Source organism: Chaetodon auriga, chromosome 22 (assembly GCF_051107435.1).
Source record: "Chaetodon auriga isolate fChaAug3 chromosome 22, fChaAug3.hap1, whole genome shotgun sequence".
In the NCBI taxonomy this organism is placed as follows: domain Eukaryota; kingdom Metazoa; phylum Chordata; class Actinopteri; order Chaetodontiformes; family Chaetodontidae; genus Chaetodon; species Chaetodon auriga.
The window spans coordinates 15,755,684-15,878,636 of record NC_135095.1 but is presented as its reverse complement, the minus strand read 5'-3'; the positions used below and the strand labels follow the sequence as shown (position 1 = coordinate 15,878,636).

At 44.8% G+C, this 122,953-nt stretch overlaps 2 protein-coding genes across 6 annotated transcripts; both read right to left on the bottom strand.

Annotated features, from left to right (window-relative positions):
- Positions 1-7,044: 7,044 nt before the first annotated feature.
- Positions 7,045-65,819, bottom strand: pawr (PRKC, apoptosis, WT1, regulator). Of its 3 annotated transcripts, none has more exons than XM_076721675.1 (7): positions 65,726-65,819; positions 64,790-65,461; positions 26,849-26,974; positions 19,242-19,276; positions 14,756-14,882; positions 10,882-10,986; positions 7,045-8,492 (listed from the first exon to the last, which is right to left on the bottom strand). In XM_076721675.1, exons 2-7 carry the CDS (start codon positions 65,339-65,341, stop codon positions 8,406-8,408), a joined length of 1,032 nt encoding a protein of 343 aa, XP_076577790.1. In that variant the 5' UTR covers positions 65,342-65,461; positions 65,726-65,819; the 3' UTR covers positions 7,045-8,405. The 3 variants fall into 3 exon arrangements, with proteins under 3 accessions (XP_076577790.1, XP_076577791.1, XP_076577789.1); XM_076721676.1 differs by having other exon boundaries at positions 64,790-65,458; positions 65,726-65,803; XM_076721674.1 differs by having other exon boundaries at positions 7,050-8,492; positions 26,837-26,974; positions 64,790-65,458; positions 65,726-65,803.
- A 7,062-nt stretch (positions 65,820-72,881) lies between these two features.
- ppp1r12a (protein phosphatase 1, regulatory subunit 12A) lies at positions 72,882-121,364 on the bottom strand. Of its 3 annotated transcripts, none has more exons than XM_076721946.1 (26): positions 120,953-121,364; positions 100,498-100,628; positions 96,540-96,658; positions 92,775-92,934; positions 91,990-92,134; positions 91,834-91,908; positions 91,517-91,608; positions 91,162-91,319; positions 90,840-90,931; positions 88,384-88,608; positions 88,096-88,187; positions 87,677-87,790; positions 86,690-86,842; positions 85,636-85,800; positions 84,848-85,021; positions 83,497-83,587; positions 82,855-83,034; positions 82,594-82,768; positions 81,574-81,695; positions 81,379-81,444; positions 79,896-79,912; positions 79,687-79,804; positions 79,229-79,333; positions 79,088-79,135; positions 78,008-78,058; positions 72,882-74,703 (listed from the first exon to the last, which is right to left on the bottom strand). In XM_076721946.1, the coding sequence occupies exons 1-26, from the start codon at positions 121,187-121,189 to the stop codon at positions 74,617-74,619; spliced, it is 3,192 nt and encodes a 1,063-aa protein (XP_076578061.1). In that variant the 5' UTR covers positions 121,190-121,364; the 3' UTR covers positions 72,882-74,616. The 3 variants fall into 3 exon arrangements, with proteins under 3 accessions (XP_076578061.1, XP_076578060.1, XP_076578062.1); XM_076721945.1 differs by having other exon boundaries at positions 90,810-90,931; positions 120,953-121,306; XM_076721947.1 differs by lacking the exon at positions 86,690-86,842 and having other exon boundaries at positions 90,810-90,931; positions 120,953-121,306.
- Positions 121,365-122,953: the final 1,589 nt, after the last annotated feature.

Genomic DNA, 122,953 nt, shown 5'->3' with positions numbered 1-122,953 from the left:
TGTCGTTTCACTGGTAAAAACACAAATGCATTACATGTGTATATTGTTTAAAAAGTATGTAAAAAATATGGAGACTCTTGTATGAAGATCATGATGCAACAGGTGCAGCAGCTTCTGACAATAGTTAAGAACTCTGATTCATCCCTTTATGTCTGCATCTCATCAAAAATTATTTAGGTATAGGTGAGCAAAATAGAAATAAATAATAATAACAATAATATTCTAAGGCGAAAAAAAAAAATCACATGCAGCCATGTTTAATGGCTGTTTGACGCCTTAGACCTTCATCAGGTAAGATTAATGAACATTAATGAATGAAATACACTCCAGTCAATTAATTATGACATTAATGAATCTACTTGATGCTGTTTTGGGGAGTGAAAGATCTGAAATAAAGGTAGTTTTTGATCCGATGCACCTGTTCTGGAGAGTTTCTGGTGTGCAGGAACTCTTAGTTATTAGTAACAGGTGAGTGTAAAAGCTTGGATCAGGAAGCACCAAACATGAATTTTCAAGGCAGGTGTGCTCCTAAAAACTGATTTCCCCTGAAATGAACAGAAGCCAGTGACTGACTGACAAGTAGAAAACCAATATTAAAACTCTGGAAAATGTTAGACTATATTCTAAATATATGCAATTTACAGTTAATGGGCTAAAATACCATTACCCATTAAACGAGAACATTAGTCTCCAGCAATAAGGCTCGAGAGGCATTCAAGGTCCAAACCTTCAGGAAACCTTCTGCTGGAGTCAAATGACACCTAACAGGGATAATTGCCTTGTTAGGACTTCCCGTGAAGTCAGCTCCCCGGTGAGCTGCCATGGGAAAGATCATGCATATATGGATGAACCCTGCACTCCTCCTACTCAGCTCGCACCCAGTTGTGAGCCGTCTGACGATGCATGTATTCCATAGAAAGGGCGGGTAGCTGTGGGCGGTGATGGCTGATGGATGAATGGAAGGACAAAGAGGACGGGGACGGACGCGTTTAAGTGGTTGACAGCCATTTTTCAGAGTAAGTGTAGATGACAGATGGATGATTAGTGCATGTGTGTGTGTCTGATCCATCTGTACTCACACTCTGTTTACATATTGCAGGATGGCAGGGAGGTGAAACTCCGGCCACTTTGGCTTCTACACTCCCAGGATTCACCAGAAAGATTATTTTTGACTCAGCGTGATGATGCTTGTGTGCGTTTGTGTGTCCTTCCCAGGGGGAAGCTCAGAATGAGCCTCTGCTCAGGGCTGAACATGCACCTCTGCCTCTCCCCTGCTGACTCGGTAGTGTTGATGAGGAGGAGGAGGAGGTGGAGGAGGAGGAGGAGAAGGGAGGGAGGGAGGGGACACTCATGTTTGTGTGTGCGTACCTGCCGAGCAGGAGTAGCTGCTTTCACGCACGTCCCGAGGCACGTCCTCTCTTAAATCACACCGCGCAACAACACGAAACAAAACGGCGACAACTTCTCCAAGGGAGGCCGGCGCTGTCATGGTAACAGCGTTGAGTGACCTTCAGAGGCTGTTGATGCTCCCCAGAGCCGCCTCCTATTCTGCTTGGCGTGGACTTTGTGAGTCATCAACAACATTCAAATTCACATGCTCCCTCTCTCTAGAGGTTTGGGGCCCATTAAAATGGATGAGCAAATGGGAAAAAATGAAGGAAACAGCAACAACTGAACTGAACTAACAGCATTTTCAGCCCCCTGATTACCAGAGTCAATAACAAATCCATCATAAACAAGAGGCGTCATGCATGAGATTATGATAATAGCACATGGAGGATCAAAGGGGGTTGTGTTCCAACATTTATCCATCAGTATTTACATACAGCAGCATGCAGGTTGTTGCGTAATTCATTGTGTCGTACAGGAAGTGCATCAGCGCCGGCTGAGAAGAAGCTCCACTGAAATTACTCCCAACAAACCACAGGTGGAAGATGAAATGTGCATCAGGAGGATTTGGCAGTGGGTAGCCATACTTACAGTGGGTTCCACCAGGAGAGCCGGTCACCAAGGACCACACAAGAGCCATGAGAGGCTTCTGGGTATCTCACCTATGGACTCCAGGCTGGGAACACTGCCCCCCACTGGAGGAGAGCAGGAAGTGAGGGATCGGTGGGAGGGAGGCTCTCTGTCTTCTTCAGGAGTTGGTTTCTGGAGCACAAACACTTGTTTATCTCCATGTGGTTCAAGTAAATGATGCATTCAGAAGATAAAGCATCGATTATGTTTCCAGCAGCCATTAAAGGTCTGTGGGTGCTGATGCAGAGCAGCACTTTGTCACCACACCTACAGTAAGTGATCTTCATCTGTCCTGCCGGTCAATGCTTTGGCATTTTGTGCAGTGTGGTGGTTTCATGTGTGTGTGTGTGTGTGTGTGTGTGTGTGTGTGTGTGTGTGTGTGTGTGTGTGTGTGTGTGCGTGCTGGGGGGTCCTCACCAGACACAATTGTTGAAAAGATTGATTGGGATACACGCATCGTATCCCGTTGCCATGGCAACCCCGGGGGGCCAGGAAGAGATCTTGGGAACAGATGACTTAATTCCCAACAGAGAAACAAGCCACTCAAGTCTGTCATCCTCTGCCTCGGCTGCGAGGGGGCTTACCGCTTTCAGCATGGTGTGTGTGTGTGTGTGTGTGTGTGCGCTCGCGCGTGCAACACACTTAACAGGTCTGCTGTGCTGCTGCCGTTGTTTTACCACACTTAAACCCATGGAAACGTCCATGTGAAGCCCCTGCTGTGCATCCTGTGCATGTAGATGTTTGTTGTTTGCCTCCACAGGACAGAGTCTCAAGGTGACGATGGCATTTAAGCAGCATTTGAGTTCCACATTTGTGCAAAGGTCAAATAAAATACAAGTATATTATTCTCTTAGAGTGGTATTCTGCCCTTTAGAGGACACAAAAACTCTCCCCTGAAACCCAGAATAATTCAGTTCATGAGTCATAAAACTCCTTTCGCTCTGTCAGGGGTTCTGATTCGAAGCCAAGTAATACCGGGCCCAGTTATACCAATCAATATAGACATTTTTTATCATTAAAAATGGCTGATGTGCTATCACGTAAGAGGGAGCTTCATGTCATGATTAATGAGGTAAAGAGATCCTTAATGGTCTCTTCAGGTTACATCTTCCTTGCCACCTAAAGGTTTGTCAAACATCAATCATTCCTCTTCTTTTTCTACATTAATTACCTAAACGTGTGCATGTTAATGATAAATGACAGATGATTATTGGCTGTAGGTATTGAATCGCCTATTTTTGGATACATTATTAAAGAAAAATAGTACCGAAAGGATTATGGAAATAAGTACAAAAAAATGTAATTGTAAATGCAACTGCCCGAGGGCTCTTTAACCTTCAGGGCCCTGAAAGCCTCACATTCTTTGTCTCAGCTGGTGTGGGATTAATCACAGATATGAGTGTGAATATGACTACAAACAGGCCTTAAGGCTGCTCCGCGGTGCATTCTCCAGGATAACATTAAATTTGTCAAACCAAAAATTAATTGGGGCCCACGACCCAACTTTACCCCGGGGGCTCCGCAGCAACTTAATCCTGCCATGACTATGAGCTGTGGTCCGACGCGCTGCTCATGGATAACACACACCACCTGCTATCAGACATTCAATACAAAGCTAGCGTTACGCCCAGCACTGAGGCAAACCAGAGTGTTATTATTGTATGAAGTAAGAGGCACTCAGGTGGAAGTCTGAGGAGAAAATGTTTGTCCTTTGTTAATTCCAAATGCAGAGACGTGTCAAGGCTCTGTGCAAACTCTGTCAGCTGGAGGGGCTTTGTGCTTATTCTCCAGCCTGCGGAGCCTCCTCATGAATATTGAAGCTCAAATCAAAGTGAGTTTAATTACATTCAAGATATGTTTGGCTGTGGGAGACTCAATTTCTGGACATGAGAAAATTGATTCTTTATTCTACTCTACAACTATTTTTTATAAATACCATAAAAATATGCACAGTGCTGCTGTCTAAAAAAAAAAAAAAAAACAACCAAAAACCCAAATATAACCACCAAGAAATACATAATTCAAAGATCCACCAGTCAAACTGGACAGAGCCGGATCCAAAGCCCCAGAACGGAAGATGAAATAAAGTCAGAGAAGCCAGACCAACGCAAACAGCATCCAACAGGCCAAAGGACAGAGCAGAATATGGGTTTTCACAGCCATCTCAAATAGATGCCTTTTTTTAGGATAATGGCTTATGAGGGGTGGAGGGCGTAGGCAGAAGTCATTTTGGTGAGAGAGTGATTTAGGTGACAGCTGCACTGATAAAATGGGCCAGATGGAAAGGGTAGAAAGTGTTCGGATGTGCTCTATAGCGGCTGATAATGTAATAGCTGCTGGATAAAGTAATAATCACTTATCAAAATGTAATAAAATGTCTTCTTGTAAATGGAACGCACAATGGCGTCTCAATCATTCCGGGCTAATAATGCAGCATTATCAGCATAACGTTAACATTTTACATTCATTTGCATTATTATTAGCATTTATTTCCATTTTTAGCGCTTTTTAGAAGTATTTTATCACATTCTGTTTCATTATCCAGCAGCTTCTTGGTTGTGGTGACTCCTTCGTAGTACAAAAAATAATCCCATTTGTCTTCCTCTGCTTCAGTATTTTCTCTGGCAGCCCAACCCAAACTTTTCCATTACTCACAGTTAAATTATGCCGTTCGGTAAATGTCATGCCTTTACACTGCCATTAGTTGATTTCTCTCAGTTTGTGAACTGTATCAGAATCCCATTGACTTTTACAGGGCATTTCAACAAAGGGCAGCCCCGCATGTGGTCCAGGTGTTGAGGGAAGTGCATGCGAGGCGGCTGGAGTCTTGCTTTTTTTTGCAGTTCTAGCTGCAACATGGCGCTGCCTGTCTTCAGGGAACGGCTGGCCGAGCGGCTTCAAAAAGCACTTTCATGGTGACGCGACAGAGAATTCTCGCCAACTTGAGAGAGACGCTGAGAGACTGTTGCTTCTGCTGGAAGTGCAGCGTGACATTAGGCTGCGAGAGAAGCCCTGAACGCAATCATCTCCCATCACCAAGGACACTTTCATTTGAATACTGGCTTTAAAGTACCACCTCAGATATCACGCAGTTTTGAGATAATGAGGTTTAAAAGGTGCACGGGAAGGCACGAGTCATTTTCAGGCCAGCGGTTGAGAAAATGGGCTGCTGTGATAAAGTAGAGCTGAAGGAACAGGCAGAGGAAATTGCACAGATATGTCCAGAATCGTTGCATCCGTCCGTTCTCGCTCTTTCTGGCATCCTGACCCCTGACATCCTCTGTGTGGATGAGTGCCTCCCTGCACCAGGGACCCTGGAGATTGAGGAGATTGGCCGGAGAACCGAGAGCATGAAACCAACTGATAATGAAATATGGCTGGTTTCTACAAGGACAAGATAAGGCCTGCTTCTCATCTCTGTCCCGGCTATCAGCCTCTCAGGATCTGATGCACTTTGCAGAGGCAGATACATACAAACAAACCAGACTGGACACATGATGTTTCAAGCTATGCTGCAGAAGACAGTGATACTAAATGAAATACCATCAGGTTTAAGCCTTCTCAGCTATCACACAGGCCGATCACACTTTCTAAACCTGAATCATTCTCCTCTAAAAGCAGGAATCTGAATGATTTCCAGCAGGGAGAGTGCAGGTGATGTTTCCTGAACAGGAAACACACAATTCTTTAACATTTGGTTGGCGCATTGGCATGGAAATAGTACAGTGAAGAGCTGTAATTCAATCAACAGCACATATATATTCAGAAAGAACAGACATACGTGTGCAGAGCCAGACGCCGAAGACAGAATAAGCAAATATTTCACTGCAGTTTGGCACAACAAGCGGATCTTTCTGCCATTTCCTTTCAGGTATGTTACACTTGGCAGTAAAATCTCGACTCCATCTTGATCATCTTTCTGCTGTTTCCTGCGTTTGTTAAGTGTGCTTCCCTGGTCTCAAAAAGGGTTTAGAAATGCATAAATAAAAGTTTTTAATTATTTGTATCTTTATCAATGTTTTGTTGTATTTAAACAGAGCAAGGAAATTATGCTGGATGTCAAAAAACTGCTTACAAACTACTAAAACATTCTCCCTTTGAAGATTAATAGTTGATGACGGCCCTGGAGCATAAAGTGTTACTTATTTCCCAACATGAAGGTATAAATGCTCTTTGAAAGTTAGTAATTATACATTTCTACTGACCTCAAAGTCAATGTTAAATATGCTAAAAATGCAAATCCTCCCATTACCTGAAAAGTACCGGTCTTGACCTCTTCGTCATCTGCGGTTGTTTCTTCCCTGCTGACGTTTGGTCAGTCCTGCACACGGAGCAGAAGCTCCTGTTGGCGCGTTAACCTGCAGCATCTGTTTGAATGTTACACTTCCTGCTTTACAAGATGACAACACGGACTGTCACTTATCTCTAAAAGGTTGCCGCCATGATGACATGTTCTCGCAAAGCCACTTTTTTTGCAGACAAACACATTCACGTGGGACAAAACCTGTAATTCATCCTCGGTCTGATGCTGTCAGCAGAGGTCTGACGCTGCCGGTGAGAGCGAACGAGCAGCCTTTTGTGACAAACCAGAGGCAGATGAATTGTCTTTGCCCCCTGTGACTACTCCAACTGACAGACCCTACAACTTTCATAAAAATGCTAATAGGGATTATGGAGAGCACTCCAGCACTGTCGATCGGCTGAGAGGCCATTTTCTGGATATTTAGTTGACATTAGTGCTGATATCCTTCCTGTATAGATGCGTCCCTCCCCACTCTGTCGCCCAATGAGGGAATTAATGTGTTTCAGCAGCCTAATAGAGGTTCTGTGGGGCGGGTGGAGGAGTCACGTCCCAGGATGGAGGCCTTTCTGCAGTCAGGCTGCTGATTGGCACGTTGAAGCATCGGCGTATGTGTGCAGAGAGCTCACCAGAGGAACTGAACCCCCCGCCACCGTCACATTGCATTACTGACTCCGTGGCGTGGTATCATCACATCAAATTAGTCTTAATGAACACAAGCGAGTCGACTGAGGAGAGAGATAATCAAACTTTTATTAAATGTCTTAATCTTCTGTACATGCATAATGTAATGGGAAGAGAGACGGGTCTGTGATGTCTGTCTGCAACGGGCTGATCCTGACCCCAAAATGTGCCAGTGTGTGTGGAAGCAGAGTTATCTACCGACGGACTAAAACCTACAGATTAACTGCAACGCTCGCCGAGCAGCTCCTCGTGGAGCAAAATCATCTACATACACAAAGTAAAACGCCGCTACCAGCCAAGCCTGTTCCCTTGAGTAAACGAAAGAGATGCATGTCAAATAGTATGTTCCTTCAGTTCATTTGGTTATCATATAAAAACAAAACGCACTGTAGCTCACTCCACACCTCTTCCACGCCAGAGACAGAGCGGCTAGACGGCCGTCAAAGATCTTAACTTAGAGTAACTTGTAAACGAATTACAGAGAGCAAAATGCTTCTTAAAAAGAATCCACATATATACGAGGCACGGGTTTCCCCCTAAGACATTTCATCAAGGACAGCTATAATACTCAGGTGTGAACGTTGAAATGCATGAAGCACATATCTGGTACAAAGTCCTGCTTGTGTTCACTTTCTCGTTAAAATTGGACACACTTTGAATCTTCATTGAGGCTTGCAGATGCCCTGCTGCTTTTCAAAGAACTTAACGGAACAAAGTCAACCTGGCACTAATGTTCATTAATGAAGCACCAGGCTTTAACTGTTTTTTTTAAGGATTGACAAAAAAAATACAAATAAAAATCTCACACGCATTGCAAGGCACTACGCCCACTTTGGCTGCTGGTGCTGTCGCAGTAATTGTGTTGAATTTGGTCCAAGAGTTCCTGACAGAAGCTCCGTCGTTACAAGTTCGCTGGTGAAACTGAGACACAATTCAAACACTTCAACACTGGAGATCTTGTTAAATTTACCTGGGTGGCTGCTGTGTGCACACACTCCTTGTCAACCTCTAAAAGGCTTCGAGTGTGTGTGTTTGTGCAGCACATACATTCATTTTACTTTTGCTTTTTAAGACCTTATCAAAAAAAAAAAAAAACCCAAAACATGAACAATCTAAATGGCCTATGTACAATAAATTTACATTAAATATGTATACGATGACAGACGAGCCTCGTGAGACCGTCAGGACAGGAGGACGCTCGCTCAGCTTTCACGACAGATGGGATAAATCCTCCTCGGGGGGTGTTTAAGGCTGCGAGGCTGAGGATGACTACTTTACAGGTTCAGACAGAATCACACAGATAAAAGGCCATGCTGCTGGACTTGACCCAGGGCAGGAGGGCAGGAGGGAGGACAGAACGGGGACGCTCCGTCCGTCGGGCGGGAGGCCGTCGAGGGCGCTTCTACCTCGTCAGCTGACCCACCACCTTCAGCAGAGTCTTGTTCTCCTGTTTGAGCTGCTCGTTCTCGTCCTCGATGTCGTCCAGGTCCTGAGAAAAGGGCGAAACAGAGAGCTCTGGGGTGAGCGCTTCCTGGACACATGAATATTCACAGCCCTGCCTCTCCGCGCCGCTGAGCGCCCGGGCGGGTCGGGGTGTTAGTCTGCGAGTTTAAGTGAGCCTTACTCGCTGCCAGGTTTCCCCCTCCAGCCAAGCTGGCTTGATAGCAACAAATTAGACATTAGCAGCTTCAATTAGTTGCAAATGAGAGAGACTCTCAGATGCCGCAGCGCTGTCTCATCAAAGTGACACTCCTCATTCTGGGTTTCCTCCATCATGATTGCAAAACGAGCCCAACTGCACTTCGAGGAAGTTGAAAAGTCAAACTAAGCAGCTCGCGAGTGAATCTATAAAAAGACTAGTTTCAGAGCAGACTGGCAGAGTGGACTCTACAAGCGCTATGATCAATATTTTTATCATAACAATGTGAAAACAAAGCCACTAACAGTGATGAACCCGCAGAGCGCCACGCAGCTTTGTGGCCAGTTTCAGGCTAAGATCTACAGCGTCATCGTTAGCTGGCAGATGTCATCAGCTCCCATCAGACGGATTCATGTGCTCACATGGATCTGAACTCTCGACAGGACAGGATTTCTCTTCAAAGCGTATCAAGAGGTAGATATAGGACCAGCAGTCGAGCTTTATCTTTTCTCTCTCTGCTAAATAAACTTCTACAGTGACTGAGGATTCAATCTTCCTCTGCGGAGACGCCAGACTGGATCAGCCGTTATCTCCTGCTTTCCCATCAGGCCTTGCGGCGGCCTCTCTCAGGGACATTTCTGATGGCTATCACCGCGTCGGCCGTCCTTACATAAAGCCCTTCTCTTATGACCGGCTTCCTGTCCATGTGATGCTATCGACCTGATGCCTCCTGCAATATTGCACCCTTATTGTTTGCAGATGGGCGGTGCAGTGTGTATCGTAATGACTCGAGTGTCGAGATAATAACCAAGCAACATCCAATCGACCGGTCGCCGAACATGTTCACATCGCTAACTGCTGTATTTGTCGGTGGAGCTCGATCTCTTGTTTAGATTTGATTGGCTCGGCGGGGGAGAGCTAAGATCTCTTTTCTCTGAATATCTGAGACGTGAAAGTCTGTCAGATCTGTTCCCTCCCGCTACGTCTCCCTTCACAGATGCCAAAAAACAGAGACGCATTTCACCGCCAGCCTCCTGACCCAGAAAACACGGGCAAAGGCTGCGAGCTGAGGAGGGAAGGCTGACAGTCCAGGGTGAAAGGGGCTCAGAGGGTTCGGGGAGCTTTCACTCCGGCTGCTGAATATAAAGAACACTCAGCTTACACGCGTCTCTCCTGACCTCTGAACCCTGACCACAGTGTGAGGAGGAAACAGGACCCCGACCACTGAGGCCAAACCAATCTCAAAAACACACACGACCCCTGCGAGTGGGTCCACGTCAGTGTGAAACACTCCCGAGTGTGACGGCTCTAAGATCTGACAATAATCAGAAAGTAAGGCGGCTTATCATCACTCGTGTCAGCGTTTTCACATCTTAACCAGACGCCAACCTCCAGGGCTGGAAACCAACGAGGAAGCAGAAGCTCCAAAAGACAGTCAGTCCCCATAGACCCCCATATTAAAATGGCCAACTTTACAGCAGAAATAAACACATTCACAGCCTGGTCTATAGCTAATATCCCCGTTCATGACAGCAGCACGAGGGCTGAATTGTTATACAGCTCACTTGTTTAAATCAGATGAATTCAATGATGAAGATCAAACTGTAATCAACGCGCTGAGTCCTGCAGAGGACGCTGAACACGGAAAATGTTTTCATTTCTTTCCAGCTGTGAAATGAAACCTTCTTCTTCTAAACGGTGGCTCATCTTTTTCTGGGGTGTTTGTGGTGTTTTCAGCTGCCGCTGCACAATTCCTTACTTATCGATCTCTTTCTTTTTCGCTTTCTTCAACAAAACGAACTGCCCAAACTTTCTGAGATGACAGTGTTTGTCCAATATGACTGAAAATCCACACAAAGTCTTTCTCAGTTCGTTTGAGACACACAATCACGTCTGAAGTCATTACCCACCAGGCAGCAAATGTGTTTCAGGTGGATAAATGTCAGCTGCCGCACTGACCAGCCATCAAACCTCTGGTGAGGTCTTGCATGGTGTTTAAATTCCTCTGAAACACTTTCTTGAAACAAATGTGTAAATCCAAACATAAAGGTTCGTTAGTGTCCAAATCCTGCTAAAATGCAGGAAAATCGCTGCAGAAAAACACACAGCTATTATACACAACTCCACTCAAACGGCAGATGATGATTTCCAACCCCCACGAGCCGCCCACACACGAGGACACAAAGGAACGCTCGGAATATCAGACACCGGAGCAGAAAACCACGTGGGCTGGACTCACTCTGTTCAGCAAGTCAATCTCCTCCTTCAGCTTCCCGATGAGGTCGTCTTTGTCCTGGTGGGCCTTCAGCAACCTGACGTTCTCCTGACGCTCTCTGGCCAGCTCCTGCAGACACACACACACACACACACACAAATTAGCACCATGATTACATGAATGATGAGTCTTTCCAGCAGATGAAAATGGGGCATTGCTTCATACGAGTCGCTACGGGACTAAAAAGTACTCTGTAATTACTTCAGTTTTATGAGAAATGGTAATTGTCAGATCCAAAACACTTTGGCACACAAAGCACCGGAGCCCTGCTGCCTGAAAGGGAAAATAAAAAATAAAAAGGTTAAACACACTCGGGGGATGGTGTTTGGGGTGGGCTGGCATTGTGTTTGGACCATAGACGGGTGTAAACACAATCTGTGGAGCACGCTGGCGTCTGTACACAACAGAACATTGGTGCAGATATTTGTTATTAGCTAACATTAAATATATTTTGTTGGAATTTAGAGAGCGAGTAAGCGAGACGGCTGAAAGAGACAGGCCTCTAATTACTGATTACACGTCTGTTCTGCGCCATGAAAGCACCAAAAGATGCGTCATTCAACACAAGTACGTGAAAAATGAAAGCCATCGTGGAGGGAAATGAATGATATACAGTAAGAAATGACAGTGTGTGTGATGCATCTGTGCATCTGATCTGCTGTTAACAAGACATATAATTTATCTAGTCACATAGTCGCTTACACGCCAGTACCACAACACCGTGAAACAGTGACAAAACATTTTTTATACAAAGAAATGAATGCTGAATTTTAAAGAGGGGACAAATAATGAAGGATCTGTGGTGGACGGCGTTTCACAAGGTTTCTAAAGTTTCCTCTGACTCAACAACTCAAAAAACTCTGGTTTTTTAAAGGGAGTCTGGGGCTGATTTACCATCACCTCCAATTACTCATTTCCAGGATTTGCTCTGGAGGACAGAGATCTGATCTCAGTGAGGATAACAAAGACGTGTTAAACATACCAGGTGTGAACAAAAAGACAAGATGGGATCGTTTATTATCCGGATAACGGATCCAGATACAGATCCTGTTTTAATAACAGTGAAAATGGGGTGAAAGAGTCGCTTAAAAAGCTCAAATTCAAACAGCTGAATTGGGCATTTGAGTAGATTCAGGCCTGTGTATTAATCACGCAAAGCTGCAGCTTACACGAGAGCACTTTATTGAAAGCACATTTCACTCACAGCACATCTGGTTTTAAAAGGCATTCGTCAATAAAAAGCTAATTCGTCAAAATACCCAATCTGTAATAATCAACACAGCAGACTGTCTGTGAACAATGCCTTAATGCTTCCTTTTTCACAGAGCTTTTGTGTGTCTGTCAAATTGTTCTTGATTAAAAGCCAGCGCGTTCCTGTCCGCCTCCTCCAGCAGCCACAGGGGAATAAATGGCTGCTTACTGGGAGAGACTGCACGCCATTAACACGCAACTATTCCACATGAACAAACACATGTTGTTCGTGAGGGAAACGAGGATCAGACCAGGACTTCTACTTTCCTTCTGTGGCAGGTAAGCATGTTTGTTTCCATAGAAACCAGGTGAGCAGGTACAGGAGAAAAGACAAAGAGAGCACAACGCGGCCGACGCGAGTGTGTGCTCGTCCTGGTTTTTAACAAACGTCACTGGTTTCACACCAGCACAGTAACGCAGGCTAAACGTCCAGCAGTGGTTTCATCCTGAACCACACGTGTCATCTCACCTGCCTCTGTGACTCTCCTCCAAACCTGCGTTAAGGTTATATTTGTCTTCTTTCCTTCAATAACGGCTATTTTAACATCGATAAAAACAGTCTCATTCAGACCATGTGAGAATGTGTCACTAGCATCTGAACTAGTTTTGGCTTAAAAGAAGAATAACAACAGCACTAAAACACATTTAGTCGATGTTCCCGCAGTGTTGTATGCAGTCATTGTGTGTGTGTGTGTGTGTGTGTGTGTGTGTGTGTGTGTGTGTGGACTGCTGGCGTTGCCTTGAGACAGTGATGCCTTCAGTGATATCTGACTCCTGCTTCTCTGCTGTCCAGCTAAGTATCGATAACACACTCAGTATTTTACAACTTAAAGTCCTTTATTTGATGATCTAGAGCGCTGATTAGTGTTTTATTCCTTTTAAAAAAGACAGCACATGAGGGTGGGGGTGATGGTAAACTCTGTGCAACACCCACCTCCACAACAAGCCTCATCCACAGTGTGATCAGCTGATGTCAAGTCCAATAATGCTAACTTGAGGCTAACCTTCTATTAGCTTTTTAGTTTTGTCTCCAGCTTGTTACAGACGCTTGGCGCTAAAACAGGAACCTGCTCCTGTTTAAATCTGCACAGATTTTGATGCTAAGCTTCCAGTTTCTTTTCCCAATGGCTGGTGATTTCTTACATTGATATTTCACTGGAGTCTTTGTCTCTTTCTGCCTCTTCACTTGTCAGTCTGGTTGAACCGTTTTGTCCCTCGTGCACAAAAAAAAAACACGACTGTTTTTGCAAACCTTTCATAGAAAATAACATCTATTTGCAAAGTGGACTTTCTCTCAGCTGCCTCACTGCACCGACTCGACCTTGTGACGGTCGTGGGCATGTTTATGACACTCACACGTACTGTACATCTCTGTACCTGTGCAGTTTCTTCAATAACGTCTACAGTTGCAGCCTGGAGTCTCAGAGATTTACCTGCCAGTAATCTCATAAGAGCTGACCTTTGTCTTCCTGTGAAACAACGAGCACAAAAGTAAGCGCGTGAAATGTGATTTTTAAAGTGCTTCTAGTCATTTGACTCGGAGACACATCTCACACGGAAAGTCAGTGAGGTCACAACAGTACTTACTTTAAAAACCTTTCTTTGAAAGCCACCCGGGCGACATTTGATTCCCAGCTGACTGCAGTGAGGGGTTGAGTGTCTGATAGGAGCCGTGTAGGAGGGAAAAGACATATCTGCACTATAAAAGGTCATCTCTTCAACAACGCTGAGGAGGAATTTCTGCCAGTCCTGAGCCGCAGTTTCCAGCCAGAAAATCAGAACTTGGACGTCGGAAATTCATCTAAACAAAGTGCCGCTGATTTCGGAGGGACCCTCACAAAACTCACGCAGCATTGAGAAGTTGATAGGATTTGGTAGTGACAGCAGATGTGATCACAAAGCCGATGCTTCCCCTGTGATTTTACATTTCCATGGTGTCCGGGGTTGATTTAGCTTTGGTTACACCCAAGGAAGCAGAGGAAGGAAAAGCCACTGAGACTCATTTTAGGATTTGCTGATACTCCCCCAGAATTCATGACCTATTTCCAGCGCGGAGCTGATACTGTGACGGTCAAACAGTGGGCACACTGGAGGATGACATTTGGGGAAATACAGAGATTTGCTGTCTCGCCAGGGGTTACATGAGAAGATTGACGCTATTCTAGTGTCTGCGCATCAGCTATGGAGCTACAGCCAGCAGCTCATTAGCATAACTTAGCATAAAGGATAGCAGCATGGAGGAAACCGTTAGCCTAGCTCAAAATAAAAACATATGCCCTAAAGCACTTCTAAAGTTCACCCACTGACAAGGTCTACTATTTAGTCTTAAATAACAAAAGATAAAGCATGATGATGTCGTGAAGGAGCGCGGGATCATGGGAGTTGTTGTCTTCACTGATAAATAACCACCACTGCCGATGAAAAACTGAGGCAGGCAAGGCAGAAGCCGTGTTCATAGACGTGAAAAGGAGCTATGATGCCAGTTTTAGTCGACATTTATGATGCACTGAACGCCAGATTTTTAATAATGGATTGGCTGAGTATTAATTAGTGTCTGTAAATGTCTGTAAATGAGCAGTAACGATACCTTCTCAAGCTCCTCCATCCTTTTCTCCAAACTTCCTGGTGCCGCAGCTCCTCCATCTCTGCCGTGACGGTTGTGCCGCTGTCTGCTGTTTCCGCCCGCCTCCTCCTCAGATCCCGGCCCTGTGGAGCTGTCCCAAACGCACAAAACGACATTAACACAAAACCAAGGGGAACGCTCATGTTTCTTTAACTTCAAACTCTTCACATGCAGACGAAAGTAGGAAAAACAGTGAATTTTGTGTCCATTTCCGCTGCTCAAAGTGTCCAATACTGTACTCACACGAGGCTGTTTGAAGGTATGAATCACAGCCACATCATTAAACTTCAATGGGATGACACATCTTTCTGCGTGTTTGCCCTTTCAATTAGGCATTCATTATTAACACCCCTCTGCTTTTTATTCCATTAATGCAGAAAAGGCCGTCAAGGGTTTGCAACTTTGGTGCAAAAAGGATTCTGATTAAGAAACAATTTACATATTATAACTTCAAATGGGCTCAAAGGCGGCGCTCGCAACTTGTGCGTCACTGTTCTTGAGCTGGTGAGGAACCAAAAAAAAGAAGTTTTTACAGGTTTTTGTATGCAGCTCGAGCAGAACATTAACCTTATCTCCTCTGCACCTCTGCGCTGCTTGGTTTCTGGGGCAGCTGGGAAGGAATATTCATGTGCAGATTATTTTCTTACTGACCTTATTTCAACAATTATTGACGTGGAAACCTGGAACGACTATAAGGACTCCCACTCCCTGGTAGGAACAGATTGTGCCCGGTTTATAAAATCTCCCTGGGAATCAAATTATCGGGGAGCCTGTCGGCCTCGCTGGATTGTCGGAAGGGGTTTGTCTGAATATGTCTACAGCTGAAACAGACAGGAGAGCTGCTGGACAAAGGGCAAATATAACTCCTCTGTGCCATCTGCACTCCTTTCAGGATCCGCCACACGCCATGTTCCCATTATTAGACTACTTCACAAAGTATTTTTAACTCTGAGATCGGACAGACTGTCACAACATATTTCTTCTGTGGTATTTGCAGCTTTCACTGGATCGATGACAGCGGCAGGAAGGAGTCTGACTCCAGCGGCTGTGGTTACACGGTATTCGTCCACTCCACCAGTCGAACATTACAATGCTAAATACCCAGACAGGTGTGAAGGAACTTTCCTTAAACATGCACACTGTTTCCCCTGGTTGCCTTTGGGGTCACTGGCAAACAAAGGGCAGAATGACCGGGCCCTCTCACAGCGATATCTCACACTCACCGCGCAACTCGGATCCCAAGGCCAAGGATTACGCTGCATTTTGCCTCAGATTTAACAGACAGACAGACTGTCTGCTCTGAACATGTGACCTGAGTGGATTCAAACCAACACAACGAGAGACAAACTGCTTGTGTATTATTTCAACATAAACAGGTCTTTTGAAAGTTCTACATACCTGCACATCACAAAATAAGTAAAATGATGTCCTATGCCGTCTTACTGAATTATTCGCTCGTTTAAGCTTGATCTACATTTAATAAACCGAAGAGACGTGGTGTTTACGGCCCTCTTGACCTGGAAGACTTCATATTTCGATCAAATATTATCTGATTATGGACCTTATTTTCCCATGTTTCGGAGTCAAAGTGACTAATGGAGGCAATTATTTTGCAACTGGTCCACTATTTATCGAGAGCGCTGCAGCCTGCAGCCGCAAAACTGACTGTTTCAGCTTCGATTGTTGCTTTTTTCAGAGGCTTTAAAGGAAAACAAAACGATTTAGATCCTAATTCAGTTACAAAGGTAAAGAGCAGTTATCGAAACACATATTATGGATATGGAGAGAGGTTGCTGATGGCATTCTGGGTTAAAGTTATGGATGTGTGGGTGCTTTGGTTCAGCAGTCACTCTGATTTCTGCTTACTGGAGGACACAAAATACATCAAAATGTGCATTTTCATATCAGCCAGCACGACTTTACGCAGGATAAATGAACTACAGAGCTCCATCATGTAAAGCACAGGCTTAAAGTTCGGACTCCTCTGAGTATTTTTATCTATTTCACTCCACTCAGCCATTCTTCTTTCCTCTATTCAGGCAGTTGAGCCATTTGTTATACACAAGCAGAGGCGGTATTTTTCTGTACCTTGACATTTACAGAAGAACAGCTTATTTTCGCTCATTCTTACAGAGAGCCAAACATTGCAGCGGCCATCGCTTTTGATCAAGAGGGAGTCCTTGAAACGCTGTCCTTGGCACTCGCCCACGCTGAGATAAAGTGCATTTCATTTGTCTCTCTCACCGACTCTTCCTTTATCAGCGTGAGCGCACACACACACAAGCACGCATGCAAAACGCTTGTGCATGCACGCACGCACGCACACGCACGCATATATGTTACAAAGCGTGACAACGAATGCATCCTCTCACCCTGATGCCTAAAAAGAGGCAAACACAAAACAATGACATGCTTTGTGTGCCTACATCCATGCATGTCATCTCATTTCGAGAGATATCTCCCCGGTCGCACCCACACCCACACACACACACAGACACACACACACACACACACACACACACACTCACACACACACTCACACACACACACACACGGGTACTCTTGGGTGCTCAGCGGGTGTTGAAGCCAAGTCTAAACAAGCATGGCCTTGATACTAAATATCACACCGTGGCCCATTAGCACCCCGCAGGGTGAGGTCTGAGGGAGAGAGAGGCTGAGCCAATCACACACTCTTGGGAGCCTCAGCAGGTGGGGAGGAGAAAGCACAGACAGGAGAGCCTTTAACAGCAGCTGCCACAGGTATAACAACGTCTCTCACAAACTCGAGCGTCAATGTGGAAGAAGTTAAAACCACACTGGAAACCACAGCACACAGTACTCAACCATCTCATTAGCACCTCGCCTCGCCCTGAAGTGTGCCGCTCGTCAAACGGCAAAAACACATCAAGACAAACCGCTTTCAGTCATTTTAAAGACATAATCAGAAATGTTGCCCCGTCCCTCTGCACAAAACGACTACAGTTTATGGGTGGGGGCTTTTTCTCAACGGGAGGTGTGTTTTGGTTCTGAATGCTCCAATCTCCCAGGCCCCCTGAACTATCCAAGACGAGCTGCAGCACATACTGTACGTCACGGCTCGAAAGCGATGTTGTCTCGTCTTCCCGGGGACGATAGAAAATGTCTTTGGGATGAACAGACAGAGGTCTTCTCATGCTGTTACCATAGTTACCATCGGTGATGTTTTTGGTTTGCAGCTAACAGCTAATAGAGCTAACAGCTAACAGTAGCTAAAATTAGTTTCAACGTTACGAACACTTTACGTCAGTGTGCACATTTTACCAAACTTCTGTCAGAGATGAAAGCAAACAGATACATTTACCCCACTTCTGTACTGCAGTTCACTGCTGCAGTACTTGTACTCTGATGCCAAAAAGTATTTGTAGCTGACATTCAATTTTCAATAAACTATGTCGCTAATAACCAGCAGCTACAGATGATAATAACAAGTTTCTGTGAGAGCAGGGACAAACTTTGCAGAGCGATATCTTCAATCAAGACGGAAAAGAGTGACTGAGACAGGTGACGGCTGACGGAGAGGGAGTAAATCAGAGAGAGGCACGAATCTATAAAGTTGCTCTATCAGGCATCTTGTGCTGCCCAGCCCACCTGGCCGGCTATCCGCTGCGGAGCTGCAGAGCGTCCAAGTGTAGCCAGGCCAGCTGATGAGAGCAGCAGCCATAATTACATGGGCAGATTGAATGTCAGCTGGTGAACTTGGATGTTGAGGTTTGGCCGCAACTTCAGTTTGGTTGCAAATAACACAAAAACACACACGTGACGCACACAGAGGTTCTCGGAGGACCTCACCATTTGTAATTTTGATTGTGCGTTACAGGCTGCATTGTGAGGATCAATCTAATGAAGAAGCTGGACAGTTTTCCCTCAACAGTTCAGAGATACACAATAGAAATAATTCTTATTATTGTAACTTGAAAGCAGATGAAAGAACGTTTATTTTGATTTTGCGCTCTCTGCCACCTCTCTGCTGCCTCTCTGAGTTTGAAAGCCCCTCATCAAATGCCAAAGCAATCTTGGCCGAACTGAACCACACGTTTTAGACGCCAAACCTTTCAAAGCAAATGATTTTCTTTCAACACCCCCTGCCAGATACAGCAGCGAAGTGACAGTGTGAACAAAGTGTCCAGGGTCCAGATGGTGTTCTGTCAACTACCTGTTCAAAGCAGTCATCAATAGTCATCTTTCTTGAGCCACAAAAGCTCAGAAAGGGTAGCACTGAAAAAACAAACAACAAATAAAACAGTGACACACCAGGAAAAGGCCCTCGGACCCTGTCAGAGGGAATCTGTTCTCGTAATTAATGACTCAAAGTGCTGCTTCTCGTCCCGGCCTCTGTTCCTTCTCTTGACACATTACCAGTGATGCCGAGGCAGATAAACTCTCAGTGTCAGGATAATAAAATGAGTCTCACCTCTTGTGGCGGCCGCTCCCAGATCTGGGGGTATCCTGCAACGAAAACGAAAGGAGCATCTTCAGTGCGAGAACAATAACTCAAGGCTGTTACCTGCATCGCCAGCGCTGTGAAGATTTAAGCATGTTTTTAAACGTAGTCCTACTCCAGAAAGGATGGGACTCTGCAGAACGTGAATTAAAACAGAGAGCAGTCATTTGCAAACTGAGTACAACTATTTGCAAATTATCACATCTGTATAATTGATGCTTCACTCAGCCTCCCAACTTTTATGGAATCGGGGTTGTAGTACTGCGATTTCACAACAGAAGTATATATCAGAATGAGTTTTTAGGTATCATCTATTGTGCTCGTCTGCCTTGGGTTGTGTTGCTTCACCCGAGAAGAGAAAACACAAAATCCCATCTACAGGATAAGAGAAATTTATCAGGAGCAGCATTTATAGAAAGCCTTCAGGTCGTGTGTGAACGTTTGTGAATTGCAGCTGCTGAGCTGATATATAGATGAGCTTTGTTGCGTTTAATAGTTCAGCGGGAGCTCCGTAGCCTCGAGGTGTGAAAGGCAATCTTGTTTTTTGCAATATGGAGGTGCATGTTTATCTTCTTTTTCCATTATTGTATGATCTAAAGGTTGTTTAGATCTGTACAGCAGTGATGCTCCAATAAAGTCGCCTTCGGTAAAATGGCGCTTCCTTCAAAAAAAAAATGAGGTGTGTGTCGCAGAAGCTGTGAGATGAATACGCATCTCGTCTCTCCTAAGGTCTTGTGCAGTGAAGGGTCCCGGGTTTGATTGAGGGGCCTTGGCTCTGCTGCAATTCATCAGTCAGAACTTGGCTTTAGCGGGTGAGAGGGAACGTTGCGCCTGCCTCTCTCCGTCTCGGTGACATATCATCCATTACCTGTGGATGAAATCCCGGCCTTCGTCTCTTCCCTGGCTCAGGTCTGGATAGATTTAGTAAGATGGAGGACAGTAAGAGGGCAGTGTGCAGCAGCAGCAGCAGCAGCAGCAGCAGCAGCAGCAGCATGTCATATGTTAAATTACACCTCATCTGTGCATAAGACCAAGCTCAAGCTACACCTGGATTTAAGAGCAAATTGATAAATTTTGTTTTATAAACTGACATATTGGAGGATTTGGTGTTGTCCAACAGCTGCCATACCTGCACTGGAACCGCCAGTTCGAGCCTTATCTTATCTGTCATAGTCTTATTAGGAATTTGGTCAAAGGCAGACAGATGGTACTACTCTACAAGTGTGCTGTACTCCAATTTCAGACTGGGCCTGAACCCATTTAGTTCAATACAGCGTGGGACTTCGACCACGGAGACTTCTGGAAAATCAGAGGCAGACAGATCAAAGTGGGGTTACAGACTCTGTAGTTTGAGGATTAAGATGAAGTCGGAAGGTCAGAGTCATACATTCAGGTCACAAGAGAAAGTACTGGTACCACTTTATATTAAGGTACGCATATTCACAATTAACTAGCTGCTTATTAGCATTCATACAGCTCCACCTTTCAGGAAACTCGTGGGAGGTTTGTGAGGTTGTATGAGGTGGGTGTGTGTGTGTGTGCCTGGCCCTGTCCATAAAACAGCACACTCTGCTCTGCCTAGTAACCAAAATGTGGATAAATATATTTACTCAGCGCCTTTTTATCGAGCATCAACCTTGTATTTATGCGTGCACTGTTGAGGAAACAGGCTTGAAGCGTAAATAAACGCTTCAGGTCGCGGTTACACCGGTGAAACACAGGTGAAGTGCAGACAGCTGCATAAATGAAAATGAGTGTATCTGCTGCATGAGACACACAAGTAGGAGAAACAGGTCTGATGAAGCTTGTCAGTAAACTCCTGTCTAAACCAATCATGACGTCAGCTAACCTTGCCATAAGTATGTACCTTCATATAAAGTGTTACCAAAATATGTCATTGTTGAGTAATATGTCAATTATTCTCTAAAGTAGCTGATTGTTTAGTCCATAAAATGTCAGAAAATAGCGAAAAATGTCCAGCACAACTTCCCACAGTTGAATTCAGAAGTCATGATCACACATTTCTAACAAGATTTCCGTCATCTGCTTGCGTTAAGCGGTACCAAATCAGTACAGACGAGACTGAAAAAGAGGTAAGATTTAGTAGAGATATAGTCTTCAAAGCAGTTGTAGAGCCGGGTTCCCTGTAGCAGAGCCACCGTTCAATACAGTTGATGATGTCGAGAGAAAAAATGCTGTCTAAATGTAAATTCCCTCTCTTGCTTCCACAGTCTAGTGTAACTTGAATAAACAAACGGGATTCTTTGAAGATACACTTGACCTGCAAACCCGGTCTGCAGGCTTCCAGCCGGAAACTTGACCACGTAGGGAATAAATGTTTGCTTTCAGGTTTCCCCAGAAATCTTAATACATCTGTTGCGGAAGATCCAGCATGAGCAAGGTTCACACTCAAAGTCCGGTGTCCAGCTGACGAGGCTCTGCGGACTGGACTGATTGCTTTCTGAGGTGAAATATGAGTGGAAACAACAATGTGAGGGAAGGTCACGGCGGTCAGCAGACACGGTGAGGCCGTGCCGATCCTCATCTGCGCACCGTGATGTGTGCAGTCAAAACAAAAGAGCAAGGCAGATTCAAATGTGATGTAACGCGGGGGGTTGGTATAAATGAAATCCTGGTGTTGTGAATAAGCGTTCCTCCGACCGCAGGAAGCGACAAATCAAAACTACAGACAGAGACATGCAAAATCTCTCAGGAGTAACTCACCACATCAGTCAGTGATGAGAGTGTTTGTTGTCAGACAAAAGAAGCAGCAAATCAAAGGATTATCTGTGTTTAAAGCAGCGCTGCGTACGTCTGACAAGCCCAATCCAAAACAACTGGGAGCCTGTGAGCGACATCAATAAGTGTGATCATTCGCTAATCCTTCAGACATTAAATTTAATGTCTGACCCCCTCAACTTCATTGGTTTCTGTAAACATCTGCTTATTCTGAATTTGATGCCCTACAGAACCTCATCGTTCTTTAATGGCCTCTCCTCACTCCACCCTCTCCAGCGTTAAGCTGCATTCACTGTAACTAAACTCTGTGCTATAAATAAAAGCACCACTTCTGATCTGTTAATAATCACTTGCACTCTCATGCAAATTCATTATCTTGTACCGCAGTCTGAGTCCTGCAGACAGTCTCAGCTGGTTGCACTGAGGCAGCAGGTCCGTCCTACTGCAGATGCATAAATAGAAAATGCCATTTATGCGTCCAGCAGGGCACCACCCTCACTAATCTGTACTGTGACTCCATCCACACTGAAAGAAGAAAGGCGTGTTATACAGTAGCCTGCAGGCCGTTATTCCTTCTCTTAGGATAAACTGATCATCCTCATCCCTCTGTGGCTGACACGCAGTCAAAATCTAAATCTGAAATCACACCGTGTTTACAGAAAACAGCCCAGACTTCATTCGCCACGTTACTGCTGCACCTCTCGGCGGTGTTTCACGGTGTGCGACCTCCTGTCTGGGATATGAATCTGCGAGACAAGGTCAGCGTAATTCACGTACGACTTCTTCACTGCACACAATACAAGCCAGCGCAACTTTATTTATCATGCTTGAGCTGCGCTGACAGCTCCCATAAGCCCCGGCGCAGAGCTCAGAGCCACGAAGAATACAGAGAGACAAATATCAACAGTAAAACTTCATCGCTCAGCTCAAGCAGGGTACTACTCCACGGGCATTTCTGCGTGTACCTGTACCTGTAAGGAGGCAGGTGAGGACAGGAGAAGTCCATGAAAATGAGATCTCTGGCTTTCCATCCAGCTGCCCAGAGTATTTCTCTGTGCAAAGCTGATGGAGATCACAGTTTTACTGGAGTCACTCGATAAATTTGACATCACGTAAGTGTGCATCATTGGCATTTAGCGCACCAGCTGAATAAATAAACCAGCACAACTGGGCGACTGGAAAGTCTCTGTGCTGGGAAAGATCACCGGAGAGTCCTCTGTATGTTTTAATGAAGTCATCAGACGTGTTTTTCCATCACTTACTACTGCAATCTATTCAGAACACGCACATTTTGCTCATAATAACTACGGGCTGACGTAGCACTGTGTGTGTGCTGCTCTGTGACTGTGGTACAGATGCTCTGCAGTTCTCTCACACACCATTTCAATTAAGATGCTAACCCAGCTGTCCGAGTCTTTGATTGTGGATGAAGAAGAAGGAGTCAAAATGCCAACCTGCAACATAAATTGAAGGCTGAAGATGAAAACAAGACTGACCTTCAAACTCCGGCGTAAACAGCTGCAGAAAGTCAAGTTAACCTCTTGGCATTTTTGTGACGGGCGCAGCTGTTGCATGTGTGTGTTAGTCAAAAGCATTTTTCCCTTTTTTACTCTTTCTTAAATGATTTTGATTTTTTTCTTTTTCGTGTTTATGTTTCAGTAAAGCTCTGCTGTAGTGTTGCTGGTCTGCTGTGAAAATTTCGCTTTGTTTCTCACCAACTAGCTGAAGTATTTTTACTGGTAGCACTCCTGTCAAAGATAAACACTGGTGTGATTAAGTTGGCTTATATAACAGCAATCCTTAAAATCTTGAACCAACAGGGGTGTGAATGTGACCAAATATTGTTTCAGGCAGCGAGACGATATTCAGTTTGCTGCCGCTCCTGGCTGGAAACGCCATGTGACGGCTAGCGAACGTCTGCATGCTGTTCAGACAAGATGCTCTGCGTCAGCACAGTTTTTTTTTGGACAGGAAGGTGCTAATTAAAAATGCAAATGAGGCTTGTTCAAAAGTGCAGGAGGGGAGTTGTGAGCAATATGCATTTTCCATGTGAAGGAGAGGCAGAAAAGGACCTGAGCTGCTTTGTTGTGAACCTGGCGCCACATTAAATGCAGATGATCCAGAGGAATGTTCCATATGCTCCTGGCTGCTGGATCACTGAAACAGGTTTCCTTGTAGGACTTGCATACCAGAGAGAGGTAAGGCCTGATAACCAGGACCACATGCCTGCAGAGGGCCTCTCTGATCAGCCGTCACTGGGGCTGCACATATCACATACATGTGTCCTGTCACACGGAGAGGAGGCGTGTGTCCGTGCACAAATACACACACACAGAGATCACATCACCTCGATAAGCAGATTTAGATGGAGCGCAGGTCCGCGGACAGAGATGGAAAAAGGACATCTTTGCAGAATTTAAAACATCTGATAAAACATTTCATATCCAAGATCCTCCGTGGAGTTTCCATTAAGCGTTCGGCGGCGAACACTGCAGAGTTACAGCTTGTTTTGGTTGGGAAACGCTCTGAGACCTGCAGGCTTAACAGCCTTACAGCTCCGAACGCAAGCTGAACGGAGCTCCTCTTGAAAAACTTTCTGTCCAGATCACTGAGAGGCCTGGCTGGATGCTGTATATCATAACGGGCCCGACACGGCAATTGCTTGTCTTCCCGGTGATAAATGGGGCCTGCAAGGAACGGCACATTTTTGGGATGCTCTGTCTCTACAGATGTCTAACTGACAGCTCTGCAGTAAATCCACTGACCACACTGGATCTGCTCTTTTTTTTCTCCCAGTCTGCCTCCTTATGAGCCCCCAGCAGAGCATGAATGTCAGTCTTCTATGAGTGACAGTGAGACATCTAATGGTTGGTTTCTGCATAGCCACATCTGGTGTGCATTAGGCCTCACATCGTGACAGTGAGAACAGACTCGGCAGGCATGAGCGGACACATTCTGTTTAAATGACGGACGGATTGGGGGGGGGGGGGGGGGCTGCAGAAGGTCCCGTTTTACTGAATGGCTTGATGTTTGTTTATGTGCAGACTAACTTGTGTAAATAGCTGAACCCTTGGCTTTTCATTTCTTGCCCATGCAACGTCTCAGCAGGTGCTGTCACAGCCTTCCTGTTAGTGCAGCGTTTGTGTACGCGTTTCATACACAAGCCCCGGCTTCTCGTAAACAGCCTCAGCCGGTTCCAGCCCAAAACAAAATAAGCCTGCTGATGCCGAACAGCCGATCCATCTGGAATACACCTCCGAGGTGCATCCACGAGACCTGCCGCACAGTGGCAGAGCCATTAGATTTCTTTTTTTTTAGTTCTTCGAATAATAAGTTTCATGTCGACCATGTTTGACAGAAACACCCAGTGGAGGTTTCGCTCTTCGTTATACAGCTTTTCATATCTTTCACGTGCTCTTAGTGAAAATCACTCCGTGTATTTGAGGAGTTTGAATTTCCTCTGCACTACTGAATATGAACCACTGCTCTCGACAAAATAAAAAGACTCGAGTTACGAGCGTGTGGTTTCTGATTTGGTTTCAGTTTGACTAATTCACTTACGTCCTCACGCTACAGACGCCTCCTGGACTTATTTGGAGGGAGAGCAGGGTGTCTCTGCATGAGTTCACTTCCATCAAATAAACACTAAATTACTTGCCAAGATTAAAAGATTCATTCCGTGGACATCAACGGTCTCTGATTCACTCGCTTAGGATTCAGACACCTTCATACACAAAGCGGATCCAAACGCCGGCTTTCAAATGAAGTTTAATGAATGTGGCTCTGAAGTCTGTGGACCGGAACTGCACTGAGAAACACTGAGCAGTTTGTGACGCTGCTTTGGTCCTGCAAATAATGACTCTCATCATTATCTATAAGTCTAATGATTATTTGCTGCACTGGTTTCTCACTGAGGTTGTAAAACAGTGAAAAAGCCTGAGGTGACGTCTTCAAATTGCTTGTTTTGTCCATCTAACAGATCAAATCCAACAGCTATTCACTTATTTTTTGCTTGATTAAAAGACTTGAATGACTGGGAATATAAAATAAAGCTTAGGAAAACACACCGACACCAGCAGAAACCAGACGAACCCTCTCTCCGAGTAGCTTTAACAGCATTTTCGGGTGCTTCTTTCCGCTTTTAACCAATTTCAGAGTGATGATGAAATGCAGAGACACCTTCGGGTTTTTGCATCACGGCAGCTTTTCACACAAACTCAGCTCCTGAGCTCTCTGGGTGTCTCCTTGGGCAACAGTGCCTCTGTTTGGCAGCAGCGATGCATCAATCTGCACAAAAGTCTGCTCGAGTGAAGTGTGGAGGGAGAGCAGAACGTCATACGAGGCTCTGGCAGGCAATGTAGACCTGAATTCACAGGCACTACTGCAGAGACATCGCGTCTCTTCTTGGTTGTTGGAAGCCTTTTAGGCCACGAATGAACAATCAACTCTATGCTTATACTGAACTTTGAAATCCATTTACATTCATTTTGTAGAAATGTTGAACTAAAAGGCACGAATGAACCGAGATGTTTGTGGAAGGCAAAGGCTCGCCACACGGGGATCTTCTTTCATTTAACCTTTCTCTGTGTAATCTGTGAGGATTCACATGGAATCTTTACAGGTTATCTCACTGAGTCACGCTGCCTCACCCCTAACAGAGACCTGATGAAACCTGGTGGCCACAGGGGGGCCACCTACAGGGGTTACTTGGAGGCCGAAGGGTAACGTTTTGGCCACAGGTCATCAAAAGGACAAAAACAACCCAAACCATCCACACGGCTGGATTCCACCAGCAATATCATGAGAGGAGGAAGGAGGAGACTCACGTCGCTTCTTACCAATAAGTGTCCGGTGGCGGGGTCAGCTGTCATGGCCTCGTTCTGGAAAGTGTTGGCCTGCACCAGCTCCTCCTCCTCCCTCCGCTCCTTCTCCCCTGCGTCGTCATCATCCAGCTCATCCAGGCTCTGAGAGAGGGAGGAGAGAATGATAGATGAAGTACGGCCACAGAGAAAACACTTACATGTGCACAAGAAGTCGGGTTATGGGGAGAAACCAGATCCAGAAAAGAAGAAGTTCATATGCATAGAAATAACCCCAGTCTTGCTCATTCTGACATGTAGGACCTGCACATTTGATAGCAGTCATTCATGAAATGGGACGCAGCCACAACTTCGTGTGCTATAAAATAGCTTTTTGTGAAACAGGCCGAGGTTACTCTGAAACCTGCCTTTACATGCAGCTCGTCGGTAATCGAATTTCTTCACCAGCCAGGCCGTGGTTCTGAACCTCGGCTGGGTCATTGTAAGAGTATATTTAGGATAATTACTGTTATTCTTCGTAGACTGACAGGACAGTTTGACCACGTTCTGCAGTGAGAACAGTTCTTCTTTGCCATGAAAATGCATCTAAAACAACCACTTTTTCGTTTCAGCGTTCTGATTTTATTGTTTTGGATACAGAGATGCACGGCCGCGAGTACTGATGCTCCCTTTAACTCCGCCACAGTTCTGCTTCAGCTCCACTTTCCATGCACATTTGTTCCATGCACTAACATCCTGTTAGAAACTCGTTAGTTACCCTTAAACAAAGCCGAGAAATCAGCCCTCTCCAACAGAAACCTCGCTGTGCTAATCAGGTTGCTCTAATGCCTTCCTCTGATTTTAAGAAATTAATTTTCTCATTTACATGAAGTAAAGAAACGAGGTGCTGGCATGAGGCCCGGTCACTTCAGTGCATGCTGATGCACTTAGAGATGCGTGGTGACAGGCGAGGTCATTCCCACCATAACAGCGATGCTGACCTCTGGCTGAACACGTCCAGGGTCTCCTTCTTAATCCTCTTAAGACGTGATCACATTCACTTCTAGGAATCCCTGAGGAGCTACAGCTCAAACCCAACCAAACACTAGATGGACTTTAGTCCGGCAACAGGAAGACAGCCTGTTTGAGGGCCTTTCACCTCCCGGGGACAGTCAGGGGGGATTTCTGACCAGTGGAATGTCCCTTGAAAACACAATAAAAGACATGTACAAACATACAGAGAGCAAACATCCTCTTCAGAGGAGTCGGGAGTTAGCTTTCATTATTGAGGCAGAGATTCTGCGCGTGGCCTGGCAAGACCTTTATCCCTCGCAATCTTAGCTTTGTCATGATATATGAGCATGACCTCAGCTTCCTATTTGCAGTACTTCGCAGTGATCTGTGCGGTGGAGTCACCGGGTTCACGTGTCGGGAGCGGTGAAGATGCATGGCATAAACACAGCCCAACATTAGGATGGATGGTTGGATCGTGACGAGAGACAGAGATCGCAGCCAAACTCCCAGAGGGTCACAATGCGAACCAGTCTTTCCTGTTTCACGCTGCAGGGCGAACAAAAGGTGCCCGCTCGACAGGCTCTTTAGTGGTAAAAATAGCCTTACAAGGTTAACAAGGAATGCAGTCATTTGCAAGGCCTTTCCTGCCAAACGCTTTATCAGCTGTCCTTGGGGAAAACGCCAGCTCCTTCTCTTTTTGACTCTCCCTCAGTCCAGCACTAGTGCTCTCCTCCTCCTCCTCCTCCTCCTCCCCCTGATGCAACTCCCCAGCCCTCTCTCATCTTTAACATGCATGTGCACAAGGGTGGGCCGGATAACAGGAGCACGGCCTGCAATAAATACCCCTTTATTCATGTCAGGCTTTTGTTTGATTTCCATAGTTTGTGGTGTTCTTGCATCGGATGTACACGCCCACACAAGCCTACACATGAAATGTTTTCCTGCAACAATTTACGGTTGCTAACGTTTCAAGATTAAGGCCGATATGCGGAGAATAAAGGGCAGAGGTTTTGGAGTTGAATGAAATTAAACAGAAGTTTGTCTGTGTCAACACAGGGTGATTTGTGCAGTGACTAACCACTCTGCTATGCACCCAGTTGCCTGAAATGTGGAATTGGGAATCTCAAAGTTTATTTTGGATGGAGATGCAGCCCATTTTGCCCTCTAGTATTCCAAATTGCTGTGCTTTTCTTCTATTCCAAATAAAGGGAAAAGGGGGATCAGCATGCAGCCATATAAGGGATGTTTTTGCTCCTGACATCATCAACATGAGCCTGTGTTTTTTTTTTTTCTACCCAATTTCTTACCTTGGGCCATAGAAACAAGGTGTGGACGGATGAATGAGTGACTGATGTTTTCACTTTGAATGCTTTGAGCTTTGTGTCCATATTACAAAGGGTCCAATACTAACAGTTACTAAAAGCATTAGATCATTTTGTTTCAATGAACATAAGTTAAAAGACATGCAAAAGATCATGGTAACAGTCATGCTCATACCAATACAAGCAGGTCATCACAGTGCCCCACCAATGCTGATTAACTGATTGTGCATGATGGGAAAGCATTTCATACAACACCAGCACTTTCAGATTAATTGATATCGTGCAAAATGCTACAATACTGTTGAAATGCATGATTATTAATGCTGGTCAGTAAGAGTAAGTGCCCCATAACGAGCCATAACTCGGGTAAATAATGTAAAATGCAGCCAAAATGCGCCACTGCTCCCTATGATGATGATTTTAAGTACATGCCAAGTCAGAGATAAGAAACATGAGTGTGAGCTGAGATGAAGCAGCCAGATTTCCAGAATCCTCTCTGCTTCCTGTTTACAGCGGGGCCAAGTGTCACGGGCTCACAAGAGTGTTTACTTTAGTAAAACAAGTCTAACTCGTACGCCGATCTGCTCCAGCCTCAGCAGTAAACTGGCGGAGGAAGAGGAGCTACGTCTGGAGCGGAGCTTCACGGTCTATTGGAATGCCTGTTGTGGCTGGAAACTCTCTCTTTGTGGAGGAAAATGATTGGTCATCTCTTCTAAACCTCTGCAAACATCTAAATTCATACGATTCCTTGTCTGCACAACAGCAGGCAGCGTGCTTCAGCTCCCTACTCTGCCTTTTGCCTTTTCAGTGACTGTCAAAGTGATGCTGCCTCATGAGTGAGCTGAGCACATTGTGTGGCAGCAGACCTGCAGCAGCACACAGAGGATATAAAGAAAAAAAAAAAAAAAAAAAAGGCAAGAAATGACAGGCTGCCAAAGGCTGATGTCACCCAAACGTTCAGCAGCAAGCACACTCAGACGGGGCGGGCTACACTGAAGAATATTACAGATGGTATACATGCAGTCATTTATGTGAAAAGGGGCACAGACATATGAAGATCTAAAAGAAGTTTTAATTAAGAGCTGATATTTCATGTTTCTTCACTATGAAATAAGCTGTGACACGGTGTTCAGAGCAGGAGGACACGAAGTTCTTGATAATGAGGAGGCTCATTTTGCAAGCAGAGGTGAATTCTGAAGAAGACATCAGGGTCTTGAATAATCTACCTACATCTTAAACACATTTGTTAAGCTGATAAGCCAGTGAAGACTAAGCCCCTCTCAGGTTTCCCTTATCCCTGCACATCATTCCTCGAGCCTTTCTTTCATTTGAACTTGTGCATATAAATACTCAAAGTGAAGCCTGCTCCCCTCGCTACGTGCCATGACTTCGAGTCTGCACAAACAACTGTTGAGCAGCACGACTGTGGCATCCGAGGCGACCACGGCCGCAGCAAAGCAAACACATACAGGAAGATTACCATTAGGCCTCTACCCAGCACTCGAAACACTGACTGTCTGATCTGTGTCTGATATATTTAATGTACCCTTCCTAAAAACATATTATCATTGTTTGTTGCACATCTGATCTACTGTATCTACATCAAACTCCGTCTTTTGTAATTACATGCTGTGCTTTTAATCATATGGAATTCAATCATTATTAATTGTACTCTGCGATAAGCGTACATTTAACGCTGGTGAGAGATGTCGGTAATGTGTTAAAATTGGTTGTCTGGCCCTCTTCTTCTAAGACAACCTACTTAAGATCCAATTTGAACATGCATGCTGCCTTGTCACCCTGCCAGTGCCCTGTCCACTTAGTCCTCAGATTTATCTCCAAACAAGCAAAGGGCACCTCTGCCAGAGGCACACTCTTATACAACAGGCTTAATGACCTGTGTGTATTAATCACCTGCCGCCCGCCGCAGCGCAGTGACTTCATTACGATGATCTATTAGAGAAGAGGGGCGCTGGCACGCCGATGCCCGGTGTCTTTTAATCACGAGTGCCAGTCAGCTCGGACGACGGTGGAGACGGGCACAGCGCTGCGCTCAGGTATGGCAGAGATCAAAGTGAGGACATCCACCCTGGAGCTGCTGGCTGATTAATGTAACACTACACACTGCCAAGGTCAGTGTTAGGTCCAGGAGAGGTACGTCCACTCTGAGCTGGAGTGAGACATCGTTTGACGGCCTCAAAAAGGCGTGACTGGACCTTCCCTATCTGTGCCAGAAACGTCACATTTAATCCTGCGGAGAAAGCTGTCACCTGCTGTGACCTTTATCCAAAATATGAAGCACTCTTTATCAAAATATCATCAGGAGTTTCTGGTAAGTCTGAAGCGGAAGGCACTCGACGCCCGCCCTCGTTTTATTTTAGCGTGCAGAAAGGAAGAATGTGCTCTGCTTTTCCCCAACAAACTTAGAATTCTGCTTGATTTGAGGCCAAAATGGGAGCATGCAGTAATTATGGTACACAGACCAACACAGAACCGAGGAAGAGGAGTAACGAGAGCATAAAAGGCATTAAAGCACTTAGAAATAAATAAATTCCCAGCAAAAACTGGAGCTGGACATTCTCAAGATGTACCATCACTCCCTTTGAGATTTATCACCACTGTCGATCCTGCCTGGTTTCATTCACACTGCAAAATCTGATGCCGTTTCATTTGATTTAAGTCCCCAAACTTGCACAACAGGGTCTTATTTTTTTTGTGAGAGGGTTGTTTGGGGACAGAGTCGAGTCAAACAGCGTACAAGACATTCTCAAGAATCAAAGCTTGTATTGGCCACAAAGCCCCCGGGCTGCTTTCTTTAAAATCGTGTGTTTATCAAGTGAAAGCCTTGCACTTTTTGGCTTTGAACTCCAAGTCTGCTTGACCCTTATTTTGACTCCAAGTGAGACTGTAATATTTTAATCAGCACTCCGCCAGACCTCAAAATGAGTTCGCTTTACACAGGGGGTGCAGTAAGAAAAAAAAAAGAAAAAAGAAGAAGAAACGTCGACAAACAAACAACAGGGGGTCCGGCTGTGATTGTTGACCCAGAGATAGCAGCATCAGCATTCCTCTGGACGTGGCAGACGGAGCTGAGGCCTGAGGGCAGAGCCGTTCGGACTCAGCAGGGCCGGGCAGAGATGTCTGAAAAAGCTTTAGTACATCTGTGGGAAACAGCCCTCGGTGCACTGTAAGTTTACCAAACTTGTTCTCTGGTCTATAACCTCCACAGTAGGTTGGAACGAAGCAGCAGTTTGGACCGGGCTTGTAAAGCGTCTGGCTGCGGGTGTGTGCGTGCGGGGTTGAGAGGACAGAGGAGTATTTACAGCTTTTTTTTTTTTTTTTTTGGGGGGGGGGGGGGGGGGTTCACTCTGTCTAAATGGGACTTTACACTCCAACACCGCAGACCTCCACAGAAAACCACACGGCCCCTGCTCGGAGATGTTGGGCCTGGCACGGAGTCTGAAACTGGAGCTGACCGATACATCGGCAGGCCGATTTCACAGAGAGATCGGTGTCTGGATGTATGTCGCAACACGCAGTTTCAAAGCAGAAAACTGCAGCAATAAACCTTTTATTGGCAACATTTGTATGTATATTTTACTTGTTCTCATTTCAAGTATAAAATAACAGGGCTTCCCACAGCAGAGTGTCGGAGAGTCTGGCTCCAATTTTTATCCAGTTCAGCATCAGTTAGACGCTGACAGGCGCGAGCTTTGATTTAGAATTTGCAGTTGGGTATCATCCATCAATAGGACCCCCAGAACGATCATATGCATCGCACATGATCAGGTCATACTGTGCTTTAACAATACTCCCCACGGCTCTGCGCGGTCTCGTTTGCTTTGTGATATACAGCAGCAGTGGGCTGACCCATCACAGCTCTGTGTCTAACTGCATTTTCGAGGAAGCGTACATCCACAGTGGCGTAGCTATGGTCGCTGCAACATATTTCTATGCGCATTTTGATGTTTCTCATCAGAAATTTTGCAGTTAATGCTCTTAATTGGAGATGGAAACACCTTTTCAAAATAAGATCTGACACAAAAAACTATGAACTTGTATGACTGATCAACTGTTTCTGCTGTGAGCGTGAAACATGGCCAATACTGGCTGACATGAAACTCAATTTTTCTTCCTCTTATTGGCGGTTGACAAATAACTGCACTCATTTGCAGTTTGCGACCTCTACTTCTTCTACTTTGTTTACTGTCATGTGTAATTTAGCCCATACCGCTAACTCCTGATGAAACTGTTTGTGTGGGCGAGTTTATTCCTTCAACAGAAGTTGATGGAAACGCAGCTAATTCGTATTCGTTTGACAATTAGGTAGCAACACGGCTATTCTTGCAAAGCCTTGAAACAGCTTGCTGCGTGGCTAAGAGAGCTTAAACATGGATTACAGCACAGTGAAGTGTATAAAGGCCAGTGGGAGACCTTAAATGATCCTCTTCCCCGCTTTAAACAGACTCAGTGCAGCCCCACGCTGCGCCTCTGATCCTCCATAGTCTTGTGACTGTGACCCCTCAACATGCACAAACTGACAGGCTTCAAGAGCAACGCTACTTTACCGAGCTTTCCTGAACACCACTCGCACTGCGCCTAGCCCAACATCAATCCAATGAATCACCACATCAATCTGAAAACAGTAGTTTGCCTGTCAACCTCAAGGTGCAAAACAATCATTAGGGATTCAAACCAGGATCCAGCCGTGAATGAGTTCTGAAGGGCTTACCGGAGACGTTAAAATCAAGAGGCAGATAAAATGAAGACATGCAGGTGAGCAACACGGAAACACCAAGCGTTACATGACAGGCAGACATCGCTAATGGATGACATTAACTGAATTTGTTTAATGCCATGGAATTATTCAAGATCATGGAAAATTGTGTAATTACACGGCTTTGCTTTGGATCCCTGATAAATATTTAGCCGCTGGTTGAATTTATGCAAACACGTTGGTTCTGCATAACTGCAGAGAAAATGCCAAACCTGCTGTGCTTTTCAAGCGACTTCAGATGGAATTCCTGCCTTTCAAGATAAAAACCCATCACCTCCATTCACGCCAGATTTGAAAAAACACGCCGCCAAGCGCCGCACGTACCCAAATCTTAGTTATGTGTCCATGGCGACTGAGGGAGAAACATACAAAAAGTGCACGTCAGTCAAACTTGTGGTTCATACAAACTGACCAATGCCTGCTTTTGTGTTCTGCATTCCATTTCCTGCAGGCACTGCCATCCCAGGAAATAGACTGCAGTCCTGTTGTGCTGCTTTATCTTTTTGTGTATTTGCTCAAGCCTCCTGCTCACAAACACTGCTGACTGGCCTCTCAATGGAAAACATGCGGCTCCTAGCTACAGCCCCGTTAGCAAGTCAGCCGTTTCTTCGCTCTCGTCTTCGACTGGGCAGAAGACAAACTGACACTGATGCTGCACTCGTCCCTGAATACGATATTTATATGCTGTATATCATACTGTCTTACTCTTAAAGGATGCATGCTTAGCACATTAGCTAAATACACTTTAAATTGGGCTAACAAGTTTGATATCTACTGCATTGTGTTGTGAAAATCTAACAGTTGAAACTTGAGTTGTGTAATCCAGCACAGTGAACATCAGGTCTGCATTCAGTTTCTCAAAGCAACATGGTCATTAAGAGGTAACACTTCACCATTACCATGCAACAATAATGTAACCCTGCCAAAAACTAATAGACTGGCTGTTCACTGTGATGCATCACCCAGTCCGCCAAATGAATTTCATATTGTACAGTCATTAATGTAAATCAGTAGCTGCCTGGAAAATCACAAATATTGACAATCTGTCACCAGAAATGTAGAAATTGAGCCAAAAGCGATGTTAATTCTTATAAATTAAGAGGACATTTAAGAGGAAAATCAATAGTTTAAATGGTTTATAGAAGAAGTATAATACAGTACATTTATATGGGAAATTTGATGGATTTGGTCCGCAGAGTAACACAAATGTCAACCATCCCGACGTGCCCATACTGACACTCATCCTCTTAATACATGACACAGAGTAATAACTGCTTTCTCCCTCAGTTAGCAGAAGAGCTTTGGGCCGCCTTGAGAGAGGTCCGATAGCTTTAACATCTGTATGTACCGACCACAGACCAGAATGGTTGTAACTCGAGACAGATAGACGGCGGGGGCAGGCTGCTGGTGACGGCTGCTGGAGCGTTTATCCCGCCAGCCTCTCCCGAGTCCCGCGTCCCGGTAATGAATCCTGTTCCTGCAAACCAGCGGTAATAACGGGGTGCGCGCTGTGTGCCGTGCACAGGCCGCAGGGGGAAGTGGTCCTGTGTTTTGTCTAACCCCTAATCTTGTTTTCGCCCCGGTGCTGGCATGCGCACTTCTTCTTCCTTCCTGTCCTGATGTTTTTCGCACAGCACGGCACAAAGCATAAACCCACCAGTCCTACCAAAGCCACTGCACTGCGGCGGCGCTCCAGCACTTTCACTACACGTGTTTGCAGCAGCACTTGCGGCAGAACAAAAGCGATGACTAACACCGGTGTTTTCCATCTTACGAAGAAAGAACCATGACGAGCAGAGGCAGCGTCCAACATCCTAAACTGACCTGCTCATGGCGTTCTTTGGGACTGTGTGCATGTTCACACTGGTCACAGAGATGGGTAGGAGGGAGCTCTTGTACCTCAAAGCTAGCTTATCTCATGGGTGTTGTATCATCGGACTCCAAAGTGACCCCTGGCCCTGAGCTGTGCCTGGCAGCCTCAAATTCTCCGTAAACTTCCTCCTTGGAATGTCTGCTATCTCCCCATGCGTACACCCCGGCCCTCAGCGCCACGCCAAATGGCTTGTTTAACATCTGCTATCCCAGACCACTCTTCTGCTTTACCCCCAGAGCCTCTTGAGCGCGTTGGCCCTTTCCTACCTTGCAACCTGGCACGGACTGAACTCGTCCATGTGGCAAAGGAGAAACAAGAGCAGAGCTCAGACAGAGAGGTATTGTGTCAGCAGACCCTTCTCACGATGCACACCCCACAAAGAGAGGAGATATCTTGGAGCTCTGCCGCTTGAGGAGCAGAAATCTGTCCCGCCTCTCTGCTGATTGGGTTTATCTAATGAGAACGAGACGGTCAGAGAGCCAAGTGCCATTCAGTGCTCGCTGCCCTTCTGCTGGGCCATCGTGTTTTTTGGCTGCTGACGCCGGGTTTTCTTGGCCGAGGGCTCGCGCTCATTCAGCACTCCAACAACTCTGGGACTATTCAGGTTTCATAGACCTATCAAAAGAACCACAGACATGCTGGGCAGGAGTAAAGCCAGGTCCACAGCATCCAGGAAGCTAGGAAAGTGGCAGCAGTAACCACAGTGCAAATGGCTTTCACACATTGTCGGAGTGCTCGATGATACCGCCGCCCGACATCCGCGAAAATGTGTGGATTTTTACAAGCAAACTAACCTACCTATCCTATAGACCAGAACACAGACAATCCACGGTTATGTTCAGGACCGGTATGATACCTGGAGCAGTAATTGTCCTGTGTAACTACGCTGCATATTCCAGCTCTGAAAACATCTGAATGAAGAATGGCTCAAACATCGGAGTTTAGGCTTTTTCACCATAACTCAGCGTCTCACACTTCCAGCCTGTGAAATTTAAGTTATGCACGTTAATATCTTAACAGGGTGAATTACAACATGCACAGTAATTGCTCCCTGATTCGCTGCACTTGTATTCCAAAGTGTTTCTGCTGATTACTCTGCTGATTACTCTGAATCCTTTTAATTCGGGTTTGGCTGCGTCAGTGTTGGTGGGGTTATTCTGTGATGTTTATGTCTAGGTCATGGTTGCAGTTTTTCATTTTAATTACAGTTAACTGGTTTACCAAATCAGCATGGCAGCACCACTCTCGTTTTAAGGCTGTACGGACAGTCAATGTATTGTTTGGCCACATACAGAGTATATTTTTCTTAGTTTTTGCCAAAGAGAAAAGAAAAACATACCTCTTTATTTACAACAACTGCATTTTTGTGGCAACTCAAACAAGCTGTATGGAGGGTTTTTTGGGGGGTTTAACGTATTTATTCTTCTCTCAGACCCAAATAACGACAATAATCTGAACCAGGGTTAGACAGGAAGCAGAATTAATAATCAAGCTACTGAAACACTGACGCCACACACGCCCACGACACGCCTTTGTGGAATAATAGACTCTTGTACAAAACACTATAAATGACACGAGCTGTACCTGCTGAGTGACTGATGAAGACAGCTGTTTAGAGAACAAGACGTGGTGAGTCAGCCTCGCCCTGAGTGTGTGCGTGTGTGCGTGCATGTGTGTGTGTGTGTTTGTGTGTGCTGAGTGACTGCTGGGCAGCTGGAGAGCAGTAGCAGCCTGAGGGCACCTGATGGCAGTGCTTAACCATCCTGTTTCCCGACCTGCACCTGAACAACACACCTGGCAATAAAAGATGTGCGGTGGTGTCACGTCTCCTGGCAAACACAGGTGCTGCCATCATGGAGTCTCACAGGCGAAAGATCAAAAACACTCCTGGAAACAAGTGTGGTCAGAGGACATGCTCCTATGATGTCGTGTGTTTTTGTGCCAAAACGATGTGATAAACATCTTATTTTGGATTTATTTTGATGCTTTTTGAAGTACTTTCATGGTTACTGTCTCCTCCCAAATGGTACGATCGTGTAAACTGCTATTTTTCTGTAGTAAACGAGACACAAACAGCTTGATTTTCTCTATTTTAATGAGCTAATTGTCTAACAGTCCAATTTAGCAACAGGAATGTGACAATCAGACACTACAGGTAGCTCAAAATCAGTCAGACTTACAGGTGAAATTACCTGTTACTCGTATCCATTTGTATACGATGATGTGGACGAAGAGATCAGCTGGGATTAGTACCTGATCATTTCCATGCCTGTTTGTGTTATTTTTGAGTTCTTTGTCACGTCCAAGTTTGGTATTAAGGCAGTCTTTGAGATCCAGGAAACGTCTGGCACCTGTTTAAAACACATTTAACAGTAAAAGAAGTCCTGTAGGAGGCACAAACTCGAGCCACAAGGGAAGGTTGTCTCTTTCAAAACTGAGGCCGGTCAAATTTAGCATTCAATCAAACACCAAACAAAACAGACTGCGGTCTCCTCAAGATGCCGGAGCTCTTGGGTATTGTAGTTTGCTCAGAGCCTCGATCCAGTCATTAGTAGAGAATGGCTCGGAAAGCAAAGATTTTCTCCTGAGATTATTTCCTTTTCGTCGTTTTAAAGAGTCTGGCCATCTAGAGAGGAATTTCTAAGCCTAAATCGCAGCCTAATTAAGGAGATAGTGTCTTGCAGAAGCAAAACAAATACCTCTGGCAAGCAGCACAGCCTGTAGCTGCAGAGCAGGTCACAATTCAATTATTTCAGGCGAAGCATCTCACCGGGCAACGACTGTCTTCTAAGAATCAAATTCAGCGGAGGGATTAGGCTGCTTTAAAGGAAATAAATCAACTTTGTCTTGTTAGCTCTGGCTCCTTTTGCATTTTAATGGAAAAATGGCACAAACATGAGGAAACTTCACCAGGTCTCACATCAGTCTACGCATAAGGAGACACACTGTGAAAACTAGTCTGTGAATTCCCAATTTCTTTGTAACTGACACCATCTGAAACACAACGGCTGGACCCCGAGTGAGGTCCCCTCCAGTACAAAAAACTGAATTCAGCTGTTCTAATTCCTATAGCACCCTCTGTTATTTGTTTATAGCCTTGGATTATTGGACGTATTTGCTGCTACAGTGATTCAGTAAGAGTGAGTACGACCACATCTAACAGCTTCATATTGTCTTTTCTGGGCATTCAGAATAAATTTGAATATGTTTTAGGTTTTGGTGGTTTTGGTGTGTTGCTGGCGGTACAGCTGACACAAGGCTTATCAGATGGCGAAAAATGCCAACAACCAGTTCATCTTTTGTCTCGACAACAGTGAGGTAAACAACAGAATCACACAGATTACATTACACAGTACTCTGTGTGCTTACACGTACCTGTCTGGCCTCAGCACTGCAATGCCACATGACACATTCAGGGTACGAGTTGAACTTCTCTGTTGGGTAACATTGTTTGGCTGGAGCCTTCTGCAGCCAGACCCCCACTGCGCCGACACGGGGGTCTCACTGAAATGAACCCAGGTGCTGGGTTTTTTGCAGCGGTGCTAACCTCGGACTGAACGTGGCCTCAGCTCATCACTTGCAAATGTATTTCTGGTAGAATATGTGCAATTAGACGGACTAACTCGCATGCCCTGAACCCCCATTTGTGCCTCATATTACACAACAACCTGCGTGGCTGAGCCCATATGTGGAATTCACAGTTGAGCCCAGTCACAGCCCTTAGGAGCAGCTCCTCCAAACAAACAGCAGACTGAGTACCATCTACCTACCGCACAGCCCGGCAGGAGAGCGGCCTCTGGGACTACTGTAGCTGTGACTGACGTGGCTTAGAAAGAAAAACAATGAGTGGAAAACATCTATTTAAAGCCCACTTCTGCCAGCCTGTTCTCCACGCCACACCGTTCCCCCCTTTTCATTTCTATTCACGATGACTCCCGTTGAGAGAGGAAGAAAGACAAACTGGATGACGGATACATAAAAAAAAAAAAAAAAGATTTACAATCAAAATAAAAGGGAGGTGACACCCACAGAGTTTCCTATTCATGAACAGCAATTAGTGGTGAAATAAGATGTTGAAGAGGAGACGTTTCCTTCAGCGTCCATAGCTGCACACATGTTGTGAGACCACAAGACAGGCAATAACGTCACTTCCACAACACATTCCCCAACCATTTGGTAGCACTTAAGTGCTGAAGTATGCATTGTTTACAACTGTGAGTGCACGCATTCCTCTTGTAAACCAAAACAATTAAAGAGTCCTCACGAAGACTTGATTAATTTACCTTAAAAAGTGTTAAAGTGAGGTGTCTGCGTAAGCTAGAGGCAGGTGCCTCGTGGATGAAGTCTGACTTGAGCAATCAGGAAAACGGCACAACAGCTCGACCTACTTCAACAGATGTGATGCAAAGGGACGAGGCGTTAATGACCTCGACATGGAGACTGCTGCAGCTACAAAAACAACAACAAACGACCACGATGTAAACAGTGAAATAAAGGACAATGAAGCCTTTAATGGAGGCCCACATAGGGAGTATAATCCAGTTTAAAGTTACGCCGCATGGTGCGCAGAACTGCCTGGAAGCAAATACGCATCTTAACGGCGTCCACGCTCAAACTAAAGAAACTGTGACCACGTAAAAGAAGAAGTAATGCAAACACATCAAGTACTTCAGAGTGTACGAGTTAAGTACCACCTCGGTCAACAGCTGCAGTTATTAGTGTGAACACACTGCACAAACGACTGCAGTACAGCTTTTCATTTAACTGCTTTAATTTAAGTGCACACTGCTCTTACATTACTCAATTATTCAAATAAATCTACACATTTGAAGTAGTTGTACTGTATTATTTCCTTTCTATGCTTCTTTACTTCGACTCATACACACTCGAAACAGGAATATTACTGAGGTTTCACACAACTCTGAGGTTTCATATATAAAACTTTATCATCTTAACAGTATTGTTATGCATCAAATGAGCCAACAGCATAAAGCACACAGGCTGCAACGTTAAGGTGCTGATACACTAATGATATATGTAGAATAATATTTCACTGTTAAAAAGGGGTCAGCCTGTGCTTTTACTTGATTAAATGTTCAATACTGAGTTTCTTTCACCACCGCTTTCTACATCTTTGTTATTCTTGTGAGCTCTTATAAAAACCCAGTTATGCGTCTGCAAGGCTCAGAAATCAGGTCTCTTCAGAACAATCTATCTTAACGAGGTTCAGTGCCTTTGCTGATTAAGGATTAAGTTTCTCGTTTACATGACAAAGGTAACTGCAGAAAGCCGACAATAGCCAGGTTATTTCAGCTCCTTCCTAAGTGGAGCAACAGAACAAGGTTTGACAGCTCGGTAACCAGCGCTCACAGCCACAGGACTTTGGCAGCATCTGAGTAGAAAATAATGATTCGCAGGCGAAAAACAACAAATGAAAATGAGGACAGAAGCATACGCATCAACAAGAAAATTAGTGAGAGCCACAGCGGCGAGTCTCAAGTTTTGGAAGAAAGAGTAATCAGTCTGAAAGCGGCGAGCCAGGTTCCAATATCAGAGGAATTTCAATGAACTGCGAGTTGATCCCCAGAGCCGCGGCAGTGGGACACTCATCAAGTTTCTGCGGGTTTGCTTTGGCAGGTTATGCCACATTCTCTCCAGAGTCAGCTCTTCTCGCCAGCAGAGATGAGTAGCAGACACTCAGGAAAATAACCTTTCTTCTGCCCCCCCGGCCCCCCCGCGCAGCTGCCGAACATGAAAATTACATCTGGTGGGATGATTAAACTTGTGTGGCCACTGACCAATCCGGCCAAACCAGACTTGCTATCCCATTGCAGATGTTCGTGTGTGTGTGTGTGTGTGTGTGTGTGTGTGTGTGTGTGTGTGTGTGTGTGTGTGGAGCGTCCGGGCCAAACCTAGAAGATGCTGCGGTGTTGACTCTGCACTGAAGAAGAATGCACGGTGTGAGATTAATATGACAAGACGGGCTTCTGCTCCCCGAACAGAACCAGCGTTCAATAACCGAGGAGATATTATCTGAGGCCTCACGATAATCAGACTTAGACACCAGCCTCATTTCACTGGCAGGTACGGTCTTATCTCACCTCGACAGGCACATACTGTATCAAAACATGAGACGAGTGAGTTGCATTTCTTGTGCGCCGGTGGGCTCGCTCTGTATGCCACACCCTCAGGCGGAGGACAAACAAAGGATGCTTTGCCAGGACTGGCATTTGACCAAGTCCAGATATAAACACAAAACCAACATGTCTGCTCCTCTTCTCCTCTTGTTGCTTTGATGCTCAGCGGTTTGTTCGGGATGAAATGTTATAAATTGGTGGATAAGGAGGCCCCGAGGCAGCGAGCTGTCCTTAGAGATCTGTCTTAATTCCAGACTAATAAAGTATGTACATTAAGGTAATCTCTGTGGTATTCTGCTCTGGCAGTTTGCAGGACCGCGTTCCAAGACGGCTGCTTTCATAACGTGTTTTACATCATGCGTCGTCTGCTTTTATCTGCTTCGTGCTCTCTTAGCCCCCCGTGGGCCCCTCATGTGTATGTGCAGCCTGTCTTCTTTCCAGGTCTCCGTGGTGCAGAAGTGGTTTCGTGGTCCACGTCCTGCCGGCGCTTGGTGGCACCTTCACGTTGCTCTGAGTCTTCTCTAATCCATATCATCCATTATTTTTCTGTCTATTCTGTGTCCATACAACATCTGCTTCATGTCTGTACGACTTCTTGAGGTTCCTTCCTTCTTGTTTTCCATTTAAAGGTTTTTTTCTGCGTTGAGATCAAATCGAGGGTAAACAGGGAGAAGTTCTCAAACGTAAAGTTTTTCTAAGCAAATGAGTGATTTGTAACTTGGGGCAGTTTGAGATTACATCCAGTTTTAAATGGATTAAATCTGATTAATTAAGATCTGAATCTCATCTTTCACCCTCCTTTCTCATTTTGTTATTAGCAGAAAGCAAAATACAAACATCCAACTGGTCATTTACTGAGCAGAGGCGTTATGTTTTCCGGTTGTCTGCCCGTCCGTCCCGTTTTTTGCGAATGTTGTATCTCAGGGACGCTTTCAAGAAACTTCAAATTCAGCACAAATGTTCACTTGGACTGAAGGATGAACCGATTAGATTTTAGCAGTCTAACGTCACTGTGAGCTCAACCGGTGACTTGACTGTGCGAGGCGCTAATTCTAGTTATTATTTAGCTTAGACTCAAACCCAAAATAAAGATTTTGGGGGGAAGAAACTGCTCAGTGTGACAAAATCCATGTATTTTACGGTTTTGTACAAACATGCCACATGCACAAACATCATTCAATGGTTGGAAAGCCACAGCCAATTAAATCTAAAAGAGAGACGGCTAAACGTAAGATTTTGTACTGTACCTCCTGTTGCATACAAATATAGCGACTTTAGTATTCACACTGACACCTTGGAGTAAATTTAATTTTGTCCACTCAAAACCTGCTTAGACTTCCTGTCTGGAACTGGGACACAGCATAAACCTCCTGTCCAAAATAAACATGTGGCACAGCATTTCTGGAGGCTCTTCAACAGTGAGTGGGGGGATTTGACAGAGGCAGAAGACCATGGATGGGGAAGCCTACAGCACATGTGTGTGGCTGCAGCCTGTGATTATGTTACGTAATTTCCACTGGAGGTAACAATGGTTTGCCTCTCACTGCTGCATGCCTGCGGTCTCTCTCTCTCTCCACGCGATTACATCCTTCCCGGCATTAATGGGGTCAAAACTGGCCCTTATCTTTTTGGGGCAGGGGTCTGTTTTTCCATGCAGGGTGGCTCTGCACATGCCCTCCTTCCTCATCCTTTCAGGGCAAGAACACACCGAGGAAACTACAAGCTACCATCTGCTCTCCTCAAGGCAAACTCTGTGAAGCAATCGACACTGCAATTTCAACCATAAAACAGTGGTTAAATGGATTTCCCTGCGGACAAAATGGAATTTGGACTGTAGAAACTGAAACAGTCCCAGAGTCCCGCTTTAAGTCGACTACATATCCCAGCATGCTTGAAAGAAAAACAAGCAAATGAATCAGTAAATGTGGGAAGAACAACTCAATTTCTAATGAAGACCAACAACCGAACCAGTTACACAAGCTCCCGATAGAGCGATCTGATAGTGTGTGTTCACATGCAGCTGAGCACGTCATCAAAGTAAACACACAGATGACTTTCCCAGAATCACTTTGACGTCACTGACCGCGCTCTGAACAGACGAACACGTGCAGAAATTGACGTTGTTAACACACATCCTGTTAGTGATTAACAGTCACTTAAGTGCAGGCTTCTTAATGCAGGATTCTCCTAAAAAAAAAACGCAGACTCATACGAAAGTACGTCCCCTCAACCATCACTGATGATGAGCAGAAGTGTGTGGCGGTGGATCTGTCCCTGCCCTCTGCCTGTATTTTTTTATTCTCCTCTTATTGTGCAGCCTAAACCTCATTATTCCCACCTTTAAAGGCTTCGTCGTCAGATCTTTGACATTTTATGACATTCAGCCACTGACCGTCATGATTAATGACTTCGACTGACGACAACAAACTTTGAGATGACAATAGGGTAAAAATAGAAGCTGTTATTAAAGAAGTCATGCAAATGCAAGCGCTGGCGTTACGTAAAAGCCTTGTATGGCGTTTCTCTTTGTATCGTATGTTCATTGTCCTTTTAGCTGTTCTACTGCGAACCCAGCGGGGAGACTCCACACAGACTTGGCCTGCTTGAGCTTTTTACCATTCTCTGTCAAATGAGGTTGTCTTTGGAGCCGTCTGTGTGTGTGTTGAGGGTCTTACATTTGCGGTGCTGAAACAGACTCGGAAAAGTTTGGCAGGTTAGGGTTTCACCGACATGCTATTGTGTGCCTTGTACCGCGCTCGCCTGCATTTTATGTGGTTGCATTCTGCATTACATAATTATACTCTGTGATTGGGTTCATGTATTTATAGAGGCTGTAGAATAACAGATTAAATTGGCCCTGTAAAACGCTGCAGGGAAGAGGAAAGACAAACATTTGTACTAACATATGAGCGTTACAGAACTCCTCTTAAAAACCTGTTAACCCTCCGCTGTCCACCTCTGGAAGCTGCAAACCAGCTGCTTACTCCCTGGATAACTCTAACTAGTTAACGCTTAAATAACAAAAGAAATTGACTGTTTTGTAATTTGAACAATCTTCCAAAGGCTCTCATGTGGTGGTATGTAGCCCTGCAACCAGGAGGTGGTTAAATCCAGTGATACAGCAACCTGATAGTGAGACACAGGCATCGTAAATCCTCTGTGCGCTTTCCAACAACGACTACTTAAATTGACCTCAGTATTATCAGAAGTTATTTGATACTTTTACGGCTTTCACCTCACGTAGCAGCAGGCCTTTGTTTTAGACTTTAGACGGCGCTGGATCGTTTAAGGCGTACACCTGCAAACACACACACGTCCTGTCAGGACACGCTGCGCTGTATCAGACCAACACCCTCTTGAACACAGCGCTGGAAGTTTAATGTTGGTTCAGATGATGCAGCATCAACAGATATTTATAGTACATTTTTGGTCAAGCCTGAAGCTCAAGATCAGCTTGTGGTGGACTACAAGGCTTCAAACATGGATGCTGCTGCAAAGAAGCACAGGAGATCTACACAATCAGCACAGTTTCAGGGTGGACGCCCAAGATTAGTGTCACCAGTTCAGTATCTGATCAAATGTGAAACATGGTCACGGTCATGGTGGTGGTGGTGTTGAATATGATGTCACAGTGAAGCCGACCTTTGACCTTTTGGATATAAAATGTCATCACTTCATCATTTCATCCTTTGCTCGCTTGAGTTACGGTCAAAACTGTGTTCAAAGTCTTGATCCTTGACCACCAAAATATAATCCGTTCATCCAAATTTGAACAGATTCCCTTTGGGCAAACCTGAGGAACAGGATGGACCCACAACCCAGAAACTTAATGCCTCCAAGGCAAACTGTTCCGGTTCTGGGTCAGGACTCACAGAGCTTTTAATCACCTCAATGCATCAATTAAGACTAAGCCAGAAGTGAATTCTCAGCTACCTGACCCTGCTCCGACTGTAATCTAATATATCTTGGCATCAATCTGCTGAAAGGAGGACAGGGAACTGGACCCGGTGCAGCATGTGACACACGGAGCTTTGATCAGCATGTGAACGGCTCAGACGCCGGCGCTTTGTTTTGACATTTGGAACAATCCGGGGTCCTTCGTATTACCACCGGTGTTTTCTCCAAGCCTGCCATCTCCTCATCCAGTCAACACACTGACTGAGTCATTTCAGAGGCGAGGGTGGTTACGAGCCATGAAAGGCACAAACTAAGAGAGAGAAAAAGAAGAGCTGGTACTTTGATGATGGCAATAATTGGTTGTTTGACCAATATGAGTCACTGAGTTGTTGGCTTGTATAGAATAGCTGTTATGGAACCACTTCAATTATGAATCTTGGCTTCAGAGAGCGGGAGGCGCCGCTCTGCAAATGTGCAACCCTCAGAGTTTAAGCTGCAGTGTTTCAGATGCAGCATTAACTAAAAAGGGACAATCTGTAACATTTTTAGCCTGAACAGCGTTGATACGATGAAATGCGGCAGGATTCGGTTCAGCGGGCGACTGATTGATTGATCACGCTGTATATTAGCTTCAGGGTGGCTAATCAGAGAAGCACGCTCCGCTGTTGAGTTCTTACAAGTTGGGAAAAGTCGAGCCAAACAGCCCAATCAGTCACAATCACGCCCTGATGAGTCTGGAAACACTGTCCAATTAAACGCTGGTGTTATCACACAACCTTCAACAGCATCACAAATCCTGAGTCAGTTCTTAGATTCGTTGTCACTTACTGTTAGTGAACGTATTAATCTCAGCAGTCAATCAGCCAGGAGGTGAATGTTGGCAGCAGGGCAGCACTTCTCTTCGCAGATGGAAAACAAATTACGCCTTTAATGTTTAATTTTACAGTGCGACCAAACTCAGATGCTTTCACAGCACGTTGGAAAGATTAGAAAAGCAGGGAAACACACAGGCATTTCTCATAATGGTAATTTTTCAAATGATAAGATTAACATGTAGAGCTCAGTGGTTGACTCGCTTCTTCATTAGAAAAATATGCAAAACAAAGCAAATAAAATTATCTTTCTGCAGAAAGGCGATGAGTCAACGTGATGACTGTCCCTGAACAAGAAATACAGAAACTTCACGGGGCCTCAGAGCTTTTCTGTCTGCTTCCTGCTGTCAATCATTCATCTCCAAATGGAAAATAATCTGAAAATACACTGGAGGGAAATAGCACAAGCCTAATGAGAAACGCACCGTGCTTCGGGCCAAACCACCAAACCATATGCAGTCCAAGATTTATTTTTGTAAAAATGCAACTGGTTACAACATTACATCAGAACACCAGAGCGGCAATATAGTTTTACTGCAGGAGAGCAGAGCACAGCATGTTCTAGGAAACAATAAGTTTTATGCTTCAGCTCAGAGTAAATCTCTCTGCTATGCAAAGCACGCAGCTCCTGTGCAGACAGTTTTTGGCTGTGTTTAACTGTGGACTTTATTGTCTCATAAAATATTTTTTTGAGTAAACACCAGCGACTCATAAGACACCCTGAGTGTGTTTGCGTGCTACATGTCATCATTACCGATGAATGGTGCTGATATCAGAGGGCGTTTTACAAAACTTAGGACAGGTGAGGAGCTGTGAGCAGAGAGGGAAGACACTGTGAGCTATTGTTCACTGCGGCCTAGATTATTGATTGTGTCACAACATTCCTGTTACCACAAAGAGACAAGAGGACAGGGCTGGGAAACTGGGGGCTCTTCCTGCAAGACCAAGACAATGACCATTTCCTCGCTTTCTATCAATACGTCAACGTGAAAGAGAGAAATGCTTGAAACCTTGCAAGTTTCTGTTTTGCTTTCCAAGTGCAGACAAAAGGCAGGGTGGCTGGCAAGGGCAGGGCAGTGCAGTTGCGTGATTAGTGCATTCCTCACCGCTCCACCCCACCCCGTGCACCAGCACAGCCACAGTCAGCGGACGAGCTCAGAGCAACAATAAAAATTTCCCTTCTCAGTTCCCTTCCAGCTCCCGCTGAAGGGCTGATTCAACGCATCGCTGCATCCCTCTATTTACATACAAATAACAGAGAGGATGTGGATAGTTATCGCTCCCTGCCCCCCACCTCTGCGTCCCTGCATGTCTCTGGTCTCTCCACCAAAAAGCTGTGGGGATGTCAGATTAGAAAAGCCACGAGGTTCGCTGACAGCTATTAAGGTCTGGAGCCTCCCTTGACCTGGATAAGGCAACACAAAGAGGATATGAATAAGAAATATGACTGAGGACTACAGACGTCAGCAAGCATCCGTGCTTTGGAACAAACAGGTGTGTGAGGGCGGCAGCAGCAGGGGGATAATAGTCTTTTAAATAAACGTGTGCACGCCACATTGGCTCGTCAACTTCCTCCTGTGAGAGACACAAATCAGGGCTCATCTGCACTGCCCCTACGGGAAAAAAGCCTGCATCGCTGTTATGTTTGTTGCTCTGTTGTAGCAGGTAGATTTACTGCGCGCACATCCCGATCCTTAAGTCTAGCCCGCAGAGAGGATCGCCCCAGAAATTTGCAATAAACTCTGTGGGGCTTTCAGGGGCAGCCCGAAGATCTAAGGTGAGAAAGCAGAGATGGAGAACTCCTGTGAACTCCTTCCCCCGAGCAAAGCCCTGTTTGTTATTCATGAGAACGCTGGCTCTCCTCGTGAGATTCTGGGAAAATTACACTGCGGGTCTGGACAAATGAACTGCTTTTCTCCGCCGCTGGACAGAAATGGCTGCCGTCACTCCACAGTCTTCCACGACCCTGCGCCCTGCTGTGGCTTATCTAGCTCAGCAGAGTAAAGAGAGAGAGAGAGAAAAAAGAGGAGGGTTGGATTTGGTGAGTATGTGAGAGGCGGAGGAGAAGAGGGAAAGCAAGAGATTGAGTGGGGGAATTAGTTCAGTATTTCGATAATGGATATCCTTGGAAGAAGACCAACGGCTCATCGGGGCATGAGGAGGGGGAAATATGTGGGGAGGAAGAGAAAGGGATGAAGACAAAGAGTGCAAAGCAAAAGAATGTGCATTCAGGCATGTCCTGAGGCCAAACCCAAGCTCGTTCAGCCTAAACTTGATTGCAGAAAACAGATTTGAAAGGAATATATTTCCCTTTATCTACACTGAACCCTTGCTTGTGATGTTAAAAAGTTCCTGCATCATTATGCCTTCACACACTGCACGCACAACTTTCACACTCGAGTCTGAAAGGTGAAAAGCGATGCCTCCTCGGTGCCACAACAGAGATATTCAGTTGCAACGCCGGCAACATAATATACAACCACAGACAGCTGATTGCACCCTCTTAATTTTTCAAGACTAAAGCTCTTTATCTGCTCTTTCAAGCGTCACTTGAGGAAAGAGGGGCAGTCCTGAGCTTGAAGAGAGAGAGAGAGAGAGAGAGAGAGAGAGAGAGAGAGAGAGAGAGAGAGAGAGAGAGAGAGGCCGCGGCAGAGCTTTGCATGTAAATGAGGAAGCCAGCTGGAAAACACGGCCAGATTAATTGAAAGCACCTCGCTGCAGAAGAGCTCACAACAGGTCCTGGACCAACACTTAGGCACAGAGACCACGTCCATCAGCGTCCCTGACTCCACTTAAATAGTTACTCGTGAATTAGTTTCATCCACAAAATCAAAAGTCTGGCAGAGGTGCACCAGGATGGCTCCTGTGCGAGGACTCGGTTGCATAACTGCACATGCGCTGTAACATTATGTAAGTGATCCCGAGGGCAAATCGATCCCCATCATAATTCATTCTCCACCGAGGCAGTCGTGATTTACTCAGATTTTCATGGCAGGAGCTCAGACAGCACAGCAGCATCATGCAAACACAACGGGATCGCATACCGCTGCGTAACCACCCTCACAGGCTCATCCTCATCCCTCCTGTGACCAACGACGTGCTGAATCCACACTTAGAGGACTCTTCGGGAGGGAGGAGAAGCATCAAAGCAGAGGGTGGACGCTTTCTCAACAATGACAGGCCTCCCATTAACCCTGAGTGAGTGGGAGGAGGGTGGACTAGCGATGAAGACAGCTAGGAAATTTAGCGACATGTGACACTGCAAGGCGTGTCATTACCTCCCATGGTATTTCAGAAGAGCTCGTTACTCATCGCTGTTACTGTAACACCAATAAATATCTTCTTTTCCTCCAAGGGAGATGGTGAGAACATAAAGTCTGGAGCGCATGAGGATAAACCTAACAGTCGGCATGTGATTGGCTGTTTCTTCAGGCTGTACCGGCACAATAATCGTGCTAATGTTCGTCAGTGCGCCTCGGGTCCTCCAGGCACTGACATCAGAAGCACTGCTGAGAGTTGATCCGTTACAGAAGAAGTCTGAAATGACTCTTCTTCTTTAATTCATCCATTTATCTGTCTGTTCTTGATGCTAATCGCATCGGCCTTTGGCTTTCTGTACTTTTCCCTCACGCTAAATTTACCCAGTCTATTTAATGCCATTTACTTCAAACTTACACAGAAAGCAAATATAAAAACATTCAGAAACTGGCTATAAGGTGAATCAGTGTGTACCAGGAACATGGTGCCACTTTCCAATAAGACACTCTTGACAAAGGGATGACTAGATAATGATAATGATTCATGTTTTATAGATGAGTTACCAGCCGTTAATGGGAACTTTTGAGTTGCCAGGTTGTGAAAAATCTCTGAAAGTTTATAATGAGCAACAGCGGTTCTTCTCACTGAGCAATATGCCAACAGAAAAAGCCCTATGCAATAATAAATGCTAATGAGTTCATACAAAATGTTTTTACAACTATTTATTAATGTTTAAAAAGTTTAACCTTATGAACCTTCCAAAGCCAAACTTTTTAAGGAGGTGTCTTATAAGAAAAATTTCATGACATGAAAATGTGCAAAAGGAAAAACCATTAAAAACAACTTGCCAAGTACTGTGCCAGCATATTTAGCATCACCAAAGGGTCGTGGTGGCGGTCTCTGTGTGTTTGTAGGTTAGGCCATGCACCTTGCCTGCTCGCCGAGTAACACAATATACAGTATCGGAAACCGTTGAAGCATGTTTTGCATTCCAGCAGGAGAGAGGCAGGACTATTGTGTACAGAGTCCATTGTGTTTGTCCGCTGGCAGACACCGAACTAGACCGTGAGTCATGCTAAGCACAGTCTGGACTCCCCCCCCACCCCTGGCCGCTAACAGCATTGGCTGGGAAAGGTTACAGCCTGCTCACCACGCAGACTTTGAATCAGCTCTACATTCAAGTACCCGCCAACCACGAAAGAGACGAGCACAAGATACGACACAAGTACATGAGCTTGGAAATGAAAAACTGGTTTACAGTGTAAAAGCGTGCAGTATGTAAATAGCGTCTCCTGCCAACACAATGGAACTGTGAGAAAAAGAGCACTGCAAATAAGAAATTCAATTTGGCTCGTCACTCTGGAGATATCAGATGGCTGCTCTTTTGTAAGCTGTAGAAATTGATTCATCGAATTTTGAGGTTGGTTATTTCTTTGAGTGAAACTTCAGTCCTGGTGGAGGCACAAGAAAGGATCCAGCAAATTATCTGCATGAAAATAACCAGCAAAGGGGGTTTTACCAAACTGTCTACTTGGCAACGGACGATCAAACAATGGAAACCTCAAATGGAAGTGACCTTCAACCGTCAACAGACAGAAATGCACTCAGCACTCATGATTAACTGTGGTGCTTCAGACCAAAGAGGGACCAGAAGATGCTGCTGCTCAGGAGACAGAATTCACTCAATTACTGCATAAAACGGCAAACTGGAAGAATTTATTTCCACATGAAAATAATCTGATCCAGTACCACTTTTGTTTGAGCCCAAGTCAAACAAAAATCAAGCCTCAATCTCCAAAAACAAACTTCCTTCAGAGGTCAGGGCTTTCCCAAAAACGTTCCCTCTCAGGCAGCCTTTACCCCGAGGCTACATCGCTCCGACCAAACCGCTCAAACTGATGTATTTTTAGGTTACCAAAACTGAACCATTTGTGCTACTTTTCAGCCTCAATCAATGAAAAAAAGGTTAAAGAGAAGTTCAGCTTCTCAGATAGCAGCAAACAACTTTTTTTAAGCCACAAAAATCACCCAAAATACCCTGAAGAGACTCAACAGGCCCGGTTTTGTGCCTCAGCTCTGTGATGCTACATGCTGCAGCTCCGCTTTGGGATTAAGGCAGGTGTGACTGGACGTAAACATCACGCCTAGTGCGACCTGAAAGTCCACTGTGACCGTCATGAGGTTGTTGCACTCCAGAAGCGCCTCGTTTACATTCAGCGACGTCTCAAAAGAATTCCCAGGGGGCCGTGCAACACTCTCTCCGTCCCCTAGACGAAGGTGGGCCGACGACTGTTTGCACTTGATTGTGTGACCTTTCGGGCTGAAGCCAGGACGATAAATCCAGCCCCGTGGACAGATAGAGCTGGTGACACCGGGCCATTCATCCTGGCCTGGACAGCTCCACGTTTGGCTGCTGGACCAACGGCGAAGAGGGGGAGGAAGGAGGAAATACAGAGCTGAGGAGAAAGGGAGAGGAGAGGGCACAGAGGGCACAGACACAACTACACCTCATGTTTACTTATGAGCATGAAGCCTGAAATCGCAAACAAATGACTGTGGATGCATGAGGGCTCGAGGACTGATTTACTAATGAGCTGTCTGAGGACATAGCTGAGGACGGCAGGACTTTTATGAGAATCAAAGGAAAATAAAGCATGTACATCCACAGGCCAAAGAGCGAGAAGAAGCAACAAAGACGACAAAAAGGGACCAGACAAAAATACAAATAAGGACCTGGTGGTGAAAAGGGGGATTCCTGACGTACAGTAGGAATAAAAGCAGACAATCAACCCGGGCGGCTTGTGATGAAAATCCAATCTGTCACGCTGAACTGAGGAGTTTCATTGGCTATGAATCTTTTAGGAGGCCGACGGCGCCACAGGCAAAGGTTAATACCCACAGAGGAGAGAGGGCTACAAGACGCGGCTACGCTAAAAATTACCGCTCCGCTTCTCTTTCTCTGAACACGAAGGCGTGACTGATCCGCCTCTACGTCGGCCTGTTCGACTTTCACTCACGGCTTTGGACGCGGCAACAGGTAAAAACCAAACCAGCTGCAGCATTAATAATGCAAGGTTTCGCTATCAAGCGAGGGAAGATATCGGGGAAGCAGTCAGAGAATAAATGAAAAGGAATGTGGCCCTGAGGTCTGGAAAATCCCACTGCTGTGATCGGCCCAGTAGACAGTGTACAGCTCAAAGCATGGAAGACGCTCAATTAAAGCGGTGAGTGGACGGACCCCTGAGGAAACAAACATCACTGAAAGCCTCGCAATCAGATGCTCAGGCCTGCAAGCTCATGTCTGTGGCATCTCTCCTCAGTTACTGAGAACGTACCAGAAAGCGAAAGCAGATTTGTTTACGTTCTGTGGCGCCGTTTAGACAAAGCACCTTAAAAAGTAAGGGCAGGCATTTTTGTCTTTTCCCAACAGCTGAATATCTACGAGCCTCTAATCATCGCAACTAATAATCAGCATGATAAGAGCAGAAAAGGGTGCTGATTGGGTCGACGTGTGAGGGTCAGAGATCAGAGTAAACACCAATCAAAGCGTAGCTGCAGCTCTGTGCCTTGACCTTCCTTTGTAATCATGAAACGTAGCTTACGTTAATTCATTAATTCAGAGGCCATTAGGTCTAAGGGCAGAGGTGTATGTAACAGACAGCTGTATGATAGTGGGAATGGACATTTTCAGATGCAGTATTATCATTTGGTCTGCCTGCACGTCTAAACCCGACAGGTTGTTTGGACATGGGATGCCTTCAGCGTCGCACACGATCTGAGTCGATAACCAGTGACCTAATTAACAAGGTGAGGTGAACACAGATCAGGCAGGTCATTAAAACAATATCTGCAGCAACACAGAGAGAAACCCACAACAAAGGTTCAAATGAGTCAGACGAGACTTGTTCAAAAACAAAAAACCGTCCGATGATCTGGCATCAGTCAGAGACAGAACAGGATCTTCGCTATGTGTGCCATTGTTCTGGTCACTGTCACTGTTTGTTTGGGTGTCGCTGTGTTGACGCTCTACTGCAGCATACGATGACGACGAGGCTAAGATGCTGGCATTCAGGGTGTTGGCGTTCACATCAGATGAACACGATTAAAAATCTCACGTGACGCCAGCTTTCAGAGCTTTAAAGCTCTGCTGAAACACATGAGCAGCTGGATTGAGGTCAGCTGACTGTCAAGAGGACCAATTGTCATTTAGAGACTAATTTAAGTCTACATATAAAAAGAGTTTCACTGCTGACCCAACATGGATGTGAACACCCTTAAACACCTTTTTCCATCCATCTAATCATTAGTTTTATTTGAAATTCAGCGTCCTGGTGCTGTGCTGTTGTGTATGTGTGGGCACTAACAGGGCGTGCCGATGATGTCAAGACTGACAGCTTGGCTACGGTTGTGTTTATCCTTGTTGCTACTGAACCATGTTTACTCTACATCGTCATATCGCACTGTGACATAAGGTCACCAGATATCAGTCCCATGGCATCATAATGTAACTGTGGCTATAAGTCACGTCCTCACTGCGCTGTAGAGGGCAGTTAATCGAGACTCCAGACACTTAACAACCAATCTGTGTCCACCCTCAACTCTCTAAGTTTCCACTTGTTCAGTTCCTGATGTTTCAGATTTTTGGTGTTTTATCTCTGCAATCCAACCGTCTTGCGCTCAGTTTGGCTGCTGGCTAGATGTCGTGCAAAATCGTGATAAGAACTGGAAGGAGCGAGTACAACAGGTTCTACGTCAGGCGTTTCTCACCACATGCTGGAAACGGAAAAGCTCCGACAGAATATATTACCCTCAGACTTCACGGTACATTTAACGGTTGTCAGGTTTTGTCCATTTAAATGAAGTAATACAATAAAAGGCAGATGAAAACGCAGGTGGTGTCCAGGACGTGCTGCCTTATGTTAGCGTTTAATCCCACGATGTAACATCCGTCTGCTCAACGCTTTCTTGGCTTTTATTTGACTGCTTTTAAATATACAGTCATATAAACACACTGAGGTAATTTTCCTGACATTATGATGTGCTGATTTGATTTATCACCACAAAGCAAAGGTTATGACATGATCAATCAATTACTAATATCGCTAACAGATTATAGATAGTAAACTTCAACACGAAACTTTGCCAGTTGCTCATATTTCATACAGGAAGCAGCCGTTATGGAGCACTCAGCACCTCAAACTACGTGTGTCTGTAAATGCACACATATCAAACAACTAATTATACTTTTACTGACATCCAAATCTGAATCGTCTGCAATAAACTCCGCCTGAGATATCAGATACTGAGAGCGCGCAGTAATATTGATGGTGACGTTTGTGACTTACAGATGTGCAGATCTGGATTATTGGTTCTGGCAGCTGTCTGCTCTGTTTCCGAGCTTATTCTGTCTTGTCCAGCACTGCGAGCTGAAACGTACGTTTGTCCTCGTCGGTACAAAGAAAGCTGGACTGAAAATGACAGAAATGGCACATCTACGCGCTCGTGTATACAAAAGGGCGTCAAAACAAAGTGCCAAACGCAATCGTCCCAAATCCAGCGAGAGAGCTGGAATGAGAAAATGAGGCATTTTGCGGGAGGTACAGTATAAAGTCACTTCCTCCAGGGCTGCGTGTCCAAGTGGCACACGGCCTTGGTAAACACAACACACACATGCACGAGTACGTGGACACGAAGACGCTGAAGCTTCGAGCCATGAGCTTGATGGTAGGTAGCCCTTCCCTCAACTTAAGCAGGTTTCAGGCTCCTTTGTGGGGAAGAAAGGCTTAAAGATCAAGGCTTCGTGCGTTTGGCAGTTTAGAGCCACATATTTATTCGATTTCGAGGGTTCAAGTGCATTCCTGGGCTGTTTCTCTGGGCTGTGTTTTCAATACTGTGTCCTTTTGAAGTGCGACTTTCTGTGGCCTAAGTGCAATTTCTCAAACAGCCATGGGGGGAAAATCCTCCACATCTATCTAATATTAAGTCTGTCTAAAGCAGAAAACTAAATCAATCTGCTGGTGTTGAAAATATTTTCACTTCGGCCTCAATTACCACATAAATCCTCATACGTCTTGTTCTAATAAATCGTATTTGTTTTCGTTCAAGGGCAACACATGCCAAGAGCACCACTGAAGTTCAGGATTGAATTTTTTTTTCTTGCAGCTCCGTTTGTGAAAATTAAGTTTGTCCTCCGCGTCGGTAAGAAATGAGAAGCAAAATCGCCAAACAAAACACCGGCCAGACTCAAAAACATCATCCTGCTCGGCCAACATTCCTCCGTCTGACTCTTTCACTTTCCCTCTCTACCGAAACAGGAGGAAATTATGTTTGCTCCTCTTCCCTCAAGTGCAGGTTGGGTTACGCGTGTTAAAGCAGCTCGTCAGATAAACAGCGATGCTTATCAGGAGAAATCAGTTAGAGCGAGATCCATGGTGACATAACGCACAGAAGCGGTGCGTGAAACCTGCTAGACTGCAGACAAAATCAGTCTGTTGGTGTGCATTCACTCATACAAACACAACTGAGGCTTATTGTCCCTCATGCATAAAACGGCAGAGTGAGCAGAGGACTGTGGCTGCGTCAAACATGAAACCTCAGGCATCGCTGGTCTGATTCTGAGGGGACGGATCGCCCAAATCTTTGAAATGTGACGTGATATTTCAGGCAGATTTTGAATAAAACTACAGCGAGATGCGTTTTGGCATCTGAAAACAGTATCGCAACAGTATTCCTCAAGTGCAAAACAGCATACGACATGAGTTTTCTCATGAGAGACTGGAATCAGTTCCTTTCTGAAGGATGGACTGACTGACCTGCAGCGGCAGGTTGTCTAGCTTTACACTGTAAAGTTTAGCTGGTGGACATTTGAAGACTTGTGTGTGATCTATTTTCCAGTGTGGCTGTGGTTACTGTTATTCATTTTACCTATTTACACACCTTGAGTCCCAGCTGGGAAAATCAACACTGAACTGACGTTAAATATACTGACTGACTTCGTCGTGAAGCTCTAATTCAAAGTCAAATATGAAGATAAAACAATGCCAGTGGTCCAATATGCAATTTAGATGGGTGACAGATCTTGTCGCTGGTTTCCTGCAACAAAGGGAACATTTCACCTGCTCCTATTTTGATATTTAATCGAGAGTTCAAATCAAGTATCACACTGTAGGCCTCTGCAGACAAGGTTAGGTTAGAATTTTTAGCAACTGCAGTAACTTTGCAGAAAAAAGATTTTACAGACAAAAACTATGATGAGCTCAGAAAATACGAGGATCAAGGCACCACCTGGAAAACCTTACGCAGGGTTCAGACTACACGATATCAGCCCGATTACAGCAGCAGATGTCGGGTCTGCAATCGCCTAATCTGACACAGCGATCGTTGAAACAGACAAAAATATGATGTAGTCTGAATCCAGCATTGCATTAAAATACACGCATGAATAATAAGTAACAGTTTAACAGCCTGAATGGGGCCATTTCTCATTTTGATACTTTGTTTTTAACTTGTATTGTTGCTTTTACTTAACTCTTAAAGTATCTTAAAGTATAACTATGTAACTCTTCCCTGAACAGTGGCCACTGTGGCCAGAGGAGGCAGTTACAGGACATGGGAGTGCTGACGCTGCCTTTGTTTCCCAGGCTGAAAACATCTTAAAGGTGCTTAACGGTACTGTAACAGTAACACGAGTGTACACAAGCCCAGCAGTCAGCAAACTTTCTCCTGTCACATGGAAGAGGAAGATTAAGTTGTTTCTGAAGTCTCGCTTGAAAAGATCAGAGTACAAACCTCTGGATCTGCAGAGCTCAGACGACACTGTTTTGAGGAGTGAGAAACGGGAATACCAGAATTTAAAATAGAATAGAATGGGAAACATGAGACTGGGGTCTCCGAGTAATTCTACTTTAATGAACACAAACAGACCGGCTCCCAAATGCCTAATCACGCAGAGTGGCCTGATTAGGGCTGACTCACAAATTCCCCACAGTCGTCAGCAAACACACAGGAATGTCCGGCAAATAGGTTACACATTACAGACACACAGAATCACAACATGCACTCACACACTCCCCTAATCCACGGCTCTCTTGCTTCACGCCCCCCGCAGTGTGTGTTTGCGTGCCGTCAAACGAGCAAGACGCCCGGCAGCTAAGTACAAAGTTCCCCAACAACCACACAACGGGGGGGGGGGGGGGGGGGGGGGGGGGGGGATTTATTTCCCAAAAGCAGAAGCATGAAACTGATTATCGCTTATCTTCGCATGCCTCCATAAACTATTAGGATTAACATCCCAAACAGTAAATTTCTATGAGCTGCGTGTCAGTTAGCACAGCACACATTGATGTTCTCAGCGTGAACGCCGGTAATGAAGACGCAAAGCAGGAGAAATTATGACAGAGGCTCTGAAAAATGTTTAAATGAACTTCTATAAAAGGTGCAAACACGTCTGAGTGAAGATGGTTTGAACTTTCAAACATTGACCTGAATCCGGGGTCAGACGGAGACGAGACTATTCACCCTGACATTGTTTTGCGCCTGCAGAGAGAACAGTCAAAGTGAATTTGGTTAAATATTTACACGGGTTATGTTGCACGGTGGGTTTAACCAGATCACTCAGCACAGCCTTTACAACATCTGACTGATGCAAATTCCACAGGATCAATCATTTCTGCTCTATTTAGGGGCTTATTTTAGAGCTTAGAGCTGACACCAATGCCATACAATGCTTAATTGAAGCCAAACTTGTATGTGTCGGGTATGTACACACTCAGCGGTTAAAGATTAGCCGCAAACACAGCAATCGTGTCACTCAAGCAGCAGCAGGGAGGTGAGAGATGACTCTTCACCAGCAGCTGAGTTTCAGCGCTCGTTCGTGCTGAAGTCGACTTTATTACCTTCGGTAAACAAGAGATCTGGGATGAGACTCACTGAGATCTCCTTCACGAGATGTGTGCATTAGACGTTAGCGCTCGAGGGGTTTAGCATGACTGTGCGCTCTTGTTGTTCTTCAGTAATAATCTACAGTCTGCTCCACCAAAAGTCCCTCAACAGCCATAACTGAAGAGTAGTGACCTGGATAAAAGAGACTTTGAACTCTGTGCAAATAACAAGCAAAACTCCAACAGCAAATATCAAACAGAAAGGATGAAGTGCCACGATCAGATGTTCTGACTTCGGACGTGTCTAATACCAGTCCTGAGTCCTGAGGCTCCATTTCCTGACCTACACGAGGACAGAGTGAGGTGGTGAGCTGTTTCACTGGTGGCAGACTCTAACATTTCCTTCTCACAGCCTCTTCAGCTCTGATCCGGTGATCTGATGCCATCCGACAGCACAATGGTCGCTCACCTAGTCAGGGGGTCACTTTAATGGGAACTCAAGTTTACGTAACATTCCTACAAACTGAACAAAACCACGTGCCGCCGCCCATTACGAGGGCGCTGCGTGTTTTATGAAGTGTTGAATACCCCCGGTCCAGTGCGCAGAAGGGCCGAGCTGGTAACGACTCCATGGCAGAGGCATAAGTCGACCATAACTGGTGCTTCTGACTTGGGAAGTTTCACCTGGAGAAGCACGTGTTTTAATTAAAGAGTTCAGCTCTGCTGTTGTTCAACTAACAAGTGAAATGAAGGAAACAAAGCACCCTGCCTAAATAGCTCCTTGCTTACCTAAGCCCATGATTAAATCCCTGTGGTATTTACTGTGATGATGTGCCCTTGTTTGGAGAAGGTTTTAACAGCGAGTGAAACACGCTCCACGCTATGCAAATTAACATTCTTGCATTCTTTTGCACACCTGTGAATTGTGGGCCTATTTATATTTGATAAACAAACAGCTGTAAGGATTTAGGAGTGTAACTTCATGCAGCTGCACTGTTGCACAAACACACACCCCATCTCACATTTTAACATGTGGACTAATGAGGCAAAAGAGTAAATATGTTGGTAATCTATTCAGAAATTACTGTGGAGGCTTGAGAAGCAGCAGCAGAACACGTTAATTTCTCACAAATTTGTGGTCGCTCTTGTCGAAGAGGCAACAAAAACACACACATTAGCATCTATTTCATTAAGCCAGAGTCAAAGCATGCGTCCTCTGCAGCTGCACTGGGGTAAAACTGGATCTCACGTCGCCCAAACTCGGCTCTCAGCGTGGCCCTCGTCCAAACATACAGTTCAACTTCACCCTTCACTGAACTCCGCCGCAGAATAAAATGGAGCGGAAACTAATTTGGGCACAAACAAAGGCAGGGGTGTTTGAATTTAAGGCATTTGCTGATTAATGTCAGCGCAGGCAGTTTTTAAGAGAGCGGAGGAAAGAGCGGATGCCAAAACTCAGCACAGAGAGCCTCGTTTGATATGAGCCACCTCACCCGGCACGCACATTTACATACGATTCCCTGAGAAACAGCAAAGTGTTTGTTAAATCTCCATGTTAAAACTGAGCTTCAAACAGTCTTATTTGTAAAAGATTTCAAAAATTTCACTTCCTCCTTCTTATTGCACCCTTAAGCAGCTTTAAGGCTGTTAAAAACATTATTGTTCGCGCCTTCCGATGGTGTCACATTGTGTATTGAAGCTGCAGCGTGTTATGTTTACAGTGACTCGAGGCTCAGGGGTTTTTAAGGCTGCGCTCTCCCATCAGCTGGAGATTGTACCTGCTGCCATTGCTGTTGAGGAGGTTAAGATGTGTTTGTCTAAAACACATTAACCAACCTCTGGATTTACAAAGGGCCAGTTTGAACCAGGACCCCTCTTGTCTGCCGCGTCCTCCTCTCACCGGAGTGTTAACAGCCCGAGCGCTCGGCACAGCATCGCATGTTGAACCCGTTGACCTCTTCAGCGACGCTGCAGACAGATAGCTGCGAGGGGCCGTCGGAGCAGCAGCAGCCTCCACCGGGCACATCCAGCCCTCCACATGAAGCAAAACTCACACCCCCTGCCCGGAGAGCCGGATCACAGCCTCATAACTCACCGAGGTCGTAAAAGGCTGCACAATGAGCGACGTGAATCACCCTCAGAGTGCACGCCGTCCGGCGGGAAGCTCGCTCGCTCACGTCACGACCTCTCCAGACGCGAGAACCCAAACCTCGCAGAGACGCTCGACCTCTCTGCTCGCGCCCGCTCGCTCGCTTCCACATTCCTCCGTTGCATAAGCATGTCGTGAGCAGGTCAAAGGTCAGCATCGGTAACAACGCCCTGCAGTGTGAGGCAGCGAGCGGGGTGAGAGAAAGGGGACACCTTCCTGTAGCTCGGGAGGCGATTGACGCCGTGCAGGGACGTCTTTTCTCCAGGAAAGCACGGAGCTTTTATCAGGCCATTATAGCCTCAACAGGCATAAGATTGGGTTCCCCTGATGCTCTCAAATCCCGCTCAACAGCTATTGTGCCGCACAGAACGAGCGGGGAGATAATCCCAGGCATCTCCATTCACACCTGTCCACTCATATTCACATCACAAAGGGAATTTGTGTGAGCGAGTCTTCATTTGCATAGTTTGGTCCTCTTCGTGCAGCAGGAGGAGAAAGGGAAACTTTTGACCAGTTTGAGTATTTTTATGTTTCCCTCTGATTTCCAAAGTTTCCTGAGATCTGAGAGATAAAACTTCCATTACTACCGTGGGATTAGAGAACGTGTTACTGAGCGTCTCGGAGCCGAATGTGTCGTCTGTGAAGATAAAATGTGTCAGAAAAAGGCTGAATTAATTCAATAAACAGCGTCACATTATTTTCTTTATCTTAGAAATGAATTCATTGAACTGTTAAGTCGATTGAACAAAGTCATCTATTTGGCAAAACGCCACATATTTGTGAATATTTTAGGGCTGCGACTCATAATTATTCTAATTATTGATTAGTCTGATGATTATTGTCTTGATTAATCCATTAATCATGTGATCAACACAACGTCCAAACAGTGGAAAATGTCACATAGTCAAAGTGCTTGTTCATCCAGGGGCCCAAGGGGTCAAGGGGTCCCTATTCCTCTGTGAGATACGGCAAATAACATTTCCTGTGTGTGTGTCGGGGGTCTTTAAGACACCTGCGCCCAGGGCCCCTTACCCTCATAATCCATCTAATCCATCCATAATGTTCACGTTTCGGACTGTCAGAGAAAAACAAGCCATTTGAAAACGTCTTTCAAAGTGTCATTTTTCACCATATTCTGACATTTTAAAGGCTAAATCATCACATTCACTGTAAAGACTCATCATCAGATGACGGCGCTCCTCCTCCACATCGACTCTCTTCTGCTCTGATTCAGTTATCTCAGCTGTTGAGGATGAACTCAGTTTAGTTTCGGACTGTCAGGACTCTGCTAACTCTCTTCCTCATTAACAAAGAGCGGTGTGCGAAGCGTTCAGCTAGCAGCTTCTCATTTTTAGCCACCGCTAACTGCTGCTGTGGCCCATTACAGCGAGCCACCAGCTGCAGGTCACTGCTGCTAATTAAGGTTAATTACGTAAGTACGGTGATGAGGGATCAGAATTAAACTTGTTGTCTGGTTGCAGCCTGTATCTGGGATCCGGATCAAACGACCGTCCGCTCACCAGCGTCAGACTTTCACTTTATGTTCAGCAAATATTTTCATCCTACTATTACGCAACTCAAACTGATAAGGCACCTGCTCACATGGCAGCTAGCGATCAGAAGACTCCACCCAGCAATCAGACGATTCCAACAAACACGTTCTGGGTTTTCTCGTCACCGGATTAAGGGCTAATCCAGGTTTCTGAAACGTTTACACGTGCAAAGACACAAACTGGACATACGAACTGTTCTTCATGTGGGATCGGACACTTCCAGTTCTTCCTTCCTGCCTGCCTCACCGAAACCAATCAGCCCACCACTTCATCAGATTACCTCCCAGCTCCCCCAGTAACAGTCTGCTCGCCCTCTTTTACTACATAATCAGCTGCCTATGGGCTCGATCTAACATATCTGGCACGGCCTGGAGTGCTGAAGCCCAGTATTACAGCCTGGCATGTGACCAGCTTTCAAACGGCTTTGCTCGGCACTGCTGAGCACCTAATAACAGGATGTGGAGCGCCAACCGACAAACTGGTCGAACTCCAAGTTGTGCTGGCCCGAGGGCAGCGAGCTCGGGGTGGCTCTCGAGCGAGGGACGAGGGTACGGGAACCAGCACCACCACCTTTATAAAAACAGTTTTTTTTTTTGTACAATCTGAGTGTTTTTTAGACATAATCACAGCGCTGGCCGGCAGAGCTCGTCGGCTGGCAGGGCCTCACATCAGAGTTCCTGCATGTGTCCAAACCACAGGAATCAGGAAGGAGTGCGACATGATTTCAATTCAATAACGATGAACGGCCCAACAGCGCTTTCACACACACACACACACACACACACACACACACCTCCACCCCCAGCAGCCGACACCCCCTCGCTCTCTGAGAGCCGCTTACACTCCTCTCGCTTCAGAGGCTCGATTAAAGCGGACACATGTACGGGAGGAATTTGGAGGCTTTTTGGAAAACAAGTGCTCTTCTAGCTCCATTTGAATTATTTATGGTCGTGTCAAAGCAAGAACATTTCTCCAACCTGGACCCGAGACGAGCCGGCCAAGAAACATAAAATGTATAAGGTTACAAAAAGAGGAAAAAAAAAAAAAGGGCTCAGATCAGATCAAATATAACATTAAAATGTAAGAACAACACACTTCAGGTACCGACCTTTCACTCATAATTCGTCACCTTGCACCAAAGATCGCCCTCTGCATCCCTCCTATATTTATACATTTAATAGAAAGCTGGTTGACTGCTGGGAGACGTGATAGAAGACGCAGCTTCCTGCTGCTTTATGTCATTTATTTGACTCTACATGGACGCACGCTGGCTGTGGAAGCCGTGACTGATAAGTATACGGACCATAATCGCCCGTGGCCACAAGTATTTAAGAGCATGCCCACTTATTTCTCCCAGAATACAGTCTGACCAAAATAACAAGTCATTTTTAGACTTTTCTTGTGTTTCCAATTAAGTTTACTGTTTGTGATTTATGGTCACGTTAGCTAAATTTGACACTTAGTTAGAACTCAAAGCTAATTAGTCCATTAATCTGTTCAGAGATCTGCAGGAAATGAACCAACATCTATTCTGACACTCAGTTTTAGTCGTTTATCAGGTAAAATAAGACAAATATTCACAAGTTTCTGCTTCCTAAATGTGAGGATTTACTGCTTTTCTCTGTTTTATGTTGTTATAAAGTGAAGACATTTGGGTTTTGGACCGTTGGTTAGACAAAACAAGCAACTTGAGGACATCATAATGGGCTCATTTGTCCCCCCTTTGTGACAACACGCAGACTAAACAACTGTAACCGAAAAAGGGCTGACAGATTGACAGACAATGGAAACAACTGCTGGTTGCAGCAACATTATTGATCAACTGCAACACGTTCTCCTGAGCGGATGCTTTGGTTTATAAACTAAATTCAAGGGATTCTGTAAGAAATGTTTTGTGTTATGTTTAATTTTTCACCTTTCAAATATCAGTATCGGCCTCACAGACTCGGTATCAGTCAAGTTTCTATTCTGGATGCAGCTCCTGAGGATTTTTCATGCAGCAAACAGCACTTGTCACCGGGTCGCTGCAGTTTTTTTTTTTTTTTTTTTTTTGACAGCCACCTCCACCACAACACGGGCCCTTGGGCATAAACAACCCCCCGTCCCGCTGAGGTACCTGCTCTGTGTCTTACACGGTCCTCTGACTTCCCTGTGGAGATGACAGCCCAGACAAAATGTACTTTCCCTGCAGGTGATTCGTGCAAAGTCCCACATTAGTGTCACAATAAAGCCGGTGTGGACTGACTCACCTCGTTGGATGGTATGCTGACGACACCTGTGGATCTCCTCTTTTCCCTCAGCTTCCTCTTCTCGATCTGTCCTTTCCCCTTCCTGGCACTGGGACCACTGCTGTTCTTCTCCTTCGCCTTGCTGGGTGATGGACTCTCCTTGTCACTGTCGTTGCACGCCATGGAGCTGGAGTCCGGCGTCGCGCACTGAGCCTTCTCCATCTGAGGCGGGGCTTTCTTCAGGTTGCTCACCGGGGTGGCTGCGGGTGCAGCGGGGTGGTGCGCTTCCTCCTCGGGTCTCTTCAAAGCTGTGCCGGAGGAGGACCGAGCCACGGAGTAGGAGGCGGGGAGGCAGTTGGCGGCGCTTCGGTCCGGGTTGCCGTTGTTGGAGAGCTCGGTGCCCGGCGGAGCGGCGTGGCGGCCGCCGGTGCTGTTTGCGTTGCCGGCACCCAAGGGCGCCCCGGTCGCTGCCGCAATGTCCCCCAGCATTTTGGCTCTCATCTTCTCCCGTTTCGCCTTCCATTCCTCCAAAAAGTCCGTCGTGGCGTTCGACTTAAAGCCGCCCGTGGCCATGATCCCTTTAGATAAGTTCCTCAAGTCGGTGAAAATTAAGTTAAAGTTGAAGTTGAACTTTCAGCTCGCGGCTCTGCTCCTAATGGCACCGCATTCCTCGAGCGATTAACCCGGGTGCTGCTGACAGGTAGGAGGGAAGTAAAGTCAGCACCGAGACAAAATAAACTTTAAATAGTCGTTTCTGGGTCGTTCGTGTCCACGTCGTGGCTGTGTACGTACATAACGTCAAGAATAGCAGGTTCCTAAAGTTTGCTGCTAGCTCAAATGCGTCAAACTTGCAACTCTCCGGTTATCTCTCCTGTTTTTTTCTCCAGTAAAAGTCACTCAAAGTGCGCAAAAGTGGACGAAACAGGCGCAGAAGTGTGATTTCCGGTAGAAACTCACCTGTGTGGAGCTCTTTCGGTCGCTAAACTGCTCTCGTCGGTCTGACCAGGTGTGCCCGCGGTCCGCTCGGATGAATGGCGCTTGTCGCGAGCGCTCTGAGCAGCTGCGCTCGCTCTGCCCTCCGGTTCACCGGGCGAGCCCGACAACACCCGAACACCTCCGATGGAAGCCGAAGCCACTGTGGAGCGCAGCCCGAACGTAAAATCCCTGTAATAGTCCTTTAATATTCCCTCTGGGACTTGTATTTGTCCAAGGCGATTTATGGCACTTTTTAAAGACATTTATGGTACTTTTGTGATACTACAATAAAGACAGCTGTTCATATATTGTCACGTTTTATCCTACTTTTAACTTTTCACAGTGTAGTGATGACCAGAGACAGGGGGAAGTCAAATAAAATACCACTAAATTAATTAACTGTGAGAGTAATTTTAATATTTGTTTTTTTTTATTTTTCCAATTTCAAATAGAAATTACAAAATAACATGTATATTAATTAAAGATTATGATTATTATTCTTATTCATAGATACTGAAGCATAATTTTGATCCTTGAAAAACTGGGATTTTGAATATTTTACTTTACCATAATCATAATAATAATAGTAGATAATAATAATAAGGTAAATTGATGCGTTTTTGGTCCCTGAAAACCTTGAAGAACGTTTTATGGACTGAATGAATAAATGAATGATGAAAACAAAAGAGAGATGAACTGATAATGGATGTAACGTTGAGTTGCTGCTCAGCATCAAACATTTATCAAGGACACTTCCTTCTGAAGTGGAAATACATCATATTATTTCAGAGTGAATCCTTTCAAATGCTCTGAATAACACTGATTTGGACTATTTCCCCTCCAGAAGGACTTTTTTTTGCAGACATTTAAAAGTTGAGGACCTTGAATGCATCATTCAGCAGTAAGTTCAGTGGTAAATTTATTCCCTCAGTGATGTTTCTAAAAGGCTCCACACCTCCTCTACTCTGACTGAGACAGACAGCACAATGTCGCTGATTTCTAGTCTTCAGCAGGCCTTTGATAATTGCACATTTGGAGAGCAACGTTCCCGCAGAGGAGCGTTTGACGACGCTCGAGCTCTCCCACGCAGATCTCACAGGCTGACTCCCTCAGGCGCCGGATGACTCATCCAGGCAGCCCTGATCAGAGGAGATGCCTCCTGGTTCATCTCGTCTGACACGCTGAAGTGAGCCTCCTGCTCACCTCTGCATCGTCACAGGCTGCAGAGACAGTCGTGCACCAGCTTTGTGTCCACATTCAGTTCTTTAAGAAACATCCTCAGTCAGACGTCATTCACACACAATAGAAGTCTACAGTTCAGCTACTTAAGTCATTTTCACAGGAGGTTTTGAAAGTGCTTTGCTTAAGAGAAAATCACAGAGAGAAATAAAATAATGACAAAACTTATAAATCAGAGAAGCTTAAAAACGCTCAAATCACACATTTTCTCTGTAATGTCATTCTTCTCCATAGCACAAACTACACTGCCGGGTAGTTAAAGCTCTAAACATTGCATCATATTTCATACGCCTATTATATATTTTGTGCTTGATGCATGTAGTATGGAGAAATTTAATGTGTAACAACAGCAAGGGGCTTTAAAGTTGCTTTAAAGTAACTGTACTTAATTATATTCCACCACTGGTTGGTTGTCAGAAGACCTTCTCTTATCACTCAAGGGAGCCTGGAGGCGTCAGCAAATGACAAAACTGTATCTCAACTTTTAAATCAACATTGGCGAAAAGTCCCCGAAGCACTAAATCTGAACGATTCAGCGACGACTGAGCAAACACTAGAAATGAGCCACACAGTCAGCATCGCTATTTCAGCCCCGTGTGCAGCTCTCCTGTGTAATGATGCCAGCTTAGAGGAAATATAATCTAACAACCTGCTGCATACTGATGCATGGCTCCATTCCAATAACTCTGCATGGCATTCACGGCCGTATTCAGCCCTTGTGCGTGCTGCCATTACTTCACTGTACGCGGTGATTTAAGCCTGCTATAGGTGCTGTCAGAAACCTAATTTCATGCAAGGATAACAGCACTATAAGTTAACTGAGCTGAAGGGTGTGAGTCTACTGCGCCCAAGGGTGCACTGACTTTCAGGCAAGTTTATTATTGATATGTCACTTTTTCCCCTGTGGATACACGCGTGCTGTTCGCTCTGCAGGTCTAAAAATGCGACATCCACCCTCCACATGGGTGAGGGGAAGACCGGCCATGAGGCCATTGTCTCTGCATGTGCCAACCCTGTCACAGATAATGAGAAAACTTGGGTGGAGCAAGGGAGTGAGGCGCCTCTCCTAAAAATAAACCCTGATCTATGGACTCAGGTCCTGCTGCTGCATATTTAGCATATTTCTGTCTGCTCTTGAGGAGGAAGAAAAGAACGAGGGGGCACGAGGGCTGTCGCTGAGAGTTTCCTTCAGTGCCAACACAAACGCTGCCTTTAACGAAATCCTTTAACATTCCAGTGACGAGTTCCCAAAGTGAGAGAGCTCAGGCTGCATTATGAGTGTTTGATTCAGTGTTTACATGTATTCAAACCATCCTGCACCCGCTCTGAATGCTCCCCTCTTAATGAATACGTTTGTAACTCATAACACGTTGGCGGTGAGAAACTCATTGCCTGCCTACCTGTGAAATGAGCATTGCGAATAACCTGAAATTCATATCAAACGTAACCTACTGGCCACTCTCGCATTCACACGTTTTCCTTTATTTGACAGTAATGTTTCAGTCGAAAGCCATTAGGCGGGTAATTCTGGAGCGCGCCGCCTGCGCTGGGAGCTCACTCCCCCATGAAATTGTTTATCCAAGAGTGAGTAAGTATTCTAGAAATGTCTCTCCCAAGACTCCCAGATGTTGGGTTTGCACACAGATGTCAAGCGGACCAGCGGTTCTGCAGAGGAGACCCTCCACTGCAGGCCGGGTGAGGATATTATGAGCGCTACAACAGAAAGGGGGACACTGGGAAATCAGGTGTTCAGCCATGTTAGTCAGTCCGTTTGATGGCTGTGAAGGTAAAGGAGACAGTGAGGTGTCAGAGCTGGCTGCGTGTCAGCTTCATGCTTAAACTTTCAGCCTTTATGCTGTTGTGATAAAGCACCAGTGAAGGCCGCTTTCAGCACTGAAATGCAGGAGTCCCTTTGCTTTTTGCGCGCATTAAATAAACAAGCCATGCAAGCTGTTTCCCTTTGTTTCCAGTCTTTATGCTAAGCTAAGCTAAGCGAGCCAACTGCTGGCTGTAGCAGAGGACTTCTGGAGTTCTGGTGGACGTCCGGCTGCTGGCATCACGATCCTGGAGCTGCCTGGTGTCACCGTTCTCCTGATGGTGGTGGATTTGAAGTGTTGAGCTTCCTGACACAAGCCTGCGGTGGTTTAACCCTCCTCTGCGTACACGACTGTGAGTGCGTGGTCACGGTCAGCAGCAGGAAGGAAGTGAAGCAGAGGGACAACAGTGAGCTTCGGGTGACACACTTCCTGCAAAACAGCGAAAGTCTGCGCAGGAATATTCTCAGCAGAAATTGTGAGTCACCAAACTTCATCTACGTGAGCTTGATAAATCAGACCCTCTGCAGCTTTAAAGGAGTCACATTCACATTAATTCAGCTGTAAGGGCTAACAGATCACACTGCAGCAGATTGAGCCTGGTGCTTAATTTAAATCATCAGGTAAATTTGAGTTTTGTGCAACTCAGCTTGTCTTGTCTAGGCTTGTTCTACTGATGTAAACAGACCTTTAACAGCACAAAACAACAGATTTTGCTGTTGTCTGGTGCATTAAAACACATGTCGGTTAAACTGGAAGTGGATTTGCATTTAGATGATGCATTTCGCTACACGACTTCTCAAAGTTGATTTTTTTTTAATCAATCGAGCGGATTCACCTCATCATTACCATACTGATGTCGCAGGTTGATGCATGAAGCCTGTAGTCTGTCCTCCTGGTGGCTGCTTCATCGGCTTTAGGAGGGATTTAACAAATATATATATATATAAAAATGCAAGTCAGCACTACACAGAACATTTAATTATGCAGATAAACACACATATTTATGCTGCTTGTTCATATGAATCATTTAGGTTATTCCTTAACTTCCTCTGCCCACCAGCTTCTCCTTATGGCTCCTTATCAATCATTTTAATTCTGCATTTAGGGCTGTCAATGTTCAATTTTCACTCACATAAAACAGAGAAAAGCAGCTGAAATGGGAACCTGGAGCCACTTTCACCTTCAGAAAGGACTTTACTGATCATACTTGTTGATTAATTCTCTGTCAACCGACTATCTGATTGATGAATTTATCATTCAGAGCGACAGTCTCCTTCATAACCCCCTGAGTGTTCCTGTGCTGCGTTTCAGTGACAGTCAAAGAGAGAGTCTCTGTATCCTCTTTTCATTTATCCACACCACCGTTTGTCTTTGTTTCAGCGACAGACTCGAGCCGTCGCGCCATCAGGACGCCTCGATTTGTCATTGTTTGCCATCGGAGAGAAACCCCGCTGCTGTTTGTCCCGGCCGCCGACGGGTTTTGCTCATCCAGTGTGTCTAAGTCTGGCGTGTGCCGGGGGTTTAAAACCTCAACTGGGGAGGAGGTTTGTTTGGCTTGCTGCAGTTTACGGCGGAGAGGAGAGGGAGATTAGGCCACGGCGAAAATAAAATGAGTGGAGAGGATGAGTGTGAGTGTCTCTGTGTGACGGCAGTTGCCAGAATCTAATTCCTTCGTTGTGGATGATTTCCAACCCAGAGAAGCACAACACGTCATCTGATGCTGGAGCTGCTGTCAGGAATCAAAGACACCAGCCAGCAATCAGGAGAATTATTTTTAGGCCTCGAAAGCTCCTGCTGAGATTTATTACTGGTCTCAGTACTGGTGCTTCACTGAAGTACTTGTCTGCTGGTGCTTCTTTTATGTTTTATTCTTCTTCACTACTAATTGTCTCAGATTTTGGGATCTGGCCGCAGGGATTGTTGTTGGGGGTAAGTTCTGGCTCACCGTTCCAGCTCGTCCCAGAGGTGCTGGACGGGGTTCAGGTCAGGTCACTGTCATGTTGAAACAGGACTGAACCAAACACAAGTTGGAATTGTCTAAAAAGCCTTAAACCTTCTTTAGTTGGAGTTAAGAGACCAAATAAGAGCATGAAAAAACTACCTCAGAAAAAAAAAAAAGGTTGAGGCCAAAAGTAAGTGGACACACTGCTCTGCATGCACTAGGAGGTCTGTCCACATACCTTTGGCCACTTTGCTATTGTGTGGTAATGTTTTTCAGATTGACTTGCACTGCAGTGCACATAGCCGCTAGCATGCTAGCAATACTGAGCAGGATTCATTTACAACTGTACAGATGCACGCAAGAAAAGTTGATTATGTTTAGTCTTCAGACTTCACAGATGAGCCAAAACAAAATGAATGAATCTGATCCAAAGCTGAAGTGCCCGCGACTGAACGAGCTCAAGTGTTGATGAGAGCAACATTTATCATCTACAGCAGGTGTGAAGAAAGAGGCAGGTGTAACATCAGAGTGCACACATGCAGGTACAGCTCACTGTTTACCTTTTTGACAGGCAAACAACAGCATTCACTTGTTATTGTAATTTCATGGGGCGACTTTTTAAGGCCAGGAATCTGTCTAAAAGATCTTTTTTTTCTTCTCTCAAAGTCCTGATGAAGACATTCTGCTCGAGACGGTCGAGGCAGCACGTCCATGTCACAGCGCAGACACAAACCAGACTTCTTAACCACGTGCTGAGGCAGTGGAAAACAGAAGAGGCTGAGACGCTTTTTGCATGACTCTGGGCAATTATGGCAGATACGACCGCTTATCCCCAGAGCTTAATCTAAAGAATGGAGCGCTTCATCACGGGTTTAAAGAGCAAGTCGCACCCAATACGTGGAAAACTAGAACTCTCTGGTTCCACAATCACGGTCCTGTGAATCACTGTGAGGAATCTGTCTCATTCTGTTGCTTTACGGTTGTTTTGTGCACTTTATTCCAGATCTGCTGCCATCTGGGATTATAATACAGAGCAGCGAAGCGGTGCAGATTCAGGAGGAAGAATGCCTCTGCAGGGATTCCAGGCTCCGGGAGGACCGTCGGCATTATCTGTTGACGCAAACTTGCTGTCAAGAGACGCTTCCTCCTGCTGCTGGAGAGACAGGATGGTCGAGAAGGTCTGCTGATTCAAGCTCTGGAGGTGTTTCAACGCCGCGGCGTGAAGGCTGAGGAAGTCGAACACGACTCGTGACTCTGACCCCTGCGTGTCTAACTCATGTGGACGTGAGCTGAGCACCATATCTGCTTTTAAATGTGAGGATCAGATCAACAAACAGGCTGAACTGCCCTGATCAGAACTGCATTCTCGCTCCACTGGAGGAAAATGATGCTAAATGCACCTGAGTCTGCAAAGCTGTGCTCCATCTACTGGCATGATGGAGTGCAGCAACAGTGAAAGAACCAGATGAATGCCTTTGAATGCCATTTTCACAGATATACACGACTGCTTACAAGCTTCTAACAACCTGAGAAGAGTGAGTTCACCAACATTAGAAAAAGAAAGTCTTTCATCTCTCGTCTTGTCTGGTCATGCAAGTAGCTCCTCTAAAACGATTCAATGAGGTTTTATCATCCAGACCAACAGAACACTGTTTTTAGGTCAATTATTCAACACTATTTTAAGAGCAAACAATATTTTATTCACCCTCATCGTGTTGGGATGGAGTTAGAAGCCTCCGAGGTTTATTTTATAATCTTTATTTAACATTTATTCAACAAAAAAAGCTTCGCTGAGATTTAAAACCTCTTTTTTTTAAGTGTTCTGGTCAAGAAAGGCAGCAATGACATTGGGTTAATGAAAAAAAATATTAGACAGATATTATGAAATATGTTGCAAAATCAAATCTAAACAGAAACGCGATTATAAAACACTTTTGGCTATAAATGTGTGAACGATTTCATCTAAGAAAGAAGCGAAATGCGCCTCAGAGCAGCCAGAGATCAATCCAAAACAATAAGATAACGAGATTAACTCTTCAAGGAGGTGCAGGAATGAGAGCAGTGCAGGCAGATCCACCTTCAAATGTTTCTAGAACCACGAAAACAATTAAAAAAAATAATGCAAATAATCAGACGTGGGAACTTTACAATGTACAAGTTTATTTTTAATGAACTCTTCAGTGGTTGGTAGTCACAGCACAGCTTGCATGTATTAAGCCACACACCTATTTTACAAGATGACGAAAAAAAAACAAAAGAAAAAAACAAAAAACAAAGTCTAAACCAGAGTAGATGGTCATCAGTCCATCTGCAGTGACTTTTTTTTTTTTTACTTCTTTTACTAAAATATCCTTAAAAGGCCACTGAAATGCATAAAATGTTTTCAGATGCATGAAATATTTGATGGTGGCGATTTGCTTTAACCTGACATCAAGACTCCTCACATGGCATTGACAGTGCATGTAGACATTGTAAAAAGGACTGGGTTAGCGATACCTAAGATACTCTTTTATTTGATTTTTTTTTTTAATTTTAATTTTTTTGCTTTTTAGTGACAACACCTTGGCTATAATACTACAGCTTTAAAAAACTGGAAACAAAATTAACAGCACTCTTCCAAGATACTGAATACAATGAAAGTGAAATGTAGTGAAGCGATTATTTCGTTTTTATCTCACAATTATGTGAACACTTATTTTAAACTGGAAAAAAAAAAAAAGAAAAAAAAAAAAGAAAAAAAGCACTGAACACTGCCGGCCGTCCCGTGTTAGAGAGAGGCTCTACTGTACTGTATCCAATGTCTTTAGACTATAAAAGAAAATAATTAAAACACACCTTTTTGTCCTCTGGAATTTGTATACCTTTAATAGTAACAGACGGGAACCATAAACGCATGCCATGTGCTGGTCTCAAACAAATACATACAGGTATATACAGCATCACTCAGTACCTGCTAAAACAAAGTGAGAAATACAGAGTATAAACCGACTACACTACAAACTTAAAAAAAAAAAAAAAAAAAAAAAAAGAGGAGGAAGGTGAGCGATGGAAGCGGTGGAAGAGTGAAAAAAATCCTACTTGTGATGGACTCATCATTAAAGCATTAAAAAAAAAAAAAAGAAAAAGAAAAGAAATGCATATTGCACATACAGTGAAAGCTTAAATTCCACCAGGTCCGCCTCGTTTCGCTAAAGCGAGAATTCAACATTTTTCCCTCTTGGAGGAAGACACACAGAGGTACAAAAAAAAAAAAAAAAAAGGTGTGTGTGCATTGATGATCTGTGTGTGTGTGTGTGTTTGGGGGGGCGGGGAGGGGGGGCAGGAGGAGCCGAGGGGGCAGAGGTGGCACTTTGAGGGGCGAGACGGGGGGGGGGGGAACTGCACAGCACACAACGCTAACGCAGGGGGAGGAAACAAAAACATGGTGGCACAAATAAAATCAGGTGTTGGATAATATCTGTTCTTCAGTGACAGCCGAGAGAGAGAAGAGAGAAGAGATCGATGCGAGTGTTTCTGTTTCTCTGTATGTACATCTAAGGCTTACTGGTTAAATAGTTTCAGGCTTCCCCGCCCTTCGACATGCTGATCAACCCTTTTTCCTGTTGCTCTGTAAACTCGGTGGTTCTATCGGGATCGAGGTGGCGCAGGGGCTGGGTGGATGGATGGATGCTGTTTGCGGTGGCGGTGAGGAGCGAAAGGGAGATTTTAAAAAAAAAAAAAAAAAAAAAGGAGCTGGGAGGAGAAAAAGAAAGAAGGAGTCTTGTCTCTGATGTCTGTTGCAATTAATATCTAAATGTGCAATTCCATTAGTCACTGCCATGGGGGACTAGGGGGTGCAGAAGACGGGGCGGGCGGGCGGCGGGCGGGGGTCTGTTCTACTTGGAAAGCTTGCTAATGACTCGAATGAGCGCTCCGTTCTCGTCCTTTAGTCTCTGGTTGTCTGCTTTCAAGTCTGGGAGCATCTGAAAGGGAACAAAAAGGAAACGGGGAAGGGAGGAAGAGACAGAGAGAGAAGGCTTAGACAAGTCTCGACGGGTCCGCCGCGGCATTCAAGCAGTCAGGCCGGTTTGACAAATCGTTAATTGCAGCCTGTGTAAGCAGTCTGGGAGTCACACAGCATCTCTGGGGTTTTGTTCTCTCTCGTCAAATTCACATCCTTTGCTTTCCGAGTCGGGGGGGAGGGGAGAGAGGTGAAAGCGGGCACGCCACAGGCCAAAAGATCCTGAGAGGAAAAGCCATGCAGAATCTGACCGGCTGCTCGCCAGCAGCCAGAAAAATACACAGCGGAGGGTAAAAAAAGTGGCTCTGTTTGTCGTCTGTTTGATCTATGACATGTGAAACTTGAACTCATCACTGTGTGGTGTCACACAGAGCCCAGCAGGAGTCAGGAGACGCTCGTCTGAATTTTTATTTTTCTACAAATAAGGCTGAAAATACTGTCAAGCTGCAGCAGCACTTGAAGCTACAGGTTGTTGAGGTTGCTCAGGATGCTAACGGTGAGCTAGCAGCTGTTCTGCACCTCTGTGAGGCCTCATGGTACAGACGAACAGAATCCGGCGGGGATGCACCTGAACGCACCGCCAACACGATTGTTGGTGGTATGTTCTGCTCATTTGTGCACATTTCTAACACCTGCTGGGTTCTGAGTGTCCACAGTGATGCTCCTGAACGCCTCACAGGCAGACAACATACTGCAGAGGGAGGTCATAGATTCTGGTACCATAAGTTTAACATTTGCCGTGTGTCTATAGATGCTACAGATGACGTTGACTCGTCTTTAAAAACATGTACAGAAGCTACAGTTTTCAAAGTTTCTCTGCTGATGCACAACACCGAGACTCCAAAAAGAAATTTCAGTCCCCTTCAAAATAAAATCTCAACATCTGTTCTGTGATGCAGTCGGTTACTTTGAGGCACGATGCTAAAGCTGTGTCCACACAGAGCTGCTGGTGCATGCAGCCGACTTTAACACTGGTTGATGTCATCAGTCAGATTAAGATTTGGGGAGTAAAAGAGAAAAATTTTGGAGATTTGGACTAAAAAAGTTGATGCAAAAGAAAAAAAAAAGGAAGCCACTTCATGCAAAGAAGCCAGAACAAGCCAAACGGAACAACTGAGCTCCCTCTGACGGGAGCTTCACCACTACGGACTACAGAGAGGACACTTTCCTTTACAGGACGTGGTGCGTTTGTTCAGAATGAAGTCAATTTAGACGCCTCCCAGCCTTAACACACACCTACCTGAGCTTCACCTCCACCCATTTGTTAATCTGACATATTTAGGGTGTTTTTTTTGTGAGCTGATAGGAGGGAAATCACCTGCCAGCTGAGTCCTGTAAAAGGAGAGTGTCCTGTTGTCAAAACTAAAAAAAGACACCCTCCCCAATCTGAAAACCAAAAGCTCTGGGGAGTCAGAGAGGGGCGGAAAGGGGAGTCACAAAACCAGTGGTGGTTGGGCGGAGGGCACCTGCCTGTCTATGGCTGCGGGCAGAGCACGAATGGAGCATGAGAAGAATGGGGTTGGGAAGGGTGGGGGAGGGGAAGTGAGGAGGAAGAAGAAGGAGAAGAAGAGGAGGAAGAGGAGATGGTGGTGGACAGACGGACGTGGCCTAGAGGTCGACGGTGGGCAGCTGGCTGCAGGCGGACTGCGAGAGCTTGGCCAGCACGCGGGACAGGGCCCGGTTCTCAGCCTGCAGCCGCTCTTTAACCTGCCGCAGGGCCTGAACCTGCTTTACCTGGGGGAGGTTCTGCAGGGGGGAGGGGGAGGGAGGGGAGGGGAAACAACAACCACAACACAGGAGAACAGAGAGAGAGGGGGGAGCAGAGAGGATGGAAGGAGGGAGTGAAGAGGAGGAGGAGGAGGAGTGGGTTTCAAGAAGAGGATTCATGAAAGACAGGACAATATAAATGAACAGAGAAGAGGGGCCGAGAGGAGGAGGAGGAGGAGGAGGAGGGAGGGAAACAGAAAAGGAAGACTGTTAGAAAATGGGGACAGATTTAGGAAACCGAAGGAATGATTAAGAGCTTCCCGCCTCGGCGTGATGCTTGTAGACAGAATGGAAAAGTGACACGGATAAGATCAGCCAGCTGTCTGCGACCTGGAAATAAACACACTCGGTTATCACAGCCACGGGAACAACACTCGCTCGCTCCTCCTCGACGTTCGGGCAGAGCGGCGTCTCAATCCAAGAGCTTAAACGTTACGTCCAGTTAGATTACAACGGCTGACCTGAGACGCGCCCTGAAGGGAATAGGAGACGCGCGGCGACACGTTTCGCAAGTATACGAGGAGTCCAACGCGTGGACGGAGGTGAGCAACGGAGTACAAAACGCTTTATTTCTGGAAATTACCACTGCAAGAGCGGAGGCTGCGGTGCATTCAAGGACACATCGACAGCGTTAGACAGTCTGCGGCAGAGTTTGTTTTCTGATATTTGTGTGACCATCAATACTTTAACATATCATCAATACATTCCTGACAGGAAACATATCATTTTCATTGTGTACTGATGCCTCCTTAGAAACAGACATGACAGGTATTTCGAGGAAAACTACATTTTCATACTTTACTACTACACCATTGAAGCTTAGCCCTTCATTCCTACTCAAAGTAATAACAATCCACTGAAGATATGAAATGCTGAGAAGCAAACAAAGTGGTTTAGATTAACTGGTAACACTTTATCTTAAGGTCCACATGTTGACCATTAGCTAGTTGCTTATTAGCATGCATCAGTAGCATACTGGCTCTCCACACATCAATACGAAGCACTTAAGCCTTTTTACTGCATTACTATATTCTACAACTACAAGGCCATTAAATAAGAGTTTCCCTCAATGACCTCCTTATTAGTGCTTATTGATACTAAGAAAGTTGCGTACACGAGTAATGATCTTAACATCCTAAACCTAACCTATAGATTAAGGCCTGAATAAGTGCTTTGTAACGACTAACAAAGAGCCAATCTGCTGCTGATGAGAAGCTGGTTAACGGTGAATATGTGTGCCTTAATATAAAATAAGATCTGAGCTGTAACAAACCCATATTATCTCTTCAGCATCATGACATTTGAGATGACTGATTTATATATGAAGGGACGCTCGTAGACTGAGGCGACAGCTGTTAGCGCCATGCTGGAACTCACAAGTACCTCCTACACGCTAGCTGCCATTCTGACTCCATTAATGCACATCATCTTCTAAAGCCCTCAGTCCAGAACAGAGAATGAAATGCTCCGTCTACGTGTGTGACTGTGTGTGGCGGTACCTTAAGTTCCTCCTCCATCTCAGAAATCTTCCTTTCTAGAGCTCTTCTTTCCTGCGGGGCGGAGGAAAGCGGGTTAACTCGCACATTTCACAGAGACGCCGAGCAGAAAACACGCTTTAGTGCAGAATCTACACACTGCATCAAATGAGGTGTGGAAGATGGTGAGGGTGTAGCGATAGCACACACACTTGAACACACGCATGTCTTGTGAGGCGTCTGCAAGCAACAGCCAGTTCAGACTCAGATATTCAGTGATGGAAACGAAATTCAGAGTCGAGAAATGGGGATGGAGATGTTCAGAGGTTGGATTGTAAGTCAATGATTGATGGAGGGGTCAGAATGTCTTTTTTTGAGCAAAAAAAGGACATTTCTGGATTATTAAAGGTTGTGTAGATATGTGGCAGATGGACACATGGAGGATGGTCTTGTAGCTTAAATAGTGGATGAATTTTACAAATCCAGGGGTTATGGTTTCATGGCTACACAGCTGCAGCTGAAGACGCCAGCATGACTACTGAACGAGTGAGGAAAAACCATGAAAACACACACACACACACACGCGCACACACACACGCACACACATGCACAGGCTCTTTCAGCAGCCTGCAACTGTTCCACTTCCTGCATAAATGGAGATTAAACACACTTTCACACAGAAATAACACAAATAAGCAGTCATGAGAAGAGGTGACCACAAAAAAAAAAAAAAAAAAAAAACAGGTGAGAGAGAAGGTGGCGGTGTTCTGGGTGGCGAGGAGGGGAGGAAGTCCTTTTTGACCCCGGCTATGTGTGACACGGCAGCCAGCAGCAGAGAGTAGACTGATACAAAAACTCAGGGTAAGATCATACCACCACCCAGATGATATTGGGGCCTGCTTGTTACCTTCAGACATAAACCCAGTGGTGGTGTTACCAGCATGTTTAAAGCAGGTCGGACTGATCAAAATAAGTGACAGAAGGACTGCTGGGTTCTATATTTAGGCTGAGATAAACTTGAGAGAGACAGAAGTTATACATCGTATCAGTAAAGTTCATGAAGATTTGTAACAAAGCTGCGTTATGAACTGGCTCTGTCATTACCCTTTTCTCCATCTCAAGCTGTGATCGGTCGGCATAACGTTCCTGCCTCTGCAAAGAGAAAAATCAGAGTGAGAAGACTCGACGTGGATCCCGGCGATCTGATCGATCCCGCTCGGCCGAGGCAGTGCGAGCTGGCTGTACCTGTGTGGCCTTCTCTAGTTGTAGCTTCAAGTCTGCCAGCTCCAGGTCTGTGTCGCGTAACTGGGCCTTCAACTTCTCGTTCTCAGCTAAGATTTGCTCGTAGAGCTGAAGGAAACAAAGAGAACAATCAGACCACCGAGGAATTATAAATATAGAAACAGAAAACAAACTTTGGTATAGGTGGGAACTTTCTCTTTCTATCATGGTCTTTAAAGGAGACTCCTTCATATATCAGTAAGTTAAAAATCAGTTTTCTGTGTTCAACAGTGACAGTGCATCATTTGTCGATCCTGGAAATCAAAGTCTGCTGCCAAACGAGCTGAAGCAAAGCTTTAACCCATGACCTGAAGTATGGCTATATTTACTTCTACATCGTGGGATGAGGTACTCATTACAAGCATATATAATAAGAAAAGCTGCATTAAAAGCAGAACCAGTTAAAACAGCACAGGACTTACCTTTTTATAGTCAGTGGTGTCGTCTCTGTCCAGTCGGCTTGAGTATGTCCTCCGACTCTCACCGTAGCCACGGCTGGAGAGAGTGTCATTACGATCTAAGCAGGACGTGATCTCGTTCCTGTCACAGCCAGATAAAATCAACTTGTTCAGCAACACAGATATAAAAGGATAATAAATAAAGAGCGGAATACGAAGGTGGTGACACGTACCTGGACAATCTGTCACTCTGGAAGAAAGAAAAACAGAGAGTGAGAGTTAAAGTAAAGGAATAAGAAACAAACTGAAGACATGTTGCTCATTTTTCACTGAACCTCCACCTTCATATTCTACAGCCTTCCCGTTCGTATCAGCGCCTGACCTTCACTCCTTTGCAATCGGCCTCCTACACACACTGCATTACAAACACACACACTCGTATTCCTACACAGCCGTCGTGCCAGCCAGCGCCTCGAGGCGTGCTGCATCTCCCGGGCCTGCAGTGCCACGGCGGCGGCCCTGTGAGCGGGGCCAGACATCAGATAGCGAGGTCAGGTTTGAGGGTCGGGCTTCCAGCTATTTTAAAATTGCGGTCGGCTTCCTGAGGCGGACAGAGGGCGGTGACACAACAATGCCACAATCTGAGTCGAGAAGTCCTGCAGCCGTCCAGGGAAATGATCAACATACAGTTCAAGTGATGAGATAAACGGCGAGCTCGGCACCATTCGCTGCACGGGTGGCGAGAAGGCCTATTCTCCAGCAAACCTGCATTCCTCAAACACTGTTTTTACTTTTTGCTGCTTTTAATTCAGAGTGCCGCACAGGAAAGGAAGACACTCAAAAGCGTTTCTTGTCAGTTTTCCATCTCCATGCAGAGATAATTGCTTGTTTCCTATTCAGCGCTCTGCTGCTTTCTCATCTCTCTGCTGATTGTACTCAAGTTAACGACTACTGTCTGCTCTGCAACAGACACTCCCACTCCAACAGGAAGTTCATCCAGCCGGCAAAAGTTCCACAACGCTGCCCTTTCTGCCCTGTGCTGTGTCTTCCATGGACAGTATGAATGTATTTAATTAGATATCTGTATCTAAGGGACTGGTTAATAATTCCTTATGTTCATTTTGCTTATTGCTGCTTGAAATTCTCATTAAAAGTGACTTCATAAGCCCAAATGAGCACAACGAGGGTTGAAAAGTGTTAACTCATATCCAACTTTCAAATTGGAAAAACTCATTGTTAATGTGTGCTCTGACCCCGGAGACCCAGGCTTCCTTCCCTTTTCAAAAAACCCACCGATCTACGGCTGGGACCACTTTTTGGTTTGCGAGGTCACCCCAGCAACCAGACAATCACCAGAAGATGGAAACGGAGAGTAGAAGGAGGTGGGGGGCAATAAAAATTCAAAGGCTGCAGAGGGTGAAGAGGAAAGATAAGTGGGAGGGGAGGAAATCAGAGCTGCACGGGGCAGAGGAGTGAATATCAAAGACTGCTGGACTTGCTTGACTTCATGAGATGAGACATGAGGAAGGACCAGAACAGAGAAGAAGAGCGGAAAGGGAAGAATCAAACGGAGGGCGCCGCACGAGGAAGGCAATAGGACTGGCTTGATTTTGGCTGGAGGGCTCCTGCTTAAAAGTCTGTTTTATCTGCTGCAAAGTGTGTGTGTGCAGTGTGTGTGTGTGTGTGTGTGTGTGTGTGTGTGTGTGTGGGGGGTACCTGGAGCTCTCCCTTGGTGCTGCCCTCCTCTGAGTCAGACTGCTGGTCAGGGTCGTTTTCGTCACCCTGGAATTAAAAAAAAAGGTCGGATGGTTACACACGACTCTGTCCAAATGATCACAGAGGAGCGTCTGTGAAGTCCGGCCCCTCACGCAGAGCGCTGTGAATACTGAGCGATCTCTGACAGTCTCTTACATCCTGGGTCCAGAAGGAGACCCCAGTGGAGCGTCTCTTCTCGCGGGGCCGCCTGCGATCCCGTATGGAGCGGGGCTGAGACTTGTCCTCTCCTTCCTTCTCTTCCTCCTTTCTGTCCATTTCTGTCCATCGAGAACAAAGACCAACATGATTAGAACATCTGTTCCTTCTGTACATCTCTGAATGATCCCAGTTTGACCTCTGACCCTTTGACCCTTGTTATTCTCACTATAACAATGTGCAAATTTCCATACAGAAATCTGAACAAGAATTCAAAGTAAAAAATGGAAAAGTTTGGGTTAAACAAGGCCATGATTTGACTGCTTAGCGAGGCACAATCAGGACAACAACTGGACTTGGCTCGAGTTCATAGGAAAAGGGAAAAAAAGGCTTTGGTCGTGGGAGAACAAAGCAGTCAGTGTTTCCTTCCTTCAGCTGAACAGACTAAAGCTGCCTTCTATTTTCCCAGGGATGCTTCATGGATTTACCGGTTAAGAAAGGAGCTACTTAATTTAAAAGGCAACCCAATTCCTTTCTGTCTCAATGCCCCTAATCAGCGTGTGGCAGTTTGCCCATGTGAATGTGGACCTGTGGAGACAGACACCAGCATCAGGTGGAATTCAGACAGTCAAGCATCCACATGCTGAGCTAACTGTACAAGCCTGAATCCAAAGGAGTCGGCACGCTGCGTAAAACTTCAATAAAAACAGACTGCAGTCATTTGTAAACCGACTGAGTTTACTGTCAACAGTTTTCTGAAGTGCCCCTGAGTCCATGCAGTAATCTCCTTTATAAAGTCATGTGTTCACAAAGTGGCGAACCTCGCTCCATCCTCGCTTGTGAATGACTGAGCCTTTCCAGGATGCCCCTTTCGCACCCAATAATGATGCTATCACCTGTTACCAATCAACCTGTTTACCTGTGGACTGATCCAAAATGTAAACAAACACTCAAATCGTTCTTGAGAAGAACAGGGGACAGGGGCACATGTTTCGGATGGCACTGGCACAAGTTACCGACCTTTTTCCGTATCTCTGGAGGAACGGCTATAGGAGGAGGTGATGCCCGTCAGACTGTTAGGCCTGTTGAGGGAGCTGGAACTGGATGACAAAGTGGTGCTAGAGTAGGACGGGACGGAGGCAGTGCTGGCTGTCGAAATGATGGAGGTGGAGGAGGAAGACGAAGGCCGGTAGCGCTGGTGGTGGAGGGGCAGAGGACACGTTAGCGGGGGGGTGTAGTTAAACGGGAAAGTTGTTGCCAAAGCTCAGAGCTGAAACTTACCTCTTCAAAGGTACGGTACTTTGATCGGTAATCGTCTTCCTTAGTCTCCATCTCCTTCTTCTCCTCCTGCTTCTCCTTGTCCTGCTTCTCTTTCTCCTCCTTCTCCTCCTCCCGGGTCTTTGTGGGACGACTCCTGCCGATTGTTTTCTCAGCCTCTTGCAGGTCAGTCAGAGTCACACCCTAAAAGAAGAGAGCGAATTTCAATTCCTTTCTTGGGTAATTTGTTTTTTTTACATTTTATAACCAGAATCTTCTGATTTGCATTCGCTCGAGCTCTGCAGTAACAAGTCAACAGCCTAATTGGTGCTTTACGATGTTTAATTTTCGGTGTCATGAATTGCAGCACCGTGCGGTTCAGCCAGTTTTGAAAGGACGCAGCTGTAAAATGAGCAGCTCTTTGCACAGGCCTGGTCGTGAAGCGCTGCCTGTGGACACAGAAGTGATGTCTCGTTTATTTAAACCGTCTATGGCTATAAAACCGTAAGGCAAACCAGAGGCAGCTACGTGTCACCGTTTGTTAACGTTTTATTTTGATGGGAGACTCCACCGTCGCTTTGCTCGCTGATGCAGAAATGGTGACGTTTAATGTGGAACGGAGAGATTAAAGTGGCGACAGATGAAAGGCGACACAGGTTGACTAACCTGGGTGGACCTCCTTGACTGTCGAGCCTGTCTGGAGCGAGCTTTCCTCTGGGACTCCGACTCCTCGTCTCGCACTGGCGTCAGGTATGACCTGACATACACAAAGACACAAACACACACAGATGAGGGTTAATCATCTGCCAGTATGAACGATAATGCCAAGCTCTGGCACTGAGTGTTGTGGATGTGAGAACTGAGAAGATCCGTTTCCAGTTGACATCTCTTTCATGAATGTCTGGTAACGGTCATCGTGTCATATATGGCACCTTAAGGTTACAAAAGATTGCTGTAGATATACTAGAGAGCATGAAAGTGAAGCTGCTATGTCGAAAAGAAGATGGTAGAGGAGGATTTCCAGTAATGAAGATGTATGTGAAGGCGGCTATTCCTGGAAAATGTTACCCAAGATTAAACGTAAAAACCATCCTTAAATCTACTTTAAGTCACTGTGGTGAAAGGGCTCAACAGGCGACACAGTTTGGGAAATAACACAGTGAGCTCCTCTGGCACTTTGTCTCAGTGTGGAGAACGCCTCTGTTGGCCACACAGAAGTATGAACTCATTCAGAGCACAGCGGAGTCTTGGCCTTGAGGAAAATGTGCAGCTTCTGCCCACCTTCCTTATAAGGAGAAGTCACTGGAACGGCCCGGGCTCTGAAACAGCCCTGCCCCACTCCCACCATGACAGGTGGCTTATTTCAGCACGGCAACAGGAAGGCGTGCACTCGACCCCACTCAAACACACGCTTTCTCTGACGCGCCGTAGACACACTCTCACTTCACCTCCACACTGTGAGCTGAAGATGACACACACCCTGTTCTCAAACAGAGGAAATGCATCTGGATTACTGCTTGACTGATGGAAGCTTTTAAGCTTAAAGCCAATTATTTCTGGAAGCTGCTAACAGTAAATGTTTTGTTCCAACAATATCCAGGCTATTTGAACTGGAAATATCAAGAATATGCATAAACAAATACTGTAAATGACTACAGAAAGTAAAGCAAGGTAATATGTTAAGAACTCGGCCTTTTCCCCAGCAATTTTAACCCAAAATAACAACAGCAATTACTAAAATCTGACCTGCAAATTGTATGTAATCAAACAAAATGCATTATATGCATCATATCTTGGGCAAACAACAATAAGCTGGCAAGTTCTCATATCTAATAACAGGCCAGTTATTCACACTGATCCTGATGAGCTTCCATCTTAATGCTCCAGTGTCAACTCATTATTTCACCACAAAAAGTACACGACTTCCGTACATAACTTTACATTAAGGTGTGTTTCTATTTATTCACACATAAAGACACTCATGCATGAGTTACTCAGGTTAAAGGTGTGGCGTTACCTGCGCCTTTCAGAGCCAGTGACGGTGCCAGTGGTGGTGGTAGTGGTCGATGTGGCGGTGGTCGTAGTGGTCGATGTGGTGGTCGTAGTAGAGCCAGTGTTTATAGTGGGGATGACCGCAGCAGACTCCTTCTCCTTCTCCTTTTCCCTCTCTGCACTCTCCTCTGACCAGTACCTGTTCACGCACACCAGAGCTTCACAAACAACCTTCCAAATTTCAACAGCTTTCATTACAAAACTGAAATCTGTGGTTGCTGAAGGCTTTTAAGTGAAGCCACGTGTCGGCTAGCACACACTTCAGAGGTCAGACACTGAAGCATTCCTACACCCATATATAACACGCTACGAGGTTTACTTTGAAGCATTTTCTTGGCTGCAAGCTGATTTTGTGACTGACTTTGTGTGACAGCATTATGAACTCGTTCCGTTAGCGAGACATCTGGTTTTACACAGTAGATAACTTAACTGCTGATTGCGTATCGCCATATTTACTTTGTAACATTAGCTTGTTTGTTTAGCAGCTTGTTTGAAGAATATTTCACAAGACGCGATGATTAAAGTGTTAGCATCTTTGTAATGGCTGTGTTAACATGACAGGGCGCTTTACAGTCCGGTGCAACAGCAGCTCCTTAGCTCACAGTAAGAATAAAACACTGAGGACATGGTTCAACTTTTCAGAAAAAGCGATATAAACCCCTCTATAAGAAAAGCCACTCAGTTACAAAATTAGTGGATTATCTACAAGCTATGCACAGCGCAGGTTCACCATCATGTGTCCTGTTCATGTACCTGCTGGTGAGACTGGTGGAGCCAGTGCGGGTGGAGGAGGATCCCAGGCTGGAGAGCAGGCCGCGATGGCCTGTGGGCGAGGTAACAGATGAGGAGGTGGTGGTGGTCGTGGAGGAGGAGGTGGTCGAGGAGCTCAGGTCCTCGTGTCTTCTGCTAAAAGAGCCACTGGAGGGCAAAACGTCGGACATAAACACAGCAGAGTGACCGGTAAGACAGAGCGGGACGCGAGCGTGATGGCAGCTTTGACGTTGATCACAATGATTTAGATAACTGCTCTGATTGACTAAGAGAATTACTATTGATATATCAGCATTGGAACTGTATGAAAATAGGGGCAAAAGGAATAAAAGCAAGAGGGAAACTACAGCTTTATGTGTTAAAAAGGTGGAAAAATACTTAAAAATACAGTGTGTTCTCTATGACAGGAAGGCCCTGCTTACTCTGATGCTTTTAAACATTAGACACTGAGCAGAAGACGGCTTCCCTTCACTGGTCTATGTTGCAGAGGTTTGACACATCACTTTGACAGTCAGTCTGAATGCTGCAGTTCATGTTTCTGCTGTTAGTAATTATGGCTCTGTACGTATTATGAACAAAAATGTCTATCAAGCTTATGCCATATAGGCTTAATACATTCATAGTGACACCCTCTGCAGGAAACTGAAAGGATCAGTTGTTTTTCTTTGCAAAGCCTGTTGTCATTCCAGGAAGGGAATGGAGCTTAAACACTGCAGTTTCAGTGAAAATTAAGCTTTCATTGATAGTACTGCAGTGTCACAGTAATACTCAATGACATCAGCGTTCAAGCTTTGCAGTTGCAAAAAAAAAATCTGAAATGCAAAACTCTTAAATCTAAACCGAGTGAACCAGTCTTCATCCGGAGGTCAGTTCTGAATGTTAAAACAACCAGAACTCTCTTCCAGTATTCATTTGGACATTAGATGTAACCAGAGGGACATGGAACACATGGTGGGCACTTCAGCAGGGCAGAGACACATGGTCAGAGAGGACAGATGGGTGTAGAGACGGTGGTGCCCCGGTGAGGCTGGTGTACCTGCGGTAAATGCTGTAAGACTGGTAGTGGGAGGTGGGTGGCTGCCAGGGTTTAGTATTACAGGTGTTAGGGTCCAAGCTGGAGGTGGACGAAGACTTGGCTGGCACGTCCCGCGTGCTGCCGCTCCGCCCTAGTGCTAGCGTATGGGACGTGCTGGCGTGTTGGCAGGCGGGTGGGCGAGAGAGGCATATTAGCAGTGGAGGCGCACACTCACACACACACAGATACAGTATAAAAAAACATCCATATTCAAGACTATTAAAGCTTTGCACACTATTGGTGCACACATGTCATGTGGGGCTCTGCTGCTGACTGGACAACTGAGAGCAACAACAGAGAAATTGATGAGTTGAATCGTGTTTGAAGATGCCGTAAACAAAGGTTCTTGTAGTTTTTTGCTGATTGCAATCACCTCGTCCAGTCAGCACACCCAGTGACACGTTCAAATTCAATGGTTTTTACAAGACGACTTCTGTCAAGAAAATATCTCTTAAGGAGGTTGGAGTCCAGTATTTTGCCCACATGACATGCGTGCAGCGTAAGTCCAAGCCAAGGTTTTGTGCCATGAACAACCCTGAGAATCTGACTTTATCTGGAAGTCAAACAGGTATATGAGCTTGTTAAAATGTCTGAGTAATGCTTCGCAAACTCACTGGCACAGCAACCTGACAGGACAGGTGCAGTCATGCAACAGACTCGGTGGCAGTGATAGAGAAAGGCGTTTGGCTGATTTGCATGGCTTTCTCAGTAGCTGCTGCTGTACATGGAAGCACGTAGGTACATATCTCTGATGACATAATCCGAGCGAAATGTACAGTAGATGATTGATAAACAACTATCAATGCTGTCTACGTGGTGGTTTTAGTTCCGAAGCAATGCAAGTCAACCTCATAATGGATACATGCATCAGATCAGATGGAGCAGAGATCTGATGATCAGACGAGGGATGGAGGTCTGGCAGAGCTCTGTGTCGCTGCAGAAGCTAACCTGCGCTGGTAGCTGGGGGTTCGGTTGGTGGAGGCGCTTCCTTCGCTGTTCTTCAGGTCATCGTCCCAGCGTCGCCGGGTATATGAGCCACTACGTATCAGAGCAGTAGAGTCCCTGGGAAACCACAAGCTACAATTGTACCCCAGGCTTCCATAAACAGACACTGATATAGATACTAATGTGTTGTGATACAAATCTTAGTCTTCCCCATTAAACCCAATTCTACCTATTATGAAATCGGAATTCTGAAGTCTACAAAATCCATTGCTGTACAACATAGGAGCCTAACCAAAGGCAGCTTCTTAGGGCCACACACACCATGCAGAGCATTGTGTTGCCTGCAACACACAGCAGTGGGCAACAGGTGCCGCTCATGCCAGTGCATGTTTGCACGGAGCCGCTCGGCTAAAGGGCTTCACCTGTTTTCCTTCTCGTCAATGTCTGAAGTACTGGCCAGTCTCCTGGGGATGGGGGGTGCCACGTAGGCAAGCCGGGTCCCTTTATCCTTTTCCTGTAGACAGAGGAACAAACAGGACCCATTAAGTAACCTTTTATGGAAGAGTTGACAAATATCACTACATACAGTACACACTGCATATATACAGTACGCACTGCATGTATACAAACAATTGCCAGCTGCTAAATGAGAACTCCGTGAACGGAGCTCATCATATTAAAATGAAGGATGTGACTACGTGACTGTGGACCTTCTCTTTGTCTTTGTTGTCCAGGGAGGAGGAGAGGCGAGGGCTCGAGGCTGAGCGCATCACCCCGGTCGTGTCCTTCTCCCTCTGAGCCTCCTTGGTGGCTGTGATCTCCGCTAGCGCCCCGTAGCTGCCCGTCTTCCTCAAACCCAGCCGCCACGACGCCGGAGACTCGTCTTTCCGCTCCTCTTCCACTTTAGCTGAGACCTTTGCAGTGGGCTGAGGGGCCTGAGGAAGCGGCAGCGGTTTAGTGCACAAAGTAAAACATTTAAAAGTGTGGAGATGTTAAATAAGGTTTTTTAGTAATCTTGGTGAGTAACAGAAAGGTCAACAGGGCCAAAACAGTGGTTAAAAACGGTTTGGACTCAACTCCAGGGGCTGCAATTTCTAAGTTTAAATGATGAGACCATAAGAGGATATTTCTAAGGAAGGGCATGCCAGTTAAGATGTAACATCACATCCAATAATACTACTGCTGGACTCTCTCAAAATATGCTACTTATGTAATGCTTTACACAAAAGGCGGTGGAAAGATACTTAGACTTGGTTGGATTCAGGTCTGGCCACATTTTCTTTTTACAATAAATGATCAAAATAAGACAAGCAACTGAACAAAACACAGAAGCCACACAGACACACGGTGAAAGCACGATAAGGACGGTGCGTTTGCTGGTTACAAGTGAGAACAACACCATGTAGGGTTGATGAGTGAAAGTCAGCGAGAGGGAGGTTCAGTCAGCGTCACCTGGGTCGGGCCAGGGTGGTTAGGGGAGGTGGTGTTAAGAACTCTGTCAGTGCACAGGTGCATGTAGGATGAGAGAACAACTCTGGTGCACACCAATGCCTCACCATGGGTTTTTTGGGCACTAGAGAAATGCCAGTTTTGCGCAAGCCTTGACGCCACAATGCAGGACAGCCTGGCTCCGCCACAGGCATGAGGGGGGTAATACAATCAAACTAAAGCCAACCAAGACAAGAGCCCGGGATGAGAAAGACGCAGAGACAGGGAGGGAGGGAGGGAGGGAGGAAGGAAGGAGGACAGAGAGGTTGAGACAGAGAAAAAGCCAGAATAAGACAGAAGCAGCAGCAAAAGAAACACACTTTATAGCCAGGACAGATTTTTTTTACAGCCTAGTCACACCACACAATGCTTACCGCCAAACCAGGGACTACCATTATTGTTCTCGGTTGGAGTAAGTGGCAGATCCAACAAACATTTGGTAGTGTCAAAACCGGACATTGTTAATGTTTTGCTCACTCTTGTTAGACAGAAGACATTGTGATGTGTGAGCGCTAGGCTTCAAAGAAGGACCGGAACGAGAAGATCATTGCAAGAAAAGAAGCAGAGAAAAAAAGGAAACCACATTCAGAAAGCCTCGGGTAGGTGGACATCAACTAAAGGGCGGACGTTCAGAAGGAGACAGAATACTGTAAATGGTTCCTCCCTATTTAGGCTGCATTCAGGAGTGTGAAATGATGACGCAGTGTGTAGGTGGTGTCTGCTGTCACTCTCAATGGAATGAGTGCCACAGCTTTTACTTTGGGGATTTAATTTTCAGCTCTTGATGTATCCTGTTTCAACTCTGGCTACACAAAACACTTAAATACCTCTCCAACAGTTAACACGGTGAGTGTTTGATTAAACTAGCAGGCTGAAGGAAGCAGACATGCCCTTGGAAAAATTCAGCAGGTTCCCTTTGGTTAAATGCATGGCCTCATTCTGCCAGCAGAGGGCAGCAGAGTCATGAGTGGGAAAACACTACCATGGAAGTTTTATTCCTCACAACCAACCAAGCACACTGCTTTGCACACTCTAGCCTCCTGGCATCTTAACAGTCATATAGTAAACTGTTAACATTATCCAGAATTGGCCACCAATCATCCCCACCGCTGCCATGTTTGTTAAACGCCACCGAAAATTAGTCGTAGCTGTCATTCTCAGGGCCTCTGTAGCATTCGTTAGCTTTGTGTGCTTGAGGTACTGCAACATGAAGAGCTAATCACAACCATGAACAAGTATTTCTGTGAAGGCCTGGAGTGTGAAATGTACTCATTCATGTAAACCCTCAGTCTCTTCAGCCAGCTGTGAAATTAGGTTGGTGTTCAAAGGGGAGGAAAACTAAATAGATTGTGATTTTTTTATTGATTTGTGCATATAATGAGGCACCGACATGTCACAGCAGGACGAAATTGCATTGGCTTCATGTAACAGAGGAGGTGCAGATCCTACATGAAGAGGTTTGAGGGTAGATCACTCACATGACTGCATCGTGGCTGAGCTGCAGCATTTTTTTTTTCCTTGAAGGCCTTTTAAAGTCAATCAACTGATTGTTAATTTGAGAAAACTGTCTTGCTTCGTTTTAAATGCCAGTACTGTGGCAGCTGTCTGCTCGGGGCAGGACGATTAATACCCGTCCACCAGGCCGTACCTTCTTTACTGGTGAAGTGGGGGTCGTCACCTGGTTAGTTGGGCTAGTTGGCGGCGACACGGTGATGCTGGTCGAGGTGGGCGTCGTGCTGTTGCTCACCGATGCTGAAGGCTTGCTCTTGTCTGGAGGGGTCAAACAGAAAACAAGTGTGAGACAATTAATAAAAACAGAGCATGCTCAGAGAAGAAGTTTTTGCCACGTAAAGACGCACTTTCTGAACACGTTGTGGTAAAAACGCACAAATGTAACTGAATTAATTTCTATGTGAGTAATTTAACTGACAACCAGTAAATGCTTCAGCTTCAGATTGACTGATACCACACAAGTCTAAAATAAGTCACACACACAGTACCTGCTTCAGTCTCCGACTCTGAATCTTCGTCCTCCTCTTCCTCACTGGAGCAGCTCGATTCGTCCTTCTTCCCCTCCTCTTCTTCATCCACCTTCTCGGGTTCTAAGGTCTCGATGCGTGGGGCGCTCTTTTCTGGCTCCAGCAGCAGTGTTTCTTTGCTGCAACACACAGATTTAACAGCGTCAGTACAGAAGCAGAGGATCGGTGCAGTATTCTGAACTGCCAGAGAGAAAACACGTCAAAGTCAAAAGACACAAAACGAAATACTCAAACCCAAAAAGAAGTTTAATTGGTTATGCCTGTGCTACAGACAGCTACTAATTCAGCAGACAATTTCCACCGTCGAGCTATTTACCTCTTGAGTGGTTTCAGTGATTGGTTGTTATCTCCTGTGGTTGTCGTTTCAATCAAAGGAGATTTCTTAACATCTTTCTTGCCACTCATCAGCTGGAATAAAGAAAACAAAAATCAACAGTTCAAACGGGGGAAAAGAGAGAGGCACGCGATCTACGTGGTAAAAATGAGACGCACATTTTCCCTCAATCGCAGATTTAGAAAGTATTTTTTCAGAGCCCATTCAATGGAACCCAGTTATTCCACCATTCAAACTGTGGATAAAGTTGCTTTGTGCACATATGAGTCCTTATACAAGAAGCAGCCACGCTGACTCACCAGATTTTGTTTCTTTTGTAGTTCTTCTAAGTATCCCAGAACATCTTCATCTGCTACATCAAAAGCTGTCTGGCCCTGAGAGATAGAAATACAATAACAGTTATCTAAAACGTGGACTGCGCTGCACTCACTGAGCCGACATTTCCGGATACCCACCATTTTATTAATGAGGTCCATGTCACATAGATTCTCCACCAGTATCCTACACGCCTCCTCTTTGCCCCAGTGTGCTGCTGCATGTAGAGGAGTCCAGCCATCGTAGTCCTTAATATTTACATCATACCCTGCTTGGATTAAAAGCCTGCACAGAGAAGAAGCGGGGAGTGTGAGAGAGGGAAAACAAGAATTAGCAAATCTGGGTTTCTCAGCTTTGATTCTGTAACCTGATCGTTCAAGGTGATGCCAAAGTTCAGGCTTTCAGAAGTACGTCAGCATTGCAACCCCAGGTAGGATTTATGGGATACAGAGTCCATCCCTTAAACATATGGACACTGCAGGAGCAAAATGAGGTCGGAAAATTTTAAAACTAACATCTCAGCCCATAACTCTGCCATGACGGGGGGAAACATTTAGATCCCTGTCTTGTATATGGTAGTCGTGCGAAACATCAGAGATCTTAGAGCTATCTATGGCAGCAGAGTGTGCTGGCTGGCTTCCCAGAGCAGATGGACAGACGGCTGCAGTTCCTATCCTTGAGCAGCGTAGCCGTATTAACAGCCTACAGAGACGATGTCAGACCAGCGCACTGACGAGATGCAGAGACCAAGATGTTTGGCATTATTACAGAAAAATAATGCTCGGCCTCGTCATTTCCTCGACTGCAAACGGTATTTATATAATGTGCAGGAAAGAAAAAAAATGAGCTGGTCTTTACATTTTTGTCCCAGCATGAAAAGACATCAAGTTTACACTCCACCTACTACCTGTGAAGTCAAGCTTACTTTAAAACCTCGACGTATCCTTTCGCAGCAGCTACGTGGAGCGATGTCCCTCCGGACTTGGCGTGCCGGACGTCTTGGATCTGGCCGCTGTTGAGCCACTGCCGGGCGTCCCTCAGCATGACCCGCTCCTCCTCTTTCCGGGCTGCTTCGATGTCCACCCCTGGTAAGTGACAGAGGAGACTGATGCTGTCAGAGTGGCACCGAAGGATTACCTGCTACTTAGGAACAAGCTGCCAGCTGTAACACTGAACCCAGAGAATGGAGGCACAATTTCATCAAGGTGTCTACTATGACTTCGACTTGTCTTAGAAAGGTATGTGAATGTTTGGAATTTCTGATGTTAGTTTGTGACCATGGATTATATCAGAGAGAACAGAAAATAGTCAGTACATAGGCATGAGATATATATCTGGATATTTAACTGCAAAGATAATTTGACAATAATTAAAGCTTCAACACATGTACTCCTGTACCTGTATTCATGTTATCCAATGGAAAAACAGACAGAACTTTTTTCTGGCAACCTCTCTAAACACTAGAGGGTGCTGTAAAACACTTGTTCAGCTTAAGCAAACAGTTTTGTGCCAATTTTCTGTCAATTTGACAATGAAACAGTGGCTGCAAACACACAGGCCTCAGCCAGTTTAAGTGGGTCAATATGTCTAAGCTATAAGCTGCATGTGGCGCAGCCGTGAAAACAGGCCTGTATTGTCTTGTTGACACCTGGTTGGAACACGAGACGGTTTGAAATGTACTGCTGCATGAGTCGTTGACTCGTCGGCTGAGCGTTAACTGTGCTGAGCTACATAAACAGTGACGAGAAGTGCTCTGGGGCTGGAGCCAAAACTTCAGCTGATCTTATAGGTTTTTCTTCTGCTCCCAAGGACACATCATCACTCATTTCATGACACCCTAGGAAGCTTCAATATTGCCCCAAGCTTTACAACCTATAAAAGACGACACCTGTGCCTACTAGTTTGGCTTTACTCACAGGTTTAGCCCATGCGAGCTGGAGAAGAGCACAGGATCTGTTGAGCAAGAAGACACTTGATTGCTAAACAGTGTCACTGAGACACCTGCTGTCAGCCTTCTGCTCTTTTGGATTTTTGAAAATCCGTCTACAAGGCGAAAATGTCAGTGAAAATCCATCCACTTTCCAACACATGCAACATTAAACTCACCAAGGACACTGTTTTATTCGGGCTTGTTTAACAATGGACATGTTGCTCATTAAGAGGATTAGTTAACTGAGGTCTCAGAAAGTGAAACCAAATGCGAAGAAGATGACTCAACGTCTGAGTTTTCATTTCAAACCAAGTGACTTTGGGACAGGGACTGGACCTCAGATGAATAAAGTATTTTCTATGACATTACAGTACGATTAAACATGAGATATGTAATCAAAATTAATCAAAATCAAAGGCATGATTCACTTGCATCAGACTGAGACTTTTACCAAATGGCATAATGTTACAAGACGTTTCACTTCACTTGTTTGGTGGCATATTGTCATTAAAAGAGCTTACAGTGCCAGTTATGTGTAATGTGAGTCTATTTAATCAAAGTGAGATAAAACCCCAGAAACGTTAAAATTCAAACTTGAGCTGTCGAGTAAAAACCACCCAGATTTGACAAGAGAAAATGCATCTACACTAAGGAGGAAATTTAACCTAAACCTCCTTAAAGGAGTTCAGTTAATGAAGGCGATGGGAGTTGGCCAGGTAGGGCAACGTCCCGTGATCTCCTGGGAAGTAGCCTACACTGTGTCTATAAAAAGCAGAGAGCCTAATGGCCTCTAAGTAGGACTACAGAACAAGAGCTGAGTGGAAGAATTGGCAGCAGTTCAAAGTTGAGTTTTTACAAGAGAACAGCACATCTTTTAACTGAGCATTGAGAAGATAAAGAGAAAATCCAATAGACCAGGGAAGTATTTGCCTCCCCGTTCACCTCACTGACAATACCCTACAGTATGTCTGGGAAGGCCAAAATGAAATAACTATAGAAATCTACCCTAAAGCAAGCAGCGGGATCTCCAGAGGAAAGTATATGTGCTGGCATTTTCAAAATGTTGAAAGAAAAAAGGGGCAAAACTATTTTATTCTGAGCTGAGAGGAAACTACTGTCAGCCTAATCCAAATTACACCCCTGTCCTCTCAGCACCAGGGACACCAGGGGGTGTGAGTCAGAATCATCTGTGATGTTGTCCACCTTCAGTCCATTACAAGGACAGGCAGCAGCCCTCAGGAGGCAGCTGATGGAGGAGGGACGGAGGGTGGTGGGGCTGTCCAATCACTTGACCCAATCAGGGTCAAGGAGAGGATCTGGAGGATGCCCCTGCCAAGGGGAAACCATGGCCACATGCTAACAAGTTTAACCCCATGACTGGTATCTCTTTGAGGGGAGAAAATCACATTACGAATATACAGAAGCGTTACACAACAGCTCGTTGCATAATGCTGCCTGCTACCTCTAGCATAGAGGACTGAGCTGTGGATTGTCTGCAGCTGCCCTTAGGCCAGGATCACTGCAAATTCACTCTTCAGCTGGGTTTTATCTCCAAAGTAGCTTCATGCAAGTTTGCATTGATGAATGGATAAATAAAGCTCAAACTTGCATATATGGTGTCCACATAATGACAACATATTCAGCAGTTTGGCTCTGTGAAGTCTAGCTGTGGTAAATGAAGATGCACATTTGGTTTTGCGTCGCTTCGTGATTGATCTTGGAAGAGACAGCGTGTGAATGCTCTGAACCAGGCAGCACATCCACTAGGCACTGGCAAATCAAAGATGACAGCTGCTGCTGGTCGAGATGCTTGAGGTTCGGGTGGGTACTTGTCTCGCCGCCGTTATATAACACGGCCAAGGAGCGTAACATGCAAACAGCGCTCTGGGTGGAATTATCAATGGGTGCCATGTGCTTTCAAGCATTTGGGCCTTGACTTGTAGGACCGGCAGGAGATTGACAGCTTAGAGAGAGCCTTTTTTTCTCAAGTTGCTCCAGACACTAAACGGTTTACACTGATGCACTGAAACATGCAGTATATTAGATGGAAACTGTGCATCCTCTGACCCTGTGGACAAGCGTATACGTTTCTGATGGGACTGCTGTGCCCATAAGGCTCACATGATTGCTTACTGACTTGCATCTCACATCCTCTTGATGGCCTTGGCCATAAATGCAGCATTTCTCTCTGCATGCAAACACATGTATTCAAATGTGAGGATGTAAAGCGTGCTTAAAAAGGGCAAACTGTGCTACAGAGAGGGGAAAGCACAGCCAACTTTATTAGTGAAAATGAGCTGAGGAGCACCCCTCTGGCCCGGGGCCAGTTAACACGTCTGTGCGTGGCCTCTCACCATAGGGGAGAGCCTTTCATCATCTCAAGAATGCCCTGGCCAAAAATAGAAAGACTCAACTTTTCAGGTTCGAATCATCACATGAGTGCTCACAACACGGACTATAGATTAAAAAACAGCCTCAGCAATGTATATTAATGAGCACTGTCCATGTTAAATAACAAATAACAACAAATAAAGCAGAGTCTCAACACAAAAATCTAGAACTGATCTGTTGCCACTTCTTCTTCTTTGTTTTTGCATTAAAATGCATAACTCTTTGTCTGCAGCTATGTCAGCCATGGTCTATTATCAGTGATTCAATTCACTGGAAATACTTAGACAGTGAAGTAGATTCTTATGAAGGTTGCACTGGGAGAGAGGGATGACCCAGACGGTTCAGTTCAAGATGTCTGTCATACTGCACCTTGTCTGTTGATCTCATTCTGCAGGAGTTCCTCCATTGCCTCCTCTTCAGCAATATCCAGAGGTGTCTCACCTTCACTGTTCACAACTCCTACACTGGCACCCTGGCTGATGAGATACCTGCAACAACAACACACACAAACATGTTAGCTTTGAGCCAAGATGATGCATATATAAACAAAAACTTCAAACGTTCCCTGAGTGGTATTATTGTGAAATAGTCCAGGTGATCTTTGTAGTCGAGGTCGAACTCTAAACTTTGACGGGGTGAAAAGGAAAGGAGTTAAAGGCAACTGTTATTTCCTTTAACCGATGAGGAAACAGTTGAAGGACAGGGGCTGTGTAATGTTGCTTTTGGTTCAATGCCAGAACTGGTTGACACCACAAACTGCATCTCCTGTTTTACCAGTCTCATCTTCCTGACATCTTCTATTCACCAACTGACTACATAAATTCATTCAAGTAATTAAATGTAGGGTTGTACCAGATGTCATTTTGATTTTTTACATTAAAAGGTTCTGCTAAGGTCTTTGAATAAAGCTTCAAGTGGCCGACATATTTTATGAAGTCTTCACTGTATGTAGGCCATTTAGAGCTTGGATCCAGCGTCCCACCCACAGCACTATCTGATTGGTCACAGGTCAGGCGTACGGCTCTATCAACACTGAAGGCCACAAAACACATGAGCTGTGTTTAGGTGAGACAGCAGATATAACGTAGCTGAAGCTGCAATAAACATCACAGGCTTATGATCTACTGAACATTGATCTAGAATTCAAATGTCAACGTCATAAACGAAGCTCTGAACCGTTTGGTACAGCCCTAATTAAAAGCATGATTATCTGTTATATACCAAATACTGATGGGGGGAAAAATAAAACCAACCCAAATGAAGGTAAAGGACCATGTCTGCAGAGACAAGGACGTGTTCATCATGCAAAAGTCTTTACTGTTGGTGAGCACACACTGAAGTTTCAGCAAACACTATATGACAATGGTAAGTAACCATGGCACATGTTCACCTGAGTGACACACTATTTGCATCAGCACTGTGTTTAAAAGGCAGAGGGTCTTCCATCAGGCTGTGCAAACAGAGTGAACATGCCTCACCTCAAAAATAAAGAAAAAGAGGAGTCTGGACAAGGAGTGGCACAAATCCAGGCAGGTGTGTGGCATGGGTGTTTACGACTCTCCGGGGTTTTACACTAGGCTACTGTCGGCTCCTCTTACAGTACTGAAACAACAGATGCAACTGAAGCATTCATTGTTACAGATCAAATGCTCAGTAGAAGAGGACTTCATCTACTTGGCTGAAGTGAGGAACACAAAAAAAAAATCCCCCAATGGCTAAGCCTACAAAACCCTGACAGCTGTGACTATTCTGTAAACAAAGCTAGAATGCTGAACATATCTATGATAATAGTGATGGCTTTTTTTTTTTTTTTTTTTTTTTAAAATCATTCAGACAATGGAGACAGTGGAATTATTTTTGTTTAATCATCATATTGTGGATTTAACCAAAACATTACTTGGTATATATCTTTATTTTCACAGATGATTTAGTTTAAATTGAATAAATATTACAACTCTGTCTGCATGACCCTCTACAGACTCATCAACTGGAACAAGACAAACACAGGCAACCAAAATCAGCATCTAACATTGTATGCTGGGCTACTTACAGGTTTAACCCTTTATTTACCTTTGTCTCCCACCAGCAGAGATTCAAGGCCTCTTTAACCATTCAACATCTTGACTTCAGCTGCTTCCAATTAAAGCTGTGGTGAGACTCAGGCCCTTCTCATTAGGCCAACACACCACTTGAAACGGGCTCAGCGCTTGTGACTTCCCCCCAAATGGCAACTGACTGAGTGCAGTTACGTTTCAAAGTTTTATATCATCTTGATTTGACTTTCTATTCAGCCTATTTTGGGTCAGCTTTACTAGGTTTGATGGCTTTGTGGTGTGGAGTCTCTCTGTGGGATTTTTAACCAACCCTACCATTAGATGACTGTGGTGACACCAGGGGCTGAGAGATACAGTCCTGCTTCGGAGTTCCCGTCAATGCGAATGAGGATGCTGGGATTAAAATGGGTCTACTGAGAGCTCACCACCCACATCAGGTTGCAGACTTTCGTTCTATGACATGATGTCTCCATTAGTCACACATATCAGGCCAACCACTTGACCTTTTCATTCATTATGTGACAACAAAAAACTTATTGTTTTCTGTAATACTAGCCCAGTGCTGATGCTGTGTTCGTGGACACAGACTTCCTGGGTTTGAGAAGTTATGACACTACGACTGAGAGGACATTTTAATGAAGCGGCTAACATATTATTTCTTCGCATCATTGTTGAAACAAAGATATTACCATGCAGAAATTTGCCTGGCAGTTAATTTGTACATAAGCTACATGCTTATCCTCCTACAGAGAGCTGCACTTGTTACTCTTTGGGAAAACATCAATAGTGGGGATAAATCTGTAGCCAGGTTCCTGTAATGTAACACAGAAGTAAAGCAGGTCACAGCACACTCCCAATGTGCTGAACAATGAGCACAACTGAGCTCCTTCAGCCCCCTTTAGCCTGTTTAAATATCCTCTGATAACATCTCTGTGTTGTGTTCTGTGCCCTCTGAGCAGTCTTCTTACCTGAAAAGGACTAGCGGCAAGTAAATACTAGAACGCAACTCTAGAGCTTGATTCTACATATAGTGGCTGACAACGATCTGTCCATATTTGATTACATCACTCCAACAGTGTGTATCTGAGCTATCAGATGTGCTTCTGCTCCTGTCAAAATGTGACAAGAACAGTATGCTACTGAAAACGACGGCTTCTAGCATGCCGATCCTGACGTGCTAGCTGAAATAGCACCATGGTCATTTCTATGGTAAACATGCGCTTATTGGCATGCATTGAGGATGGCATAAAAAATGAAACCTTGCAGATTTTCAACCCGCTTTGTATCATTATAATGTGGATAGTAAATGCAAAAGAACGATGTCTAACTTCCCTCCGTGTTGCCTGCACCCAGAGCTCCAGCTCACTTTCTCTAGGGCTGTTGTTAAAACTACATATTGTAAATTGCGCATTTTTTCAACGGCTGCCTCCACAGACAGTCCGATCGATCGAGAGAGGGGCCTCAAGAATGTCTGTTTGATTTGGTTGGACGAACAAATGTGCCTTTCTGTCAAACTGAGATTCTGTTACTGCGCCTCAAAAGTTTTCCAGCTTGAAAAAAAGGACAAGCCAAAACGAAGTGTTTGCCAGTTCGCAGTGCACTCTGGTTGTTGTAGGTTTCTACCTTTTGAGCAAAAGGGAACATCATAGTCCTGTTTCTGTTATCTCTGGTCATGCAGCACCGATTCCAAAAATATCTGCCTTTCTACTGCATAGAGAGCCCAGTATCAGGAAAAAAACATCTCTCATCTCAAAGGAAATTAGTCAAGCAATGTTAATTTTACAACAAACTGTGAATCCAGTTAAGACTGCTGCTCTGAAACCTTAAACCTGTCATAACGATCAAAATCCCATTTAACTGAGCTAAAAAAACATGATTGCAGCCCTGCACTCGGCCATACTGAGGGGACATCAGTCTTGCAATGACCAATATACTGTAAAGACAGAGGTCACTGACAGGGGCTCAGAGAGGCGATGGGACAGTGCAGACCTCAGCCGCGGCCATGTCAGCCCTGACGTCACTTTGTGCTTGACAATCCCACTGAAATTGTGTAGCACCAACTGGATCATTACACAGGAACCTCATTGACCTTATTGCTCAGATATTTTCATACAAACTTGAAATTGAAAGGTGTGGCAGCTACAAAAAAAAAAGTTTCTTAGAATAAGCAAGATAGAAAACAGGATGCAGGGGTGAGTTTGCAGAAATCAAACCTGATGAAACAGATACTGCTTCTCAGAAATTGCCTCACAAACAGGCCTATCAGTACTTACTCTGCTATGTCTAGGTATCCGCAGGAGGCTGCAGCGTGGAGGGGGATCCAGCCCTCATTGTCAGGCTGGTTGATGCTGGCTCCATGCTCCACCAGGAAAGTCACCATGTCAACATTGTCATCTATGCATGCCTGAGAGAGAGAGGGGAGAGAGAGCAAAGGAGAGTCAGGCCACTGTGAGAAGCAAGGAGAGTGACCTGCGCTTTGTGTGTTAATGTTCGGTGTACATGAGCTTAAGACAGTAGCATGGCCTGTGCTACAGTTACAGCTTGCATGGAAAAAGCACTGCACTGTGTCCGATTGATTGCCACGTGCTTTCAGAATTGTTGGGGAATTTTGGCAGTCGGAGCGTTCCCAAAATGCCTGCACATAGTAGGGGTGCTTGAAATACCACATAGCGTAGTACTGCTGATGGAGGCTTGCTGTGCCTATATGCTGCTCTTTATGCAAACAGTGAGAGGATTCGTTTTAAAAACACCTTGAAAGACTGCTTTTTGCTTAAAAAGTCAGCTTTGCCTGCTACCCAAATATTTTCACAAGCGTAATAAATCAAACCACTGGAATAACCACAAACACGAGCGCACCATACGTTCTTCTCTTACACAGAGCAGCTGATGAATGACTCCATTAAATCCACATCTGTGGCTGAGCAAAAGTGAAACAGCTTTATTTAGCACATTTGCACAAAGTGTTTGCCCTCTTCGTTTAATCAGTCCTGTGCAGAATGTGCCATTCTCTGGTGCTGGGGACAAGCTACACATTTAAAGCCAGTGTCTTGGTTGAGGACGTCCCCAGAGCCATGTCCCCAACGCGCATGTCATTCAGTGTGGGAGAAATCTGGAGCACCTTAAGGGACATCTGAATACGAGTGAAATTTCATGTTGAAGTATCTTTGCTGGCCCAAATGAGGGTCACACTTAAGCCTATGCTTGCAGGGGCCTGTGGTACAGACAGTGTTATGCAGCCAAAGGTTATTTTGGTCACTGCATCGAGTCAAAGACAAGTCAAGACGCTGGGCTGCAAACTAGCAGACCATCCACAAAAATATCTTGGATGTTTGATGATGATCAGCACATCCCACACTCAAACTGTCATCGAAGGACAGTTGGCGCGAAGCATGCACCAGTCTCATTTTGTTCACGCCACCCATGATGTTACATAACCATTTCTGATCCCCTCAGTACAGCGAATCAAACCATATCTGACTGACGGCACAGTGCAAACAAAAGTGATACCCACAGAAATAAAAAGTGGCTGCAAGTGGGTGAGATCTATTTTGAGATCTTCTGACTCATGAAGTGGGAGCTGTTGTGATTTTTCCCACATTATGAAGCAGAATTTGCACCAGAGTGGGTGTGCTTGAGGTTTCCGTTATACATTTAATCAGCACTTGACTGTTTGTTAGACAGTGTTGCTTAAATGTATAAGGGAAATGTGCCTTATTATAAGATTATTATAAGATCTGTATTTTCATTAGATCTACAGTCTAGGCTTTAGGGGCAAACTGTTATTAGACATGCAGAGTCTATTCTACACCCAGCAGTTTTTAATGCATTTTTGTAAGCAGTTAAATGTAGTTTAGTGTGTTCTTGTAATGTTTTCTTAATCACTTTCTGTATGATAAATTATTTATTTTCAGGTAAAGTCATGCTCCTTTGGCTCAATGCATTTGTTCAATGTGGTCTAAAGAAAGCCCTTTAATATCTCTGTCTTTAGGGATATTCTGGTGGCCTTGGTTTTAAGACTCCAACCATGTAGTCTTGTTGCAACATCCCTACTGTTCAAGTCAGGCCATGGACCTTTGTCACACGCCATCACCGATCTCCCTTTCTCCTCATTTCCTGTCTCATCTCTATTGTCTCCAGTTTAATGAAGTAGACATGCCCCCAAAATACTACAAAAAAAAAGAAAAAAAAAAACCTGTTTGTTCTGCACCACTGTGAAATTTCTCACGCCACAACAAGCTTACCCAGGACCTTCTAACTGTTTGGCAATACAGCAAACCACTAAGCCACTGCCGTTTCCAAACAAACATGATTAGTATATATTTGAACAATTCAACCAAAAAGTTGAAACTTCACAATATAAATAAATGTTACACTTCACCCATACATCTCAGTGTACATAATCACAGACATTTTTACAAGACCTCTCAATATATTTGTATACTAAATATAAAAATATTACACATAATTTGTACACAGTTTGACCAAAAGCAGCTTTTCTTGGCGAAAAGCCTGAGAGGGAGCAAGCTGTCAAGGAGGTCACATTTCTGCTCAACATCCAAAACAAGAGTGAGGAAAAGCACCAATGGAGAGGCTGTAGTGCACTCTGCATTCAGGACACGCAGAGGCCCTGAGGTTAAGACGTGACCTCACATCAAAGACACATGATGATGCAGGTGATCTGCAGAGCACTGGTCAGAAACAAAGTCCTCGAGTGGAAGAAACAGCACATCCCTGTAGATATCTGTCACGCCAAGCAAAGCGCTCAACAGCTATAAACTGACTGTGGTGGATTCACACATTCACTGTAAATAATCAGTCTGCACTTGAAATCCACAACAATTTCCACTCTGCAATATGAAAACCAAAGTTTGCCACCCCAGCCCCCTCGTCCCCATCACTGCACACTGCGCCTGGACTGTCTCTCTCTGTCTCCGGAGGTTGCTATGACAACAAACGCGTTGACAAGGGAAACAGACACACACGAACACACAGCGGCCTCACGTTCAGGGCACACGACTATCTGGCTGGAATCCTTGTCCAAATTTGGGCCGTTTACAACGCCGTACATGGCCAGAGCCGAAGAGCGCCTGCAAAGGCCTCGCTGAGCTTATCTGACGCTGTGTGTGTGTGTGTGTTTGTGTCTGATGTGATTTGGTTGTGTGTGTGGGTGCTCAGGCACAGAGTTTCTCCAGGTGCAGATGGACTTATTTTACAGACTGGGGTCATCCAACTTTGTTAGAGTGCAGGCTACAAGGAGAGATATGACTTTGAAAGCGTTGCAGTCAGCAGCTCTCGTCATCGGTGAAATGTCACCCTCGTGAGTACGCTAATTGGACGTCAAATGATGCGGCTACGCTGTCCCAACACATGGCAGCTTGAGGTTCCCATCCAAGTCCACAATTTGGTTCTGTCAACAAACACGACATGTGCTTCATGGCTTTAAGAATCAAGCTTTGGGACACCTAAGTCTTCCAGACAGGATAAGTCTAGCTACTACATGTATTCAAGTGTAACAGACAATCCCTAACTACAGTCATATTGGTTGCACTTACATTAACTCTGCTATCATGGCTGCTTCTTTTTCAAGGGCAATCACACTCTTTGGTCACATTCATGTGTTGCCATGTTGCTGTGCCTGTCCTGCATTATGCTCATTGCACTCAATTCAACTTCCTTATGGGATTCGAAGTAAAGACAAGTGGCACAGATGGGCCCTTATCGACAGCTGACTGAGCGTGCTGAATTGCCATCCAAGGCGGTCAGTGAAAGTGAGCTGTCTGACTGGCTATTCGGCCGAGTGAATCTGTTGGTCCACCCTTAGTCTCGCTATAGTAGTCCCTCTTCACACAAATTAACTGATTCCAGTTGGAGATGAAAATGGTAGACTAATCTGTACCCTGAATCATTTTCCAGTTTGGATTTTTGCATCATAAATAGAGAATAGTGACAGGTCATTTCTGAACAAGTGTGCATGGTGGCTGTCTGAAGGCCGTGAGCTGTAGTCTTTGCTGTGTGTTCAAGAACCCCCTTTACCAGAAGACGTCAGGTCTCTGATGTTTTGTGTTTTTCATTTGTGACTGCAGAAAAATGACAGAAGTGAAAAAGGAGGGATTTTTTTTTTATAGCTTTCTGCTTCTTGTCTGAAACCTGTCCTCCATACCCTCCATCTAAATCCTCCCCCTCGGTCACTACCCACACACTTATTATCTCTTCAAAGTCTTCTCCCTCTCTAAGAATGGAAACAAGCCCCTTAAGGCGAACGCAGTGCTGGCTGTGACCTCCCTCTTCTTTGCATCACCTTCATCCGCTGGCTCCTCCCAGCAGCTACTGGAGCCCAACAAAGTAATCCCTTAATGGCTGTAATTGTCTACGGCTGACAGGTGCCAGAGTGACAGCCTGCATCAAGAGTATGCGTAGTTTAGTGGCCAGAGGGGCAAGAGAAAGAAGAAGATAGTCAAGAGAAAGTACCATGGCATCCCCTCTCCTCTAATTCAAGAGCATGAGAGCAAAATCCTCAGCCAAATGACAAGAATATGCACAGATGAGCGGTAACGTTGCAGGGGCAGCACAGACTTTTGCAACCACACTTTGCACCAACATTCACCTCTAAGATTCATGAAATATATATGTAAATCTAAAAGACAATATTTTAGATCTGACAGCAGGCAGAGAGAATGAATCCGACAGAGTAGAGCAGCGAGAGTCGAAGGGGAGTTTGAGCCTTCGTTTAAGTTATATTAAGAAACACTGTGGGCTTAATCCTGTCTCACACATCACAATCAGCCTCCAAAGGACATATAGGACCTGTACTGTGCTCACACTGGAACATTCAGACATGTAATGACTCACTCTTAGACATGTTGCCATTTAAACCTGTTTGGCCAGTGTGTCTGAGATGGGGAGAAGAGAGGAGGCCTTGTCGAGCGTGAAGGCAATTCACCATACTCACAAGACGGCCATTTTCCTCTGATGTCACGCTCAGGGTGGGAGGGTCAAATGCTGTCATCGAAAACGATAACGTTGTGCTGCTGTGTTCCACATTTACTTGGTGAAACAGCTGGATTTGCGAGATCACAAATCATACGAGCGTGCCTGCCCTTTTCCAACGGCCATATTTCAAAATGTGCAGTGACATTTCAGAATGAATTTACGTCTTTCTTATTGAGTCATGTAACACTATGAAACAGTAATATTAGCATGGAAGTGGTTGAATGGCAAAGGCTCCACCCGACAGCGCTGCACCATGTGCCAGCTGCGACGCGTTTGGTTTGGCTTCATACTCTTTTTTTGTCTCTTTTACTTGTGTTTAGTGTTGATGTGGGAGTCTGGCACAGGCTGCTCAAACTTGTTAAAATGGCCAAAAAAGAAAAGGAAGAGGTTCAGCGACACAAACATGCTGCTCAGGTAGGCAGTAAGATCAGGGCGTTATCCTTTTGATAACAGCATTTGAGCTTCCCGAGACAGTGTGACGTCAGAGGTAAATAGCTGCTGGGTGAATAGGGTATACAAGATGGATGGCATGACAACACACTATAAAAAAGAAGAGTAGGATGAAGACATGAATAAAGTAAAACACAGGTAAAAGTGTGATTTTTATCACAACTACACAATAGCCTGAATGTCCGCTAAGCTACAATACATAGTCATACAGCACAACAGATGGAGACCAGGACAAAATGTATATAAAATGTTGGATTTGTGATGATACCCTTTACTGTATTGCAGGATTAGTATTTGATCCAAACCGCGCATGAATCCTCTCAATGATACTAAGGTCTGCTCCACATGTGCACGTACGATTTCAGTTCATTGTTACTGTTACTTACTTGTGTTCAAGTAACACATGCAGTAAACCTGAGAAAGCCAAGGTTGCTGCTTTGAGAAAGAAAAGAAATACTGACTGGCGAAACGCCACGTGGCCACAGCGCGTCAGATATCGCTTGATGTATCATGTCTAGTTTGCCAGGGAGGACTAAGGGATCAGTCCTCGCCGCCCTTTCTGATAAAAAAGACCTCTCTAATGGAAACTGAGGCTTCTGGGAAGTTGATGTAACGGGGGAAAAAAAGAGGGGAAAAAAATCATGTACTAACCTAATCAATGGACACAGGATGCTCCATTTAATTGGTCGATAGAGCTGTTTTCAGGAGCAGTGTACATTAAACTCTGTTTATCCATTAGGCTTTGCTGATGTGGTTAGCAGTGGAGCAAGAAAATCAGTAAAAATCACTAATATCTAATCAGGAATAAACTGAAGTTGACAAATCTGAACCATGGTCCATTAAAGTCAAGGATCCAATCTAATGAAAATTCATAATCCACGGAGAGTAGGTGTCATTAAAAAAAAAAAATCTTCAAGAGTTTTAAAGAGAAATGTGTAACAGGGAGAAATCTCTGAAGACCGAAATTATCTTTCATCAGGTTAATCAGGTCACATTGAACAGTGCTGTAAAATGGAAAAATAATACCACAGGCAATCTTATGTTTATATTGTAGGAATGTACAGTGCAGCAGGATCTACTGTAATGCTTCAGCAGAGCCCATTTGATCCTTGAGGTTGTGACAGACCACTTGGAATCTTATTTCACAATACAGGACTGTTCCTACTATGCTCTTCTCCAGCTCCTCAAAACATTAGCTCTAAGTCACAAAACGTGTCCTCTGTGTTTATGAGCTGGTGTAGGGGAGCACAGTAAAATAAACATCAGCCAGACATCACCGACTGGACAGTCAGCATGTATTTGTCTAGAAAGAACTGGCCTCAAGTGGCACTTTATGAAGAGAGCAGACAAGAGAAACCTGCCTAGCCAGCCAGAGTTAATGTAAAGCACCCAAGGAGACATGACACATAAAAAATACAAACTGGCCTTACACCTGGAGAACATGCTGTTCACGTGGACAAACATTAACATGTCATCAGGCCTAACCTTGTTAGATAAACAGCAGTCATAAATGCTGGATATATGCAAATACCACTTCAGTGTTGTTCATGTTGACTTGTCGCAGTCAGACAAGGTTTCAAAAGAGCAGAGCAGCGCTTGGGCAACAAATTCCTAAGACAGAAAGGTAACTAAAGCAGGACCATATACATACCTCCAACTTCACACACTCATCAATTAACTGCACCCGCGTGGGGTTGATTATAGGCGCTATCAACAGATTAACTTCATAAACCTTCCTAAACCAGCAGGGATAAAAATGGATAAGATTAGGACAGAAACAACACAGCGTCCATCATATGCACCAGTCTAATCCTGAAATAATATAGAGGAATTCAAGCCCTACTCCCTACTAGCGCCGCAAAGAAGATGGGCTAAGCCTTTCTCGGAGCGGGCCCAAAAATGTACCCATGACGTGCACCTAAGAAAGGAGACCGGTCGTTGCCACGACAACAAAGCCAAAAAGGGAACATGGGTTCAGGGCTTGTCAGGCTTTTGTAAGAAACATAAATAAATAGAGAAAGGACTTCATTTTAAAGCACACGGGGGTTGCTCGGATAGCCCCCGAAGGCAGCGCAAAAAGCAAAGCGCTGACGGAGCGTCTTGAGGTGCCATCTTTCTTTTTTTAACCTCTTGCGGGCATGACTTTTAACTGTTATTGGAGTGGTTCTCATGACCTTTTATGGGAGTAAAAAAAAAGTCTTCAAGTCCAATTATATGGGTGCCACGACTACTAGTCTCTAATCTATATCATTCAAAACACAATTGACTTGACATAAAGAAATACAACACCCTGATTGGTGATGTTAAGCCATTCACCCAAAACTGTAGCTAATGTGTTTTTAAAGGCACAGCGAGGTTGCTGCCTATGTTTCTGCAGATGTGGATGTGATGGCTAGCAGGACATCAGACGTCTGAATGTTATGTGACCATAAGACTTGTATAAAAATACATTTAGCTAGCCAGATTTACATCTTGTATTGAATAAAATCAGTCACAAATGGAGGTCATGGTCATGAGCTTAATTCTATGTTAACAAGAAGAGTGTCTCAACCCATAAGCACAGAAGACAACCACAAAATTTTGCACCACATGCTTCACTTCACAGATAGAAACCCCAGCAAAGGGGTATAGCTACTGAGTGTGTAGAAAAGAGTAGGTTTATTATCTTCTGGGCCATCGTGTAGAGAGCTACAAGCTTAATTTAGCAGCACTCCACATCAAGGGGACACTTGAAGACCCCTCCCCTCCTTGACTTCCTTTAGTAGCACCCTCAGATGGCCAACTCAAGCACTCTGCAGAAAACCGCTGCTGTGGCTCCTGCACGATTTACTGCTGAGAGTGGCAGGGACCTCAGTGGCACAGGCAGCCAACTAAGGCCACTGTGCAAGCAGCTATTCCACATTCAGTGACAATAACAATGGTGCATGCTAGGGTTGGGTGCCAAAATTAGAACTTTTAAGGGTATTGACTAAATTATGTTGGCGCTACAGAGCACTGACTCATGTTAAATCAATTGATGCCATATTTTGGTACCTGAGAGCGCACCTGGGTGAGAGAGTACAGAGAGAAAGAGGGAGACTATGTGACAGTGATTCAGGTCGATGGCGAGTCGGAGGCACAGAAACTTAAAGTGAGACATCGACAAGTTCATCGACATCACCAGGCAATCCCTCAGCTAGTTTGATAAGTTGTTTTAGGAGATAACTGTCATGTTTTTCCTATATATTAGTTGATGTTAGCTTAGCATTTCTAATAATGTTAGCCAACACTCAGTCACTGCTTGAGTCTGAAAATGAATATCAAAATGCTGTTTAGTACGCTAAAACAGTATGTGCTCAATACCTTATTATGAAACCTATTGCATGTGAAGTGCATACTATTTACAGAGAAACATTACAGTTTGCAAGCAATGCAAGAATCTACTTCTTCTTCTTCAACAACAACGTGCCTTCTCACACGATGGCCTGGTGATATTTACTCTGTCAGATGTGTAAAACGTCAATCAATTTACTTCTGCTCAGACTGGGACTGTCAAAAAAGGAGCAATATTGTCCCATATAAATGATCCCACATATACTGCACATAATATCACAGGTCAGTTCACCTTAATCAGGCACAAAAAATTCTTTAGTTATACTCTCTTTTCCCCTGTGGTATCTACCCTTGCACTTAGTTAAGGTTTGGGCTTTATTTGCCAATGGTGGAGAATGGAATTTGGTCTGCGGTGCTCAATCATTGAATACCGTCATTCTCAACACAACAGAGACATATATTTTCAGAAACAATGTCCAGATTCCACAGGATTATCCACATACTTCACTGTCAACAGTTTTCATAAGGACAAGTGGACTTTCAACTAAATAAACAGTCCCAATTAAAAATCTCCTCACAGATGATCAGCAAGTTATGTGACATTTAAACTACAACAGTAACAAAACAAATAATTATCAAAGTGAGGGAGGACTGCTTAGCTCTGAAACAGCTGTTCAAATCCCCAAACCGCAAAAGGTTTGAGTCACTCTCACTTCCATTATGATCAGGACTTTGGCTTGGATCAAAGCACCTACACAACCACAAGACACTCAGCGCACTTTCAAAAACATGGCGCGTGGAAACGAAAGGTGAGATCACTACCAAATTGTGTTTTCTCTCTAAGAAAACACATTAAATACAAACTCACAAAAACAAACTCCACTTCCTAATTTTCGCCATCCCTTGCTATCAGTAGCCCTTGCTTTCAGTAAATCCTCTCTAGTTTTCTTCTTTGTGTAATGTGGGGGAGAGTGAAACTGCTGTAATTTCTGCGGTGAGATGGATGACGGCTGAAACCCTCTAGTATCTGTCAGGAAAGCCAAAACATTATCTAGGTATTATGGTGTAAGGTTTCTCAAACATTGCATGTACAAAATGGAGACAGAAGGAGGCTTGTTGGCTTTCAGAATTTGTGCTTAAGGCATCCACAACAAAGCTTAATAACATAGGACTTGTTTTTTGTTTGTCCTCAAAAGGGAAAGACCAGTTTTCTCCCATATGAAGCAACAGTATGGACAACAAAGCAGCTTCTCCTGGAGATCACAACCGGCCTCTCCCTCCCTTATTTTACTCCTCTACAACTTCTCTCTGAAACCACCGAACCAGTAAGCAGCAAGGCCCTGGACTAACATACCAGTGGAGAAATTCCCAGATAAGTAATACTCCTAGCCTTGGGGCTTCAGGCATCAGCGCTTTGGCCACTCCTCACGGGCTACGTCATTGGCTCAGAGGCGTGCAGCCACTTCCACAAAAGGAATTCCTTCTTACCGCCTGCATGTAAGTATGAGAGCGTTATTGTCTGCGTTTGTATGTGTGTGTGTGTGTGTTAGACTGATCAGCCCAGACAATGAGACACGTGATGTAAAAAGTGAGAATTACACTGGAAATAGAACAAGCCAGGCATGAATAAAAAATAATTACAAGACAATCAGTGAATCTATAACTTGTGAGAGAGACTACAATGTGAATGTTCATTCTGTAAGGTGGTGTACATCTATGTGTGTGTCTGTTTACGCCTGAGACAAAGAGCTCACAGCTCCTGTGCTATTGGCAGGGTTCATGAGGCCAGAGGGTACGAGGGGGAGGGTTAGAATGCTGCAGGGCGACCAGCTGGGTCCTTCCACTAGATGAGCCCTGTTGGGAGCTGTAACCAGACTACACACATACACACACAGCCTCTGCCTTCGGTGCTCTAGCTGCTGCTGCCGCTGCTGCTGCTGCTACTGAGGACGACCATATATGGCCCTGGGATTCCCATGGAAAAAGAAGACCAGGATTGAGGAAGAGGGGGGAAAAAAATGCCGGCGAGATTGTAACTGTATGTTTCACTTGGGCTTTCGCTCGGCAGCCAAAACAATAGCCCCACTTGAGAGCCAAATTAGTTTCCATGTGAGGGGTCCAGAGGCGAGAGGGGGCACCGGGGGGGGAGGCAGAGAGGTCAGATAGCCACGGAGAGATGGCAGAATACAACCTCTGTTGATATTTCCATATAATAGAGCCCTTATGTGGAGGCTACTATACGGAGGACAGTAGATAGCTCAGTCAGCAGTCACTGACAATCAGTCTACTAAAGAGGCATTGAGAATGGTCCACAGTACACCCCCCTGTCCCCCCTCCCATCCCCTCTTACCCAGCGTACTGGCACGGTGTCACCACTCACGCCAACAAGCTCTGAACCCAAGAGGTTAAATGGATAGTGTGGGTGCCAGGGTCTGCCCTGCAGGCATGCTACCAATTTATAGCCATTACCAGCACAAATATGGATCATCACCAAAGTAACACTGCGTCACAATGCGTGATGACTTGCTGGTACACTGTCACGCAAAGACCAACACTAATTCTTTAGATTTGAATGGACTATTATAAGATGAATACAGTGCTTACAGTGCTTTATTACCTTAACTGTAATAATCAGTCATATGTAAACAAACGACACAAAAGTCCTGTTTAAAATTGCACTTGTCATTATGGCGATTTTTCTTTTTCTTTTTGCAGCTCTACAAAGAAAGGACAACTGTGGTCCACAGCAAGACTTCGATTCCCGTTTTTTAAGTAAACTATTACGCAAGAAGTGCAGCTAACTGTATGCTTAAATGTGTGTGCATGTGTCTATGTTACACTAGTGTCAGTAATAAAAGCAGAGAGAGTGGAAGAAGCAGGCTCACTAGTGGAGCCTCAAAGAGGAAATGAGAAAAATAAACAGCCACTTCCTGTTCCTCTCTGGCCTGAAACCCTTTACACCCTGATCCCTCCTACCATCACCACCTCAGTAAGGAAAGAAGAGCAATACCCCCCTTCCTCCCCAAGTTCTGGGCCTGAAAACGCAGAGCACGAGAGCATCCATTTTTATCGTCCTTCAAGCAACCTGTATAAGACGCAAAGGGGTATGGATGCAAATCTGAAGCAAGCTCCCGATTCGCTGGTTAGCCACATCAATGATCAATAATCGATATGAGAGGCTTCAAACTGGCCCAGAGATGACACTGTGGTTACCCAGTCATCAATTAATCATTGAGAAAGATTCCTGCACTGTGGTGTTGAATATGAAAATATATGGAAAAGAATTGCATTTTTTTTTAATTCAACATAATTTATAAAATGCCCAGAGCCTACATCTCGAGGACTGTAACTTGACTGTGTCTTATTGTTGCCCTGTAATGAATTCTTTGTTCTCTACACAGCTGCCTGAGTGGCTGTGGTTAATTAAATATTAATTTAACAGTCTATTAACATCTCAGCTTGATTGGACTCAGTGACCGGATATTTATGCTCTATAAAACATGGAGATAAAATTCAGTTTGAGGACACCGTAATGATGTCATTCCATCCCGTCTTATTTTACATTCGGTCTTGTTATCAAAATGATATGCTTTGTGTTGTCTCTCTTTGATGAGCAAAAGCAGTTCAATCTGTTATCAAATCTTAAATTAAAAGAGTATAACGTAAGAGAGTTCAAGAGAACTGATCATATTGACCATTTGTGTATATTATAATATTTGGAATGGCACCAGCAGGAAACTTTGCTGACAGTAAAAGCCTACTTATCTTCCTTCACCAGATAGCTTTTCTTTAGCAGTTATAGCTTCTGTATTGTCCAGTGAGGGACATTTGGTATGTAACAAGGCCTAAAACCATTTAAGATGATTTAAAACATAAAAAAAAAACAGACAAACTAATAGAAAGAACATCAGCTTCTAGCTAGTGCAGAGGCCATACTTACATAAGTCCATTTGAATCACAAGCCAAAGTACTTAGACTGTCAAGGTCCAGGCCCATTTACTGACACTGCTATTTATCTCCAGGAAGAGGATCACTCGCATGTGCTTACTCAAAAGAACAGTAATGGGGCAGCATCACAGCAAACAGCGGCTTCATTCAATTCACTCAGGGATCAGCGCTAAAATAAATGCCAATAAAGTGTACGGACTTTTAGAGGCGCAGCATGTATTACTTCATTGTCCTATCAGCTGATATTGGCTTGAATTTTGTATCAGTACAATATTATTCTTAGTGCTTATATAAAACAAATTGTGAAATAAGCACCATTTCATACATGCACTTTCAAGAATACTGTAATGTACTTTGTGATAGGTACAGACAATAAGCAATAACTTTCCCAGTTGAGAACATGAGGACATCAGGTTCTGTATCTCGTGGCTTAACAATAACACGAAGTGCAGATTCTGTATAATGGACCATAATGTTCACCTCTATGTCCCTCGATCCGTCAGCTGAAGATGCAGCCATTTTGAGAATAAATGCAAGGAATGTAACCTCACCCTTCGACAGACAACAAATGGACATGCAATCTCTGCCTTAATTGTACTCGCTGCTCTGTAAGACAATGAGGAATTCAGTCTCTGGGTCCAGGTGTTTTCAGTTCAAAAACAGCTCATAAAAAACACTCAGCGTGAGGCATGTGACTGCCGCCAAGCTAACAACAGCAGGATGACTTCAAGAAGACCTGGCTTAAGTAGAAGACAGACACTATGTGCCACAGGGTGGGAAAAAAAACAAGGTGAAGTCATCCGACAAACATTTCACAGCAGCTCAATACTATGCACGCCTTAGAGAAGTGGGAGCAGACAGAAAAGTGAGTGGTGGGCACGACTCTGTTAAAGCACCTGGCAAGTTCCTCTCGAACTCTTCCACGATGCAGCGATGAGAGCTGATAAGTGGGACATAAGAAGTCCACCTCTAGTGGTTAAGGTCGAGTCAGTGACCGTAGCCTTGCCGTCAAGTCAGCGCAGCTCATATACGTGGCAGCAGGTTTACTCTACTGAGGAATTCTCCTTATGACCCCAGGTGAACCAGTTCCAACCTGCAGCAACGCTCATCTGAAATATTTCAGAAAACCCTCATCGTTCCAGATCCTCTGGTGGGGATTTTATGCCTGCTGTGCATTATCACAGCATTGACATATATAGAATTGGGATGCATATGATCCACCCAAAATGATAGTGTTCAGGTTATGTTTCCACCGCATCGAGCCAACAATGTGAATTTGGTTTCAATAAGAAACTTCCTTCACAAATGGACTACTCTGTTAGAAATGCTGCGTTTAAGTACAGTAGAGACCAATCCTTCGGACCCATTTAGCTTACGTGGTGGCTGTCAGTTTTCAAAATCATACATGTCCTCATGACACTGTGTGTAAGAGAACAACACTGACGTGTCACAATCAGCAGATGACCTGGCATGTTGCAAAGCATTGGCGCGCAAACACCACAAGGACTTCCTGCTGTTGATTATGGGGTTGGTAGAAAAGCTGAATGAAACTGTGAGCGAGGCCAACTTGACAGGGAGAGACCTGCCAATTATACACAGGTAAAATATACATGTTCTGGGGCTCCGATTCTAAAATTAACCCCCTCAGTCATCAAGCATGCTGATGTTACAATAGTGCCACAGTGATTCACTGCATGCTGGAATTTAGCATTGAAATGGGTGGCATATTCTTCTTTGTATCAAGGTTAACTTAGGACTATCATGTTTATCTCATAGCAGTGCATCTATGCTGATTCTAGACAAAAGAGATATGAGACCCTTTGGTGCCTGCTGTTTAAAGTTCAAGACACATTTTAACGCCGTCAATATTGGTGAAACATTGCACACAATCCAGCTGCTGATTGGTTTTTAAAATGCACACAGGCTGATAGCAGCACAAAATGTAATAAAACATCCCTCAACCTAGCTGCACTATCCATCTACTATTGTTTCTGCTGTTGTGTCCAGGTTTGGTTGGCTTTGATCCACAATGATCCAGACATGCTTTCTTTCTGGTACTCCTAATGTTGCTCCTGCCATCTGTTTGAACTTTAATAGATGGCTACAGTTTACTTCTGCAAGATCTGTTTTGTTTCATGGGGTTAATTATGTTATGATGCAATAATATTGTCTCTACCGTACCCTCAAGAATGCAGTGCCGTTAGAGAAACTGATCACTCATCAAAATGATGAATAATGGCACCAAGAGTCAAAAGAAGGATACAGTAAATTAAACTATGATTAATCTCTTGTATGCATTGAACAGAGCCAAATGGCAGAAGTCTGTGCAGGCTTATGCTCTGAGACCAGGTTTTGAAATATCAAAGAAAGATGTGTCATTAGCAATGACACATAATCATAGCTCATATGGCAAGCAGCAGGTCTAGCCAAAACAAAATGCTAAAACATAACAAAAGCATATCGCATTCAAGGTGGATCGGCTGTTGACTATTCGAGCTAGACAAAGAACAATAAAATCTAGACTGTCTAGATTCCAGTCCATGAATTATTAAGTTGCATCTTAATGTATTCCACAATATGTTAGAAATGCATGAGTGACTAGCTGCTACTGTACAACGGCCTTAAGCCTTAACAAAGAACCTGAAAGCCTTGTGAAACCTTTGGAGAAAGTGATGTGAAAGCAGACTTTTGCTAAAATGGGCAAATATCAAATGCCTGAAGACAGCATGGGCATTAACGGTTGGGCACTGAGCTCCTGTTAGTACTGGAATAGCTTTCCATAAAAACCCAACACATGTTTTATTTCATTAGGCTAACATTTTAAGTGTAGTTAACCTTTATTATGTCAGCCTTGGAGCACTTCTCCCCACCAATAACTCTTCAGCTGGTTATATCATAGAAGCAGGAGCTAGGAGACACATTCTCTCCATGATTCAAACAAAAGAAATAGGCATGCCGTCTTTATACATGGCAGCTAGTCTGCTCGACACGCCAAAGCACCCTGGTGCCATGGACTGCATTACACGCAATGGTCAAGCTCATCAGATCCTGCTGCCAACTCAGCCGTGTCTAAAGAATGGGTAATTTATAGAACACAACTAATTAATGGCACTCAAACAATGGACAATACATCAAATGACACGCTGCACTTCAAAGTCAAACCAAGTGATGTCTTAACTACCCTGACCTTGATGTTCAATAAGTTAAAATAAAGTACAAATCATGCTGATCTCTACAACAAATGTGCAATCAGAAAGGCTTCTCTTTTCTGAAAAGATCATCCATCTCCCTCTCAAAGTTATTTGAAAGCCTGAAACCCTGATTGTGATAACCACACACGTCTTTAATGTACCATTAATGTATGATGAAGGCACCAAATATCAGTAGGGTTTCTAATGAAACCTACGTGCAAAAGAACATTGTTTTGTCACCTGGCCTCATTTTCCTAAATGTTGTGGGCCACGTGCTGTACATCCCCACACACCCCACACAAGCTGCTGAAAAACAGCACTGTGTATTACAGCTCACCCTCAAAATATGTAATCCTAGGTAGTCCTTATCTAACAGTCATCAGATCAGGGAGTTATGATGCAGGCAGATTATCAAGAGAGAGGCATGACAGATTTTTGTGGATTAAGCCTTTAATCATAACTCACTCACCTGCATCTCTGTTGTGTAAAATAGCAAAACAGGTGAGAGCAAAAGTGAAGCTCTATAATGCAACGTGATGCTTTGTCTGTCTCGGCCAAGGGGCCTCTCATATGAGATGGCGGGAGTTTCTCCCTCAGGCAGAAAGACGGGGGGCTTGGGGTCTGTAAGAGGATGCCATGATGCCTTTATCAGAAGGACGAGGACATGTCAAAGGCATTTTCTTTTTTGCTCCTCTCACTAGCCAACTGCGAGCCTCAGGCACAGCTGAGAATCTCGAGCTGGGGCTGCAGTGAGATCCACAGCAATTATGTAATGTGTTAATATGACTGATGCTGGTCTGGATGAAAAGAAACACAGCCACCGCACCGTCTTCCGCCACATGCTCCGTAATTGTTCCATTACAAGATTCATGAAGTTGATTCTCGTTTCAAACTGCTGAGCGCTGCCAAAGACTCTTTCTCCGTTCAGTCGGTTATGCAACTCCCACTCTGTACATGCAAATCCACCAACACAAGTGACTAGCAACCTTCCCTGAGTCGTTGTCATGGAGACAGTGCAAGATAATGTTCATCGACTTCAGGGCCATAATGAGGGTGTGTAATGTCAACAGAGCAGAGGCATTGTAATACCCAACTCTGAGATGTTAAGCTGAGTTGAGTCCTGTCACCTCTGTCCTGGGGATCAGCAAGGGCCACGGACACTTAAGAAAAAACAGTTCAGGTGTGGGTCAGCGTGGAGATTTTCTCGTGTGAAGCGACAAGCCCTGGTTACCTCCGCACTAATTGCCTTGATGGAGCTCAGTGGGCAACAGTCAGCTGGGCCTTGGCATTGTATGGGGAGAGGCAGGCCAGAAAGAGAGTGACTGGTGGGGAGGGGTTTAGGTGACAGCTGAGGAATGTCTGCTCTGCTCTCTCTTTGCCATGGTTTCCAGCGACTGTCATGTGAGGAATGCACAGGCTAGGACGACAGGACCCGGAATGCTACCCTATGAGACGATTTTAGCCGACGGGATCTGGAATCTCCACTTGTCTACCGGACCCCTCATTCACTTGTACATCCTCTGTACCATCCACCTGAACCCTTTTCAGCGTCTGTTCGGGTGAACCGATCTGCCTCAGTCAATCACATCACGAAATGTAAACGTGATTTGGAAAGAATGAAACCTATCCAAAGTCACACCCTGCACTCTGGTGTTGTTGCATGCATAAAAATCTGAAGACGTCACAGATTATTTTTAGTTAATTCACCAAACCTCATCCCTAACAACGTCCATAAGCATAACGCAGCCTGCAGTGGTCTTCATCATGAAGACAACAACAGACAAGAGCGTTTTTACAGGCCCTTCTGCAAAAAGTCATTCTTTGAGTGGCAGAAGGTCCATGACTCACACAAAGACACAACCTCTAACCTAAATGTGAGATTATGCCAGGGCAGCACTACAAAGCAGAGCTATAGACTCTGAGTCACATCCAAACTTAGTATCATCTCTTGAAACCCAGTTAGGAGAACTTGTGGCGCTGGTATTTATAACCCTGCACCGGTCACCAGCATTGGGAGTGATATCGCTGCACCCAGTGAGGAGTGAGCCCTCATGTAACGACATGACACACTTCACAACAAAGCCAAAGGGGTCAGTCATTAAACAGAACAGGAAAGTTCAGTTTATTGCAAATAAACTAATAAAGCTGTCAATATTTCTAGTGATGTATGTGCATGCGTTAATTGGCTAAAAAAAATAAGGAAAGAATGACAAAGACATCAAGACAGGCATCGGATGACTCTGACTGTCCATCTCCTCTTCACATCATTTTAAGATTGACACGTAACATCAGTTCAACCTCGCTGCAATTCTGGGATTAGCACTTTAAACACAAATCCCTGTATTACTTTCTTCAACTCCTTTATAAGACCCCAAACCCCCGGATCACATGCCGGCCTACAACACACACAAACAGCAGCTTCTCGTCTCCAGAGATGGTTAGGTCTGGAGAGCTGCACTGCAAATCAAATTCTTTCCTCACTCTAGCTCATCCCTGGACATCAGCCCAAAAAAAGGCAACGTTTCCACCCAATGAGTTTGCGCAGGGGGCCATGCTAATTCCAGATTCAATCATATCAGACACTGAGCACAAACAGTGGTTGATTTAAAAACACCATTAATAAACGCACAGAGAGAATATTCACACAAATAAAATCCATTCATCATGTAAACAAAAAGGTAATGACCTATCTGAGAAAGCTTGCTATTAAAACTTTTAATAGGTGTAAAGTCTTGGACAACAAACAGACCATGTAGCAAGGTGGTGCACTTAGCAGTACTTAGGCTTACTAAGACTAGACATGTGGGCATGAGTAATGAGGTGACCTCACTGGAAATCTATGTTAGCATTAAACATTTAATATAAGAATTCCTTCATTAATCATTAGATCATTTAAGAATTTGCTATCCAAACAAATACATGGAGAAAGCATCCTGACTGATGCAATGAATGAAACTGTGTAAATGCTTGTTTCTACCAGCAATAACTAGAACTTTAATTTGGCCATAATAAAGCACCGGGGTGTCTTCTTGCCCCAGAGGTGTCAGGTACATCATGTTACACATAAATGCAATGTGCCAGGAACAAATCTAGCTACAGACCTCTGTCAAATTCAATAACAACCTACAAAAATAAAAAAGTATTAAAAACTGCAAAAGTCTGTTACTGATGTACAGCAGCTGCCAGTGTTAACATACTACAGTCGTATTCTAATAAATAACACTAGATACAATAAAATACATGTTTCTATCTAAAAAGGGATCCTGTCAATATCTTCCATGTTCTGCTTGTTTAACAGTAAGGTAGAGATTTGAGGTGGCATATGGAGCATAGCAACGAATGAACCAAGTAGGAGACAATATAAACGAATCCACAAACTACACTGGGGTGTTTAGAAATAACAATTAAGTAGCTGCAAACCCAAACTGAAGCAACTTAAATCTCAAAGCAAATCTACTGAATGTACAGTAACGTTAAACGTCGTTGAATCCAACCTGGCAACCTGGCCATATCAGGGCTCTCCTTTCTGTAATCTAACTGCAACTACCAGCTACTATATCATTTCAATCACTGGACTGGTGTCTCATGAAGCACATAAATTAGACATTTTGCCATGTTTAGTTTCAAAAACCCTCGGACATAAGGTATCACCTGACGTTACTGACTAACGACAGCCAAAACAGGCTGCCATTTTCACTATTTGGCTGTGAAAGTACACGGGCTAGTAACCGTAACGTTAGCCACCGTGGTTAGCGGGCAAATACTTAGCTTAGCACTGCTGATATTCCAGCCAAGTAGTAAAGTATTTAGTACACGTATGTTTCTAGTTAAAACCAAAAACACCACAGCCACCAAACGTCAAATTTGGAGACAAAGGGGTATCCGCTGACGTAGTTTCTCGAGTTAGCTAACGAATGAATTAACCTTAGCTAAACCTCCAAAACAGCTAACGACAGCTAGCTTATCTTGCTAATGTAGCATACATTCCGCTGGGCTAATACTGCACTGAAGTAATTTACCACCGTTTACCACTTCATGACACTTTAACTGATATACCAAACACAGCTGTCAACAATGTTAATATTACGTGAAAGCAGTACACAGTTAAGGCCTCGCAAAGACAACATTAGCCTGCAACCGAATGACGTTGTACCTAACGCTAGCTAGCTCCTGCTTCCCCTCCAGAGAGTAGTCGCAGTCGCGGTGGAGGGTTTATCAACAAAACGACTTTTACTGCTAGCCAGGTTACAGCCATCGCTGTGGAATTCACTTTGCCTGGATGAATGTCTCAATCAATGACAACATTTATGTTAAGCTCTGGGTATGACTCGACCGTAGTATCCGAGATTAGTGTAAGCCAGCAACACCACAGAACCATAAAAACTGATGGCTGTTCGTCTTAAATGTAATTTACATCAGAAAACGACCTAATGTTATAATCTGAAATGCAGCAGCACAGCAATTAGACTGCACCCACCGACTGAAGATACTGACTCAGGCTAGTTTACTGGGGCAAAAACTAGTCCTGGATTTCAACTTTGTTGCTTAATGTGGATTGCACTCTGAAAACGGCATGCAGAGTTGGCAGAGTTGTTTTGGTTTTAAGTAACAATCATGCCATACCCAAGCTCAGAGAGAAGCCAGTGTGTTCATCTCTAACGTTACTCTGCGTCGAAAAGGACGGGTGTGCTAGGTAGGTAAACAACGGGATGAGAATGGCTTCCATTTGACAGGTGTTCCAGGACAAGCAGTTGCTAATGGCAAACCGATATTTGCGCCTAACGATGCTGGCAATCCCAGTGACTGACGTTAAAACCTATAGCAGGCTAACACAAACCTGGTGGAGGGCGGTGAGACCGTCTACATTGGCGTAGTTGATGTCAGCGCCCCGGTCAAGCATTCGGAGCACCTCCTCGGTATCGCCGCTTGAGCAGGCGGCCAGAAACACGGCGCCATCATCGAACTTCACCTTCGTCTTCTTCTTTTTCAGAATAGGAGGCTCCAAGTCCGTTTCCGAGCCCAGCCATCGCTTTAACTGCTCATTCCTCTTCTGCTTGGCGTCCGCCATCTTCATCCCCCTCCTGTCTCGGGCTTCTTATCTTTCTCCGAGAGAGGATATACTTTATAGTGCCACTATCCCACAGCGCACTGGGGCGTGGGAAGGGAGGGCTGGGGAGGAGGGGGGAAACGCGAGAGAGAGAGCGAGAGAGGGCGGCTGGATTGTTTTCCATAATCTCGCGAGATCTGGCGCTCAGGAGCTGCAGTATAACGTCATCATCAACAGATTATGAGGGGAGAGTGAACAGGGTAATCCCTTATAGACTGTGTACACCAAATAAGACAAGAGTACTTGAAAATATTACATAACATTCAGCTAGCTCGCAGGCAGAGAGAGAGAGGCACTGTTACATACAGTAGCAAGTATTTGTACCGTCTCCTCTCGGCTCCATTTTATAATGTATACAGACTATTTACTGTGATATTACTGGATACATAATAGAGGTCATAGTTCACCCTGAATTCAGCCATGGCATTTATTATTATATAAATGAAAATAACTAAATCTAAAACACCATTGGAGTTTCTAAGAATAATGGAGGACATTAAACAATACATGAATAGCTTCACCAAATCTCAACACAAGGTCCAATTTACTACAAAGTGTTTAACCATACTGCGTGGCTCCTCTCAGTGGTAGGAGGTCAATAAGGTCATTTAAGAATAACCAACCCACTAAAAACAAACTAAAGCTAAGAAATCTCCATTCATTCATTTTACATAAAACATAAGAATGTGCACAGAATTTTAGCCTGTGTGCAAAGTCATAGTATCAACCATGTAGCATGAGTTTGTTCTTAATCACGTATCCGTCAATGAAACCATTAGAAAATCAGGTAAATCTGACAAATTGAAAGCGCTATAGTAACAATATAAAGCATACGATGTTTTAAGAAATTGGAAAACTATACAAAGCCAGAGAAAAAGACGGGAAAATGTAGATAAAAGTAATGAATGGTAACACCATGCAAAGGATAAATGGTTAATGAAGCCATCCTGTACATCAGTTAAGAATATGATTACTGACCATTGACTATATGACCAAAGACTGCATCCCTAATATTACACATTGTTCTATTACTGTTTTTGTCTCACGCTGTTTTCATAATTTGAGCTGCTTTTCTCTTTTATCTAAGTCATTTTTTTCAGGTTGTACTATCATGAGCTGTGGTTAAAGTGAACCTGTGTCCCTCCTGACTTTGATATACTAGCTGTGACTTATCTTTTTCTCTATTCTTTCCAGGAAATGGCATTTTGTCATGTTAACTAAATAAACTTTCATTTTAGTGCTACTTCCTCTTTCCTCCACACATGCATGCTTCAAATGAAATCAAACGATGTCATATGTACCATGTTTGGTTTCCATCTAATGAAAACATTTGCTCACTGAGGGAAAATAAAAGCCTTCTTACCACAAAGTACCTGTAATGATTTGATGGGTAACACTTGAAGTGCTAGGAATGTCTAGAGGACTTCAACACTGGGGTGGTCCAGCTCAACCTGGAGTAAAAACAAGGTGGCCAGGCATAAAGTGTTTTTTTATTTTGGCACCACCATGTGTTATTGTTGGCAGACACCCATGTGTACTTAGCGGGGGGTGCGGTGTTGCCTCCTCATACGCAAGTTGTGGGTATGAAGCATGCAGCCACTTTTCTTTCTTTTTCTTTTTTTCTACATCAAGGTGTCATTACAGATCATAATGATGTTATTTGGGGGTTTAAAGACATTTCAAAAACTGAAAATGATGCTGCTCGTGCTTGATTAGATACCACCCACCTAC

Excerpts from the sequence above, each read along its gene's own strand:
- pawr (XM_076721674.1), bottom strand. The coding sequence starts at position 65,341 with ATGGCCACGGGCGGCTTTAAGTCGAACGCCACGACGGACTTTTTGGAG. Across the intron at positions 14,883-19,241 it reads GGGAGCGGCCGCCACAAGAG|CTCCACAGGGCCGGGATCTG; the intron begins GTGAGACTCATT and ends CGTTTGGGACAG. Across the intron at positions 10,987-14,755 it reads GGATGGAGGAGCTTGAGAAG|GAGCTGGCCAGAGAGCGTCA; the intron begins GTATCGTTACTG and ends GTGTGTCTGCAG.
- ppp1r12a (XM_076721945.1), bottom strand. The coding sequence starts at position 121,189 with ATGAAGATGGCGGACGCCAAGCAGAAGAGGAATGAGCAGTTAAAGCGA. Across the intron at positions 85,022-85,635 it reads TCCACCAGTCTCACCAGCAG|GTACTGGTCAGAGGAGAGTG; the intron begins GTACATGAACAG and ends GTGCGTGAACAG. Across the intron at positions 81,696-82,593 it reads CTCCAGAGATACGGAAAAAG|AAATGGACAGAAAGGAGGAA; the intron begins GTCGGTAACTTG and ends CTCGATGGACAG.